Here is a 144,179-nt window from a genome sequence, read left to right as displayed (position 1 = left end):
GATGAGTACTCCTGTTTTTGTAAATATTGGTATATGTTCTCTTTGTTCCACTAGATTGTTTGTTTTTCTCGGTTCTTTAGGGAACCTTCTTTTGGAGTGGGAGGTGTGACGAATCCAGGATTCCAGTTTGGATGAGGCAGATCCAGATTGGGTGCCATGGTTGCTCACCAATTGGTTCAAAGCATGTAAATGTGAGTGTGTGCTAGCTTCTGGAGGACGGTGTGGCTATTTGGCCGTCCTCGTGTCAAGACCATCTCCATATTTTGGCAACCTTATGGTTTTGTTTGGCATTATTTATGTGTGTAGTTAAAGTTAGTAATTTTCTTTATTATTCCCTGGACATTTGTTTGTTCCTTGATTTTGTTGTTCTATTAGTTTTATATAATAAATAAGTTGCATATATATATTCTTTTGTTGTCTGAGCTCTTTTATGTTGCGACTCGAACAAGGGGGTCGTAACACTTACACATTGCTTAATACACACAGGATGTACAGCAATACACAGATTTTTTTCAATGAATAATTTTTTTCTATTTGTTTTCATAAAAACAAGATTAGATTTGTCCACCAGTCAGGGTTTGAAGATGTTTGCATAAGAACAAGACGTGTGTTTGGATATAACTCAGTTATCTGACCACACTTCATTATTATTGTTCATTTATTCATTTGTTGGAAATTAAAACTGAATTTAGAAATAGTTTTAAAACAAATCTTTGCGCTTAACAAACGAAATTAAATATGTAGGCTAATGGATGTCTTCAGTGGAGGGAGTTTCCACCCATTTCTTACTCCACGAACATAAAGGAGTAAAGAGTAAAAGTAAAGTAAAGAGAAAGTAAAGGGGCTGAATGGAGGAGACTCTTTCTTTATCCTCGTGCTGCAGATGCTCTGTTTAACTGTTTTCTTGCTAGTGAAGCTTCAGATTTTAGACTTACAAAGTCTGCCCTGTTAATAGCAAATGCACCATGGAGTGACGCAACTAACTCTTAAAGGAAATGTGAGATCATACTCTGATCGATTTAATGCACGTTATGCTCAAAACACACCTAAAACTCACTAAGAGAATAAGCACAACCCTGTTAGACCATGCGTCGGGAAGCAAACTGTATTTTTCCATCCTTAAAATAACATAAGTGGATTCTAACATGCCCTTAATGCGTTTGCCCCATGCACTTTAGACTTTGCACCTAGTACGTTAAAATAGAGTCCTAAAGCTGATGGTGAAAAAGCATTAAGAGTGTCCTTATACTTTCGCTATTTTAAGAATGAAAAAATATGGTCTGCTTCCTGGCGCATGGTCTAACAGGGTTGTGCTTATTCTCTCTATTAGTTTGTGGGTTTAATTTATATTGTAGCTGGAGTTAGCTAATATATTTATGAATATTAATAGTTGATAATAACAAGTTACTATTTAATTATGAATATTTAGATTGACCCTATCGTTATTTTTAGCAGAATTAAAATGACAATAAACTGATCTGCTCTTCTGTTGAGCTTACAATTTAACTGTATATTATTCAAAGATCAAGCCATTTTTCTGGCCTAGAAAAATAATCAATCTTACTAAGGTAACAGATTAGTACAACCTGCAGCTTTATGTGAGTTAAAGTAACTCATTATGTGTGTAAAAACAAACAATCCACGTTGTCACAAACATTTAATAATGCTTGCAAATACAAGAACGGGATTTAACTACAGTGGTTCGAAATAGTGCCGAATGACTAAAAGGGTTATTGGTATGATGGTGAAAAATGTTACATTTGTAGTCAAACCATCCTTTTGCAATCTTATACCAAAAAACGGAAATAAGGGCAGTATTAATAGCTTAAAATGTGGGAGAGCGTTGCTGTTTATGTGATTATATTGTATTGCAATATAGAGCAATTAAGTGTTGATGTTAAATCAAAAGTAATTCACAAATACTTGAAAATAATCTGATTTAATGACAATAATTCTCTATGGTTACAACTGAATTCATTACAAAATAACTGTATAAAATGATAAAACATGAAATGATAAAAACATATTAATTGCACCCATCTTAAATGTAAAATAAAGTCACCTGATAGAGAGAGAGAGAGAGAGAGAGAGAGAGAGAGAGAGAGAGAGAGAGAGAGAGAGAGCAGAGAATATGGCCAAAGAGAGAGCCAGAGAAAAAAGGCTCCAGAGGAGAAAAGAGCAGAGCAGGAAAGAGAGCCAGAGCGAAAGTTACAATATAGTGTTGTCTCTTCCCTGACCATGTGACCAAAGCTCAAATACTGAGACATTCAAACTGACCAATGAAGGGCTTCATCGATGTGTTACCACATTTTAAAAGCCCCTGAAATCCAGTCATCGGTCACCCAGGCACAGATATTTATCAGCACTTCTTCCTGAAAGCTGCATGGATCTTCTTAGTGAAAAAGACATGGTTTGCAATAAAAACAAATGCATATGATAATTTACATTCTTTCACAAAAATGTACATACATATATATTTACAAAATGTATGTAGAGAGAGAGAGAGAGAGAGAGAGAGAGAGAGAGAGAGAGAGAGAGAGAGAGAAAGAGAGAGAGAGAGAAAGAGAAAGAGAGAGAGAAAGTAAGAGTGAGAGAGTTAGAGAGTGAAGCAGCCTGAATGGCTACCCTTTTGAACCAATCTAAGCACAACTGAATTATCATCTAAAGACATCTCTGTTGTTATCTCTGAATAGATATAAAATAGCTTGCATTGACTAGTCTTTGTGTGGCTTATGTAATGCAGGGGGGCTTGGAAATTTTCCGATGAGTCAAAGCATGGCTGCCATGAAGAAGGGGCCTGTTACAGCCTTATGTTTACATTGGGAGAAGGGTTCTGCCACTGAGGGGACCCTAACTCTCCTAACTTTTCTTTCCCTTTTTTTTACTGCAGACTGAAACATCAGACTGAGGGCTTTGAGCAGTCCTGTATCAGGAGATTGGGGTAGAGGAGCAGCAGGTGCTGAAAATAAGTCAGAAGCTTTCGAAAAGAGATTATGTACAGCACGAATGAGAAGGAGTGCCTGGCAATCAGGAAGACAGGGTCACCCTTAGCTATTATTTCCAGGGATTATGCTTTGTTTGGATCAAGGGCCCCTGCAGTGGCTCCACTGCATGGAAGATACCAATTTGCAGAACGCCATTTGGTACCTGGTGTTTAAATTCAAGATGATCCACAGTCTAGGAGTACAGATGATTAAAGCTGACTTCCCCATCCCGAAAAAGGGGGTAGGGGTCATGAGGGGGCACAAAAAACTTAATAAAAACAGTCAGACGGCCAGTAAAACCATATAGAAGTCCATATAGAGAAAATGATATGGTTATAACTTTTTAATCATTAACTATCTATGCCTTTCCATGTTGGTGTGTATGATTTCATACTGAACTACATTTGTTTTGTCATAACCGGGTCAAAGATGTTGACTTCTCACTGGACAGTTAAAGCAGGAATAGAAAAGGAAAAAGATGAGATCTTGAAAGGTAAGATGATCCCACTGGTGTTCAGACATAATTGTATGCCTCTACATAATTTGCCAGGAATATCCCCTGCTGGCCGGTGCGCTCCACTGTTCCATACATCCATCCCTCATCAATCAGCTGCACGCCCACAATCATGTCCCCAACCATAAATGACACCTCATCCTCATCAGCTGCGGTGTAGTCATAAACTGCTTGGTAGCACTTCTGCAACACAAACACAGAGAACTGTAAAGACTCCAGCATAATGAGTGTGTAAAATTATGTGCAAAGTGGTTGTATGAGTTTCTCACACTAGGGCTGGGAGGGGGAGTAGACCCTGCATGACCAATGATGAAATCCCCCAAAGACTGATCTGCTACAAGAGAAACATTTGCTTATTTTATTAATAATATATTATATTCCTGATATACTCATGCTGACAAAAGTAACAGTATTTAATACCAAATCAATATATAAAATTATTTTAAAAGCAGGGATACTGGTCCATATCCATTACTGTAGGTACACTTAAAAATAAAATGTTGGTTGCCTTAAATTTGTACTTTTAGTGAAATAAACCTTGCAAGTCATACTAACTTATGTAACATTATATTACTGACTTGAACAGCTCATATGCCACATGATTAACTTATATTAATGATTTAAATTAACATAAAAAACATACTGTCATGATTTGATATAATCTTTTACAGTGTACAGCTGTGGAATTTAATTTAATTTCACAATGCACTGTGACACAAAATCATAATGCATTAATTGAGAGGACGGTCAGATACACAGATTTGAATCTTTTTAGATCAGGGGGCTGTTCCATAAACCAAGCTTAGAGAATAAGCCAGGCTTATTTTGGTAAGTGAGGTTTATTAATGGTGGATTCTGTTTCATAAATCAAATGTACGATAGTTCAAACTCAGTTACTATGGCAACTTATGCTGGGAAACTAGCCTGGTCTGGGGCAGGTTAACTCTCAGGCTAAGTCAAGTTCAAGCTTAATCAAAGTAATGTTAACATTCGTCTGCTGTACTTTGATGCCATTTTAATTAACTCAACCTCTTAATAATGATTAAAACTTTAGCCATTTCCAAATATATATACACCAAGCATCTTTTAGAGTAGAACAATAATACATTTAAATTAAAATAAGTTATTGCAAACAAAATAAATACAAACTACAACACTTCAACAAATTTTTTTTACGTTTATGTAGATTTTTTTTTCCTGTTTATTAAAATTTTACTTCAACAACCCTTCAACAACTTATTAATTAATTTGGGTGTACTAATTTTTGGACTGATCTTCAGTTTATTTGTTGTTAGATTATTTCCAAATGTTGCTTTTGTACTGAATAATCTAATGTATATGCACAGATATATATTATTATAAAGCATTTTGTAGAAAAAATTAATTAAAAAAATATTGATCTGTGAGGGGTGTACTTTGCTATATATGTAGTATATGAATTACAAAATTTTATAAAGAAAATATATAAAGAAAGCACTGACTGATATGAGTTGTTGGAAAGTATGTATAAGGTGTCATTTATAAGTTCAGTGTTAAAGCTTATAATACTGCAACTCCAAATAAATCATTTCAAACAACAAAATTATTATTATAATTATAAAGTTTTAAATTTGAAATTTCTAAGTTAGATCCACTGTTGGACATTGTTGCCATATGGCAACATATAAAGTACCTTAAAAAAAAATTCCAAACTTTTTTCTACAGCACTTCAACTTAAGCCATTTTAAGAAAGGAAAATCAGTCAAATATATTTTTAATAGATTTATCATAATGCGTTCGGTAGAGGGTTAAAATATTATATGTTTAAAACCAACACAACTCACTTGCTGTGAACAGCTGTGTCTCATTTCAGAGCTCTTTCAGTTCTCGTAGTTGCGATGGTAGGACACAACATAATCGATGTATCTATGCTTAACCTCTAAGGTTTTACGACAGTAACATGCACGGGCAGTTATCTAGATTATTTAAACTGAATTCAGATTAGTTAGATCAAATGATCTTCTTGCTGTTATGGAACCAATTTAAGCGTGGCTGTTTAGTTCGGCTCAGTAGCTATGTTTCCATCCACCTATTTTTATGCGCATTTTGCATATGCGAAAAAAAAAAACGGTTGATGGAAACGCCATGATGCGCATAAGTTTTGAAAATGCACATAAAAAACTAATGTGCATAACTGAGTAGGATAAACTTTTTATTCGATAAGAAAAGATGCGCATAAACTACGATGGAAACACTTTTACCGCACAAATTCCAGTCTGCGCATTAAAAAAGGTCATATGATTTTGTTATAAGAGATCATGTGATGATGAAAATATGTGATGATGGACAAACCAGCAGGCTGAGCACATTGTAATACATCTTAACTGTTGTTTTGGTAATTCTAAAACGCCTTACCATTTAAGTATTAGTGTTATTATATTATTAATCACCTCCAGAATCAAGAGATTCTGATGCCTTCAAACCCCACCGCGTGTTTACTTCGTGGCAGGATTGCCTTCTGAGTCATTTATTAGAAGAAGTTAAGATTGACGCAGCTTCTCCTACTGCAGCAAATTCAGTTTTTACTGTTGATATTTGGCGCCAGTTAATCAGGAAATGACAATTTGTTCGCTTTGACTCGTTGGATGGAAACGCTGCTTTATTCGCACATCTTTTATGCGATAATCCAGTTTTGCGCATAAAGTTCATTCGCATTTTTGGATGGAAACATAGCTAGTGAAGTCAGGTTTTTGACTTTAATCCTTGCTTTTCTTAACCACTTTTATGAAACAGCCCCCAGGAGAGTGAGGTTTACCCACACAGCACTCACTAGCTGGCCTCCATTAAAATGGTTTGTGTTGCTACTTTGTGTTTCAGTTATGTTTTCTACTGTCATGTCACTCCTACCAGTGTCCTGATCTTCAGTCTTCAGAAGAGTTTCCATTTCATGTGCTCCTGCTGTGTTTTGGTTTGATTCACTGGCTGGATGTTCATCATAACCTGCTGCACTCTGCACTCATAAAATATAAACTGTAAAAATTCTGAATTGAAATGATGTTGAAATTAGCAAAGGGTTTCTCACTGCATCACTAAACAATAGATGTCTTTATGCAATGTGACACGCAATACCACATTAAAAAAAAAAAACATGCTCTACTCTTGGTAACCCCAAAAACAGAAAACAGAAACCCTATTAAATGCTATTTGAACATTTATTAACAGACTTTCTCTATAATAGTCTTGAGCAAAAACACCAACACTTCTCAGGATTTCCTAAAAAAATTTTCACAATAGTGTATATGATAGTTGGTGAAAGATCTAAATTAATTGCCACTTTGCATTGAGAAATGTAAGTTTTGATTTGTTTGACATTGTCTAATGACTTTTGCCACAAAGTGATAAGCCATGATCCAGCTGTTGCTAAACCTGAGCTGCTTCTTTCATACCCAGTCACAAAGCCCTCACATTTTACCAGTTCAACTGCTTATTCGGGATTGTATCAGAATAAGGAAAAATGTTTTGTTTATTTGAATGTTCTTCAATCTTTCACTTTAATTTAGCATCTGTCCCAAGTTTCTTGTAGTGTAACACACCCATTAAAATCACAATTGGTCTACATTTACAAAATACATGTTCATCAAAGAAATGCTAGAAATCTTTCTCTTTTTTTATTTATTCATTCATTCATTTTCTTTTCTTTTCTTTGATTTCATTATATTTTACAAACATTTCAACTCTATTAGAATTGGGATTATATAATAGTGACCTGATATTCCTGATTCCATGATTCCCCAGCATCTGGAGTTTGATGAGGCTTCACCACCTTCTGTCTTCACAAGAAGACAGTTATTTAAAAAATAACTAAAGTTTTTATAATTTATTTATGGTTTTGCACAGCTACTTCAATGTGCAATCAGACTTTTGTACATGTGTCAAATCAATTTTAAATAATGTTGTGCTTCATCACGACAGTTTTATACTTTGTTTATACGATTTTGCAGTATGCGATTTTATAATTGTATATTTTATAGCTTGTCTCCAGTGGCAGTCCTAGACCACAGTGACTGCTTTCACACCTAGATCTTTGTTAGCGCAGTTCGGTTGGCAAATGTGAGTCCAGCAAACGCGATTGGATCCGCACCAAAACAATCAGTCCGAGATTGCCTGAGTGAGGTGGTCTCGGCTCGATTGAAACGAATTCTCGAGTGGATTGATTGTAGTGAGAAAGCAATACGATCCAAGCCCGACTATATCACAGTGTATTATGGATATGTACCTACCGGTAAATGTGCGTTTCATGTAAAATACGAAAGTGAAAGCATGCTGAACTATTAACGAGAGCTGTTTATCCGTTAGGAAAACTGACCGAACTTCAGTCTTAGTTTATCTGTTATTTCTCTCTATAATGTAAAGCCTATCCTGCATAAGCCAACTGCTGTATGAGAGAGTCTTACCTCTGTTTTATATTTGGTGACGACATCTGTGGGTGTCACCATTCAAAATGAAAGCACAGTTTTCGCTTTCACTTACAATATCTAATTGCTCATCGTCATCAATTAAAATAAGGATGCATAAAAGCTGAGCAGGACTCTGCAAAATAAACCCTGAAACTCTGCCCAATGTGATGAGAGTTTACTCACACGTGACTTGTTTTAGAAAAAAACAGACCAAGTAACAATTTTATCAGACTGGGGGTCCTGTCTTCGTAAGTGGAATGTTCAATAGCTGGATTTGGTTATTGATTTGACACAATACAGTATAGTTGCCTTCTTGTATTGTGTTTGGCAACTCTAACCTTCCTAATAAGTTACCCTCAAATTATCTTCCCCCACATTTTACCATGTAGTTAAACATTTGAGAGTGAATTTGGACAGTAGTTTAAAATTTGATAAAAAGGTAAATTCAGCGATCAAGGCAAGCTTTTTTTTAGCTTTCTCTTCTTGCCAAAGTCAAGCCATTTCTGAACCAGCGTGCTTTTATCAGCTCTCGTCTGGATTATTGCATTGCACTCTATGTTGGAATTAACCAAACCCTACTTCATCGGTTACAACTGGTGCAAAATGCTGCTGCTCGCATGCTGACAAATAGTCGCAAACAAGAGCACATTACACCTGTTCTTTACTCTCCTCACCGGCTCCCAATTAAGTTCAGAGTTGATTTTAAACTACTTTTGTTTGTTTTTAATTCAGTTAATGGTCTTCATATTTATGTGAGATTTTAAAAGTTAATAAACCGAACAGGGCCCTACAATCAGCAGGTCAGGTGTTGCTGGAGGTCCCCAGATCTAAGTATAAACAATGGGGTTGATCGTTCATTTTCAGTTGCAGGTCCAAAATTGTGAAATATCCTGCCTTTAGAACTTCGCATCATTACAAATGTGGCACTGTTTAAAGTCACACCCAAAACCTATTTATTTAGACTTGCTTTTGATATCACTTAATACAAAATGCTGTTTTATTGACACTTGTGTTTCGTTCCATAATATGTGTTGTAAATTTAAATTTTGTCTTTGATACTGTAAAGCACTTTGGGCAGCCTCTTGGTTGAAATAAGGTGCTATATAAATAAAGCTTGATTGATTGATTAAAAACTAATTTGGGAGTTGTTTTATACTGAAAGTATATACCAAATGCTGATATTTTCTTAAAATAATAAGCTATATATATATATATATATATATATATATATATATATATATATATATATATATATATATATATATATAGTATTAATTTGTGGGAAATAGAAAAAAAGTAAAAATATATTTTAAAATGTATAAAAGTCAGAAGTTTAAATAAATAAATCAATAAAACTGTTATTTGGGTTTCATGGTGGCACAGTGATTAGCAGTGATTAGAGTTTGCGTGTTGTTGGTGTGGGTTTCATGCACTATAGGTGAATTTAGCCATAGTGTATGAGTGTGTGTAAATGTATGGGTGTTTCCCAGTGCTGGGTTGCAGCTGGAAGGGCATCCGCTGTGTAAAACACATGCCGGAATAGTTGGCAGTTCATTTCGTTGCTATTATTAAAAGTTTTCGTTGCTATTATTAAAAGTTTTCGTTTTCGTTGTTATTAAAAGATTTGTAAATGTTCTATAATATGGGGGCAACAAAACATAATAATAGGAATACTGAGTGCACTTTAAATATAAACAGATAAGTCTCCTGATAACACAGAAGATATAATAAAATCTAATGTACACTGCATATGATACTGACCTGACATGACTGCAGACATGTTTTAATCCCTGTGAGTTCAAAAACAGAGAGATTTTCAGGATTATTTATAAGATGATCAGATTCAACAAAAAAAGACTGTATAACTGATTAGTAATTATATATATAACTTCTTTGAAATTAAGTGTTTTTACAAACTCATTTTAATAAATATAACTAATTTTAACTCATTACTGATGAATTTAAATTATACATTTTATTTGTTTATATGTTTACATATTTTATAAAAAGTGTATAAATATTTGTCGGAAATGTTCTTAAATACAGAATGTAAATGGTAGAAAAATGCTTGTGAATGAGAGTTATGATTGCAGTTTATCTGCTGAATTTTCCTTTATATAAACTGTGAGCTGCTCAAGTATGGTTGAGTTTCAGTTCAATCAAACAACACCTTGCAGTCAAAAATCACACATCAGTCATTTTTTCCTGTACATAATGTAGACTGCATGATTGATGATTTGTTAAATAGGTGTTTTTATGGGAACTTCTTTAAGGAAACATGAGGTCCCAACGTACATGAAGTGTGTGTAATTAATCTCATTGTCCATAAAAAAAACTTCAGTTTGTACTCACAGGGTTCAAATACCAGAATAATTATCAGCAATAAAGTGAAGACAAATTCAGAGGAAAAGACGACGATTCTCAGATCTCCAACTGCACCTTCACCATTAACTGAAGAAAAGAAAATATTAAATTTTACAGTTTTCTCAGTCCCTTTGGTGCATTTCTCACAACACTATTTACATTTGCACAACAGTTCATGCATTTCTCTAAACAATTAGTCATTTGTGCACATCATAGTAGAAGTTTCTCATTCCTTCCAACTAATTGCAAATGCTTTTGGACATGCATCAATTTCATATAACTCTCTGCTTTTTATAACGTTATCATTTGTTTATGTCATGTCAGTTAAAATGAACTAAACTTGTGAATGCTGAATAGTCATTCCATATAAAACTAAGAGTCCTCATTTCATTACTTGAGTCATTACATAGAAAAATGTTGAACGAGTTATCATAATCTGTCAAGCAAATTTTAGAAAATGTTTTAAATCTGGAAATGTCTTCAAAATTGAACAATTTCATGAATGATTTATGGACCTATATATTTTGTAGGTTCAGCTCTAATATGTACTGCAGTATTGTTTACAGTTGTGCACAGCTCTACCCAAGGGAAGTTTATGTTTGTTGTAAATATGGGTGTATTTATTCTTTTGCACAATGCTGTGAATTAATTAGAATTACAAAGAGTATCTGCAGTAAAAATGTGAAACCTACATATTCAGTGTCTTGTTCTCAGATACATCACTAAATGCAGTGATGTCTAACTTTACTGTAGTTTTCAAATGGCTGTGCAAATAGTATATAGTGCTGTCTTGAGCATTTTCAGGAAGTGTCACCAAAATCAGATTTTTTGCATTGGAAAAAAATTAACAGAGTAAACTGTCATGATGAAAACATGACAAAGCCATTTGACTATCTTGTTCATAAGCAATGGTGTCAGGACTTTCCATCTTGACGACACTGACACTTTCATTGACATCAATACTTGCTTTTGAGGAATGAGCTCTCCATTTTGAGAAAGTGACACGCTTTTGAAGGTTATCAGGGTTTGCAGTTTGTACTAATTGTTTTGAGAAATGCATTAACTGTTGTGCAAATGTAAATAGTGTTGTGAGAAATGCACCAAAGCCACTGAGAAAAACTGTAATATCACACACAAACAGTTTCTATCTATCTATCTATCTATCTATCTATCTATCTATCTATCTATCTATCTATCTATCTATCTATCTATCTATCTATCTATCTATCTATCTATCTATCTATCTATCTATCTATCTATCTATCTATCTATCTATCTATCTATCTATCTATCTATCTATCTATCTATCAGAATTATAATTTATTTTAATAGATCTGAAAAGCTTTAAAATTTTACCTAACTGTGATATTATTATAATCAGACATGAAATATTTGTTCATACAATATGTATTTACCATAAATCTGGTAATAGTAATAAGTAAATATATAAACATATTTAGGCACTGTATGATGCTGAGGTTTTCTCTCACCTGTTTTCAGTATGAGTTCAGTCATCAGAGTAACAGAGTTCAGTAACACAACAGCAACTGATCCAAACACATACACAGGAACAACACGATGAAGAACTGTGAGATCAGAAAATATGGCGTATTTCACAATGGAAACATGAGAGTGAACTATTAGCTTGATGCAAAAACACACACAAGTGTTGCAATTATTCATGAAAATCCTTGTAAAATAACTGAATAAAAAGTGTAACTGCTGAATAATAAAACAGAACAAGTAATAATGAACAGAAAAAAAATGCACAGCTGACAGTAGATCACAAGAAGAGGATGAGAGCAGATGATTAATACTGTACCCCATATAAATGACCATGTGAAGTTCATCACTGCCCAGAGTAACTGCAGAAACGCAATCATACAGGCCCATCCAACACGATCTGAACATCAACAAACACACCAGATTCAACATCACTGAAATATATTTACAGTCTCTTCAAACACACTGTAAAAACACACTGCAGGAGCTAGAAAGATCTACTATCTTCTAGTTCTACATTAATAGTATTTTATCATACCTTTTTCATTCTCCAGTGCTATGATGTAGAAATACACCATCACAGCATTGATTAATAACATGAGGATCAACCACACTGATCTCCTGACTGAAGGTAAACCTAAAGAAAAAACATGAACAACCTTGAATATCATTATATGATATTCAATAACAACAAAGATACTGACTGAAAAATGCAAAACATGAGCAATGTATGAATTATTTAGAGATCACATAGTAATGTCTTAATTTCTTTATATATTTATATCAGGGATCAGATCATAATTCAGACACTTACAGCCCATCCGTTCTCCACATACTAAATCCCAGTCGTAGTTTGTCACTGTGATAAAAACTGGTAAAACTGCAACAATGAAGAATCCTGAACACAGAGGAGAGATTACATTAACACAGATACTGAGCTTTACTGACACACACATCATCATTTTCACAAATACACGATTAATTATTCAAATACACACAATAAAAATTTCATTGTATAGTGTATTTGTTTTTCGAAAAGCCTGATCAATTGATCTATTTTATTTATCGAAACAACTTCTGATTATAATTTGACATGATTTTTGTAAGAGTTTTGCAATTTATGTGGCATCATTTAAAAAAGACACCTCTGCAAAAACTAAATTTTACTTTGACAAAAATCCATATTTTAATGTTTTATGTTGTTCAAAAAATTATGTGATGCAGAATACAATAGTTTTGGGTAAGGATTATAGGAATTTAAGTTTACCTGGACATCTAGCTAAACAAATCTTACAAATGCGCACATTTTAAAGTATGACATCTAGATTGTGTATAATTCAAACACAAACAAGGTAAAGAGGTGAAGACAGATTTTGAACCCTGTTATGATTTCATACTATTAAATTTCAATTTGATATATATATATATATATATATTTATTGCATTATTTTTTGTTATTTTTATTAGTTTTGTTTTAAAAAAAAGTCTAATACTGCTGTCACAGTTGTTTGTAGGCAATACCATAATGCAACACACACGCACGCGCACGTGCACACACACGCACGCACGCACGCACGCACGCACGCACGCACGCACACACACACACACACATATCTGCTGCTTTAACTTTTATGAACGCTGTCTCGCTAAAAACGTTTTACACTTATGTAGGTACTTTTAGCGTTAGAATATACACCCTTAACTTAGTCAAAAACAATTTTCCGCTGATTAAACATTGATGAAATACTGCACACAGATGAGGGAAAACCTGGATCTTTTCTCTCAATAATATTGTTAAAGAATAAATATTTTTTTCTCGTCCGATTTGTAAATTCATATAAACAGTTCTAAATTAAAAAAAAAAAGTGAATTTACCCACTCTTCCAGATCCAAAGGCAAAGAACAGAAGGATGAACTGAAGTGAAGGCAGAACATTTAAGCTGATACTATCAAGAGTATTAAGAATGGACTTTATTCGCTCGCTTAATTTCCCAATGAATCTAGTCAACACTGCATGAGAAAAAAAACAACAATAAATGACAATCAAAATGTTTGACCTGAAATTGAATTAATGCCATGACAAACAGAACTAATCACATTTAATTATTTATCATTAAATTTAGACAAACAGGTCACAATCATTTATTATTTTCCTTAGAAAACAAACATTTTAAACATCATACAAAAAAAAAAATTAACAAACAACAATAGCAAGATGTAAAAAAAATCAGTCAAAATAATAATTATGCCTTCATTCAGTATAATTTATTCAGCTGTAAATTTTTCTCATTTACTCCAAATAAGTTTCTTGCGCAGTAAAACCATTTAGAAGATGCATTTTTAGTGACTCTAATGGGATGGATGGCCTGGTCTAAGGGTAGTTCATTCATTTATTAATTTTCCTAAGGCTTAGTCTCTGATTTATCAGGGGTTGCCACAGTGGAATAAACCGCCAAATATTTTGGCATTTGTTTTACACAGCAGATGCCCATTCAGCTGCAACCCAGTACTGGGAAACACCCACACCCTCTCAAACCAGAACACCTGGAGGTAACCTACGCCAACACGGGGAGGTCAAGCAAATTCCACAAAGAAATGCCAACTGGGACTTAAACCAGTGAATTTCTTGCTGTGAGCCAACAGTGCTAACCACTGAGCCACCATGCTGCCTGGTCCGAGTGTAGTGCTTGAACAAATTCTTGTTTGGAGACACTGCGCAACCTCACAAAGATTACTTAAAACTACTAGATTATGTCAGAGTTTGTGACAGCCACAAAATGTAAAAGTACATCTAGAATAGCTTCAACTCGAAGAAAAATTAAGTCGTCATTGTCAGACACATTTATAAGCTGATGCACTTCTGCAGTTAAACCGAGTATAACCACCATTTTTTCTGCATATTTCAGACCTCCCACTGATTTGCATAGGGTTTGCATACAGGTTGTTGAAAATAAATTTGAAAACTGAAATAAAAGTGTCAATAAACGAAAAACTTAACTTTACATATTAATTTGAATTGTGTCTCTATTAACAGAAACATTACTAACAAGCTTTGTAAAAATTCTGTTTCTATTTTATTTTTCAATTTCAGGTTTTCATTTTAATGTTGGCAGTCTTGATTGAGAAATGCAGGGAAAATAAAATGTTAAATTGGCAACTTCATTTTATTTATCAATTTAACAGAGACAATGTGTTGTCACAGTGAAAATGAAAATTTAATTAATTTCATTTTCAATTTTGGCAGATATTTTGCGAACAGTGTTTTATAATAAAAGTGTTAATCTGGTTTTTATTTTAATTTCCAATTTTAAATTCCAATTTTATTAGACTTATTTACAATTGTCAGGAATTACCTTCCATTGACAAGCATGCAAACTAAAAACCTATCATAATGTAAAGGTTTATTTTAAGATCACAGATCTGTTCAATACTGTGCATACTCAGTTTACAAAATTTTATTATAGCTGAATTTAAATGATTGTTTGGTTTTTAGAAGCTCATCCAGGAGTTGCTGTTATAGCAGCAGGTCTGTACCTGTAAGTACGCAAATAAAATACAAATTTACAATGTTTATTTCGCTAGCAAAATTGTTAGTATTAAGGTGAACAGTTTACTGTTGTGCAAGTTTAAAAAAAAATTGTTTTGGTAAACTTGGTAATCAAAATCTGACCATCTGCTGTCCCTCTTATGATGTTAGTATGATGGACTGGCTTTTGCTTAGCCACAAACCTTCCAACCATTAGTTTAGTAAATATAACCAGTAGTAAATATAAGACGAGGAGCACAAAAACAAAACTCAATATTCTGATTTAGTTTAAAATTCATCATCATACTTATAAACCATATAAACAGGATTAGAGTCAAACTAAAAGCCTGTACCAACTGCTGCTATTTTCTTACAAGAGTATCATATAGAATTAAGGAAAATAATAATAATTAAAACAATAATCATAAAAAAGTTTAAATAAGTAATGTAAAAATTATATAAATGTTGAATAATCTATTAGAATAGTCATGGCTAATTTTCACATTAAGATATTTATTCAGGAAGACATACTGTACCTATTTCATATTTTTTTCTGAATTGCATACTGTATAAAATTCACAGGTAAAAATAAATGAATTGCTATAAACAATATTTTTATCATATAGGTCATCCAGATATTTTAATCAGGTTAAAAAACTTGAAAAACAAAAAAGAATTAGCCAGATGAGATCAGTTATCATGATTAAAAGATCTGGAATATGTTAAATAAACAAAGATACAATTTTTTTAAGTGAGGTACGAAAAACCTCTGTTCTGACAGGATTTTTTTTATATTGTGTGGCTGAAACAACCACGAATAATGTAATTCATATTTTTTTACACAGTGCATAGTGATTGCTAGTAATTAACTGAAGGAATCAGATAGAAATACTTACTGCATATAATACTGAAGAGGTTAAACAGAAGCACCATCACAAAGAGGACTATTATAATAACACGTTCAAATCCAGTGTAATTCAGACTTTTGTCCCATGCAGATTTAAACAGAACTGAAATAAAGTTAAAAGACAGCGAAAAATACAAAGTATAAGAAAATCTAAAATATACATCAGATAAAACTGCAAAACACTTTCATCTAGCAGATGTTGTTTATGTACTGTATTACAGTCCAATTGTTGGTCTCTCTGAAGGATGGTTCAGCAACATAAACATGCATATGAATCAGCACTAAGAATGTGTAGAATCAGTTACCCAGCGGGAGGGAAACTCCAATGCTATGTGGAAAATTTCCACTATGGGGATTTCACCAGAATGTCAATCATCTGAAGAGTAATAAAGTGGGCCAATAAAATGCCAATGAATTGGCGGCATCAGCGCACGCAGCTGACAACAATCACAAGCAACTGTGTATAAAAATGCCAGCTACGAGTTGCTTAAACAGAAGCTGCCGGCTACTGAGAGGCTGTTTCTGCCAGAGTGTGTGATAACGCAAGCAGTGGCGGTCAAGCTGGGTCCATTCTCCCATTGGTGGAGGGTCTGGAGATGGCTCATCTTCCAGTACCAAGGCCGGACTGACTAGATGGATGCTACATGGAGGCTAAGAAGAAGACCAAGCCTTCTAAGCCTCCCCTTCTTCCCGGAAGTGCACAGTGAGCTCAGGCAGAACTGGAGGGCACCTTTCTCTGCCCAATCTGCGAGCGCTTCTGCCCTCACCACCCTTGACAGTGGAGCAGCCAGGGTGTACAAGGCGATTCTCCAGGTCAAGCGCGCCATTGCTGTCAATCTTTGGCCACTTGGAGCCTCTTCCCAGTGCGGTCAGCCTCGTCTCCCGTCCAAGGCGTGTAGGTTATCTGCATCCCTCAGGGCCAGATCCTACATTACAGTGGGCTAGGCTGCTTCTGCCCTGCATGCAATGGCCACATACCAGCGCTACCAAGCGCAGGCATTGGCCCAGCTGCACGCGGGTGGTTCCGACCCAGGGTTCATGCATGAGGTCCACACCGTAATCAACTATGCTCTGCGTACCACCAAGTCGGGTGCACGTGCCACGGGAAAGACGATGGCCACATTAGTGTTCCAAGAACGCCACCTCTGGCTAAACCTAGCAGATATGCATGATGTTGACAAAGTTTGCTTTCCTAACACACCCATATCCCAGGCTGGCCTGTTCAGCGACACCATCTGTGAATTCACCCAGGAATGCACTTTGGTGACAGAGCAGTCGAGTGCGATGGGTGAGGTCATCTATCGGCAGGCTCGTAAGACTGCTCCCCCCGCCGAACCACCAACCTCAACTGCTCCTCGCTGAGGGCACCTGCCTACAGCTTCAAGACCTGTTCTGCAGCCCCTGCCCGCTCCTCTGGCTAAGCGGCAGCATTAAGCACCCCGCAGGTATCAAGTCCGGTAAATGGACCACAAAGCAACCCTGAGACGGGCCATCCCAAGAAGAGGAGATTTGCTCTTTTCTCGGTGGAGGGCCGGAGACAACATCAAACAGTGTTTTTCAACACTAGGCTGCTGGCCTCACGGACGGCGGCTGCCAAATTCTTAGCAAAAGTGCTTTTTTCCCTTCTCTGGATGTGACAGCCCGAACACTGCCACTCTGGTATACTATACCTTCAGGCTCGCAGGATCAGTGCTCCAGCACGTGCCACATGCGCGGGCTCTGTCAGCCTGGTTAGCGCTGCCCAGCCCGTCGCAATGGCTTATTTGCACGATCAGACTCGGCTACACGATTCAGTTTGTCAAACAGCCTCCCAAGTTCACCGGCATGCATTTCATCCTGCGCGAGGAGATTACTTTCCACCTGGTAAAGGATGCAATTGAGCCGGTCCCTCCAGCCGAGATGAGGAGTGGGTTTTACAGCCCGTATTTCATCGTGCCCAGAAAGAGCGGTGGGTTACGGCCAATTCTAGACCTGCCTTTAACTTAGGTGACCTACTGGCTGCTATGGTTAACACCATCACTCTACGAGGCATGCCTATGCCCTGAAGTGAAGTCTATTCACTGAATGGTGCGCTTCTCTCCAAGAAGACCCCCGGACTTGCCAGATCAGCATTGTGCTTTCTTTCCTTCAGGAAAGGTTGGAGCGGAGGCTGTCACCCTCCACACTGAAGGTTTACGTCGCTGCCATTTCTGCTCATCAGGATATGGGGGATGGTCGCACGGTGGGAAGACATAGCCTCATCATCCGGTTTCTCAGAGGCATGAGGCAATTAAATCAACCTGCCCCACTCTTATGCCCTATTGGGATTTTCTCTGTAGTGCTCACAAGGCTACACGGAGATCCATTTGAACCACTCGACTCAGTATCCCTGAGATTTCTATACCTGAAGACAGCTCTGTTGGTTGCGTTGGCATAGATCAAGAGGGTGGGGGACCTGGAGGCATTTTCAGTCAGTGATTCAGGCTTGGAATTCGGGCCGGCCTGCTCTTACATTATCCTGATACCCCGGCCTGGATATGTGCTCAAGGTTCCAACCACACCCTTTAGAGACCAGGTAGTGAGCCTGCAAGCGCTGCCCACAGAGGAGGCAGACCAAGCCCTTTCTTTGCTGTGTCCCATTCCCACTCTGCGATTTTATGTGGACTGCACTCAGAGCTTTAGATCCTTTGAACAGCTCTTTGTCTGTTACGGCGGTCAGCAGAAGGGAAGTGCCGTATCCAAACAGAGGTGGGATAGTGGATGCCATTTTATAATCTTTGAGTGGAGCCGATTTCCTCATGTGTGCTGGATAACTCCGGTGAATGAGGAAATTCGGTTTGGTTTTGCAACACACTTGCTGCGCCTTTCTCCCTAACACTGTTACGTGTGCTTTTTTCACTCTGTCCAGTTGAGTTCCCCATTTGGCTAACCCTACAGAGTTCCTCCGAAGCACCCAGCACTTGACTCAGTGAAGGAGTTAGGTGCCTGGCCCATTAAGTTGTTGGCATGCCCGTTCGGTCAGCTCACATTCTGGGTTTAGGTGCTTCTATTTCCCATGTATAGTCCCCCCCCCCTCTTCAGGTGGGCCTGTGTCTTTCCCTCCCGCTAACCATCTTTCAGATGTGTACTCCCCCTTACTAGGGTTAGTCCATATGTCTTTCTGCCACCTGGTCTTTTTTACAACTCCCCAAAAATATAAATAAGTCTTTAAGCGCTTCACTGGTAAGTATGGTAAGTTAGGGCCAGGGGACACGTAGGAGGGCTGCATTTGTTGTGATCATGGTGGAGCCTGGCAAATCCCTCTTCTAGAGGAAGTTTTCCACAAAGCATTAGAGTTCCCCTCCCGCTGGGGAACGAAACGGTTCCTACGTAACCCATGTTCCCCGGGGAGGGGAAGGGAAATGCTATGTTCATTCGCCACAGTCAATGCGCCTTAGCTGACAGCTGCAGTTCGGCTTCTTCAGCTAGAAAAGGTGCTTAAGCGACGTGTGGCTGGCATTCTTATACACAGTTGATTATGATTGCTGTCAGCTGTGTGCGCTAAACAAAACAGGCCAATGAAATGCCAATGAATTAGCGGTAATTCATTGGCATTTCATCGGCCCATGTTATTACTCTTCAGATGATTGGCTTTCTGGCAAAATCCACATAGTGGAAGTTTTCCACATAGCATTTCTGTACAATTTAAACAGGTTTACCTGAATAAAATACTGCTGAGAAAACAACATATTCTGCCCAATGACTATTATACATAATCCAGTCTTTGATGTTGCCTGTGGAGATGAAAAAAAGATTTTTTCAACACAATTTAGCAAAAACAAAACAAAACAAACAAAACCACATTTTAATATTAACTTTAATTAACATTTACTGACAAATTACTGTGTATAACAATCAGCATATTATATTTGATATGTGACCCTAGACCAAAAAACCATAAGCTGCATAGGTAAATAAATTGTATGGGTCAAAATTATAGATTTTTTTATTTGCAAATTGGCCAATTCGATACCATTTTTTCTTGTTTTTTTACTAGAAACCATAAAAATGGTTATGTGAACAAAATGTTTTGTGAAATTATGCTACATAAAACATACTGGCACAAACCTACAACGATAATGCAGATTCAGCCATTTAACAATTGTACATTAAAAATGCAGATTCATTCACTTCCAGCAGGGTGTGTGTGTGTAAAATGGCAGAAATAACAGCATTTGGTTGGTTACTGTAAGCATAGTTTCAGCTTCAGATGTCATGTCAAGCACTACCCATAGACCTTTGGTTAAATGTCTAATGCATATGGCTTTTCTGGAAATACTTAAGCAGATCCTCAGTGATCCTCTGACTGGTTTAAATACACATGATTTTCATTGAGTCGAGTGTGCAGTAATCTTTATCAGCTCGTGTGGAAACAAGTCTAAGTCGAGTTTACATTGATGAAAGTGCTTATTAATAAATGTATATCTTTTTGAGACCATCATCATGAATCAGATGTTTATCCAAAGGTTTTTGGGCAGTGCTTGGCATCACATCTGAAGCTAAGGATACCCAGGTGTTACTCGTTACACTGTTTATTTCAAGATTTCACGCTCACAGATATTTGACTAAATAGAATATTTGTATTTGGCGTGCTGTTCAGGGAGAGGGCTCTGATCTCAGAAAGACACCCTACCTCATGTTATTAACCTTATCAGGATAGAGAGAGATAGGGTTGAAGCGCAGTGTCTAGCATGGCTCCAGAACGCTCCCTCAAAGATGCAATTTACGGAAGGACAGCAGCCAGACAGATTTCGCGGACCCCCTCAAAATTTTCCTAGACTTGAAAATTAAGAGGGGTGCTGTACAACATTGGGAAGGAGAAAAAAAAGACACTGCTGGGAGCTGTTAATGCTTGGCAGTAATAAAATGTATATGTGAACTCCAGAAGGAGCAATCACTGCTATCTGCTATTTGCAATGATGCAATGTATATTTAGGATCAAGTGTGGGCTGTTGCTGCTTGGCAGTGATGCAATGTATATGTGGTCTCCTGTAGAAGCCTGCAGTGGTGTGATGGGATTTCTATATCTATAATGATTGGAACTAAATGTAAGCTCCAATCATTGAGGCAGTGATCTAATAGTGCAATGTATATGTGGGTTCCTGTGGGTGCAATTTGCAGTGATGTAATCTGTACTGTATGTGTGCTCCTGGGGGAGCAATTACAGCTGTAAGAGTGATCTATAATGTTTCAAATTGAGCCATCACTGCTGCGGTAGAGATCTGCGGTGATGCAAGGTATAGATGAGTTTCGACAGTAGTGGTGACTGCTTCGACAGTATGAAGGAAGTATTGGTAGTGAAGTGTAGATATGAAAGCATATGCACTGAGCAATGTATTTGTGGGCTCATGCAATAGTAAGATGGTGCCATGCATTTGTGAATTCCTGTGGGAGCAGTCTCTGCTGTGGCAGTAATCTATGACGATTCATATATTTATGTGCTCATGTGGGAGCCATCACTGCTGGTAGTGATCTAAAATAACTCAAATGTATATGTGGGTTCCAAGGGGAGTGGTCACTGCCAGTGCAGTGCAGAGATGCAAAAAGTAGGGCCCACGGGCCGAAGTTGGCCCATGATAACCTTTGATTTGGCCCACCGTCCCATCTGAAAAGAGAGTGAAAATGGTGGAGAGGGTTGGAGTGTATGCCTTTGACAGAGATCGTCATTTAGAATTTAACATAGCCTTTTGCTTCTTTGTTTTATTGCAGAGCTACAAAAAACTGAAATTAATTGATTCAATTAAATGTAAATGAATCAGACTTTCACTGTCACTTGACAGATAGAGGACAATGAACAAGACATCTGCGAGTAAATCAAGGCAGGAGCAGCTTGACTAGTGTATTCAGCATTGAACTCCATTGTGTTATAAATGGGCTTGTTTATGTTTTTACAGCATTACGTTAATTATAAAATGTTAAAAATGATACTGCATTAGTTAGTATGATTTAAAGCAACATTTTCTAGTTTTTGAAAAAAAAATATCGAATAAATTTGCTAATTCCCCTTGGCAAACTGCAGTGGTAGTGGTGCATTATGAGGTGTACGTCTGCAGCGGGAGCTGTCACTGCACTGACAGAGGGGCGTTATGAGGATTGCGTCTCCAGCGGGAGCTGTCACTGCACTGGCAGAGGTGCATTATGAGATGTGCGTCTCTGGCGGGAGCTGTCACTGCGGTGGCAGTGATGCGTTATGAGGATTGCGTCTCCAGCGGGAGCTGTCACTGCACTAGCAGAGGTGCATTATGAGCTGTGCGTCTCTGGTGGCAGCTGTCACTGTGGTGGCATTGGTGCATTATGAGGTGTGCGTCTCCAGCAGGAGCTGTCATTGTGGTGGCATTGGTGCATTATGAGGTGTGTGTCTCCAGCAGGAGCTGTCACTGTGGTGGCAGCGGTGCATTATGAGGTGTGTGTCTCCAGTAGGAGATGTCACTGTGGTGCCAGTGGTGCGAAATGAGGTATTAATCACAAGCAAGAGATGTCACTGGAGTGGTGCAATATGGCATGTGTGTCTACAGCGGGAGCGGTCACTGCAGCTGCAATAGTGCGATATGTGGTGTGTGTCTCTAGTAGGAGCAGTCGCTGCAGCAACGAGGATGTACCCCAAGCGAGAATGTCACAATGTAGTCAGTGGGGATGATTTATCAGTCGTGTAATGTAGAAATTGATGTGTATAAATGCTCAGTCAGTAATAGAGGCCAGTGTAAGCTCCAGCGGGAGTGGTTATGGCTTTAGCAGAAAGTAGGGATGAAGTATCAGTATGAATTGTAGATATGGAAATGTGGACATGGACATGCTAGCGAAAGCGGCCTCATGCCTGTATTGGACAATGATGTTGGTGCGATGTGAGGGAGGGGAGTGGGTGTGTGAATTTGAAGCTTCCAGTGGAGGAAATTAGATGTTGGAACTGGGTAGGGCATTGAGCTAGAGGAGTCGAGCTTGCACTATGTAGGTGGCTTGTAGAGCCACTCGTTAGGGCAATGTTGGTAGGGGTTGTAGGCTGGGATCTGGTGGATAAGTCGTAGGGAAGAAGAGGGGAAACAATGGGTACTAGCACCAATAACAGAGGCAGCCTTGTGGTTGGGTCAGCCCCAGGTGCAGGTAACACGGTGGGAGGGGGAATGGCAGGCACTGGAACTTTCGCAGCTAGCGGGGGTGACCTTAAGATAGAACTAGTTGGAGGGACTGAGGACCAAAGATAAGGAAAAGGGTTAGGAGTTGGAATAATAAAAGAGGACTGATTGTGTATTTCCACTGACGTTTCCAATTAATTCCTATGGAAAACTTAAATGATAGACTTAAAGAAACTGAAAGCGGTGCGAAGAGAGCATTAAGAAGTAGCTAAAGGCTTTGAAGGGAATTCCATCATTTTTATCAAGTAAAATTTGCAAGTTGACAACCAATTGTTGTGAAAAGTAGACAGGATAAGTTTGACTTCATTCTGATTGATTTCAGAACTGGTGGATTTCTGAGCTGAGATTGCTTATCAGCTTTATTTTGTCAGAATCACCAGCAATCTAAACTCCATAGATCGCTGGTAAACATGCACAATAGCTTACAGACTACAAATCCGCCATTTTATGGACTACATCTCCATACATGCACTCCGCTCACACACACGTTCCTCATCCTGACTGATTGCACACACACCACCGGAGGATTGTCAAGGACTGATTACACATACTATTTAAGCAGCACATACACTCACTCCAGTCGTCGAGTCTTGTTTACATCTAGTGACATTACAACGCGTTTACTTTGTCTTGTTTTTCCATGTTTTTACCCTCGCCTTGTTAATCTGTTTATCCTTGCCTGCCATCTGACCTCTTGCCTGTTACTTTGACTACGTTTATGGATTGCCTGTATACATCTGTTTGCCCCTGTATTGACCACTGCTTACCTGACCTTGCTATTAAACCTGCATGTGGATCCGCACTACTGTTGTCAGCGTCACTTCCATGTGCCATGGTTACAATTTTATTATTATTTTATATTTATTTATTATTTTCTTTATCTATTTTTTCAGACAATTTATTAAACTTTTTCCTTTGCAGAACAATGATGATGTCTGTGTATTCGTTACTAATTTAAATAATAATAATTAAATTTTTTCCATGTTAAGCACCTAGACATTAGAGTTCTGCTATAGCCTATACACAGTATTGTGATCGCATTTGATTTCTCTTGCCTGCACTATACAGGCGTTAAGCTGCATTAGTGTTTGCCTCTTATGTTGAAGTACGCTACAAATGATATAGAAATAAAGTAACTGAATTTGTTAAATTGATGCAACCCTAAAACAGTGCACATGTGATTAAGATATATATATATACACACACACATATATATATATATACATACATAAGAAGCCTCTACCTTTAATTTTCAAGCAGGGAAGAACAGGCTTGTTATTACTCAAATTGACGTGCCACAAAAGCAGTGGCATTGTAGTGTTGCGGGCGATACTAAACACAGATTCCCACAGTAGTGGAAATGCACCAAGCGTGGGGGTTGGACAGGGCTGCAGCAGAGACATAGCTTGCGCTGTCATGGTGATTTTGGCATTGGTCAGATGGTCAGTTCTTTGCCATGTAGAGCGGCTGGCTGGCACTCGATTGATCTTGGCTAGCGGCTGCTGAATCTGGGAAGAACTCCTGGTGTAGCGGCGTTGCAGGAAGGCCGGTGGTCCCGAGTTAAGACTGTGGACTCTATTGATGTGCTCTGCCTAGTGCTGATGCACTGGACGTCGGTTTTTAGATGCAGGAGGAGCCGTGCCATCCTCAGGGAATTTTCTATTTGGACACAATTACATCGATTGAATGTGCCAATGCTGAAGTCAAGAGAAAATGGAGGTATGACGTGTTTGACTATTTATGGGGGTTTGGTCTTGAGCTGACGGGATAATGGAATGATAGTAAATGATGAATTCACCTCATCAAAAACTGATCGTGCTTCTCCCAAAATTTGTTTATAAAACATCACTTATTAGCCAGCGTTTCTGTGTAGCTTTGTTGGTTCCTGGTTATTCGCCTTTCTGTTTATGTCTTACGTTCCCTGCACTCACCCATTTCACTGGATAATCTTCTGCACTAACTTTGTCTACAGCATGTGCTGTTATTTTTAATTAATCTCCTTTACTCGCGATTTGACTAACTTTTTTGTGTGACAGTCACAGAACCACCAGATTCCAGATGTTCAAATAATTGTCCCTCTGTCAAATCTTCTCCTATCCTCACAAACCATACATTGATGGAAAGCATATTTAGTCAGCTTTCAGATGATGCATTCTTCATTTGAATAAATGTACACTTATGACTGTGGACCAGGGTCACATATACTGTATTTCTACCAATAACTGATCAATAATCATAAATTAATCCTACCTGTGAAGTCATTAATATATGGAGCCACCCAGAGCAACATGAGAGGCCTCAGAAAATAAAGAGCACAACAAGAGACTGACTCAAACAGAGTGCCTGAAACAAAAACATGTATTAATAACTGTTGTGTTAAACAAATATTGAAATAGTTTATTAAAATGTATATAATAAACACTCACCTTCAGAAACACCCCAGAAAACAAAAGCCAAAAACATCAGTATATTTGGACAAAATACAAGGAGCATATGAAGACGAAAGGCAGTTCCTGGAGAGAACATACCAAATAACCTGAGTTTTGTTAAATGGTTTTATTGAACCAGTTTTTAATGTTTTTAATGAAACAAATTGTCTAATGAATGATGAAATTATGAAATTAGTCCAACTCTACATTAAGGGCCCTATATACACCCAGCGCAATAAGGCACAAGGCTTGTATGGCGTGATTTGTTGCTATTTTCAGACCAGTGCAGCAGTAATTTTCATGTTTTGCGCCATGTTGTTTAAATAGCAAATCCATTTGCACCACTCTGTGGACTCATGGGTGTGCTGATCTAAAAAGGAGGTGTGTTTTGTGGCAGCAGAATGAACAAAAAATAAAAGTACAAATTCATAATTTGTGACTAGTCTAGGGTTTTTAAAGACTGAATCAACTGTATTTCTATACAGATCTAAAGAACATCTTAATAATTTTCGATGAAAAAAAAATTAACTAATGAAATACAACTTGCACACTGCTGCAAAACTGCTACAACTTGTAGTGCTAACTGTGCTTCTATACAGATATGTAAAGAATTAAATCAATCTATTGATTAAGACCACAAGAGCAAGTCTTTTTTTTTGTTTTTGACTTACCTAGTAGTCTCAGTACCAAATGCTTCTGAACTGAAAACATGTAGTTCTGGTCACTGTAAACTGAACATGTATATTCTCCTTCATCTTGAGCTGTCAGATTATCCAGAAGGAGGGAGAAGTTTCCATGTTGAATCTCCTCAGTAAAGAAATGAGCTCTATCATGATAATCCTGCTGCTGGACCTCTGGTCGACTCTCACCATCTTGATACAGATGAATCAGAGTCTCTGTGTCTGCTCTTCTCCATTCCACCTCCAGATACTCCACTGGTAAAGCTTTACCAACGTAACAGGGCAAAACCACTGAAGATCCCAGAGGAGAAAGTGTCTGATGAGTGTATTCAACAAAGAATCCTTAAAAGAAAAATAAATAATGAGTCAAAAATATGTGTTTAGTGTTCTGCATATTTAAACATTCATCAAAGACACAGAAGATGCATTATATTCATATTTATTGAGATTATATTCTCTGCAATAGAAACCTGTTCTTGATGGTGTTAAAGGCAGAAAACCCCCATAAATGCACAAGCAGAAATTAATAACTCTGGTGGTTCTACGCCAAATGCTATATAGCAGTTTTTCAATATTTTAGTTTTTACAAAAACTGTATATACTGTAAATTCAAAACAAAACCACATTTTAGACACTTTAGACACATTTACTCACATCTGCAACACCACAATCTTTCGTGAGTAAAGGTCTTATATAAGATTAAATACTGCACTTTGTACACTTTGAAAGTGAATTCATACATTAACAGTCTAGTGGGGCTGAATAATTTCAGATATTTACATTCATGATAATGTCCTAGTCATGTTACTTTATAATATTTTTCAAACTTTTAAAAATACAAATGTATATAAACTACTAAATTAGATTGACTATGTCTCAAACAGTAAGCCAAGTTGTTTTCACTTACCTGGTACCACTACCTCGGCCTTTGCTGAATGCACACACATCTGGCCATTGTAAACTCTACATCTGTATTCTCCTTCATCTTGAGCTGTTAGATTGTCCAGACGGAGGGAGAAGTTTCCATGTTGAATCTCCTCAGTAATGAAATGAGCTCTATCATGATAATCTTGATTCTGTTTCTTTGGTTGACTCTCACCATCTCGATACAGATGAACCAGAGTCTCTGAGTCTGCTCTTCTCCATTCCACCTCCAGGCTTTTCTTTAACAAGTGTTTGTCAACCTGACAGGGCAAAACCACTGAACTTCCCAGGGGAACTGTTTGAAGATCACAGGAGCCTTTCACTATAAACTCTGTCAATGAAAAGACAACAGTGTTTCTATTGTGAAATATTCACATTAATAATACTACTAATAATTTTGCCCAGTGTAAATTTGGGATGAAAGTACAACGTTGATGATGACAATCACTGACTCTCTGGCAGAAATCTCTTCCTACGCTATCAAGAAGTGTAAAACTTTAACAGACTGCTTAAAGATTAAAAAAATATTGTGACTATTGCTCTATTACACTAACTCAACTCAACTGTCAGATGAAGTTAGGTTAAAGTAGTCTGGCAGCCTTTTATCATTACATAATCTGTTCATCACACGGTTCGTAATGGCACAAAAAAGATTTGTCCTCTACCTCTACTTTGGCCCTCTTGTACAAGAAATCACTCCATATGTTTAAGTGTGTGTGTGTGTGTGTACGTATATATATGTATATATATATATATATATATATATATATATATATATATATATATATATATATAGAGAGAGAGAGAGAGAGAGAGAGAGAGAGAGAGAGAGAGAGAGAGAGAGAGAGAGAGAGAGAGAGAAAGTATTCAGACCCCCTTACACTTTTCACTTTGTTATATTGCAGCCATTTGCTAAAGTCATATAAATTCATTTTGTTCCTCATTACTGCACACACAGCACCTCATATTGACAGAAAAACACAGAATTGTTGACATTTTTGCAGATTTACTAAATAAGAAAAACTTAAATATCACATGGTCATAAGTATTCAGACCCTTTGCTCAGTAATTAGTAGAAGCACCCTTTTTGATCTAATACAGCTATGAGACTTTTTTAGAAAGTGCCTAATTTTCTCCACACATACTGCTTAGAATTAAGGCCAAAAGGTTCTATCTTGGTCTCATCAAACCAGATAATCTTATTTCTCACCATCTTGGAGTCCTTCAGGTTTATTCAGCAAACTCGATGCAGGCTGTCATGTATCTTGCAATGAGGAGAGGCTTCCGTCGGGCCACTCTGCTATAAAGCCCAAACTGGTAGAGGGCTGCAGTGATGGTTGACTTTCCACAACTTTCTCCGATCTCCTTACTGCCTCTCTGGCTCAGCCACAGTGATCTTTGGGTTCTTCTTTACCTCTCCAGCCAAGGCTCTGCTCCCCCGATAGCTCAATTTGGCCAGCTGTAGGAAGGGTTCTGGTCATCCCAAATGTTTCTCATTTAAATATTATGAAGGCCACTGCGCTCTTAGGAACCTAGGAAGTGCAGAAGAATTTTTTTTGTAACCTTGGCCATTGCCTTGCCACAAATCTGTCTGTGAGCTCTTCAGGCAGTTTCTTTGACCTTATGATTTTCATTTGCTCTGACCTGCATTGTGAGCTGTAAGGTCTTATATAGACAGATGTGTGGCAGATGTGAGTCCAATCAGTGTAATCAAACACAGCTGTGTTCAAATGAAGGTGTAGAGCCATCTCAAGGGTGATCAGAAGAAATGGACAGCACCTGAGTTAAATATATGAGTGTCACAGCAGAGTCTGAATACTGAAGACCATGTTATATGTCCGTTTTTTTTTATAAATTTGCAAAAAATTAACAATTCTGTGTTTCTCTTTCAATTAAAGGTGCTGTGTGTAAATCAATGAGGGAAAATAAGCTTAAATGATTTCAGCAAATGGCTGCACTATAACAAAGAGTGAAAAAATGTAAGGGGGTCTGAATACTTTCCATACTCACTATATATATACAGATGTTACTACTTCAATGTGTTCCTTATGGCGCCATTCATACCGCGGCGACAGCGGTACTTGGTGCGCCAGCAGCCTTTGACCGCTGGGTGGCAGTTTAACCACAGATATTCAGCTTTGCCTTTCCACAACACTAAACAGACTTTTCTGTGCGTACCTTATGTGATCAGATGTGTTCAATTAAAATATAGTTTTGCTTTAGTTTTCTTAGTAATAAACATGATCTTATGCTCGCTCAGCGCGCTTCAAGTTTTGCCGTTGTGTGCTGTGTGCTCGAGCGGAAAAGCGTGTTACTTCTGTTTCATTGTTCAGTCAAATGAAAGCACTGCAGGGTTTCTGTTGAGGTGACAGCGGGGTTTGGGTTGTCAATGTGAGTATAGCAAACTTTTAAAGATGGAGGAGAGTACTTGTGGTCGCTGTTTCAAGTTATCCAGAGTTGTATTTATAGATCTTGAATATCACAATATTATTAAAATTACAATTATAACATCGACAGCAACTCGACTCGCGCACACCTGCTGATTCAGTCGTTTTCTAGTGACATACAAAAGAGTGCAGGGCTTCTTTGTTTTTGTCAACCATAAAAGGCAGCGCGGTGCGCCGCGCGTTTTTGGAACGTAAAGGCGTGCGCTTTGTGATCGGCCACTAAATGTACAACAAATATTTGTTAACTCTTTGGATGGTAACACATGCAAACACACGTTTCTACAGACACATTTTGCCAAAGAAGCAAATTGAAAGAAGGATATTTCTGGTCACAGTTTCACACAGAGTTGACATTAACCAGCGCTAATGCAGATTACCTCTGTGCTGTCTGGAGCCGCTTTATAAACTTAAAAAAGCAGGCTGTTGATTATTTAGGGTGGGCTACAACCAACAAACCCCTTTTTTATTTTATTTATTTTTTTGAAAATTACAGTTATTAATAGTTCTTATATAATATCAGCTTTTAAAATAGCCAACAATCTACGAATCAAACAAATCCAAATATTTTCTTGATTTTGGTATAATGATAACTCCGCACCAAACTGAGGCTTTCATTTTATAGCTTATAAAACATGTATGCAATGTCATATGTAAGGGCTGTGACGGTCACCGTGATGACAATCACTCTAGAACACACATTTTCCGTTTTGTTGCCAAGTAGCCTATACATTTATGAATATAACGTTAACTTAGACGTGATACAGCAAGTTCAAGTTCAGCCATGAACCTCGCTGGAAAACTTTTATTACATCACCAATCTGGAATCATTTTGGATTCGTGGCGAACGAGAAAGGCGAATCAATAATTAGGATGAAGCTATTTGTTGGGCTTGTTTAGAAAAATAATTGTTAAATGGACAAACACGTCGAACCTCCAGAGCTGCGGTCATGTCACCCAGCCCATGAAATGCGGAGCCAGCTCCGGTGTCATCTACTGAACGCAAATGCCCAGCTAGTCCAGCCAGGTATGGCAGAGAGGCCTTTTCAAAAATGGCCAAATACAAAAGAGAAACTGATAAATAGTAGACGTTGATGAGAAATGGAGCAGCATATTTGGTAGTTGAGAACGCGCCGCCCCGCAATGTAGAGCTGGTTTCCGAGAAGTGCAGGCGGCGGAGCAAGATACCCTCTTTGCCACGGTTGCGAAAAAGTATCTGCATGCGCTACAGGCACACCGTCTCAGTGCTGCTGGAAACATTGTAATCTCAAATAAGTCTCCGCTTAAACCGAACAAAGTCAACATGTTAGTTTTTCTGGCAAAGAATTTAAATTATGAATAAAAAACAAAAGGCGGAGAGACGCAGTTTTTTTTTCAACATCTGACTTATGTTGTTACAAGCCTAGGCTAATATTTTTGTTCTTCGTTACTATTTATATTATTATTGATTAGTATTTGTGAAGTTTCTAAAATGTAATGTTTACTGTTTCAAGCAGTTAAAGTTATTTCTATTTAACTAGCCTACATTATTATAGGCTGTAATGTGTTGTTTTATCAACGAAAGTTAAACAACAAACATGTTCGTTTGTACGGATATTTAGCATAATACTTTGGTCTTTTTTGATTTCTTATTTTTTACATGAAATGTAAATTAACTTAGGTAGGCTACTTGTGTACAGGGGCGTAATTTGTTGGTAGTATACCGAGGAATGCTTAGACAGTGAATATTGTCATCATTATTTAAAAAAATTATAAATAAATAAATAAATAAATAAAACACCTTACGGAAAGGATGAAATAAAGGAAAAGCATGCTCTTAATCATTCTTCATAATCTGATTCGTAGCTATACATGCAATAAACTTATATTGCGCCGACAAGAACAAGCTCTAAAAGGTAAAGTCTAAAGCGAGAGGAGTTATTGATATTAATGTTAGTTGTTAATATGATCGTAAACACTGCGTTGTATAATTAACGCCGTCATTGTGTCGTGTCTGCGATTTTTTTTTCTCGTTGAAGAACAGAAAATTCATGTTATCGCCGTCTTCCCAGCCAGGTTTTCATGCACAGTTTCAGTTTTTGTTTCTTCTCAAACAATAAAGTTTCGCTATAGCAGGCCCGGCGGCAGGATATCATAAATGAGGGCGCAAGGGCGATGTTTTTATATGACGTGCTAAAATTGAAAAATGAAATTTACATGAAGAGCTTTATTAGTGAAAAGCTGCCGAGCGCAACGAAATGGGCTAAAAGCTATATTTGCTCTTATGTGCTGAAATACTTAACACTTTCCTTAAGACCACAGAATAATATGCAACATCTAAATGTCATATAGCCAGTAAACCAGAGTTGTGCAGATAAAGAACAGTATAGTGCAAAAAGAACTTGTAAACATGATAATTGTGATAAAGTGACAGTATGAGTATGTGTGTGTGTGTGTGTGTGTGTGTGTGCGTGTGTGTGTGTGTGTGTGTGTGTGTGTGTGTGTGCGTGTGTGTGTGAGTGAATGTGTGTGTGTGTGAGTGTGAGTGTTTGTGTATGTATGTGTGTCAGAGTCCAGAGGTGCGAGGGGAGGAGGTGGGTGGGGAGGGAGCGGGGAGCAGAGCTGGGAGAGAGTTCAGCTTCCTGACAGCCTGATGGATGAAGCTGTCTTTCAGTCTGTTGGTCCTGGCCTGGATCCTCCCTGATGGCAGCAGACTGAAGAAGTTGTGCATTGGGTGGGTGGCATCTGCTGTTATGCAGAGGGCTTTACCAAACAGTGATGCAGCTGGTCAGGATGCTCTCAATAGTGCCTCTGTAGAAGGTGTACATGATTGGGGCTGGTGCTCTTGCTCTTTTGAGTGGCAGCCTGTTTGAACATATCCCAGTCTGTGGTATTGAAGCAGTCTTGTAAAGCCTCTGAAGAACCTTCTGGCCACACTTGTATCTCCTTGCAAACCGGTTTGGTGACTTTAACGATCGGTCAGGCAGCATGACAGTTAAGTGGTCCACCAAGGTGGGGGAGGGGGAAGGCTTTGTAAGCTCCTCTCTGTGTGATGTAAACAAAGTCCATTGTGTTATTGCCCCGTAGTGGAAAGTCTATGTGTTGTTGTATTTTTGGAAACACACTCTTTAGGTCTGCATGGTTAAAGTCCCCTGCCAGGATGAGAAAAGCATCGGGGTGGGCTGTCTGCTGCTCACTAATGTACAGTTTCCGTAAACACAAAAGCACAACAGTCCTTTACAGCCCTATGTGATGAACGAAGTAGACGGATGTAGTCCAGTTTGTTGTCTAGCGAGCGTATGTTCGCTAGAATGATGGAGGGGATAGCGGGTTTGTGGGGGTTAGCCGCTAGCCTTGTTCGGATACCCCCGCGCTTACCCCTCTTCTGCTTCCTCTCGCGCCGCTTGAAGCGCCTCCATTGTGGGCGAGGTGGTGAGGTGGGGGTCGGAGGATGGGTAGGCATCCGGAGCAAGCCGAGATCTTGCAGCTCATCAGTGTCCGCGGAGTTTAACTTGTGAAGTTTGTTTCTACCGATGTCGAGCAGAAATGTTCGACTATATGCGCGCTTAAGGACAGATAAACGTGACGTTGACGCACAATAACACGGCGACGTACAAGACGAGGAACACAAAAACACATTAATAACATATTAATAAATAATACCAAGTTTTAACACATCTGCTACATTCCAGTGGAGCCTCCGTTGCGCTCTACCACAGCTGGCAAAACTTTCTGAAGGTGGTTTAAGCACCAAATAAGTGTTTTAAATTATGTTAGTCTCCTTATTTCTTTCCGTTTTATTTTAAATATTATAAATGTTTAAAGTTTTAGGTAAAGACGTCAAAATATGCCCACACATGCAAGCTAAACTAGATCATATCTGAGTCATCATGCTTTATTACCCAACCAAAATCAGCGAGGAAAAAATAAATGTTTTAAATTAAATTATATTTAAATGTTAAATTAAATAAAAATAGTTGCTAAAATTAATGTGTTACTTAGTTACATTTTTAGGCATTAGCCAAACAGAAAGCCTGTCTACGGTAAATCCACACGCACTAAATAGCCTACCTTTTTCTTTTATAACACTGTAAACATAACTTCGCAGGTCTCACTTCTATCACTCTTTAAAAGTTTGGGTTTGGGTCATTGTAAATGCTCAGTCTCGTTATGAGCTGATCTTCATTTCTCTGTGTTGGTGGAATAAAGCAGGCGAGTCAGCCGCACCAATGTATGAGCAGACAGAGCAGGATTCTCGCGATGACCACCAGCGCAATTCAGCTCTTTGTTATGAGCCGTAGTTTCAGTGTAAACTTAGTAAAGGTGAGTTTCTTTGGCGAGATGTGTACAGTGTTAGATTTTATATTTAGCGGACATTTGCGCTGAACACGCGGTGAATGCAACGCATCAAGATTCGGGCACCTTCTCCGAAAACACTCGATTGATCTCAGCTGGCGGATCAACATTTACCTCATGTCATGATCGCTGTCATCTGCGCCATTATTATTATTATAACTTTAGGGGAGGTTTGCAAACCTGTGCACTTTTCACTCTTCAGCCGTTTGTATTTCCTGCAGTAACAAAAGCTCCCTGTTCATTATATTCAGACACACAAATGCTCCCAAATATATTATGAGGGCGCATAGATTAAATTTCGGGCGCTCATGCGACCAAAATGGTTGCAATTTCGAGCCCTGTAGTATAAGGACATGTATTCAGACCACAACTGAACGTTTGAAGAAAATTGAATGCCTTATTATTTAGAATTAGCTATTATTGATGTAAATACAGCCGTTCAAGGCGCATAATTGATTTATTACGGTACTGACGGTATTAGAAAATCCATGTCGTGGCGCAATGTCACACCGGTGATGACTATGACACCGGTGTACCGCCCACCCCTACTACCTGTTATTTAAAATATTTATATTACGCTCTAAGCATTCGCCAAAAAGAAAATATTTCTAAGTAAAAACACAGAACATAGCTGAATAGAGTGTTGCCTGCTTTAGAGGATGGGTTAGTAATTATATTATAACTGGTTATGTTCAGGTCAATGAAATAATACCTTTAATAAATAAAATATGTTCGTAAGAACGTGGTGGGCCAGTGATTCCGTCGCTGTCATCAGTGGTTTAATGAGCTCAGGAGAATTCTGCTTTGCATTTTTCTATGCATTACTAACATCACTAAACCAGACATTTGTTTTATAAGTTAACCAAATATTCGCAGAGATTCAGCAGTTTTTTTTTCTGACGCGTTTGCCAGTCATGCCAGTCAGTGAAAAAAAGTAACCGTGGCCCTGTTTGCAGGTATTAATATTCGTTTTTTCGTCAATCTGATGCAATTTTTATTATTTATACAGGACGTTAAAATGCAATTAAAAGTTTCAAATCAATTAAACTCAATTTATAAAAAGGCTAGCCTATTTTATGCATTAAATATAACTAATTTCCTTTATTTCTGATTAGACCATGCATTTTAGACTATTTTACAATTGTAATATGTGCATATGCTTTTTTTTAAATAACATTCGTTTAACAAATATTTTAGCACATCGAAAGTAATTAAGTGACCTGTTTTTTTTATTAAAACCTTTATGCAAAAGGATCAGAGGATAAATTATCGTAGGATAAACGTATCTTATGGAAAAACACCAATTGACGGGCTCTGCTTTCGGTTTTAAAAGAATCAAGCAGCTTTAAAAAATATAATTTGCTGAAGAGAAATGACAGGAAAAAAAGAAAGAAAAAGATAAAATATATAGGGACTGTTAAAAGAACATTTTTCTTTAATATATTCTTTCGACTCCGAAACATCAGCTAAGAAAGATTATGATGAATGGCGGAGTTTCTCTATTGCCTGCTTCAGCAGTTGTCCCGGTCCCGCTGGTTATGAACGAGGAGGCGGAGAGAATGCGCTGTTTAGTTTCGGCTTGATATATTTAAATAAAAACTAACACCGAACTGCTTTTAACGCTCAAAAAGTTAAACTAAAATGCACAATTCTTGTTGGTTGCACCCGCGGGATGCACAATGAACCAAACGCGGCATTATTTTAATTCTATATTCGTGAAGAATGAGCCATGAGATTGAGATTTTTGAAGGTGCTCTCTAGCGGCGAAGTTCCTGGCAGAGTAGCGAGTGAAAAAATGTGCATAAAGAAATTGGACAAGAGGAATAACATTTTAAATTATATAACAAGCATTGTATTCTTTCTAATCCTCGCCCAGTTTTAATACAAGTTGTGTTTTTTAATATTTGTGGCTGGGAAGTTATTAAGAATATATTTATAATTATATATAATTAAATAAATACATAATTATATATATATATATATATATATATATATATATATATATATAGAGAGAGAGAGAGAGAGAGAGAGAGAGAGAGAGAGAGAGAGAGAGAGAGAGAGAGAGAGAGAGAGAGAGAGAGAGAGAGAGAGCAAAAAATTATTTTTATTATACTTTTAGTGATCTGCTTAAGGTAGGTCAATTTATTTTTTTTGCTTTTGATGAAGCAGCATTCAACTTAAGCTCTTTAGACCATGCCCCTGACCGTTTCTCAGTGTTTCGCCGCAATATCTTTAAATAAATTATTTATTTAGGCATATTTTCATTATTAATTTATTTTCATTATTCGTTTATTATTATGTACAATAATTCAGACATAAAATAAGATAGTAAAATATAATCAACAACGAAAATGTAAATAAAAACATAAATAAAAACATAAATGAAAAAGTCTTGTCTTAGTCCTATCAAAACGACAAACACTAAAAGCAGGCTAAAAGACTGCTTTATTTATTTATTTAAGACTACTTATTGTACTGAATGTGTGTGTCATGTTAGTTGTCTTTTATTTCTTCAATTCCAAAACGAGTCCTCTTTGCACTTAAAAAGTTTACAATAAAGTGTGTTAACAAATTTTAAATGATTAATGAAGGACTTATAATGCTTTGACCTATTGTTTAATATCATTTACAAGCACAGTAGCATATTTAAAGCTGCTGTAAAGGCTATTTCTTTCCGTTCGCATCCCGTCCCTTTGCGCCCCTGGCGGCTTTTTCACAAACTGCGGTCTTACACTAAAAACAGAGCAGCATTTATTTCAAACGGCGGCGGTATAAGCCACGGCGGTAATAGCCACTTTGAACTCTCACCTACTGTATATATATATATATATATATATATATATATATATATATATATATATATATATATATATATATATATATATATAGGTAAATATATATAAGTAAATAAGTAAATAAATAAGTATTAAAAACTTCAGGTTTTCCTGGGAATAATATTTCTCAAGAAGCTGGTGACATGGAATTGAACCAGATCTTGTTAAAAACCGCTATGGTTACTAAAGTAACCCTTCGGAAATGCTATGTGGAAACTTCCACTATGGGGATTTCGTCAGAAACCAATCATCTGAAAGAGTATAAAAACGGGCCAATGAAATGCCAATGAGTTGGCGGCGTCAGCGTGCACAGCTGGCATCAATGACAATCAGTCATGCTGTAAAGACGCAGCCAGTGCCATGGTCGACATCCTTTTCTAGCTGAAGAGACTTTCACGCTCAACAGCTAAGGGACAATCGTTGTGGCAAAGGAACATAGCATTTCCTTTCCCCCCCTCTGGGAACGAAGGGTTGCTTTAGTAACTGTAGCGTTCCCCTTCGGATGGGGAACTCCAATGCTATGTGGAAACTTCCACTATGGGGAAATCTATGGAAAACGCCACAACGAAAGAACCTTACTGCGTCCCTGGCGAAGGGTGTGCCATGCAGTAGAGCGAGCGCACCTACAGCGCCCCGAGACACAGTCTTCCAACGTATCCCCTGGCCCTTACTTACCTTACTTTCCTGTTCAGGAACAGTTATATTTTTCGGGGAGTCGCAATAACCCAGTAAAATAGGTTTTAATACGACAGTACGTTGGGAAAGCGTTCAGTCCCGATAGGGAGGATGCTGCGGAGCTCACATGCTACCCAGAGGGGAGACCTGGTGACAACCTATGGACCAGCCCAGAGATGGGGAGTCCGTGCATAAGGATGGTTAGCGGGGAGGGAAGACACGAGCCCGCCTAGAAGGGGGGACTAAACCGTGGCTGAGTGAGCGTATGGGATCGCCAGCGGGGATCAGGCATAGCAGGCACCTATACCCAGAACGCGGGCTGACAAGCGGGCATGCCAACAACATAACGGGCCAACACCTGACTCCTCCGCTGAGTCAAATGCTGGGGGCCTCGGAGGAACTCTGCAGGGTTCGCCTAATGGGGAACAGAACTGACAAGCTGAAAAAGCGCACGTATCTCCGGGTTAGGGAGAATGGCGCAGCAAGCGTGTTTCGACACTTCAACCGAATCGTTTCCTCAATCACTAAGGGTAACCTAATACCCTTGAGAAAACCGGCTCCACCCGCAGATTGTAAAACCTTGCAAATGTATTGGGTGTCACCCAACCTGCAGCTCTACAAATGTCTGTCAGAGAGGCGCCGCGTGCTAACGCCCAGGAGGATGCGATGCTCCGAGTGGAGTGCGCTCTCACCCCTGGGGGACACGGCTTACCCTGGCTCTGATAAGCGAGGGAGATGGCATCCACTATCCAGTGGGCCAACCTCTGTTCAGATACGGCACTTCCCTTCTGCCGACCACCATAACAGACAAAGAGCTGGTCAGAGTATCTAAAGCTCTGAGTGCGGTCCACATATATTCGCAAAGCGCGAACGGGACACAACAATGAAAGGGCTGGGTCTGCCTCCTCCGCGGGCAGCGCTTGCAGGCTTACTACCTGATCCTTAAACGGCGTGGTAAGAACCTTGGGCACATAGCCGGGTCGGGGTCTCAGGACAACGTGAGAGTAGGCCGGCCCGAATTCTAGGCACGAGTCACTGACCGAAAATGCCTCCAGGTCCCCAACCCTCTTAATCGATGCCAACGCGACCAGCAGAGCTGTCTTCAAGGACAGAAATCTCAAGGATACTGAGTTGAGTGGCTCGAAGGGATCCCCACGTAGGCTTGTTAGCACTACCGTGAGATCCCTAGAGGGCATGAGAGGGGGGCGGGGTGGAAACATCCGCCTCGCACCTCTGAGGAACCGGAGGATGAGGTTATGCCTCCCCACGGTGCCGCCATCCACCGCATCATGATGAGCGGAGATGGCGGCCACGTAAACCTTCAGTGTGGAGGGCGACAGCCTTCGCTCCAACCTGTCCTGAAGGAAAGAAAGCACAACACTGATCTGGCAAGATCGGGGGTCTTCTCGGCGAGAAGCGCACTATTCAGTGAATAGACTCCACTTCAGGGCGTAGGCATGCCTCGTAGAGGGTGCTCTAGCCTGAGTGATGGTATTAACCACCGCCAATGGTAGGTTACCTAAGTCTTCCTTGACGCGTCTATGGACCACACGTGGAGGTTCCACAGATCTGGACGAGGGTGCCAGATGGTGCCCTGTCCCTGAGAGAGTAGGCCCTCTCTCAAAGGGACCCATCAGGGGGGGGGCGTCGCAAGGAGGGAGAGTTCTGATATCCAGGTCCGGTTGGGCCAGAGAGGCACAACTAGCAAGACCTGCTCCTCGTCCTCCCTGACCTTGCACAGTAACTGCGCGAGTAGGCTCACTGGGGGGAACCCATATTTGCGCATGCCCCGAGGCCAGCTGTGGGCCAGTGCATCCGTGCCGAGGGAGCCCTCGGTCAGGGAAAAAACCACTGGCAATGAGCATTCTCAGCGGAAGCAAACAGGTCGACCTGGGCTTCCCCGAAGCGCGCCCATATCAGCTGGACAGACTCAGGGTGGAGTTGCCATTCTCGGGGTAAGGAGCTGCCTTGAGAGCTCGTCGGCCGCACGGTTGAGCCCGCGCAGAATGTGAACAGCAAGCAGTGATTTCAACCGCGTATGACTCCAGAGGAGTAGACAGCGAGCGAGCTGAGACATGCGGCGGGAGCGTATACCCCCCATACAGTTGATGTATGCTACCGTCGCCGTGCAGTCCTGACCAGCTCGTGTTGCCCCCTCAGCACCGGTAAAAAGCAGCGCAGAGCGAGAAACACTGCCAACAGCTCCAGGCAGTTGATATGCCAATGGAGCTGGGTTCCCTTCCATAGGTCCGAAACAGCATGCCCGCAACACACAGCCCCCAACCCGTACTGGAAGCATCTGTCGAAACGACAACATGCCTGGACGCCTGACCTAAGGGCACTCTGGCCCGTAGGAAGGAGGGGTCCCTCCAGGGGGTGAGGGCGTGGCGACACAGCGCAGTGACAGGCACCCGGTGTGTGCCCGCGTGCCACGCGCATCTGGGGACCCGATCGTGAAGCTAATGCTGTAGTGGTCTCATATGGAGCAATCCGAGCAGCGTGCCCGCGGCTGCGGATGCCATATGCCCCAGGAGCCTCTGAAATGATTTCAGGGGGACCACTTTTTTCCTGTCGAACTCTATCAGACAGTTCAGCATTAACTCAGCGCGCTCTTGTGAGAGGCGCGCCTCCATAGTGATTGAGTCCAGCTCCAACCCGAGAAAGGAGATGCTCTGCATGGGGGCGAGCTTGCTCTTTTCTCGGTTGACCTGAAACCCCAACAGGTGGAGGTGCCAGAGCATAATCAACTGCTCCCGAGTGTGGGCTAAAATCAGCCAGTTGTCGAGATAGTTGAGTATGCGGATGCCCGCGAGCCGAAGGGGCGCGAGGGCACCCTCTGCGAGCTTGGTGAAAACCCGCGGAGACAGAGAGAGCCCGAAGGGGAGGATCTTGTATTGCCATGCTCGACCTTCGATCGCAAAACTCAGAAACTGCCGGTGGTGTGGAAGTACGGAAATATGGAAATGGAAAATGGATATGGAAATCGCGTCCTTCAGGTCTATTGCTGCAAACCAATCCCGAGGATGAACGCATTGGATGATGCACTTCTGCGTGAGCATTCTGAAGCGCAGCTTGTGAAGGCAGCGGTTCAAAACGCGCAGATCTAGGATTGGCTGTAGCCCACCGCTCTTTTTGGGCACGATGAAGTACGGGCTGTAAAACCTGCTCTCCATCTCGGCTGGAGGGACCGGCTCAATTGCATCCTTCACCAGGAGGACAGCAATCTCCTTTCACAAGACAGAGGCGGACGCAGGGCTGACCCTGGTATAATACACACCCGTAAACCTGGCAGGCCGTTCGCGAACTGAATCGCATAGCCGGCAGAGTGAGTGGGCTTGCCCGGGGAGCACTGGGGTCCCACGGGAGAGCAGGAGACGAAAGGCTCGCTCTCGTCTCGCACCCAAACTCCAGAGGTGGGGCTGAGAGTGGGAGAGAAAGGAGACCGTTCTCTCGCGCTCCGTGAGCCATTGGCGAAATGCACCCATCCTGCGAGCTGGAAGGCATAGCGTCCCAGACTGGCAATGTTCGGGCTGTCACATCCGGGGAAGAAGAAAAAAAACTCTTTCATTGGGTTTTGAGTGGCGTTGAAAAACGCCTTTGATGTTATTTGTGGAGCCCGGCCCTCTGCCGGGGAAAGAGTAAGTTCCCTCTTCTCTGGATGGCCCGTCTCAGGGACGCTTTGCGGTCCGTTTACCGGACTTAACGGTGCCCTGGGGTGGGGGCGCTGGATGCTTGCGGGGTGCTCGGTGCGGCCGCTTGGCCGGAGGCGCAGGCGGGAGCGTCGGAGCAGATCTTGAAGCTGCAGGCGGGCGCCCTCGGCGAGGAGCAGCGGAGGTGGATGGCTCGGCGGGGGGAGCGGTCTTACGTTCCCGCTGATAGATGACTTTGCCCATCGCATCCGACTGCTCCTTCACCACGGTGAACTCCTGGGTGAATTTACCCACAGTGTTGCCGAACAGGCCAGCCTGGGATATGGGCGAGTTGAGAAAGCGAGCTGTCAACTTCGCGCATATCTGCCAGGTTAAGCCAGAGGTGGCGTTCCTGGACCACTAGTGTGACCATCGACCTTCCCAGGGCACACGCCGCTGACTTGGTGGTACGCAGAGCATAGTCAGTTGCGGTGCGGAGCTCATGGAGCAGGCCTGGGTCGGAACCACCCTCGTGCAGCTGGGCCAGCGCCTGCGCTTGGTAGCGCTGGTAGGTGGCCATAGCGTGCAAGGTGGAAGCAGCCTGGCCCGCAGCTCTGTAGGCTCTGGCTCCGAGGGAGGCAGATAACCTGCATGCTTTGGACGGGAGCTGAGGCAGACCCTGCCAGGAAGAGGCAACACGCGGACATAAATTAACCGCAATGGCGCGCTCGATCTGGGGGATCGCCTCATACCCCCTGGCTGCTCCACCATCGAGAGTGGTGAGGGCGGAGGCGCACGCAGATCGGGCAGAGAAAGGTGCCCTCCAAGACTGCGTGAGCCTACTGTGCACTTCCGGGAAGAAGTGGACGGGAGGTCTAGAAGGCTTCGCCCTCTTAGTATCCTCCACGTAGCACCCATCTAGTCGGTCCGGCCGCGGAGCTGGGGGATAAACCATCTCCAACCCCACGGCCGAAGCAGCCCATGAAAGCACGGCCAGCATATCTGCTTCTGGATCGAAGCTTGGATGGAGCGCACTGAGGAGTGGGAGGTCCGCGAGCCCGAGGGCGGCGGATTTACTCCTACTGTGACCCTCAGATCTGCCCGAGTGCCAACCGCAGAGCGAGCCGTGATCTTAGCTGCACAACAGACATGACGTCGCAATGACGGCATGGACTGCCCGCGAGCACCGCATTGACGTGCTGGACCCCCAGACATGCCACACAGTGCTCGTGCCCATCATCCGGGGACAGGGAACCACCACATCCAGAAACGCACGGTCGGTGCGACATCTTTAAAAAGACGCGCTGCTCGACCGTGGTGCTCTTTTAGGAAACTTGTTTCCTTATACCAGCCGCTCTTAGAGGACCGGACCCAAAGAACACCAGGCAAGGGCGAAGAACCCAGCTCGACCGTCTGCCGATGCGTATACACGCTCTGGACCGGGAGAACTGCGTCTTGAACTCTCTGTGCAGTACAGCTTGGAGAAACCCTCAGTGACTCTCTCAGAAGCTCGTGAAAGGCTCTGAAAGCGAAAGGATGTCGAGCATGGCACTGGCTGCGTCTTTACAGCATGACTGATTGTCGTTGATGCCAGCTGTGCACGCTGACGCTGCCAACTCATTGGCATTTCATTGGCCCGTTTTTATACTCTTTCAGATGATTGGTTTCTGACGAAATCCCCATAGTGGAAGTTTCCACATAGCATTGGAGTTCCCCATCCCAAGGGGAACTAAACAATACAAACACAAAAATAAAACAAAACCAAAAAATGTGTAATAGCAATGAAATGACACAAGGAGAAAGTACTGAACTACAGAAATGTATTTAAAATAATTTATATAAAAGGCTTTTAGGTGTTGGAGAATGAAGTCACATGAATTGCTCAGGTGTGAATTTTTTCAGAGATTCCAACAGAGTGTAAAAATCTTGATGATTATGTGGGTCTCGTCTATCAAATCTGAGCTTTATTTTACATTTTCTATTGGATTCAAGTCAGGTGATTGGCTGGGCCATTCTGCAGCTTGATTTTCTTTCTTTGAAAGCATTTGCGAGTTTCCTTGGCTGTGTTTTGGATCATTGTCTTGCTGAAATGTCCACCCTGGTTTCATCTTTATCATCCTCATAATGTAGATGTTGGATTGAAGCAGTTTGGCAGAATCTCAATTCTACCCCTTAGCCCTTCCCCTTAACCTCTTATTTTGCGCATGCCCGTGAAGGGGTAGTGGTGTCCCAATTCTCTTTAGCTTGAAGGCGTAGGGCTAAGGGCAAGGGGTATACACCCCTTTAAATGAAGATTTTTCAGGACCACACTTGAAACCAAGGGGTAAGAAAATTTCCCAGAATACACCAGCCACAGCTGCACCCAGAAGTAAGGAGATCCACAAATTAGCATTTTTTTTGTCATTATTACACATTTTTACAACAAACAAGCACATGTTTAATATATTCATAACCGCGTTTGTGTTTTACCGTCATGCTTTAAAAAAAACGTTGAAATAAAAAATAATCAATTTCACTATCTATAATCCCTAATAATAACTCCTGTACAGTAGTCCCACAACATTCTGACACTCGAATACCCTGTCAGTAAAGTCTAGTGGGTGAGAATAAGCTTTTTACAGAGTCTGCTATAATGTTAATGTTGTTTTTGGTGTGTTTACGTAGATGAATATGGCCACTGTGTTAATGCACCGTACAGTTATGATCTTATCTTATATAATCACATTATATTGTTATGATAATATGATAGATGCCTTCAGTGATCTCCTGAAGATAAATACTAAAAAATAAATCATCTGGAATAACGACAGCAGTCACGATGATCTGATCTCACATGAAGCAAGAGATCGCGAGGACAAATGATGACGTGTGCAGGTGCTGTAGTGGTGTCCCAATTCTTAGGGGTAAATTTTGAAGCCCTTCCCCTTAACCCTCGGTTGTAAGTGCCAAGGAGAAGGGGTAGGGGTAAATAGAATTGGGATTGGGCCTTAATATTGTTATGATCACCAGCATTCTATTCCTGGCAGATTGCTGGTGAACTACTCATGTCATTCAAGAACTACAAATCCCTCCATGCCGTTTCACACACACCATTGACCATTCACCACTGATTACTCACACACAGCTGAATCCTGTCATCATGGATTATCTGAGCTATTTATACACTTTGCATACACCAGTCTGTACTAAGTCTTTGTTTTCTGTCACTTGTGTTTGTCTTGATTAAGTTTTCTTGCTTTGCTTCTGATCGTTGTTTTGATACTTTGTGATTTTTGATTGCCGTCTTGTTTTTTTTTTTACCTTTTTGCCTGTTTTGATTATGATTTCGGATGCCCTGTAATGCACCTGAGTTTTCTCTGTATTTGACTACTTGTATGCCTGCACGAATAATCTTCCCATTAAACTGTAAGTGGATACTACCTTTGTTGTCTTTGCCTCGTCTTCACTCGTGACATATTAATTTACAATAAGGAAGGTCAGAGGGTCGCTGAAGAACTACTGAGAGATTTCAGCTGCTGTCTGGGCTTTCACTGCCTTTCTACACCTCCCTTTCTTCATGTTTTCAATACTTATTCCTGGGTCATTCCATTTTATTACACATAACTTAATTTGTACATTAATTAGATTTGTTTTCTTTGCATATATGGATTTCTTTGGTTGTTGCCAACATCTGTTGAAAATTTCAAGTCAACAGCACCTTCAGAAATATGTTTCTGAGAAAAATGGTGAGGTGTTCAGTACTTATTTCCCCCACTGTATAGAGTCAATTCCAAAATTATTCATAACCCTGACAAATTCTGACTTAAAGTTACTTTTATTCAACCAGCAAGTTTTTTTTTGAGTGGAAATGACTCTTCCAAAAAAAAAAAAAAAAAAATAAGGCAATGTACTTAAGGCATCATTGTGGAAAATAATATTTCTCCGCGTTTATTTACTTTTGAACAAAAAGTGGCTTGTCCAAAATTGTAAAGTTTGCAAAGTGACGATTTTGCAAAGTTAAATACATTACAAATAGTTTAAGCTGTTTAAAGCACCCAAATTAATCAACTCAACAGTTGAAAAACAGAAGCGTTCTGCTGTTGGTTTGTGGACAGTCATTGCTAAGACAAAGGAGCTCAGTTTGGACCTGTGGCTGCGCACTGTGGCTGCTCACAAGTCAGGAAAGTAGCCATAATGAAAAGTATTACTAAAAATAAAAAAGACGTTCCGCACTGTAGAGGATGTAGCTGGAAGTAAAAAAAGACACCTAAGCTGGCCAGGAGGATAGTGAGAGAGGCAAAAAAAAAATCCAAGGATCATCACCATGGCCATCCTGATAAATCTGGGCTCTGCTGGTGGCAACATTTCAACAGAGATGGCAGAAGTACACACATCCTTTACTCAATTTGAAGTAGATACTCATGTTTAAGACAACTCTGGTAAAAGTAAAGTAAAAGTAAAACTCAAGTAAATGTAAAGAAGTACAGCCTCAAATAGGTACTTAAGTAAAAAGTATTTTTAATTACTACTACCTGTTTTAGTTTCACGCTGGTAACTACACTGCACAACATATTTACATCTATACAAAATAACTTACCTTTTTAACTTTTATGTAAAAATGTTGTTGCCAATTGTCAACAGCAAGGTAGCTAAGCAACATCACTATACAATATTGTCCAACAACACTGCTCAAACATTTGCCCTGCGTATCATCACCTGGACACAAACTCAGCGTTCAGCATTTAGTTTTCCGGCTGTTAAGAATAGCTGCCATACTTGTTCATATACTCTTAAACATAATTCTGTAGGCCTATATCATTATAAATGCTCCGGGAATTTTGCGTGTGTGTCTCTCTCTTTCGCTCTCTCTCTTTTTCCTTCTCTCGAGCACACGCACACCTGTTCTCTCTGGCTCTCTTCACTGTCTCTCTTTTGGTTTTACAGGTTCAACCCCCTTCGAATTGTTATTGGCTGTAGGATCAGTCAATCATCATTATCTTTAGTGATGTGGACGCTTCTGCGGCCAATCTGAGTGGTTGTCAGATTTTTAAAAAGCCAGAGAGAGGTTTTTGCATTCATGTTTTGTTCTTTGTTTTAATATGCCTCCCGTTATTTCATTTGCTTTTTGGTACTTAATATTGCTCTGACAAAAGTTGTTATTGCCTTCTTGTTTATGTCCATTAATTTTTCTTTTATTATTCACTTGAGACTATTTGCTGATATTCTTATTCGGGGAACCTAGCAAACCTGAGTATAGACACACCAGGTTTAGGAGTGAGCGCTGGCTTTGTATTTTTCTGTTTGGTTAAGTTTAGAATAGGTAAGTTAGGGCATGTAAACGCCAAAGACATGCTTTCAATTATTTTGTTTTCAGTTAGGTAAAAGGATTATACTGAGTAAGTATGATTTTTGGTTTTGTTATTTTCAGCGCCACTTTTGTCCTCTTCCCGTGCTGGGTTTATTGTTTTTGGATTATTTTGTTATTATAAATTGCATATAATTTACCTTTTGTGGTTATTTGTTGCTATCTATATTATTATTCTTCATTATTACTATTTTCTGTTTATCTTTTGCTTGATGAATGGTTCTTCTTTTCCCATATTACACAAAACTGTCACAATATAAACGTTATTTACTTCAGTCCCTAGTCTAACATCATGAAGTCGTAACATTTTTTGACTGTTAGTCATAAACAGTCTTACATTCAACAATTAATTTTGTCCAAAACATATTGAGTTTTTTTTCTTTTGATGAAATACATAATGTATATGACTACAAATATTTTTTTGCATTTTGCTAAAGCTGCTTCATTCTCTTTTTAATTGATGGATAATCTCCTTTGTCTTTTAAAATCTACTTTATCTCCTTTTATTTAATGGATAAAGTCCTTAAAAATAATATATATTTTTTTACATGACAAATCCCTGATCCTTTGCATTATAATTTTATTCATAAATCAACCTGTATAAATAGTTTTGATGTTCTAAAATATATATCTAACAAATTTAAATGAAGAGACTTCAATAAAATGAAGTGTATATAATATACATGTTCCAATTCATTACTTTCCATCTCTGCATCGACAGTCCAACGGACACTGCACACCACTGGTTTCCACAGACGCAGACTGCTTGGCATTTGCAAAAGCTCATTTGCAAAAAATAAAAGCCACCTGGTCTTTTCTTTTATGGTCAGATGAAACAAAAATTTGATTGTTTCGCCATAATGTTGTAGCCTTTATTTGGCGTAAAAAAGGAGAAGCATTTTAACCCTACAAACAACTACCACTGTCAAACATAGTGGTGGGAACCTCTACCTAATGTTTTGGGGGGGCTGTTTTCAGCTGGTGGATCAGGGAACCTAATCACAGTAAATGTCATCATGAAAATGAACAAAACATCAAGATTCTCAACAACAAATTCAGGCAGTCTGCCTGAATGAAAAATGGTGAAGAAATGATTAGCAGATAAAAACATTAACTTTTGCAGTGGCCCAGCCAGAGTCCTGACTCTAGGGGGGCACCTATTGTGAAAAATCTACTTTTCAAGCTGTTTGGACAGACATATGTGCATGTATGATGTATAGACCGTCATATTGGGGTGAAATAAACACACCCAGTGCTTTTTTTTTCTTCAAATTTAGCAACATAAAACGGTGGACCAATTGGAGCGGTTTTCAGATCGACCGCAACTTTACGTAGGAGTGCGGTCCCCCCGCCCACCAATATTGATTGACAGCTGCATGCATTAACATGTCCCGGTAGTCACGTGTATAATCATATCAACAAGACCAGACGTGCGCAAAGCAACCGGGAATAAAAGGTCTGTTCAGTTCGCTAGGATCATCAATCATCATCAAATGTGATCAAGAGTGAGTTTTACAAGTTTAAAATGTTTTAAAACAGAGCATGTGTGTAATGAATTACAGCGATTTAGCTTAGCTTTACTTCATCAGCACAGCCGTGTGTCAGACGGTTTTGGACGTTAAATCAGGTTTATTTTGTACATTAATATAACAGATATCCACACAGCAGTGGAGATTAACCTGTAGCCTGTCACATTTGCGTGCAAAAAGAGTGCAAAGCTAAACAGGGGCTCTGTCTGTCTGTCTGTGTGTGTGCGTGTGTGTGTGTGCGCATGTATCTGTGTGTGCGTGTGCGCGCGTGAACTTTGTGTGAGTCTGCGATGCAACTGCACAACAAATACTAATTGGTAAAGTTCTTACTGTAGTATTTCTCACAAACGCTACGTGAGATCTGCTTCCTTTAAGTCTGTCTGTTGTCTGACGCTGCCGAGGGAGGAGATTAAGGCACGCAGAAAGGCACGTAGAAACGGTGGGCGGGGAGGACTAGCCTTAAAGGAGCAGTACACCAAAACCGCCACCCAGTGAAAAAATGTATAAATAGGACTTTAATAAAAGGTATAATAAAAAATCTGATGAGTGTTTTGAGCTGAAACTTTACAGACACATTCTGGAGACGCAAAACACTTATACTAAATCTGAAAAAAGGGCTAACCTAGGTGCCGTTTAAAATCAACTGAAAATCTGTGGAGGGAGCTAAATGCAATGGGGTGATGTACAGGCTCGGCACTACATTTCCAATAAGTCTGTAGTGTAAAAAAGTATCGTAATATGCATCAGTACATGCTATAAATATACATGCAGTAGCATAGTGTGCTTTTGGTGTTTATTCAGTGAGACTGCAAACAACCGGGTGCTAAGTTCAGGTAATTTGTTTTTAGCTACAACCTTAACTGTGACTATGGCTTGCATGGTTTGGGACTTGTGGAGCTGCACATCGATGGCTTTACTCTTCAGTGTTTGGACTTTCAGCAGTGAAATTTATACCACTCTGAACTGAACTTAAACTCTGAAAACTGAACTGACAGTTTCAATTTACTAGAACTTCCATGTTAATCTGCTTTGACATGTGGTGGAAATTCATTTTATTCATCTTATATTCATTTTATATATTCATATTATATACTCATTTATATACATTATAAAAGTCTGTTCTTTTATTCTTACATGAATGTACTGTTTAAGTTAGACCAAGTGTGACCACTTTAACATCTGTTTATCACTAGACAACATCTGGATAAGTACATGGTGATTTAACAAACTATATGTTCGGATGGGATGTAGGACTGAAATATAGATGGTCAAAAATGAAGTTTGAGCGCTGATCTAACTGTGATTCATCCTGTATGTCACTGATGACCTTGTGGGTATTACAAACTAGATAAGTCTGCGTCTTACTCTCTGCAGAAACTGTTGTTGATGTTTGATCGTGTGACCTTCTTTGAAAAGAATAAAACTTTAAAAGACACTTTGGGTAAGAATTTGTCATCTTTACCACTGAGAGAGCCTCCTTAAAGAAAATTGACATTACAAACACAATCTACATTGTAAAGGCACTATAGAAATAAAGATAAATTGAATTAAATTGAACTATGCTTATTTCTGTTTAATTTGATGCCATCATGTCAAAGTTAGACTACACACATTTAAAACAATGTGTCATTAGGTCACGTCTGTGTTGCTAATAAGGACATTAAGTATCCTTATGCGTGGATATTATTGAGATGTAAGACATGCGTAGAGAAAGGGTATGTGATGCTGGGTGAAAAGTTATTTCATTGTGTTGTGTTTCAGAATTCCATCCGTAATATTGGTGATTGGCCTGGTGACACAGTCATCAGATTTTAAAGGGTCACAAATCCCCTCTGTTTCAGCAGGGTGTTTTCACACCGCTAGTTTGGAAAAAGTCAGGAAAGTGGGTGTGTCTAGCTGTTAAGGTGGGAGTGTCGGGGGAGGGAAAGAGGGAAGATTTTGCATAAAACTGAGAGTTTCCATTTGGGTACACGCTGATTTTTACAGAGGCAAAACAAACACACAGACACGGGAGAAAGACAGTGGGCCCATTTCAGAAAAAAAGGTTAAGTGAGAACTCTGGGTTTTCTGTTTCAAAATGCCTGTTTCTGAAAGAGAGCAGCCTGATCTCATGAGAAAACGTAAGTATTTTACGTTTTGTCAGATTAGTGGCTAGGAGTTCAGTCGTACGAAATTGTACGATTTTAAAAAGGAGGCGTGGCACCTAAACCCACCCCTAAACCCAACCGTCATTGGGGGATGAGCAAATTGTACTAAATTGTACGAATTAGATCGTACGAATTCATACGAATTAGCCACTAAATCAAAAAGTTACTTTAACTCAGAGTCAGTTACCGTGGTTACTCTGTAAACCTAACCTGGTCAGGAGCAGGTTTTATTCTCTAAACTCTTTCTGTCGGTCTCCTCCCCTTTTTTAAAGACGAGGCGGTATTTCTGGCCTTAGCCTTACGTTTCCACCCACCTATTTTAATGCTTATTTTGGAGATACACATAAAAAAGATTGATGGAAACGTCAAGATGCACATAACTTTGAAAATGCGCATAAAAAACACGTGAATAACAGAGTAGGATAAACTTTTATTCGATAAGAAAAGATGCACATGAACTGCGATGGAAACACTTTTACTGAACAAATTACCGTATGTGCATTAAATAAAGATTTGTTATAAGAGATCATGTGATGATTAAAATGTGTGTGAATGGACAAACAGCAGGCTGAGCACACTGTAAACCATCTCAAATGTTGTTTTGGTCATTCAAAATGCCTTAACCGATTCAATATTAATGCCTATTATTAATTACCTCCAGAGTGTCAAGAGCGTCTGTTCTCCGCGTCTCATGGCTTCAAACGCCCCCACGTGTTCATTGTGTCAACATTGTCTTCTGAGGTGCAAGATCATTTATTAAATAAAGAAAACATTGATGCATCATGTTCTACCGCAGTAAATTCTGTCTTTACTGTTGATATTTGTTGCCAGTTAGTGACGATTTTGTTCTCTTTGACTCGCTGGATGGAAACGCTGCTTTATTCGCATATCTTTTATGCGTTGTTTCAATTTTGCACAATAGTAATTAATATATTTGAATGGAAACACAGCTATTGCCTACATTTCAGTCACACAAAGAACAAAGCCACGTATGAGAATGGCTTGTCCTTTTTTAATAAATAATTAGCTTAAATTTACTGATCTTCGACATGTACTGTAACTAGATTAATAGTATTACTCTTTCTAAAAACTATTGTTTAGTTCTGCTTACAGTCTAAATGTCATATCAACCTCAACACTTGGTCAATAATAGAGGCAGACACACAAGTGCACTGTTAAATCTATTAAAACTGATCAACGTGTATAAAAGTGGGAATGTGTGTAAAAATTGTATAAATGTCACACATTACATTACTTCTTTTTATTATTCCTAAATATTTAAATACTTTAGATATAAAATTACGCATTAACTTGAGCAGCTGTTTTCCCAGGCTGTCTCTGTTTCCCTGATGCAGTGGTGTTGCTTTTTTAAATATATGCTCTTATTTGCTATAATTTTGCATGAGCACATTAAGTTCAGCTGGAGAAAGAAATGCTGGTCTCTTTTTTTCAGAAGTTGCCATGGTGACTCGTAATATCTGCACTCCATAATGTCTTTTTATAGTCACGGTGTGCATGCTTAACTCTGAGTTGGTTTACTCAAAGTAATTGACCTAACTCAGATCAGCTGTTCTGAAACTGAAAATTCTGAGTTTTTAATCTCTCGGTAAATCAACTCAGAGTTCAAGTTTAAACCTCCTTACTGAAACAGGCCCAGTGACTGTGTTTACATGGACACCAGTAATCAAATTATTTGCCAAATTATTAATTTGTCAACTTTAACTGCAGTTTGGCACTTTCACTTTTATTCAGGAACATTTCATGCATGCTCCCCGTGACAAATGAGATATTGGATTCGAGGAACTGCTGGAGAGTGTAGTTTTAATAGAATGTTTGATACCACACGGCGAATGGGAAAAAAAACCCTCCACATTTCTCTGTAACTTAGTTGCAGTCGGTAGGTAACATATCATCAGAAAGCCGTGTGTATATAGACTATCTTGTCACAAAATGCAGCAAAAATTGAACCAAGTCTTTCTCATGATTTAATGCTGCACACTCAGAGATGTCACAATGTTCTCGCAGGTACAGACATCCAGTCTACACACTGGAATATACACAAGTATCTCATGACCGGGACGCAGCTTCAAAAATTTGTTTTAAATTGGAAGAACAAATTTGCTCAAAATAACACAAAAACAACCAATTTTCACTTTTTAGTGAAATATATGTGTCCTAATAGAGTTTTTAGCAGCATGGGACACATATATGACTGTCAACAGCTCAAAAAATGTGTTTTGGTGTTTCTTGACCCTTTAAGTGATACTTGTGTGAATTATGCTCAAAGGTAAAAGGAATTAAAAATCTCATAAACATTGACAATGATTATTGTGTTTATTAAAAAAAAAATTTAAATAGGTTTTCTTAAAGAATCTCTGGGTTGGTTTTTCATTCCTTACTGTTTGATCCAGATATGTAAGTTATTTGAATTTTATCAAAGTAATTTTAATGTAGACTTAAAATTTACCAAATGGTTTGTGTGTTACAGGATTAGCACGGCTATTGCTACTATTGTTACTACTTTTACTATTGTTACTACTTTGTTACCTTGTTTGTTGTGTGTAGTGTGCAAATACCATTGTAACTTTTTTTTTTAGTTATTCCCTTTATTTTAAGGTCAGCCGCTGGATCTCCTTCGTGGGTGTGACTGGCACTGGTGAGGTGGTGGGACTTTTCGACAGTGATTTGTATTTGTTTTGAAGTGCTGTGGCTGCTATGATGTGATTGCTGTGCTACTATTGTCACGGTTGATGGGTTTGTGTGTTCTTTCTGTATGTTATGTGTCATGCCTTGTGTGTTGTCGTGTGCGAGGGTGTGTGATTTGTTTACCTTTTGTGTGGACGGCGTGCTTTCTATCAGCTAACTCATCAGTTGACTTAATCATCCTCCAGCTGATCCTTGTTTGCTGACTATATATTTCAGCCTGTGGTTACTGCTGGTTATCAGTCCGTTATTTGTCCTTGTTCCTGTCTGTTGTTCCCCTGATTCCTTCGCTGTCCGTTTGATGTCTTTGTTGTGACCTGTGGCTCTCTTTTGTTTTGTACATTCTTGCCTCCAGAACATCTCCATTCTTCCTTTTTGTTCATTAAATACTAGCTATTTGATCCTCTCTGTCTAAGTGCCGTGACAGAATGGACTGAACAAACATGGATCCAGCGAGTATACCCGGCCTGGCTGAGTTTGTTTCGCAAGCCACCACACGCATGGACAGACAAGATGAACAGATGACCAACCACCAGTCGTGCTATCCAAGCGTTGGCTACACAGGTGTCTGAACTCACCACACAGCTGCAGCATTTTCATACAGCTAACATTATGTTGCAGCTAACATTAGTCCACCTGTTGTGTCCGTGTTTGATCAAGCTGCTTGATCTTCGGAGTTGTGTCGTGCCTTTTTAGCGAAGTGCTCGCTGTACTTTTCCTTGCAGCCTTCCTCGTTTTCCACGGAGGAATCCAAAGTAGCATTTGTCATCACGCTTCTCACTGGGAGAGCAGCGCTATGTGGAACCACTGTGTGGGAGAAAAAACTCCCATGTTGTTCTTCGTTTAAAGCCTTTTCGGAGGAACTCAAGAAGGTTTTCAATCGAGCCGTGTCGGGCAGAGAGGCGGCCCGGATGCTCACGGAGTTGCAACAGGGGCAGCGGAGTGTTGCTGACTACTCAATTGAGTTCCGCACCCTGGCAGCGGAGAGTGAGTGGAACGCTCAGGCGCAGTGGGACGTCTTTCTCCACGGGCTTGCAGACCGTATAATAGACGAGATCTTTGCTTAGGATCTTCCTAAAACCCTGGATGTGCTCATTGATCTAGCCATTCGCGTGGATTCTCGTCTTCAGCTCCGGGAGAGACACATGCGACACGTCTGGAGAATTCCCCTCTTCCGGCTGCCACTGTGTTTCCGGGGTTGGTGGACACGCCCCTCTCGGAACCTGAACCCATACAGATGGGCTGCTCTAGGCTGTCGCTGGAGGAGAAGCGCAGACGCCGCAGTGAGGGCCTGTGTATGTACTGCGCTGATGCGGGTCACATCGCGACTCATTGTCCCGTAAAAGCCAGAGCCCGTCGGGGGGTAAGAGGTTACTGACGGGTGGGGTATCTTTGGACAAATCCTCTCTTGCAGCCACACTTCTGAAGGTTAAGTTGGAGTGGTCATCTGGGAATTTTATGACTAAAGCACTTATTGCCACTGTGACTGCAGCTCTGCACAAGACGTTTGGCCAGCGGAGAAATTAAAATGGTCGTGCCCAACTGAGCCTGGTTTCTCTCAAGGTTTTTTTTCTTCACTTTCGCCATTTAATGAAGTTTTTTTTCCCTCTCCGCTGTCGCCACTGGCTTGCATGGTTCGGGATCTATAGAGCTGCGCATCGTTGGATTTGCTCTTCAGTATTTGGACTCTCAGTAGTGATTAATAAACCACACTGAACTGAGCTAAACTGAACTGAACTTAAACACTACAAACTGAACTACACTGTTCCTATTTACTGTGACGCTTTATGTGAAGCTGCTTTGTGAGAGGTGTCATGCTACGTGTCTGTTGTCTGCCTGTTCTTCTGTGTCTCGTTCTGTTTTTCAGGAAGAACACATGGATCTGTCAAACGTGCCCAGTGAGTACCTCGACCTGAAGAGAGTGTTCAGTAAGTCTCGAGCTGCTTCTCTTCCTCCACATCGTCCCTATGACTGTGCTATAGAGTTATTGACAGGTACGTCTCCGCCTAAAGGCAAACTTTATTCACTCTGCTCCAGAGAGGGAGGGCATGGAGAAATATATTTCTGATTCTCTACCAGCTAAGACCATCTATCCGTCTTCATCACCAGCAGGGGGGGGGGGGGGGGTGTGTGAACAAGAAAGATGGCTCCCTCCGTCCTTGTATAGACTTCCGAGGGCTGAACGCTATCACGGTGAAGAATACTTATCCTTTGCCATTGATGTCTTCTGCCTTCGAACGTCTGCAGGGGGCATGCTTTTCACAAAATTAGATCTCCGCAACGCTTACCATTTAGTCCGTATTCGATGCATGGAAGACTGATTTTAATACCCCCAGGGGGCATTTTGAGTATTGCGTTCTTCCTTTCGGTCTGTCCAACGCCCCTGCAGTCTTCCAAGCACTCGTGAATGATGTGTTGAGAGATATGCTAGATCAGTTCATTTATGTTTACCTGGATGACATACTGATATTTTCCCATTCTCTCCAAGAACATATTCAACACGTCAGGCGAGTGCTTTAGAGGCTGCTAGAGAATGGGCTTTATGTCAAGGCGGAGAAATGCGTATTTCATGCACAGTCTGTTCCTTTTCTGGGACATATCGTGTCGGTCGAGAGGATGTGTATGGATCCAGAGAAACTTCAGGCTGTGGTAAATTGGCCAACCCCAAACTCCCGCAAGGTCCTGCAGAGGTTTTTTGGTTTTGCCAATTTTTACCGGCGTTTCATTCGCAACTTCAGCCAGCTTGCTGCGACTCTGACTGCCTTAACCTCCATCAAGACTCCGTTCAGGTGGTCCAATGCAGCACAAGTTGCGTTCAACTGACTGAAAAGCTGCTTTGTTTCAGCTACCATTCTCATTGCCCCTGATCCATCATGGCAGTTCGTGGTGGAGGTTGATGCATCAGAGGTGGGGGTCGGTGCTATCCTGTCCCAGCGCTATTCCTCGGACGGCAAGATGCATCCCTGCATGTATTTTTCACATTGTCTAAACAATGCAGAACGAAATTATGATATTGGTAATAGAGAGCTGCTGGCTGTCAAGCTTGCGTTGGAAGAGTGGCATCATTGGCTAGAGGGTTAGGGGGTTCCCTTTATCGTTTGGACCGATCATAAAAATCTGGAGTATATCCAATCCGCCAAAAGATTGAACTCTAGGCAGGCAAGGTGGGCGTTATTTTTCGCACGTTTCGATTTTTCCATCTCGTACCGACCAGGTTCTTAGAATGTTAAGCCTGACGCACTGTCTCAAATTTTTGATCACTCCGAGCATGCATCATCTGCTGAATCCATCGTGCCACACAGACTTTTTATCTCTGATGTAACCTGGGAGATCAGGTCGAGGTTCCGCATGGCCTTAGAAGGGGTAACGCCTCCGCCTGGATGCCCACAGAGCCATTTGTTTGTGCCAGAGGAATTACGGTCTGATGTCATCCGTTGGGGTCACTCTTCCAAGTTGGCCTGTCATCCGGGGGTGAGTCGCACCTTGTCTCTAATTAAACAACGATTCTGGTGGCCAGTTATGGCTCGTGACATAAGGGATTTTGTGTTGGCTTGCTCAGTTTGCGCTGTTTCTAAGACTTCCAATCGTCCTCCTGCTGGACTCCTTCAGCCGCTGTCAGTGCCATCGAGAACCTGGTCCCATATTACGCTAGATTTCGTCACGGGTCTCCCCCCTCCAACGGGAATACGGTGATTTTGACCGTAGTGGACCGGTTTTCGAAAGCCACTCACTTCATCCCTCTGCCCAAATTACCATCAGCCAGAGAGACAGCAGCTGCTCTCATTGATCATGTTTTTCGTATCCATGGCCTCCCGACAGATGTGGTTTCTGACAAGGGGCCTCAGTTCATCTCTAAATTTTAGAGAAAGTTTTGTCATTTACTGGGGGCGACTGTTAGTCTTTCTTCTGGTTTCCACCCTCAGAGTAACGGCCAGACAGAGAGAGCCAACCAGGATCTTGAACGTATGTTACGATGTTTAGTGTCTCAGAATCCATCCTCCTGGAGCCAGTAGCTCTCATGGGTGGAGTACGCACATAACTCTTTACCAGTGTCTGCCACAGGCCTCTCTCTAGTTGAGTCTAGTCTAGGGTACCAGCCACCTGCATTTCCCAGTCTGCAATCTGAAGTCGCAGTTCCCTCTGCCCATGCCTTTGGCCAGAGGTGTCAACGCACTTGGAACAGGGCCAGATAGACCTTCCTTCAAGTGGGTTCGCGCACCAAGGCTAAAGCCGATGGCCACCAGTCTAAGCCTCCCGTTTACGTCTTCGGTCAAAAAGTGTGGCTTTCATCTACAAATATCCCTCTCCGCACTGTATGTAATAAACTTGCACCCAAATTCATTGGCCCGTTTTTTGTCATCAAGATCATTAGTCCGCTGGCAGTCCGCCTCAAACTTCCTCCAGCGTACAGGAGAATTCATCCCGTATTTCATGTTTCTAAATTGAAGCCCGTTTTTCATACGGCCATAAATCCGCTTACTCCGGATCCTACCTGTGGTCACTGCTGGTTATCAGTCCGTTTTTTGTCCTAGTTCCTGTCTGTTGTTCCCCAGATTCCTTCGCTGTCCATTTGATGTCTTCGTTGTGACCTGTGGCTTTGTTTTGTTTTGTACATTCTTGTCTCCAGAACATCCTGTGGTATTCTTTGATACAATCTTCCTTTTTGTTCAATACATACTTGCTATTGGATCCTCTCTGTCTAAGTGCCGTGACAACTATGCGTTAAGTGCTACTTATTGGTTGCATCTTCTCACACTTAGTCTTGCCCTGTTGGAGCCCTGTGGTTTGTCATAAATGTTTGGTTTATTTGTGTCTGTTTTCTTTCTTTTCTTTAAATTAAACTGTCAAATATATGGAATATTATAACTGGTAATTGGATTTGTAATTTGTAATAAAACTGCTTGTACAAGCAACAGAATTCTTATTACATTTTGTGGCTTACATTTCCTCATCGTGATTCAATGGGTTACATAAAGATCAAGGAGATGGCAAGGAGACCCTCCGACCTGATGTAACGTTTGTAGAGGGACGATGATGAACACCGTAATAGCGGATCCAAATGCAGCATTTATTTAGCAGGATTGTCATACAGGCAGAGATCATAGCAGGTGCAAAACAGTACAATAAGGGTAATCCAAAATCGTAGTCAAGTGGGCAAAGGGTCAGGCTATGCAGCTAAGGATCAGTACACGGAAGAACAAAGGCGAGGCTCGGAACACGGAAGACTAGACAGGAAAATACTGTAAACATTACAATATAGCAAGGCTAACTGTACGTTCACACCAAAAGTGGCGAGAGCGTCAACGTAGCCGTGAATCATTCATTTTCAATGAGAGCCGGCGGCGATAAGCGGAGAGGAGCAGAGTGGCGCGTCTTCGCTGGTGTGAGCATCAAGGAGAGTTGAAATCAAGTTAACTTTATGGTAATGAGCTATGACGTGGTTCGGCGGCAACCAATCAGAATGAAGAAGTCCACCGCTTGAGAGGAGTTCAGAGAACACATACCTGTGAACTTTGGTTCCGACCACAGTTGTTTCCAAGGGTTTGATTATTACGGTCGCTGAATTTCCAATTATTTGCAATGTTTTCTTACAGGAACATACATTAGATAAGTTACAGGCGAGTTACTGATGTGCATTAATGTTGTATATATTTATCTTTAAAAAAGCGGGAATCTCATGCAACAGTACAAAACAGTATAGCTGCTTCAGGATATTTCAGACATATGGACATATTGTATAATCACAACTGGAGCAAAGCCACACCACATGCAACTTGATCTCCCATTGTTAAATGCATTTGATAAAAATTGTGCAACATTTTCACTTTCATTGACACCTCGAAAGCATGTTTTCACCCAGAAAGCTTGTTTTATGCAGGAATGTAACTGATCTGATATGCTGAAACGGCCCCTGTAAATACGAGATCAATGTAGCGAATTTTGACGCTCTCATCGCCGGAGCTGAAGGCAGACAGCGCTGTCTCCAGGGCGGCCAGATCGACCTGTGACGCTCTCACCGCCTTCGGTGTGAACGCACAGTAAGTCTCAAGGTGTCTGTGCGTGCAGCTTAAATAGTGTGTGTAATTATATTATATTTATTATATTATTTAACATCCCTAATTCTGACCCAATACCTAACCCCAACTACTGCCTTACTAACTCTTAATAAGCAGCTAATCGGTCGTTTATTGAGTTAAAAGTCTTAGTTAATGGTGTGTTAATAGTGTGAATTGTACGATAAAAGAAAGTGTGATCAGCTTTTCTATTAATCATTAAGAAGGGTTTAAATAATTTTGGACATGCCACTTTTTGTTCAAATGAATAAAATGAAAATAAAAGTTAGGAAGCATTTTTTTTCTTGTACCTCTTAATATGTTTTGGAGGAAACCTGTGTCATTTCTAGTAAAATTTTTTTTTATTAAATAGACAATAGGAATAGACAACTGATGGAAATTATAGGCAATTAGCAAAACACCCCAATAAAGGTGTGATTCTGCAGGTGACCATAGACCAACTTCTCAGTTCCTATGATTTTTGGCTAATGTTTTGGTCACTTTTGAATGCTGGCGGTGCTTTCACTCTAGTGGTAGCATGGGAGGGAGTCTACAACCCACACAAGTGGCTCAGATAGTAAAGCTCATCGAGGATGGCACATCAATGAGTCCGTTTACATGGACATCAATAATTCGATTTTAATGCCATTAAAACAATACTCTGATTAAGAGTTAATCATGTAAATAGCGGTTTTTGATTAATTCGATTAAGGTCATAATTGAACTAAAGAGAAGTCAAATTAAGACGTGTGGAGTATGCCGATTTTAGTCACATTATTGAAGTGCAGTACAGACAGTACACCTTAATCGTATTATTACCGTCATGTAGGACTTTTCGCAGCGTTTTGCAACAGGATAGTCCACACACACATGCACGCACGGCTGTTTGACACTCTTTGCACCTACCCAGTCAGTGCAGACCACAGACACCTGCATCGTAAAATGTGAAGGGTTTCTTCTTCCATTCAGCATGCAGTATGAACTTTCATTAAAACATCACTCTTCCAGCAGTTCACAGTTGGAACCATTATCTCGTTTGTCATGGAGGGCGTGAATAAAATGTTTGTGAATGAAAGTGAAAGAGCCAAACTGCAGTTAAAGTCGACAAATTAAAAATGAAACACCCGAAATGACATAAAACTCTGAAGTAAATGCGGATAGCGTTGTGACGCAATGATATTAATCGAATTATGTGATATAACATGTAAAACGGGATCATGAAAGTAACACTCAAAAAAGCAACTCATGTAAACACCTTAGTCTTATTATTCTCTTAATTAGGTTAAAGCAAAAAATTTGATCACTGATGTCCATGTAAACGTAGTCTTTAGATCTAGGATGTGTTATTTTAGTGTTCACTTTAATTTTTTGAGCAGTGTATATATTAGGAGTGTAACGGTATATGCTGAAGTCACGGTTTGGTTTGTACCTAGGTTTTGGGGTTACGGTTCGATAAAGGTACAGTACAGGAAAAAAAACAAACCCCCAGTGCTTGCCTTTTCAGTTTTTTTCGAACAGTGTTTTGTCACAATTAGCTATAGAACTAAAAAGCCTGCAAAAGTACAAAAGTATGATGCAAAAGTACGAAATAAACAGAATAATCTTATAATTAGACAGCATTTTCCAATTTCAATGGCACAGTAATTGTGCTTAAGATTCAGTAAGCTTTAAAACTGAAATCTCTTTTAATGATGCTGGCTCTATGTCCATCATAACAGTGGGTGCAGCAGACAACATCTGTTCAGTCTTGTGTGTGTTTGTGTAGAGAAAGCGAGAGATGAGACAATGTTATATTTCCATTGTTTTTTTATCTAAGTGAAGTTTCATAAACCAAATTTCGAGAGGAGCACGTGATATGATTGAGCACGTCTGGCCACTCATCTGTAATCAGTAATAATCCAATCAGAGCGATCCTAGTTTACTATAAATGGATCATTTTCTCCCTAATGTTTTATCTTCATTTGGAAGAATGCTTCCCGCTACAAACGCTCCAGCATTTAACCTAGGCTTCAGCATTGTTTAAACCTTTCAACGTGGAAGAACAAACAAACAGCAACAACAACTCCAGCCAGAACCCCGCTCTCCCCAAAACTTCAGCCGCTGCTTCGCCAACTATCAAGCCTGAATTACTGCAAGACGCCGGCCCACCAGCTCTTCCAACTTCTACTCCTACTGCCCCACTCAACGCAAGCCACACCTTCCATTAAACTCAAGACGCCAGCGATCCAAGCCATTTCTATGAAGCCTGACTCTCACTGATATCCTAGAGGTCCACTTTCGGTAACGTACATGCTTTAAGCGGAAGCTTCGCTACATAACTACACTCTAACAAAGACTAAACATTTTATAAAAGTTTTGAAAGATGAGACCAGCGTGAATCAAATGATTTCAATAAAGAACTCACCTCTCAACCTCCCGCCTGTCCACAGATCCATAACTTTCTGACTGCAGAAGTAATTCGATTGCAACTGATCAAGCAATCTTTTCCAAAAACATTAGTCCACAACATACTCATACGTTGATAACCGTCCATGGAAGGATGCACTGTTTTCAGTCAAACCAGCTGCTGGAGCGCGTGCAGCAGAATAGTCTTTCAAGCACAAACACTATAGCGATTTTGCTTGTCAAAATGGCCGCCGACCTTTTGCACTCTGACGGATACTCCAAGGAGCCAAAAGGAGAAATGTCACCATCCAATGAGCTTTCCAAACTTAAGATGACCCCGCCTTATCTCTTGACAGTTTCATGAATGGACTGAGTGCTAAGACTTTGTGAATGAATCCGGCCAGATCACGTTAAGATTCCGAACGTGATGATATCTTGGACTTAGTAAAAGCCCATGACAAACAGTACATTCACACAGTTCCTACTAAGTGGTGACATCGTTTTTTTAAAGTTAAAGGTTGATGTTGGCAGTTGATTATTTACACTTTATATTAAAAAAAAAAAAAAAAAAAAAATTATAATAACCCCTCTGCCACATCTAATCTGATAGCCATGGAACCAACAAAAAGAGTATTACCCAGCCAGTGAAAAACATTCAACACAAAGCATTGAAGCTCTTTTGCAACATGCCAATAGCTACTCTTATATCAATACACATGAGTGCCATAGTCACGCTTATAATGACAAGTCAGTGGGATGAGAAACAGCGAAGAAACAACTTCCTGCTTGACTGCTACGAACAAAGAGGACATTTCCGGCAGTAGAATAACGTTTCATCCACTGACTCTGTTAGATACATTTTGCTTTTAAACAAACTACTATATCACTAAGGGGTTAAACTCCACTTCACCATACTATCACCTCACCTGCTCTTCAAGAGGTACTTCCAGGACCACCAGCCAAGACACGGCCCATATCCTCAGCTCTTCATCCATCTGCCACCCTGCAGGGGGACGAATGTCCACTTCTACAACCCTTGCTTATTGTGACATCTAAGCTATTGTAACATGTATTAACAAAGGCGCTTCCATTCACAGTTGACAACGCTCTGACGAAGCGACCTTGCATGAATATCAGCTAAAACATTTAATTATGTCTGCTGTACATGTACCATGTCGTGACCATTTAATCTCTAATTCTTTCTTGTTTTCTCATTTTAGAGGTCATGGCTACCAGCTCCAGAAGCTACCCTTATTCAACCTATCACACTCTATATCCATTTCCAAATGTATTCACACTCTTCACAAAGATGCATTTCCCCTCATACAGCCCACACACTTTAGGCCATATTCACACTAGCCCCTTTTGCCTCATACAGCCCACACACTTTAGGCCATATTCACACTAGCCCCTTTTGCCTCATACAGCCCACACACTTTAGGCCATATTCACACTAGCCCCTTTTGCCTCATACAGCCCACACACTTTAGGCCATATTCACACTAGCCCCTTTTGCCTCATACAGCCCACACACTTTAGGCCATATTCACACTAGCCCCTTTTACCTCATACAGCCCACACACTTTAGGCCATATTCACACTAGCCCCTTTTACCTCATACAGCCCACACACTTTAGGCCATATTCACACTAGCCCCTTTAGCCTCATACAGCCCACACACTTTAGGCCATATTCACACTAGCCCCTTTTGCCTCATACAGCCCACACACTTGAGGCCATATTCACACTAGCCCTTTTTGCCTCATACAGCCCACACACTTGAGGCCATATTCACATTAGCCCCTTTTGCCTCATACAGCTCACATACTTTAGGCCATATTCACACTAGCCCCTTTTGCCTCATACAGCCCTCACACTTGAGGCCATATTCACACTAGCCCCTTTTTGCCTCATACAGCCCACACACTTGAGGCCATATTCACACTAGCCCCTTTTTGCCTCATACAGCCCACACACTTGAGGCCATATTCACACTAGCCCCTTTTTGGTTTTTGAAAAGTCTGAATTAACATAATTTCAATCCCACATTTCATCCCATCATAGCTGATCTAACTAGGCAGGAGGAGGAAGCTCTGCCTTTCTTTATTAATAAGCCCCCCCCCCCCCCCCCCCCCCCCCATTCACCCATTTCAAACACTATTCGCTTTCTTACACCTCAAGAGAACAATACCACATCACGGAAGCACAGCTGATCTTCTTCAACTGACCTCCACCCTCATGCATTTCTAGCCCTTGTCTCCTCTTTTCTTCCTTTAATTTCCCTCCAAATTCAAAACTATCCCATACTTCCATTTACTCTTTCACCACAGCTCTGACCCATTTAGAGGTCACCCAAGTGTCAATTGATGTAGCAGCAATGCTCTAAACAAGTCAGATACACTTACACTTCAAATACCACTATCGTCACACTCCCAACCCCCCATGAATACAGTAATAGATGCTTCTGCAGGAGCACATATTGTCTCCATATTGACCCCACCGCACCTCTGCAGCAGCAGAGACGCTCAGCTGAGCTACACCCCCCCCCCCCCTACAGCGCAACTGCAGTGACATTCTAACCGACCCCTTATTCACTCACCTCTACATATCACTAACAACAGTATTTTTCATTCTTACTGGAACATGCATAACCATCCAATGCTGATTACCACTGCATCTCAGCGACTGCAGAGACACTCCACCCAGTTTCATTCACCAATAACACCATGGCACTGTCACTCTAGCTAAGCTCCTCTTTTACCCATCTCTACATATCACTACTGACAGTATTGTTATTCTTTCAGGAACATGCATAACCATACAATACTGACTACCAACGCACCTTTGCAACAGCAGAGATGATTCAAGTAACTTTCGCCCATAGCACTACTGCACTGGCATTCTAGCTGAGCCCCTCTGTTACTTCATCTCTACATATCGTTACTGACAATATTTAGCACTCATAATGCTCCAATGCTGACTACCACTGCACCTCTGCAACAGCAGAGACGCTCCGCCGAGCCTTATTTTCCCTCTGCCTTCCCCCTGCCTCCTCCCCTCTCCCCCTCCCCATTTATAGTTGACAATTGCCCAGTAACACTATTCCGAATTTAGAGATGATTCATAGCATTCTCCGCCTCTCAGACTCCCACTCACTCTCCAGTCCCCCTTTTCACAGGGCCTCTGCGAGGGGTTAAGGAGATAAGTCAATATAGAAAAGTTTGAGGACAAGTTTAGATAGTCTTAGATTCCTGCAATGTACTAAATTTATCTATTTTATACAAGGTATCATTGTATGGTAAAAAATTTGACTGTATTAAATCTGTGAATATCAGGATGTTGTGTAGTTACGAAATCAGTAAAATCCTAGTAGATTTGACAGCTTGTTGCTTATTTACCACAGTTACCAAGGCAACACCATTATTTCTGCAGCTCTATAGGGACACGTTGAATCGGCTAGATTTTATAGATCTATATTCCATATGTATGTTTTAGTTTGGATTAATTTCTTTCATTTTAATATTTAGTAAATATATTGTAAGATAAATATCGCCAGTATTTCCGGTTGAAAAGTGGTTATAGGTCTTTAAACGTATTGAAAGAGTCTTAAAGGTATTTAAAGGTGTTGAATTACACTTCTGATTCCTGTATATACTCTGTTCCAGAATATGAGCAGCCACCACAGAAGCCCAAAGGGCTTAACAACAACAGATCCAGACCCTGGGAAGGTGGTCATCCAATGCCTTAAAGACATGCATACGTCTTCGCCAAAGGCACCTCAAAGAAGCCCAGATGACTCTTGCCAGCCATCAACCTACAGCTACTCAAGGGCGAGGGCATGACCCAGCCACCTTCCCTCCTCCTTTCCCTTACTTTTAAACTGAGTAACACTCAACCGTCTCCCCCAGTCACATTGTAAATCGAAGGTGCATACAAGTCCCCTCGTCACCCCGCCACCCCCGGCCGTTTCTGCAGGAGTCTTCACAGCCCCCTCCCATTTCCCGACTCCTGCCAGACCCTGCCCCCCCTAAGGCTCTGACTCCTGCAGGAGTGTTACCCCGAGCTTCGACTCCCGCAGGAGTCATCTCACTGTCCCCCCAGGCCTTAGCAAATTTCTTTTATATGTTTGCATATATATGGGTGTATGCGTTTGCGTACGTATGTATGTATTTGTGCGGGCGTAGATGTGGTATATGCATGTATGTATGTACACACGTATAGAAGTATACGCGTGTATGTGGGTTTATATGTATATACGTATGCGTGCGTGTATGTATGGATTTGTGTGTGTATATATATATGTATCTATGTGCGCAAGTACATAGACATATATATATTTTTTACTTATAGCGCTGTCACTCCCCGCTCCATCTCCTCACGGAGTGTTCCTCAAGCACCTAACCCATCCCGTCACCCTCTAACAGGAGTCTTCACCGTCCAAATCCCCTTTTCCCCAGTCTCCTGTCAGAGTCGGCCAGCTTGCCCTGTTCCCCGGGCGCCGACCCCCGCAGGGGTCATGTCACTGCCCCCCCCCCCCCACCCCAAGGCCACTGAAACTCATTATTTATATATATCTATGGATTCTTGTCCATGGTTATATATTTATATAGAGCGCTGTCACTCCCTGCTCTATCTCCAAGTAGGAGTGTTCCTCGAGCATCGACTCCCTCAGGAGTCTCGCCAAACTTGCCACTCACCCTCTAGCAGAAATCTCCACCACCCAAATCCCAATTCACGATTTCTGCCGGAGACGGCAAATAATAAGAATTGCTGCCCCCAACTCCTGCAGCGCCTATTCCGACTCACAGAAGTCACAGAGTGCCCCCTCCAGGCCTTAGATTACCCCATTATATATATATATATATATATTTATATACTCTCATATATACATATATATATTTATATATAGCGCTGCCACTTCCCAGCTCTATCTCTGTCAGGAGTGTTCCTTGAGCATATTTTGTTTTGATTCTTAATGAGTCAACCCTGGCCACCCCTTTCTGGCCCCCTCCACTAGTCACCTTTCCCCCTCCCCCTCCCCTCTCGTTTGCGTGTTTCTGTCAGCAAATGAGCAGCAGCATTCTGCACCATCTGCAGACGAGTAAGGGAGGCATGGATATTACCCACATAAAGGACATTACAATAGTCTAGATGAGTTGAGATAAAAATATGTATAATCCTTTCAAAGTCGTTAAGATGCTGTAAGACCTAAGAGCAAAAGAACAGCGTGATTTCCTGCGTCAGTGGCTAGCAACAAGTCATTAAAAACTTTTACAAGTGCCGTTTCAGTGCTATGACAAGATTTAAAACCAGACTGGAACACATCTTGAAACCCATGTAGGTCTAAAAAAGATTGCAGTTGTACAAATACAACCTCTAAAACTAAGGAAAGGAATGGGAGTTTTGATATGGGTCAAAAATTGGCAGGAACTGAACTGCCCACATTTAACTTTTTGATAAATGGTTCAACACCAGTAGTGAGACTGCTTTTAATAATTATCTAAATTGAAGGTCCAATTGATTCAAAAACACTCTTCATAATGTGGAGGGACAATGTCGATGACCACAAGTAGATGGTTTCATTTTGCCAGTAATATCTCTTAAAGAAGCAAGAGATGTTTTGTGAGAAGAAATAAGGGAGAGTACGCATATGAATATAAGATGGTTAGCGGTGAGGAAAGACAAGGGTTTGCCTGTGAGGAGGGACTGCACTGTGGCTGAATAAGCATATGGTATTACCAGCGGGGATTGCACAAAGCAGGCACCTATACCCAGAACGCAGGCTGACCAGAGGGCAGACCTACAACGTAACAGGCCAGCGTCTGTCTCCTCCGCTGAGTCAGTGCTGGGGGCCTTGGAGGAATCTCTGCAGGGTTTGCCAAGCGAGGAACTTTACTAACAGAGTGAAATAAGTGCACGTATCTCTGTGTTAGGGAGAATGGTGCAGCAAGCGTGTTACAACACCTTCACCGAGTTGTTTCCTCAATCACCAAGAGTTACCTAATACCCTTGAAGAAACCGGCTCCACTCGCAGATTTTAAAACCTTGCAAATGTGTTAGGTGTTACCCAGCCCACAGCTTTACAGATGTCTGTCAGAGAGGCGCTGCGTGCACGTGCCCAAGAATATGCGATGCTCCGAGTAGTGCGTTCGAACTTCTGCGGGACACGGCTCGCCCTGGCTTTGGTAAGTGAGGGAGATGGCATCCACTATCCAGTGGGCCAACCTCTGTTTAGATACAGCCCTTACCTTCTGCCGACCACCATAACAGACGAAGAGCTGCTCAGATGATCTAAAGCTCTGAGTGCGGTCCAGATAGATTTGCAAAGCGCGAACTGGACATAGTAATGAAAGGGCTGGGTCTGCCTCCTCCGGGGGTAGCGATTGCAGGCTCACTACCTGGACCTTAAACGGTGTGGTAGGAACCTTGGGCACAAATCCAGGCTGGGGTCTCAGGACAATGTGAGAGTAGGCTGGCCCGAATTCCAGGCACGAGTCACTGACCAAAAATGCCTCCAGGTCCCCGACCCTTTTAATCGATGCCAACCCGACATAAAGGGAGAGAAATCTTAAAGATACTGAGTCGAGTGGTTCAAATGGATCAGTGCGCATGCTTGTGATAATGAGATCCCAAGAGGGCATGAGAGGGGGGCGGGGTGGATTAATTCGCCTAGCACCTCTGAGGAACCGGATGATGAGGTTATGCCTTCCCACGGTGCTGCCAGCCACCTTGTCATGGTGAGCGGAGATGGCAGCCACGTAAACCTTGAGTGTGGAGGGTGACAGCCTCCGCTTCAACTTCTCCTGAAGGAAAGAAAGCACAATGCTGATCTGGCAAGTTTGGGGGTCTTCTCTGCGAGAGACGAACCATTCAGTGAATAGACTCCACTTCAGGGTGTAGGCGCGCCTCGTCAAGGGGGCCTTAGCCTGAGTGATGGTATTAACCACCACTGTCCGTAGGTTACCTAAGTCTTCCTCGCGTCTAAGGACCACACGTGGAGGTTCCACAGATCTGGGCGAGGGTGCCAGATGGTGCCCTGTCCTTGAGAGAGTAGGTCCTCTCTCAAAGGGATCTGCCAGGGGAGGGCCGTCGCGAGGAGGGAGAGTTGTGATATCCAGGTCCAGTTGGGCCAGAGGTGCGCAACTAGCAAAACCTGCTCCTCGTCCTCCCTGACCTTGCACAGTAACTGTGCGAGCAGGCTCACTGGGGGAAACGCATTTGCGCATGCCTCGAGGCCAGTGCTTCCCTGCCGAGAGAGCCCTTAGTCAGGAAAAAAAAACAACTGGCAATGAAAATTCTTGGGGGAAGCAAACAGATTAATCTGGGCTTCCCCGAATTGTGCCCATATCAGCTGAACAGACTCGGGGTGGAGTCTCTATTCTCCTGGACGTAAAGGCTGCAGTGAGAGCGCATCGGCTGCACGGTTGTGCTCGCCTGAAATGTGAGAGGCGTGGAGCAATTTCAGCTGCGTATGACTCCAGAAGGCAACAACGGTGAGCGAGCTGAGACATGCGGTGACTGCTTCAGCACCAGTAAAAAACGGCGGAGAGTGAGGAATTGATAGGCGATTGATATGCCAATGCAACTGGGTTCCTTTCAACAGGCCCGCAGGTGCATGTCTGCAACACATGGCCCAGCGAGTGCTGGAAGCATCTGTCGAAACGACAATATGTCGGATGCCTGTCCTAGAGGCACTCCGGCCTGTAGCAACGAGGGGTCGTTCCAGGGGCTGAGGACGTGGCGACACAGCGTAGTGACAGTCACCCGGTGTGTGCCCGCGTGCCATGCACGTCTGGGGACTCGATCGTGAAGCCAGTGCTGAAGTCTCATATGGAGTAATCAGAGCGACGTGACAGTGGCTGCGGAATCCATATGCCCCAGGGGACTCTGAAAAGATTTCAGTGGGGCAACGATTTTGCTGTCGAACTCTCTCAAACAGTTCAGCATTAGCTGAGCGTGCTGTCAAGGTGACCGAGTCCAGCTCCAACCCGAGAAAAGAGATCATCTGCACGGGGGCGAGTTTGCTCTTTTCCCGGTTGACCTGAAACCCCAATAGGTCCAAGGAGCACCTTGTCCCTGTGCATAATCAATTGCTCCCGTGAGTGAGCTGAAATCAGCAGGTCGTTGAGATAATTGAGTATGCGGATGCCGAAGCAGAAGGGGCGCTAGGGCACCCTCTGTGAGCTTGGTGAAGACCCGCGGAGACAGAGAGAGCCCGAAGGGGTGGACTTGTACTGCCAGGCTTGACCTTAAAATGCAGACCGCAGAAACTGACGGTGGCGTGGAAGAATGGAAACCTGAAGTACGGATCCTTCAGGTCTATTAATGCAAACCAATCCCAAGGACGAACGCACCGGAGGATGCGCTTCTGCGTAAGCATTTTGAATGGCAGTTTGGAGAACAGCAGTTCAAAATGCGCAGATCTTGGATTGGCCGTAGCCCACCGCTCTTACAATGTAAGATTCATCGGGTACGATGAAGTATAGGCTGTAAAACCTGCTCTCCATCTTGGGTGGAGGGATTGGCTAGATTGCATCCTTCGCCAGGAGGACCACAATCTTCTCTCACAAGACAAGGGCGGGCACAGGGCTAACCCTAGTGAGATACATACCCGTGAACTTGGGAGGCCGTTTCGTGAATTGAATCACATAGCCGAGTCTGATCGTGCGTATGAGCCACCGCAAAGGGCTGGCCCGTGCTAGTCAGGCAGGCAGAGCCCTCGCTAATGCTGCATCACTACAATCACTGACGTACCAGCAGTGGGGCAGCACGGAGTGGGAGTTCTAATGCGGGGAGCACTGGGGTCCTGTGGAAGAGCTGGAGGTGAGAGTGAATCTCTCACCTCCAGCTCTTCCACAGGACCCCAGTCCATGGAGCTCAGTTAGGTGCGGTGCCGGGCTTGTAACAAGCCTGGGTCGGAACCACCCTCGTGCAGCTGGGCCAGTGCGCGCGCATGGACCCCAGCGTGCAGGGTGGAAGCAGCCTGGCTGGCTAAGTGGGCTTTGGCTCCGAGGGAGGCAGAAAACTGACGGGAGACGAGGCTGACTCCAGCAGAAAGAGGCACCCTGCGGGCCCGCAATGGCACTCTTAATCTGGGCAATCGACTCATACTCCCTGGCTGCTCCACCATCAAGGGTGGTGAGGGCGGAGGCGCACGCAGATCGGGCAGAGAAAGGTGCCCTCTAAGACTGTGTGAGCCCACTTTGCACTTCCCGGAAGAAAGGGATAGGAGGCTAGAAAGTCTTACCTTTTTAGTTCTCCACATACACCCATCTAGTCGGTCTGGCTGCGGGGCTGGGGGATAAACCAACTCTCTAGGCCTGTGGTCGAAGCAGCCCAGGAAAGCACGGTCATCATGTCTGTTTCTAGATCCGCCGCCGCGCTCGCTTACGAAGGGAGGGAGCGGAGGGAGGGAATCCTTCATCAGACCATGCCAGCCCATCCTCCGATGCAGCGGTGGACATCTGAGCCTCTGTGTCATCAAGTGAGAGGGCGGCCATACGATGACGGAATGCTTCTCTCACTCGAAGCTTGGATGGAGCGTGTGGAAAAGCAAGAAGTCCGCAAGCCAGAGGGTGGCAGATTTACTCCCACTGTAACCCTCAGATCTGCCCAAGTGCCCACTGCGGAGCGGGGGACAACTGAGGTGGGTGGCCCTTTTGCAAGAGCAAGCCGCGAGTGATGGCATGCACTGCCTGCGACCACTGCATTAACATGCTGGACCCCCAGACATAAAACGCAGTGCTCGTGCCCATTTACATTCTCTTTCAGATGATTGGTTTTCTGAACGAAATCCCCATTGTGGAAGTTTTTCCACACAGCACTGAAGTTCCCCTCCCGAAGGAGAACCAAAGAAATCTGCAACCTGTCTTTTTTCCACCATCTCTCAGCTCGCCTAAACTCCTGTCTTACAGCACAAGTGACCTCGTTAAACCACGGTTCAAAGCATTAAACCATGGCTCAAAGCATAAACCGAACCATCAGCTCCATATCGTGATGGTTCAAGACGAATAAATGTACCATTACACCCCTAATATATATATATATATATATATATATATATATATATATATATATATATATATATATATATACACACACACACACTCACTGGCCACTTTATTAGGTACAACTGCTTGTTTACGCAAATTTCTAATCAGCCAAGCACATGGCAGCAACTCAATGCATTTAGACATGTAGACATGGTCAAGACAATCTGCTGCAGTTCAAACAGAGCATCAGAATCATCTCAGACTGGTTTCTTAAAAATGACAATGAGTTCACTGTAGTCAAATGGCCTCCACAATCACCAGATCTCAATCAAATAAGCACTAGAAGAGAGAGCAGAAAAAAGTCTGATGGAATTTACTCTGAATTTTTTTTTTTTCCGCAATGGATTAATTAATACACATTGGACTCGGTGTGCAAAGTTTGTGTGCAGAGACTTTTATTTCAGTGACTGCACATCTAATCAGTGGCTGACACTAATCAAGACACCACATAAAAGAGAGACTGAGAGATCCAGAAGGTGAGCCATGACTCCATTACACTTATGCTTAACTGATTTACGTTTTTCCCTAGACAATACGCTTGGCCGAAAGAAGCAGCACTGGACACTGCAACCTGGAGAGGAAAAGAAAAGAGGACACCCAATGCACCCGAATGCTTATTACTTCACTTACCTGTTTTATTGCATGTATTGTAAATAAATCCACCCTGTGGGTCTTCACTTACAGTTCTGCCATGTCGTCTGCTTCTTCGCCAACTCACAGTTGGAGAATGCAGGCAAAGATCCTGGTGAAAAGCACTAATAAGCCATTCAGATTCACCGTTCACAATGTTTGTTTGCCCCGTCATCTTTGATTTTTCACTTCCATTATCTGTTTACAAGCATGCTCATCCCAAGTGAAAGATGGAGGAGATACTGAACCAACTCTCGGAAGTCAGCATCTGCCAGCAGCAGTTCTACAAACACTGTTTTTTTCCACCTAAAACAACAGTCTAATTATGAAGAGATAAAAAAAAAATTTTAGCCCGCATGGGCCTCTCGCAGGTTTTGTGCCTGCTCGCAGGGTGAACATCATGATGGGAGCTGAGTCTTGGTCAGAGGTTGATTGCTCTCGACTTGCAGCCTGCCAATCCACGCAGATGCCACATTCATCAGAAACGGTCACGGGGGAAGAACATCAGCTGGCCCTTCTGATGTCTGACAGTGGGAGAGATGGCCCCCCTCCCATGATTCTAACCTATTCTTTGATGTGTTCCAGCAGATAACGGGAGTGGGCTCTTTTTGTAAGGAGCAGAAAGAGCATGACCATCTAAAGTCCACAAGACAGAGAGCTAAAATGTTCATCCTGCTGCCCATACTCTCCCACAATTTATAGTTCAGAACGGCCTGCTTTACTGTGTCGCCCAGAGGAGAGGGGAGGAAAAACAGCTACTAGTGGTTCCAAAGATGGAGACAGAGATGATACTGGAGTTAGCTTACCCCTACCAATCAACGGGGTGCCCTTTGAGCTCATCAGGATGCACATCGTGGGGCCGTAGCCAAAATCAGGCTGGGGGCATGAACACATCCTGATAATCGTGGACTATGCCACATGGTATCTGGAAGCAGTCCCCCTCAGAAGGGCCTCATCCAAAGCCATCACCAATTAGCTTTTCCTGCTCTCTAGCTGGGTAGGCATACACTCTGAGATCCTGATCGACCAGGGTTCTCCATTTATGTCCTAGCTAACGGCTGACCTCTGCTGGCTTCTGAAGACCAAACAAATCTGTACCTTCGTCTATAAACCCCAGACCGATGGCCTCGTCAAGAGATTTAATCAAACTTTAAAACAAATTCTCTGAAGAGTGGCATCCACAAGAGAAAAAGAAAGAATGGGACTTACTCCTCCCGTATGTTCTTTTGGGGATAAAGGAAGCTCCCCAAGCCTCAACTGGATTTACCCCTTTGAGCTCCTGTTTGGGCATCAACTAGGAGGTCTCCTCGACATGATCAAGTAAGCCTGGGAGCAGCAGCTGAAAATGCATGTTGGTGATCGAACATGTGCAGGAGATGAGGAAAAGTATAAACTGGGTCATGCCATTCATCCGGAAGCACCTGGTGAAGGCCCAAATGTTTCAGCAACTGTACTACAATCAGGTGACCCAACCACGGGAGTTCCAGCCTGGAGACAAGGTGATGGACAGCATGTAAGTTCCTAGCAACATGGAAACATCGTGGAGGAGACAGTTGGAACTGTAATCTACCAAGTAAAGCAAGAAGGAAGACAGTTGCTTTACAGTCCAGACTTACCACGTGAACCTCCTAAAAAGGTGGGTATGATGCAATGGAGAAGGAGGCTCTGGCCATCAAGTGGGAAGTCCTGGAGTTGAGGTATTATCTGCTAGGAAGAAAATTCTCGCTCTACACTGATCATGCCCCATCACAATGGATGGCCCAGGATAAAGATATCAATGCCCAAGTCTTGAGGTGGTTTCCTGTGCTCAAGGACTTTCGCTTCATTGTGCGCCACAGTGCAGGTACCAACAACAACAACGCAGACAGCCTCCCTCGGATCTGGGCAGCATATTCAGGTCTGTCAGGGGTCACTCCCCACCTAACCCTAATCTCTCTACTATGCTATGTTTCTTCCACCATGACCAGGACATCATTAGAGAAGAAAGTGGGGTTTGAGGGGTTGTGTTAACGGGTATCTCGCATGGAGATCAGCATCATCTTGGAACCTGGAGAGGAAATGACCTGTTTTATTGCATGTATTGTGTTGTAATCCACCCTCTGGGTCTTCACTCTGCTTCTTCGCCAACTCACACACACACACACACACACACACACACACACACACACACACACACACACACACACACACATATATATATTTATTTATTTATTTGTAATACAATATAATAGTATTACAACATTGTAGCCATACCAGAAAAGAACAGACATGCTTATTGATGTATGTAAAAAAAAATCTCTCACTGTAGGGAAAATCTCATATATTATGCCATTATTATCATCTTTCAACAAATAACATCAGAATGAACAAGAATGAACATCTAGCCTTCAAGTCCTTGTCTTGTTGGTTTCAGCATGGACAGAGTCACGGAATAGTAGTTCTGATGTTCTGCCCTATCAGGATTTGAGCAAGTGAAGCTCATGAAGCTAATGGGGTAGCTCTGCAAGCTATGGGCGCTTTGTGAGGATCCTCACATTTCCTTAGTAGTGCTTTAACTGTTCTAACTGAAAATAAGTCATTGGTGTCCCCAAAATATGTCTGTGAAGCGACACACAGCGAGTTCTCAATTAAGAGTAACGTTTAAAAGATCTACTAGTCTTTTATTTTAATGAAAAAAATGTTTCTACAATGTGTTTATACTTTCAATTCAATTAAATTCACCTTTATTTGTATAGCGCTTTTACAATGTAGATTGTGTCAAAGCAGCTTCACATAAAAGGTCACAGTAAATAGGAACAGTGTAATTCAGTTTGTAGTGTTTAAGTTCAGTTCATTTTAGCTCAGTTCAGTGTGGTTTATTAATCACTACTGAGAGTCCAAATACTGAAGAGCAAATCCAATGATGCGCAGCTCTACAGATCCCGAACCATGCAAGCCAGTGGCGACAGTGGACAGGGAAAAAAAACTTTACTAATGGCGAAAGTGAAGAAAAAAAACCTTGAGAGAAACCAGGCTCAGTTGGGCACGACCATTTATATTTCTCCGCTGGCCAAACGTCTTGTGCAGAGCTGCAGTCTCAGCGGGGGAGGCTGGAAGCTGGCCTCAGCGAAGACTCTTCTGTCTCTGGAGCAACACAGGAATCTAATATGCCAGTGTACATACTATTTCTACATACATTTCTGTCTAAAAAGCTTCCCAAAGTTGATTTTTGCATGATAGGTGCCCCTCTATGGCATTCTGATTAATTACTTATTTGTAAGTTATCAGTGTCATTAAAAAAAAAAAAAATCTCTCTCTCTCTCTCTCTCTCTCTATATATATATATATATATATATATATATATAGATATAGATATCTATCTATCTATCTATCTATCTATCTATCTATCTATCTATCTATCTATATATATATATATATATATATATATATATATATATATATATATATATATATATATATATATATATATATATATATATATATATATATATATATATATATATGTTCTGTATTTTTGACGTAAAAATATATATTAGTTTTGGCGAAAGCTACAAGCCTAATATAGATATTTTAATTAACAGGTATTCAGTCCAGAATTTGCTGTGCATATAAACATACATTTCCATAAACCATAGGCGGAGGGTGAACAAACTCCAGGGTAAGGCATTTAAAAAGATTTGAGACCGACCAAGAAGAGGTTTTAACAAAAGCACCGCCTATCAACAAACGTCTATTATATTCAACACGCACATTAAATTATTTTATTCTACTCTCCCACTGACCTACACTACCGGTCAAAAGTTTGGGGTCAGTTTATTTACTTTTTATTATTTTTACTTTTATTTAAAAATCTAATTAAAATTATTCTGTTCATATAGGCAGCATTTAGGCTATTAAATATTTTTAAAAATTGTTCAATACTTATTTATTAAACATTTATTTATTACTTACCTTGTGCAGTTTCGAATGAAATTATTACTCCTTGTTGCTTTTATTACTATTACCAATAATGTAATTTATTGGAACTTGTAATTCAGCAATAAATAGATGACCTTTAAAATGTAAAACTCCAAACGATTGCCTAAACAAGATTATTACACTATAGGCTAGACCAGGGATCAGGAACCTTTTTTCAGCAAAGAGCCATTTTAGATTTTTTTTATCAAATGTATTTTTTTAAAGAGCCATTGGGGCTGTGTATATAGCAAAACCTTTATTCATTAATAAACAAAACCATTATTTATGTTATACTCTAACATAAATACTCTACTTTCTGCTTCGCTACTGTTCGGACGTCTTTGCCTACTGCTCCGCTCTCTGCTCACTTGCTTTTTTATCTTAAACCCTAATTTTAACTTGAGCCTATCAGCACAGTGCTCAAACGACACAGCTTGAAGATCAGCATCGATTCTACAAACTTTCTGGAATATAGCTTTACTAACAAGAGGGGAATTATCGTCTAAACAATCCTCCCGCTACCAGCTATCAGCTGCTCACATTCCTGAGACGGGAAAACACGGCTGTGAAAATGCCTCTGGATCGGATTAATTCAGATTCTCACTGCTGTACAAACTGCCACAAACTTCTACAAAAGACTGCAGTTCTTGAAACAAAGTTACTTGCGATCCGACCAGAACTGCAGCGTCATTGTGGACGCTCACAGCCGGTGAGTCCCATAAATCTATTCCTACCACTGTTTTGAGCACAGAAAAACAGATTAAAACTGTGGAAAATGAGCATTGGCATAAACAAGGTGCGAAACCAAAGGGTACTCGCAGGGTCAGATCATACGCTGCCGCATTAGCGTCTTCTACCCCAAATACAGCTCAGACTCAAATACAGCTTGAGAACAGTTATGAAGTATTGAGTAATATGGGTGAAGAATCCCCAAATGCAGTCAGACAGAGATCGCATGACTCAGCAGCTAACTCTGCATGGAACAGAGGCTCAAGACCGACTAGACAGCGGCATTCTGCTCCGATTGCACCTGAGATAAGAACACTAGTTGTAGGAGATTCAATAATCAGGAATTTTAGGAGCAAATCTACAATGACATACTGCTTCCCTCATGCAACAGTTTCTGATGTAAACAAAGAACTTAAGGAAATTCTGGAAAAGCACAATACTGCAAAACAGATTATCATCCATGTGGGGAAGAATGATATTCAGAAAGAACAGTCAGAACTGCTCAAGAGAGATTTCTGTGAGCTCTTGGAAACAGTTAAAAGATTGAAAATTCAGCCGTTCATCAGTGGACCACTCCCTGCAAGAGGGACAAATATGTTTTCACGGCTTCTTGGTCTAAATGTATGGCTGCAGAAAACATGTAACAGGAAAAGACTGAATTTTATTGACAACTTCAATCTCTTCTGGAACCAAAGACAACTGTTGACATCAGACGGCCTTCACCCAAACAAACTTGGTGCAAAGGTGCTAAAGGACAATATCTTTTTCTCCCTCCATCATTCATCAGCTGTGTGTGCCACTGACCTCAATCCAAATGGCACATACACACCTAGAAAATGTCCAGATGACCACAGGACATCAAATCAGCTCCCGAGTGGACTTGGGGCTGACGCATCACCCAAGGACAGTGATAACGCCACGCAGCCAAAACACCCACTGTTGATAGAGACACTATCGCTGGCCCTCTGCTCAACACAGACAGACTGTGATGCATCAGAACAGCATCAAGTCTCGTCACTCAAAAATGATCCTCAGGAAAACAGCCAGGAAAACATATTTCAGCAGCCAGAAACTCCAGAGCCACAGCCTCTGTCACCAGACACATTCTCATTGTCACCTTGCTCGCCTCTCTTGGTTTTCTCAAAAAAGATGGAGGAACTGGTGCATGCTGGAACTAAACTTTCACACTCCATCGCCGCAAGCCCCCAGTTACCAACCAAAAAGTGGCCTGCTCCACAACCACCTCTGAGCCCACCTGAAAGAGCCCTACGATTTTTGCCCCACCGCCAGGGCCCAAACAACAATGCCCCATCTTCAGCTGGTGAACACAACAGCTCTCCATGATGTGTCTCGGGTGCCTGCTTAGATAACAGTGTCTTTATCAGATGTTTACAGAACAAGCAGGAACCCAGTGTGCCTGTAGCTTACCCTACACATATATGTGTTGTATTACGTGACAGAAAACCGAAGACTTCTTCAGGCCGTATAGCAGATCACTCAAATCTTGTGTCTATTAAATATAAATCTGAGACTACTGTAGCAAAAACAGCTAAAACTGTTAAGTTAGCACTTTTAAACATCTGATCACTTAACAATAAGTCACTTTTAGTCAATGATTTTATCAGCTCAAATTGCCTTGATTTTATGCTTTTAAATGAAACTTGGCTAGATGACAGCTGTAGTGCAGCAGTTCTGAATGAAACAGCTCCTTTAAACTTTGACTTTTTGAGTGTTTGCACAGCCAATAGGAGAGGTGGAGGCATTGCTGCCCTGTTTAAAGATGTCTATGAGTGTAAACAAGTGTCATTTGGTGACTTTTTGTCTTTTGAATATCTGAGTATAGCACTAAAAGGTGCTCCACGTATCTTACTGATCATTATCTACAGACCTCCAAAATATTCTCCAGCTTTTATTGATGATTTTACAGAGCTGTTATCATTAGTAACCTCTGAATTTGACTATTTTACCATTGCTGGGGATTTTAATACTCACATTGATAATCCAGAAATAAATGTTGTAAAAGAACTGATGACTGTTTTCAACACTTTTGATCTGACTCAGCATGTTCAAGGACCCACACACAATCGTGGACACACTCTTGATCTATTTATAACTAAGGGTTTACACATTTCATCGACTGTCGTTAAGGATGTTGCACTATCTGATCATTTCTGTATTTTCTTTGACATATTGATCACTCCAGCTATTAAAGACAGATCTGTCTCTGTCAGAAAAAGATGCACTCACTACTTACTTCTATTTTTTTTAAATATATTATCTGTTTTTTGTCCTGTCTCTGTAATACTGTTGCACTGTAGAAGCTCTGTCACGAAAACAAATTCCTCGTATGTGTGAACATACCTGGCAATAAAGCTCTTTCTGATTCTGATTCTAATGAGCAGTTTATGAAGGCCATATCGCTAGCACCAAGTATATCTGCAGACTCTGTTGATTCTCTCCTTGATTTGTTTAACTCTAAAGTTAAGAATGTCATAGACGACATTGCTCCTGTTAGAGCCAAGAAGATAACTAGCAGGCAAAGGGGATCTTGGACTAGGTCCCCAAGAGTACAAATGATGAAAAGACAGTGCAGAAAAGCTGAGCGTATGTGGAGAAAGACCAAACTAGTAGTCCATTATAATATCTATAAAGACAGTCTTCGTGCTTTTAATATGGAACTAAAAACTGCTAGGCAGATTTTCTTTTCAAGCCTTATAAACAGCAACGTAAATAATGCTCGTAAACTCTTTGCAACGATAGAGAGACTCACAACCCCCCCAGTAGGATTCCCAGTGAACTACTTTCTGAAAGCAAATGTAATGAGTTTGCTCATTTCTTTACTGACAAGATCCATAATATCAGAAAGACAATCAGCTCATCCAATCAGCCAAATTGTGTCGAAGTCAATCTAGCTCAACCACAACTTAAGAAATCAGACATTATGTCTGATTTCATGGCAATTAATGGTAAAATCTTAGAAGAGATCGTGCAAATTATAAAAACATCAACCTGCAGTCTTGACACGCTCCCCACATCATTCTTTAAAACGGTGTTTACCTGTTTAGAAATGGATCTTCTAAAAGTGGTAAATGCTTCACTTCTCTCAGGGATTTTTCCTAACTCACTTAAAACTGCAGTTGTTAAACCCCTCTTGAAGAAGAGCAACCTTGATAACACCCTATTGAGCAATTACAGGCCCATCTCAAATCTCCCTTTCATTGGCAAAATCATTGAAAAAGTTGTTTTAACCAGGTTAACAAGTTCTTAAACTTCAAGGGGTGTTTAGACAATTATTAATCTAGTTTCAGACCACATCACAGTACAGAGAGCGCCCTTATAAAGATAATCAATGATATCCGCCTAAATACAGATTCAGGCAAACTAACAGTGCTGGTACTGCTTGATCTCAGTGCCGCATTTGACACTGTTGATCACAGCATACTTCTGGATAGGCTAGAAAACTGGGTTGGGCTGTCTGGGACGGTCCTCAAATGGCTCAGATCTTAACTTGAAGGGAGAGGTTACTATGTCAGTATAGGTGATCATAGGTCGAGGTGGACACCCATGACATGTGGAGTCCCACAAGGCTCGATTCTGGCACCTCTCCTGTTCAACCTTTATATGCTTCCTCTGAGCCAAATAATGAGAAAAAAACAAATCTCCTACCACAGCTATGCTGATGACACTCAGATCTACCTAGTCTTACTGCCTAATGACCACAGCCACATTGACACCCTCTGCCAATGCATTGATGAAATTAACAATTGGATGTGCCAAAACTTTCTTCAGTTAAACAAAGAGAAAACTGAAGTGATTGCGTTTGGGAACAGAGATGAGGTTCTCAAGGTGAATGCGTACCTTGGGTCTAAGGGTCAAACAACAAAAAATAAGTTCAAGAATCTTGGTGTGACTCTGGAGTCAGATCTGAGTTTCAATAGTCATGTCAAAGCAGTTAGTAAATCAGCATACTATCATCTCAAAAACATTGCAAGAATTAGATGCATTGTTTTCAGTGAAGACTTAGAGAAACTTGTTCATGCTTTTATCAGCAGCAGGGTGGATTACTGTAACGGCCTCCTCACTGGCCTCCCCAAAAAAACAGTCAGACAGTTGCAGCTCATCCAGAACGCTGCGGCCAGAATTCTGATCAGAACCAGGAAATAAGAGCATATCACACCTGTCCTCAGGTCTTTACACTGGCTCCCAGTTACATTCAGAATAGATTTTAAAGCATTATTACTGGTCTATAAATCACTAAATGGTCTAGGACCTCAATACATTACAGATATGCTCACTGAATACAAACCTAACAGATCACTCAGATCTTTAGGATCAAATAAACTAGAAATTCCAAGAGTTCAGTCAAAGCAGGGTGAATCGGCTTTCAGCTACTACGCCCCTCACTGCTGGAATCAGCTTCCAGAAATGATCAGATGTGCTTCAACATTAGGCACATTCAAATCAAGACTGAAAACACATCTGTTTAGCTGTGCCTTTACTGAATGAGCACTGTGCTACGTCCGACAGATCGCACTATTCTATTTTTCTTTTCTTTTTCATTCTTTTATAACACATTTTATCTGTTTTTATGCTTATTCATTTTATTTTTTTAACCGTTTTATTTTTCTTATACTTGTTTCTTTTATTCCTGTTTGTGTAAAGCACTTTGAATTCCCACTGTGTATGAAATGTGCTATAGAAATAAACTTGCCTTGCCTTCATGCACAATTCAAAAATAAACAAATATAACGCATCACATTGTATGAAGAAAAGACAATTTATAGATTTTTTTCTTTTTGCCATTCATGAATGTTGATTGAATATATGTGCATGAGGTTGCCATTGAAATGAAAGTTGCTTGCCCTTTGTTGGTGTCACGATTCAAGTTAAACCACAGGGCCACATATGTGCACTGGTTAGTCCTTTTATTGTAAAGTGAGTTCTTATTCATTTTGCTGTAAAAAATACAATTTAAAGGAAATTTTAATTGTATTTTCAATAGGAAACTGATTTCAAGTGATAGTTATCATTTTTTTTTAACTTTAAAATATTATTGAAGAGAGACAGCAGGAGAGCCACATATTGTTGGTCAAAGAGCCAGATTTGGCTCCCGAGCCATAGGTTCCCTACCCCTGGGCTAGACTATGTTACAATGAAACTACCAATTTCATTTAATGCTGAAAACAAATTAAACCAGAATAATATTTTATCATACCTCTCTCGTAATACTCATTTGTCGTTTTATTACTTATGTCTTTGACCAGCAAATCAGAATAGTCTGCTGGCCAGCACTTTTGGTTTCGTTTTCAGAGCTGCTGCGAACTCCAGTAATAAACAGTGCTCAACAGTGTAACGTCCACGTTGGACAGTTTAATTTTTGTGCAAAGGGGGACTTTAAATTTGATTGACAAACTTACAATAACTAAAGTGTTGTGTTAATTATCAACATTAAATTACATTCATTTTACGCCTTACACCTGTTACATGTTTTCAATGCATTTTTTTTCTTTGCTGCTATCTCCGTGGTCTCTGGCCAGGGGGAGGCTAAGCCTTCCCCAGCCTTACACACGCTCCGCCTATGAATAAACTAAGCAGGCCTGTGTACAGGGCCGTAGTGGGACTCCTTTTCAGCCCTGGAGTTTTAAGCCTTAGACCGGCCCACCTCTATAGTTCACGACTGACTATATTAAAATAACGACATTTCCAATTCAGTTTCTAATGACACTATTACATCCTTTTCAAGGACATAGCTGCTTTAGAACTTCAAATGTTTTCATAAATATGAGAACATTAAAGGGTAGCTAAATCTCCAACACTATTCTTTAAAACATCACAATGTCCTTTTTTCTGAAATATCTGAATATATATTCTGTGCAAACTTCTTTATAGATATCCAGTCCTTTGTAACGGTGGTCACACAAAAAATAAAAATAAAATATGTACACCTATATAAGTAACCCAAACAGTATTATATGTCTTAACAAAAAAAAATAATAATAATAAATACTCAGGTAAGATTCGAATCCTGGTCAGCAGCAGCACAACGCAACGTGCTGCCCACTGGACCACAATGAGGCTGTAATGTTAGTGAGTGTGGAGTAAGTTTACTTTTCGCTGCACACTTTCACTTCCGTGACTCCAACAACCCTCTCCACTTTCGTCCACATCAACCAATAACGTTATATTTAATCACGGGGCTGCCAGAAAATAAATAAAAAGAGAGGAGCTGCGGTAAAACAATGAATAAAAAGAGTGAGGCTGCGGTAAAATAAATGAAAAAAGTATGACTGCTGAGAGTGCAAGCAGCTAGGGACACCCACCCTCGTGGCCAAATAAAGGACCGGCCCACCGGGAATTCTCCCGGTCCTCCCGAGCCAATCCGGGCCTGCCTGTGTAGGTAAAGGATTTTGTGTATTCATGTTTCTGAAAAATACTGGAGACATACCCCTTCCCCCACCTCAAACCAAATGCTTGTCTGTCTGAGGTGTTAATGGCGTATGTGCTTTAACCAGAAAAAACAACCCGCGTATTGGCATAACCAACACAATCTCACGGCAATTCGTAACTTTTTGATTTAGTGGAAAATTCATATGAATTCGTACAATCTAATTCGTACAATTTAGTACGATTTGCTCATGCCCCAATGACGGTTGGGTTTAGGGGTGAGGTTAGGTGCCACGCCTCCTTTTTAAAATCGTACAATTACGTACGACTGAACGAATTAGCCACTTAACTGACAAAACTTAAAATACTTACGTTTTCTTGTGAGATCAGGCTGGCATAACTTGATATGCAACATCCTTAAATTATTCTCTTAAATAATGGTGAATTGGCTATTAAGTTTCATATAGCGTAGGGAAAAATGTATATGCTTTAGGTCTCTCCGGGGCATTTGAGCTGAATGTTTGACGACGTCTACCAAAATGAGGATGTTATAAAATACATTTCAAACCGAGTTATTACCGGAGAATTTCTGTGGTTTTATATTATGGATGGGTGCACTCCGCGCTGGGTCCCTCCATTAGTGGCGAGACCACTCGATGCACGATGCCAACAATCTGTCGGTGAGTGAACAAATATAATGAATAGAAATACATAGGCCTGTGCATATAGTAATGCTGTACAGTAACCAGTCATTTGTTTGTTTCGGTTGTCTTCATTTTAATGCCCTCGTGATAATACGATGGTGTGCTTTATCAATATGGTTGTTTTACGTTATAACTAACGTGATTCAAATGATGGATCTGCGACAGAGAAACTATGGGTTTTGAGAAACACTCATCACTATATCATTCTTTTCCCAAATGATGCATAGTTCGGCGGCAAGTTACTGTACGTCGTTGTTTGGGAAACGCACCCCAGGTCCGCTAGTGCCGCGTGCTTCTTCTCTGGGCAAAAGTGTGTTGATGTTTAAAATATTAAAGATATAGATTAATTAAATATATATTCAGCAAATGAGACATTTATTTCATATTTTACCATGTATTTCATCTGATAGGCTACTCTTTGAAGCCTTATTAAACACATATTGTCAAAACCCACACCTATTGTATGAAAATGAAAAGGGCATTTATTTTAATTACTCCATTTTGTTATTTGTTGTCTAGGCTATATGTGACAGTTAATGTTCTGTCTATGAAGCTTACAAAGTCAGAATGAAAACGGTTTCCATGGTCAAACATGGAGGCCTTTCTTTTTTTCTGAATGAAGAAGGAATCTGTATCTCAGCCTAATTATTATTTCTAATGTTTACACAAAGAGAAATAGGCTAATCCAATCTAATATTTTATTTAAAGAAAGAAAAACAAACTAAATGAATTTTTGTGAATTGTTTTTATTCCGAGCTAATAACATGTTAGAAAATACAGCAAATCAAGCTTTCGGTATCTCCTCGTGGTTGAAATTGTTCGTTATTCGAAAAAAAAGAATGAATGTCAGCACGCAGTCTTGCTTTTTCGATTTATTTTAGGCCTGTATTCAGCTGACAGCGCACGCACAGCCATGATACCGAGAGAAAACGTAGGCCAAATAATTTATTCTGTAATCTAAACGACTCATAAAAACTTTGAAAGAAAGAAGTTTGACCTGTCTGTGAGCACATTGCTCCTGAATAGCATTTTTTTTTTCATTTCAGTCTTTACTTTAACCTATTAAAAAGAAAAGTCTCATAATAAATACAATTATTATTAATAAAAATGGAATTATGTTTTGTTTATCGTATATAGTTAACTATTTATGCGATGTGGGTAAATGGTGTGGAAGCACTGTAATTGATAGTTTTTCCAATAAGGTGGTGAAATAAATACACTAAAATTTTTTATTAAGTGTTGTTCACATTAAATAATAATACTACATTGATTTAAAAAGTATTTTGTGACACCCACATCCGTCATTAAAACGCAGGTTTATGTTTTAAAAAATAACTCAGAATCAATGCTTTAATTTTAGGCCGATAATAACTATTTAACGTCTATGCAATTAATGCAATACTATATGTAAAAACGAAACTATTATATATTATCTTTTGGGAAACGGCAAATCAATGAACTATGTTTGTAACGACGGAACTTGCGACCTTCTTGGCTAATGATGGTTTTGGGAAACGCAACCCAGGTTGTGAATTATATTTTTCCCACACTATAGGCTAGCCTATGCCGTGCAACAGGTAACAATTTTGCTTTTGACCTAGATATCCAAAGCACCACGCATCCCGGCATTATGGATATATTAGCTAATTATTATTATTATTATTATTATTATTATTATTATACATTAGTGGACACAATGCGCTTTTTTAAACAAGCAGATTTTTTTCTTTTTTTGCATGCGTGTGAGAGAGAAATGAACAGAGAAAATGAACAGACGATAAATAATATGCGGCTTACTTTGCGTGCGGATATGCCCATTTATTTAATTCATAACTGCCACTAGTTCTGAGTGCATGAGAGTGTTTTACATGAAGTGGCAGTTGGTCAAATATTTGTAACATAGCCTGTAATAAATAAATAGCCTACTGATAAAGTAAGTTCAGGTGATCACAAGTTCACAATCAGGTGATGTGCTCCACCAGCATGATAATCTTAATATTACTTTGTAGTGTGTGCTGTTTTTCATATGCGCATGTTTAAGATGTAAGGTAATAACATCGCCATGATGGTCAAAGAAATCGAAAAATTTATTTGGGTTTCCTCCGGGTGCTCCGGTTTCCCCCACAGTCCAAAGACATGCGGTATAGGGGAATTGGGTAGGCTAAAATTGTCCGTAGTGTATGTGTGTGAATGAGAGTGTGTGAGTGTTTCCCAGTGATGGGTTGCAGCTGGAAGGGCATGCTCTGCATAAAACATGTGCTGGATAAGTTGGCGGTTCATTCCGCTGTGGTGACCCCTGATTACTAAAGGGACTAAGCCGAAAAGAAAAAGAAAATGAGATTATAGTTCCTGGCTATATCAGCCAAGAAGATAGCAACTTTTCATTTTCCATCAGTCTTAGTACACATTGTAACTACAGAAGAATCAAGCTTTAAATAGAAAAATTTACAAGACTCTTTGATCATTTTTGATTGGAATGCTAATGGTCTAATCTAATACAATAATCTATGCTGAGGTAAAACTAAAAGTTCTCCTGTCAGTCATGAATTCAAAAATGGTAAAATCCAACTGTTGTTTAACTCTAGAGGAGTTGTAAATTACAACTCCCCCAGAAAAAAAGTGAAGCATTCCTTTAACAAAGATTTTGCATTAAATGATAAGCAACCTCTGTGCTTTTCCAATTTTTAATAGCACCAGCTGTCCCTACAATCTTCATGCGTGCTCAATTTTACTTACCTGGTGCCAGTTTTATCTCTGTTGTCCAAGCCACTGTAAACTGGTCACTGTAAACTGTACATGTGTATTCTCCAGCATCTTCAGCTCTCAGATTGTCCAGACGGAGGGAGAAGTTTCCATGTTGAATCTCCTCTGTAAAGAAATGAGCTCTGTGATGATAATCTTCATTATGATCCTTTGCTTGGCTTTCACCATCCTCATAAAGATGAATCAGAGTCTTTGTTTTTTTCTGTCTCCATTCCACCTTCTGTATTTTCATTAATATGTGTTTGTCAACATGACAGGGCAAAACCACCGAATATCCCACATAAAAAAAAAGTTTATAATTTTGCTGGATAAAAAAACCTGAAAAAAAAAAAAAATTTGATTTTCATTTATTCATATTAGCAAAATATATACATTACCATTTTAGTTAGTTAAAGTAAGAAAGACATCATATATTTAACAATTCTTTGACTATTCAGAATAATGAAAATGACTTTATGCCTATTTTATGTTACATAAAGACATTTTGTTGTGTAGTTACAGTTTACAGATCTGTACTTTGAAATGCAATGAATATTTACAGTTTTGTGCAAGAGTCAATAGTCTTCAATAGTAGTCTAGCAAATTGTATAGTTTCAGCTTGCTTACAACATGGTATAATACAGTCTCTTCTGAAAAAAATCTAGACTTGATGCTTCATTTTTAAACATTTATTGTCCCATTTCTAAGCTGCCTTTTTAATCAAACATTTTAGACAAGGATGTTTATCACCAGCTTATCTCCTTTTTAAACAGAAATTCAGTCTTGGATACATTTCAATCTGGTTTTATATCTAAATACAAAACAGGAACTGTGTAATATAATGTAATAATATAATGTTTGCTGCTAATTCAGAAAAGGGCACCATTTTGATTCTCCTTGACCTTACAGCAGAATTTGACACAATTGATCCCAACATTCTTTTAAATCATTTAAGTCAATGGGTAGGCACTTGGGGAAGTGCTCTAAAGCTGTTTTGCTCTTATTTGAAGGACAGAAGTTCTGTAGTTCAGCTGGTCAATTACTTTTCTGATTCTGCAGTTTCTTTCTGTGGGATGCCCAGAGATCTATTCTGGGGCCTATTTTAATTTCTCTAAACATGCTTCCACTTGGCTCTATTTGTCATAAACACAATGGTTTATACCACTTTTATGCTGATGATGCACAACAACATTCCACTGCAAGCGGGTGATAGTGATGAGTTGGATGCTTTAATGACTTGCTATCATGAGATAAAGCTATGCCACAGAAAATTCTACAGCTAAATGTGGCTAAAACGGAATCTTTGATAGTTGGTTCCATTACAACATCTATTTTAACCAGCTTGAGTTTTATTTGTTCTAATCCTCAAAGCAAGTAAGAAACCTAGGTGTGAACTTGATGCAGAGTTCAAATTTGATAAGCAGGTGACCTCTGTGGTTAAGGAGGGTTTCTTTCTGTTAAGAAACATTGCAAAAATGAAAAGTTTTCTGTCATTTGATGAATTGAAGAACATTATACATGCCTGTATTGTGTCTAGACTGGGCTATTGTAATTGCTTGTATCTGGAGATTTCTCCTGGCTTGTTGAATCATCTCTAAGTGAAGTTTAGTTATAAACTAATTTCAAGAGGATCACGTGCTTATGATTGCTAGCGGCTGGATCCGCATTATCCAATTCTCAATGCACCAATCAGACGACTCCTAAGCTACTACAAATACACTGGATTTAGTACCACCGCTATCTTCGTTTTGAAGACAGCTCTGCTCCGAATCAACTGCTACTGCTACTGCTACAACAACAACAACTACTACTACTACCACCACCACTTCAAAACGACTGCATCTCCAACTATACTCCAACAACAACAACAACATCAAAACCTTCCACTTCAAGTGCCTCACACAATGCATCCGCTGTGTCTTCAAACCAATTCTCCAGCAAGATCACAGTCAAAAACAGATCAAGCCATTGCAATAAATAACTCACTGCTCTCCTAGCGGTGCACCTGCAGTAACGTATATCGCATGCTTTAAGGGGAAGCCTCGCAAAAAAGAACTACTTCCCAACAAAGACTAAACATCTATAAAGCTTTGAAAGACAAGACTCGCGTGACTAGAGAAACTTCAACCAATAACTCACCTTTCAAGCCTCCTGCCCGTCCACAAATCCATAACATTCCAAAGTAATTCGACTGCAAAGATCCAGGCAATCTAGTCACTAAGCTTTGGTCCGCGGCATGTTTGTGCGTAGAGAAACATGACAGAATGCGCTGTTATCATCCAATCTAGTCACGGAGCGCAGCTGCGTCTCCTACACATTAACACGAGTATTTCTGGTCAACAAAATGGCCGCCGATCTTTTGATTGACACCCCATTGAGCCAATAGCTGAAAGAAGACTTGTCACCATCCAATGAGCTCCCAACTCGAGATGGTCCCGCCCTCTCTCTTGACAACTTATGAATGAACTCGGCTACAAAGACCTTGTGAATGATAGGCTGGTGATTTAATAGCATTGAGATTCCAAACGTAATGTTAATGGATTAAAGTAAAGCCTATAACAACATTCCATTCACACAGTGAGTGGTGACTTTATAGTTCAGAGTTTGATGTTGGCAGTTGATTATATTTATTATAAATAAATAATAAAAAATAAATAAAATAAATAAAATAAATAATAATAATAACAATAAATAAAATAAAATAAAATAAAATAAATAAATAAAAAAAAATTTTGTTTTAAGATGTTCTGAACTAACATCAAATGTCAATCCCAAAATCCACCTCACCACATCCGATCTAACTTTACTGGATGAAGAAACTCCATCTTTCTTTTATTAAGCAAAGCAAATAGCTTAATTTCATAAAGGACGTTCTGGATACATCCTCGATATCCCCTCCCCCACACACCCATTCCAAACCCTCCAAGCATTCTTACACAACAGTAGAGCAATACCCCCTCAGGGAAGCCCAGCTGATCCTCTCCAGCCGTATTCCACACACACGCATTTCTAGGCATAAGCACGACTCTGCCTTTTCCCCCTATTCCCTCCTACTAACATAGACGTTCCTTCACTGCCTTTCCCACTTTTTACTTCCTTTAACTTTCCCTCTAAACTTGAGCTATTCCATACTCCTATTCACTCCCATTCACCACAGCTCCCACCCATTTAGGGAGCACCCAGAGTTTCAATTGCTGCAGCAGAGACAGTCTAAACAAGCTCACATACACCTTAATTTCCAATACCACTATTGTCACACTCCCACGTACTCATACAGCAGCAATGCTTCTATGGGTGCGCACATTACCTCCATATTGACCCACTGCACCTCTGCAGCAGCATAGACGCTCCGCCGAGCTACACTTACCCATAGCACCACCGCAACTGCAGTGAAGCTCTAGCTAAGCCCTTATTTACCTTCATCTCTACATATCACTACAGACAGTATTTACATTCCAGTGGGAACACTCATAACTCCAATACCGACCACCTCTGCAACCGCAGAGGCACCCCGCTGAGCTACACTCACCCATAGCAACCCAGCAACTGTGGTGACGCTCTAGCTGAGCCCCTATTTACTCTCATCTGTACACATCACTACTGACAGCATTTAACATTTTTGCAGGAGCACTCATAACGCTCCAATATTGACTACCACTGCACCTCCGCAACAGAAGAGACGCTCTGCCGAGCCTTATTCTCCCTCTGCACCACCGTTGAAGCAGTGACGCTCCGCCTGAGCTCACACACATCTCCATTTAGCCATTCACTACCAACACACTCCCCAGCACTACAACAGCAGTTAAAATGCCTCTGCGGAAGTGCACTTGCCTTCCAATTTTGACTTCCATCGCACATTTGCAACAGAAGAGAAGCTCCGCTGAGCTTCCTTTGCCCTCCTCACCACTGCCGCAGCAGTGACGCTCTGCCTGAGCTCACATACACTTGCATCTAACACACCACTACTGACACACTCCCCAGCACTGCCACAGCAGTTAAATTGCCTCCAAGGAAGAGTACTTGCCTTCCAATACCGACTTCCACTGCACCTCTGCAACAGCAGAGAAGCTCCGCTGAGCTTCTTTTCCCCACTGCACCACTGCCGCAGCAGTGACGCTCTGCCTGAGCTCACACCTCAAGGAAACCCAGCTGGCCCTAACCAGCTAACACAATACTCCAGAATGAGGGCTTGAGCATGACCCTCTGTATATGTGCGTATGTTTGTATATGGATGTATGTGTATGTGCGTGTAGGTGTATATATGTGTATGTATGCGTGTGTGTATATGTATGTATGTACATGTGTGTGTGTGTATACATGTATAAGTTTGCGTATGTATGTGTTTTTATGTATGCGTGTATTCATGCGCGTGCTTGTGTATGCACATATGTGTGTCATGTATGCTCGGTATGCATGCGTGTGCATTTGTGTGTGTCGTGTATGCACGTGTGCATATGATGTGCATGTGCATATGTACGTGTATGTACATACCTACCTTTCTGTTTCCTAGCTTTGCTATGCTTTGCCATCCCATCCAACAGCTCTGACCCCCGCAGGGGTCTGACCCGAGCTTCGACTCCCGCAGGAGTCACTTCAAGCCCATCCCTGGCCACCCCTTCACAGTCACACCTCCAGTAGGAGCATCCCTGCCCCCTCCTTTCTCCCCACTCTTACTGGACCCCCGCAGGGGTCTCTCCGAGCTTTGACTCCCGCAGGAGTCATCACCGCCCCCCAGCCATTAGAAATGGTATGCACACACGTACGAGCAGGTATATGTGTGTGCATTTGCGTGCGTGTGTGCATGTGCACGCATGCAGGTATATCCCTCCTCCTTTTCTTCCTTCCGGCGTCGAGATCCTCCACCCCCCCCTCTTTTATCCATCTCTTTTCAGCGAATTACTCCGCTACTCTTTCTCTTCCCATAGGCCCTCAATCCTCAGCTCTAACTCCCGCAGGAGTGACTAAAACGAGCTTCGACTCCCGCAGGAGTCTCGCCCCGGCCACCTCCTACAGTAGCCTCTACCACCCCCTTCCTTCCCTAGACTACAGTAGGAGAAATGCCCACATCAGCTCCGACCCCCGCAGGGGTCGCCCCGAGCTTCGACTCCCGCAGGAGTCAATCACTGCCCCTATATATATATATATATATATATATATATATATATATATATATATATATATATATATATATATATATATATATATATATATTCACATACGTGTGTACATATTTTACATTTATACTCTCCTTTTCTTCTTTCCGGCGTCGAGATCCTCCGCCTGGCAATTATTTGCCCTTTCTCTACTTCCTTACAGCGTTGAGTGCTTTCGCTACCTTTCTACCGCTTCTTTTATCTCCTCCCTTATCTCCTTATCTGTCAATTCCCCCAATAATTTCCTCCTTCCTACGGCAAATTTTCTCCGCTAACTGTTTTCTTTCAGCATTGATTCCGCTACTTTTTACTTCCGCTTAGGCCCTCAATCCCCAGCTCTAACTCCCGCAGGAGTGACTAAAACGAGCTTCAACTCCCGCAGGAGTTCATGCCCCCCCCCCCGGCCCACCACACACCATCTCATGCAGGAGTCTTCACCGCCCAATACCTTTCCCCACTCCCGCAGGAGCCTGCCCACCCCAGCTCTCACTCCTGCAGGAGTGTATCCAAGCTTGACTCCCTCAGGAGTCAATCAGCCCTTCCCACGCCTACGCTTGGACTCCCGCAGGAGTCTACTTTCCTCTGCTCCCGCAGGAGCCTCTTCCTAAAATATCAATATATCCAGCAGCCGGATATGGCATTGTTACATCTGCATTTTGGGGGGTTCTTAAATATGCGGCTGCTGTCCCGAGCTATATAAGGCATTTTGGGGAGGTCTCAAGATCACCTGAGCTTAAACTCCCCTCTCGCCTTGCAACGGGAAGGAGCACCGGGCTCGAGGATCTTATGAGCTCAGGGCTCTCTCCCGGTACAGCATGCCAAACAAGCTCATAATTAATCATCAGCTAAGTGTGAACTCTTGAAGTGAATTTTAGTTATAAACTAATTTTGAGAGGATCACGTGCTTATGATTGCTAGCGGCTGGATCTGCATTATCCAATACTCAATGCACCAATCAGACGACTCCTAAGCTACTACAAATACCCTGGGTTACGTACCACCGCCATCTTCGTTTTGAAGAATTACCCCATCCACCCCTACTCCTCCTTCTTCCTAGATGGGTGACACGGTGGCCCAGTGCTTAGCACTGTTGCCTCACAGCGAGAATGTCTCTGGTTCTAGGCTTTACCAAACCAGCAGACATTTCTGTGCGGAGTTTGCATTTTCTCCCCGTGCTCACGTGGGTTTCCCCCGGGTTCCCCGGTTTCCTCCCACTGTCCAAAAAACATGCAACATAAGTTAATTGACTAATCCAAACCGGCACTATAGACATGCTCCTAGTAAATGGTTATCTCTCAAGAGCAATCACTGGATGTTCATTGGTTATTACAGCGAGGGAGTTCTCGAGATCTACCTGAGCTCAAACTCCCCTCTCGCCTTGCAACGGGAGGGAGCCCCGGGCTCGAGGATCTTATGAGGGATTTTGATCCATTCTTGCAGAATAGTGGCCAGTTCACTATGTGATTCTGGTGGAGAAATTGTTTCCTGACTTGCTCCTCCAAAACACAGCAAAGTGGCTCAATAATATTTGGATCAGGCGATCAGGTGAGTGCGTAGCCGGGAAAAGTTCAGTTTCACTTTTGTGTTCATCAAATCACTCTGTTATCAGTCTTACTGTATGAATTGGTGCATTATTATCCTGATACACAACATTGCCTCCAAGATATAATTTTTTAATTATTGGGTGCACATGGTTCTCCAGAATGGTTTGGTAATCCTCTGCAGTGACGCACCTATCTAGCACAAGTATTGGGCCTAGGGAATGCAATGATATTGCAGGCCAAACCATCACTGATCCACCCCTATGCTTCACTCTGGGCATGCAACAGTCTGGATGATACGATTCTTTGGGGCTTTACCATTCCATAACTCTCCCGGATGTAGGAAAGACAGTGAAGGTAGACTCATCAGAGAACAATACATGTTTCACATTGTCCACAGCTAAAGGTTTCTGCTGCTGGCACCATTTAAAAAAACATTTGGCTTTAGCACAGGTGACCAAAGGTGTAGTTATAACAGTCTGGTCATGTATATTGACCCTGAGGAGCTCCCGATAAACAGTTTTGGTGAAAACAGGAGAGCTGAGGTGCACATTTATTTCTGCAGTGAGATGGACAGCTGTGGTATTATTTTTTTATTAGCACCCAAACATCTCTTTCAGACAGCTTCCTCTTGTGTTTACGGTTACTCCCGCTGAATGTTGTTTGTCCTTCTTGGTGGTATCCTGGCATTACACCCTGAATACAATGGCTCTTTATACATTACAAAGACTGTCTTGGTCACAGATGTGCCAGTAAGATGCACACCAACAATTTGTCCCCTTTTGAACTCTGTAATACCACCCATAATATTGTGTGCACTGCTATATTTCAAGCAAAACTGTGATTTTACTCTGCTGATTAAACCTTCACACTTATCTTACTGGTGGAATGTACAATCAATGAAGATTGTACCAGGCTGCTCTAATTTAACCATGAACACTAAATTTAACCTGCAACACTAAATTGGCCAGTGCTTTAGTTTCATTTTCCAACCTCTTTGAGTATCATTGCTTATAATTTTCAAATTGTTACTGTGTAACAAAGGGTTTAATAAAACATTTTTACTTTCAACTCATGCCGTTCCTCCTTCTATAAGATAATGTAAAACACTGCCATATTTAGATTAATTATTTAGATGAACTCATATTGATACAAGATGGTGGAGTTATTAACATTCACTTTAAAATTCATTTTCCACATACCTAATGGCCCTACATGTTTTTTACTGTATAATTATAATTCTACAGTACAAACACAAACCTTATTTATTCATTCAGTTAGCTGTTATGGGAATCCAACAGATTGGCTTTGTGTGCTCTCAGAAACTGGCTCAGCTATCTCACTATGCACGTTTGCATGTATACCTTTATAGTCTTTTAAGTTAAAGATTTTACTTAAACAGGTAAATTAGATAAGGCAATTTTTGTGCTCATTTTGTGGCCAAAGTTGGCTCTAATAGCTGTAGATCTGCTGCACCTGCTTTCAGATGGAGAAGTGTTTACAACTCAGAGCCACTGTTCCAACAGTAGCTGGATGCAGCCTTTATGCTGCAAGCTGCGATTATATAATGCATATACTCCTTTATGTAAACATAATCAGTGGTGGTGTAACTAGTGCATACACACTGAGTTGTTTACAATTAATCTGGATACAAGTGTGCACCAGCCGCACTCATGTGAACAGGGCATGCACAGCACTAGCCATTTCCTGTATAAGCTTTGCTGAGGATTTTTCAACCAATATAATACTTTAAATAGTTTTGAGGAAAGCAGTATTTAAATTTCATGTTAGTTAATAATTTTTTTTAGCCTTAGTTAATTTACTGAATTAATGTTAAGCTGTTTTCTGTATATTAAATCATATATATATATATATATATATATATATATATATATATATATATATATATATATATATATATATATATATATATATATATATATTCTTTAGCTTTTATTTATTTTAGGACGACACACAAGTTGATGCAAATGAATAAATGAAGATTTGGACCATTTTCTGGATTGAGACTGTGTCTTGACCAGCAACCAGTAGCCTTCAGCAAACCAAATGCACTAGTACTCAAAGAAAGAGAATTTATTATGTTTATATTTTAGAAATTATAATTTGACCCTTCAGCTGCAATCAAGTTATAGCGAACAATAATAATTTCCTATTTGACATAACAAATACCTTTAGTAGGAGATCTGCAGTAGATCATAAAACAGAGCAGAAGAGCAGATCCAGATGCAGAAACACAAAGAATCATCATCATTATGTGTACAGCAGAGAAACCTGAGAAACACAGAAATCAGTCACTGAACAATAATGAATAGTATTTTTTAAATTCTTTGAAGTCAAGAGGTGCACATGTATATCTTAAAGAGCCCATATTATAGATGAAATAGGGTCATATTTAGGTTGTAAGGGTCTCCAACAACAGTCTAATATGCATGCAAGGTCAAAAAACACTTTGATGGTCTTATAATCTGCATTTATTTTTACCTAATTTTCCCAGCGACTCTCATATGAATCGTTCAGCGATTCATTTGTTCCCAAACCCGTCCTCAGCGCGAAGCTAATCTGCGCTGATTGGACCGATGACAGCCTGCTGCGATTGGTCGAAACGGACAAGGCTTCAGCGCGAGAGTGAAATGCCCAGCTGTTAATCTACAATATAAAAGTAGTCACAGTGCATACACGCTTCATAGTGGATTTTGGCTGCCAGTGGGTGAATGTAAACACAGACGATGGACTAGAAAATACTGACGACTAACTATTTTATTGAGCAAAAAGTCCAAGAACTGGCGAGGAGGTCACAGTCTTCTTGCTCTTTTCACACACACACACACACACACACACACACACACACACACGCACACACACGCACACACACACACACACACAGGGCCTGCGCGTCCATAGAGGACCGGCTGAATAGAGAGGGCGCGGCGCTCAGTTATATCCGCGAATACCCGTGCGTTACACACACGAGGAGACACACACACACACACACACACAGAGGGCCGGCGCGTCCATAGAGGACCGGCTGAATAGAGAGGGCGCGGCGCTCAGTTATATCCGCGAATACCCATGCGTTACACACACGAGGAGACACAGACACACACACACACAGGGCCGGCGCGTCCATAGAGGAGCGGCGCTCAGTTATAACCGCGAATACCCGTGCGTTACACACACGAGGAGACACAGACACACACACACACACACAGGGCCGGCGCGTCCATAGAGGAGCGGCGCTCAGTTATATCTGCGAATACCCGTGCGTTACACACACGAGGAGACAATAATATTGAGCTGAAATATTTTGAAACTTGACCGTTGCATGTGTGTAAACAGCTGACGATCCGTAATCAAAGCGGCACGCGTCGCGTTTTCAACGTGGCTTTACACGCGATATGAGAATATAAAGAGTTAACCTGATACAGTACACGCGGTTACAAGTAACAAAACACAACTAAATACATAATTTGCAAGCTAGAGTAAACGAGGCAACAATTTTAATCGCACGTACTTACACTGGTGAAATGGGGGAAGAAACTGATCCATGATGCACTGATCCATGTTCTGACAGTCTATATTGATCCTTCCTTTAACAAACTGAAGAAGTCTTCTTTGAAAGCATATAGTTTTCAGAAGCACTCAGAACTGCTCAAGGCTAGGCTATATTGCTGATGTTTCATCTTTGATTAGACTGTCCATAATATCCATCTGCACAGTGTGACTTCATTCGACCAGTGTCTGTCTGTGTGTGTGTGTGAGACTTTTTTTTCTGTTAGTGGGCGGGGCCGCAGATTTCAAATCTCCCGGATTTGCGCGCCCAACTACTTGTGTTTCGTAGCTGCGTCATCGCGAAACACCTAATGACTCGTTATCAAGACGACTCGTTTGAAGCACTATGAGTCGACTCTTTTATAGATTAATCAATAGTTTAAACACTGTACACTTACAGATTTAAGCCTTAGCTGGATATTTCACTTCACTTAGAGCTGTGTGACACACTACATGGAAGGGCATTTTCAAAAACCCATAATATGGGCTCTTTAAGGGCCATAGTGGTACCTTAAAGGTAGATATTGTTGAATAATTGTAAGTCCTGAAAATACCAGACCTCTTCTTTTTCTCCCTCTAGTTTCTAAATTAAAAAAGTGATAAACTTCACATTCTGTTAATTCATTGTTTTGTATTTTTCTAAAATGTGTTACTACTTAAAGACACGCCTACTGAAATCATGAACGCGTGCACCGCATCACAACAGCAGACAACCCACTAGTTCATGTCATTCGCTAGTTAGTTAGTAGTGATGGAAATTTTCATGGATGGAAAGGTCATTTTACTGACTCGGATCTTTGAGTCTCGTTCCTCGAGATGAACAAATCTTTTTTCGAGTCATTTCGTTCAATTTGTCAAAATATTATTAAAGTGTTACGAATTGCTTCCAAACACATCTACAACGAGCCCAAGGTTGATCACACTACAAATAAGTCATAAATAAAATGCTATAAGTAAGAGAAAATAATCATTGTTTACCTGCTCTTTTGCCTATGAAGATATTTTTGTCTTTTTGCTCAGCTCACCTCTTTATGTCTTAAAGAGCCCATATTATGGGTTTTTGAAAATGCTCTTCCATATAGTGTGTAACACAGCTCTAAGTGAAGTGAAATATCCAGCTAAGGCTTAAATCTGTAGGTGTACAGTGTTTAAAACTATTGATTCATCTATAAAAGAGTCGACTCATAGTGCTTCAAACGAGTCGTCTTGATAACGAGTCATTAGGTGTTTCGTGATGACGCAGCTACGAAACACAAGTAGTTGGGCGCGCAAACCCGGGAGATTTGAAACCTGCGGCCCCGCCCACTAACAGAAAAAAAGCAACACACACACAAACACACACACACAGAGACACACACAGACACCAGTGGAATGAAGTCAGGCTGTGCAGATGGATATTATGGACAGTCTAATCAAAGATGAAACCTCAGCAATATAGCCCAGCCTTGAGCAGATCGAGTGCTTCTGGAAACTACATGATTACAAAGAAGACTTCATCGGCTTGTTAAAGGAAGGATCAATAAAGACTGTCAGAACATGGATCAGTGGATCATGAATCAGTTTCTACCCCCATTTCACCAGTGTAAGTACGTGCGATTAAAACTGTTGCCTCGTTTACTCTAGCTTGCAAATGATGTATTTAGTTGTGTTTTGTTACTTGTAACTGCGTGTACTGTATCAGGTTAACTCTTTATATTCTCATATTGCGTGTAAAGCCACGTTGAAAACGCGACACGTGCCGCTTTGTTTACGGATCGTCAGCTGTTTACACACATGCAACGGTCAAGTTTCAAAACAGTTCAGCTCAGGTCCGAGGTGAGGTGTCTAAATTGCACCCAGCAAGCTGAACTGGCGCTCTAGGCGTGTGTGTTGTGTTCTCTGGGGAGGAGGGTAATGTGTGTGTGTGTGTAGCACCGGAGCAAGCTGAACTGCCGCTCTAGGCAAAGGATGATCACGCCGCCCTCAACGCGATAGTGAAAACGAAAGGGACCCGTTAGTAAAGTGAGGACCGTGTCGCGGTTGAAATTGAAGACTGGGGCGGTGGGGGGTGGGTTCTTATTCGCGGATATAACTGAGGACGCGGGTGGTGAGGGAGGTGTCGCCGACCCCGATATGGACGTGCCGGCCCTGTGTGTGTGTGCGTGTGTGTGTGTGTGTGTGTGTGTGAAAAAAGCAGGTAGCCTGTGATGGGCTAGGAGATCTCCTCGCCAGTTCTTGGACTTTTTGCTCAATAAAATAGTTAGTCGTCTGTATTTTCTAGTCCATCGTCTGTATTTACATTCACCCACTGGCAGCCAAAATCCACTATGAAGCGTGTGTGCACTGTGACTACTTTTATATTGTTGATTAGCTGCTGGGCTTTTCACTCTGTCTCGCGCTGAAGGCTGTCAGTTTCGACCAATTGCAGCAGGCTGTCATCGGTCCAATCAGCGCAGATTAGCTTCGCGCTGAGGAGGGGTTTGGGAACAAATGAATCGCTGAACGATTCATATGGGAGTCGCTGGGATAATTAGGTAAAAATAAATGCAGATTATAAGACCATCAAAGTGTTTTTTGACCTTGCATGCATATTAGACTGTTGTTGGAGACCCTTACAACCTAAATATGACCCTATTTCATCTATAATATGGGCTCTTTAAAATTTCAGTGTTTCGTTCACGTCACACTGACAGTCACATATAATCTTAACCAAAACGCACAGTCTGAACCGAAAGGAGCCATGATTAGTTCACCTTTCGAGTCTTCTGGTTGAGTCGTTCGTTCATCACATGATAGAATGACTCAAACCCGAGGACTCGAAAAATGAACGGATCAAAACTCTTTCCGGTTCTAAACCATAGACTGTAAAATATAACGCATATGATTGGCTTCTGCTTTTCACGTGTTGAATGAACAACTTAACCAAGGACTCGAGAAATTAATGGATCAAATCTTTTTCCGGGGGCGAAGGTTCAAGATGGCGGAGTGAGCGGTTGCATTTAAGCAGGCTCTGTGAATAATAGTTCGAAAATGTCCTAACTTTCATATTGATAAAATAAAAACTCAACTAGTAGTCAAGTGACTTTAAGTTAAATCATCTGGAGGAACAGTTACAGCAGCAATGCAAGTTTTTTCAACCAATTTCCTATAAAGCAGATGGCAGATGAGAACAGGGGATCTATTATGGATCATGATTACAACGTGCCCTAGAAGAGGTCTGTGATGAAGAGGAAATTGAAGATATGATCCAAAAAAATGTCAAGACTAAATACGACCATACACCGTTACCCAGTCCAAATCCAAAAAAAACAAAGGCAAAAGACAGATTGAAAGGTAAACAAGCTGACGAAATAACAATCGAAGCAATTTTCGATGTAATTCAAACTCTAATTAAGAGATTTGACGAGCAAGATCAACGGATGAAAAAAATTGAAAAGACAATGGAAGAAAATGCACATGCAGTAAAAGAGAATACGGAAGAAATCGGCAAACTAAAAAAGGAACAACTCCCTGAGACAGCAATGCTTGGAGCATGCCAGGTACAAGAGAAGGTGGGATCTTGGAATTATCGGTCTTACAGAAAAAGTAAACGAAGACGTTATAGAAATGGTGATCGGAATTCTTACCCGGGTAATTCAGAGATCAGTGGAATCGGTGGATACGGTGCATCAATTAGGAAGAAGAAATGATGCTGCCACAAACAACATACCCAGACCAGTAATCATACAGTTTGCAATGCAGACTGTGAGAGATGAAGTGTGGAGAAAAAAAAAAGAGAGAGATGCCAGAGTGATTAAGGAGATGAACATTCAATTTAAGGAAGACTTCTTGAAGGAAGATTGCGAAGCTCGTGCAAAGTTGTAGCCAAAAATGCAAGAAGCTGGAAGAAATGGGAGGAGAGCCTTTTCTAAAAAAAAAAAAAAAAGGCTATGCACTTATTGATAGACTCGTGATAGACTTCCGCAACTGGAAAAAATAAATAAATAAAAAGGTAACAAGTAAGCACTAATGAAAATATATAAAAAGGCCATATATGATGGAAATAAATGGTTAAAAGTAGAAAGGATAATGTGTTTAACTTAAAGTAATAATATTTGACTTAACTGGTATGGTTTTGTTTTTGATAGAGTTATTAAGGACAACAAATTCACTCCTGCGCCTAAAAGTGGAGTGTGTGTTCTGAGAGTTCGGCTATTTGTTTTTTAAACTATGTCTATCTCTTTTCTTTCGTTAAATGTTAGGGGGTTAAAAAACAGTGTTAAGCGAAAAGCTATTTTCTTATTTTGCAAGGAACAAAAAGTGAACTGTGTTTTCTTACAAGAGACTCATTCTGCCTTGAATGATGAAAGATTTTGGAAAAATTCAATGGAGTAACTTATCTTTATTTGCAAATAGTTCTTCACATTAAGCTGTGTTAAGAGTGATGATTTTATTTAACAAATTTGAAGGCTCTGGAATTGTGCATTAAGGTGATGCAGAAAGCCACTGGTTAATGGCAGCAGTAGAAATTCATGATAAATGTTACATTATACTTTGTATTTATGGATATAACAACAAAGAGGCCAATAGAGAAATGTTTCAGAAACTTAGCAATATGATTAATGAATGGAAAAAGAATAATTAATACTGAAAATGTAAAAATAGGGGGAGACCTTAATTTAGTTGTTGATTCATAGCGAGATAGAAAACCTCAGAGAGGTTCACATTCTGTGTATAATGATGTTAAATTAAATTTATGTAAAGATACAAATGTGGTTGATTGCTGGAGGGTATTTAACCTAGATAGTTTTCAATATACATGGTTTAATTCCTCAAGAAATGGAAAGTGTTCAAGATTACATTATTGGCTAATTTCTGGTGAACTGTAAAAATGTTACAGAATGTAAATTTTCAGCCGCCCATCTTACAGATCATTGTATGGTTACTCTGTCCTTACAGTGCTCAAGAAGCCTCAAAATACATCCAATATTTGGAAGTTTAATAATGACTTGTTAAACAATGATACATTTAATCAAAAGGTGTAGGCTCTCATTGAAGAGATTGAAAAACTAGACATATCAAGTTTAAATAAATGGGAATGGTTTAAATTTAAGGTCAAAGTAATAGCAGTGGGTATAGGTAAATTTTTGTCATTAAGGAGAAAACAAAAACAGAGTGAACTGATTTATGAAATAAACACATTGACAGACAATACACAAGAATCACTAGAAAACAAAATTAATCTTTGAAATCTTAATTAGATGAACTATACAAAAAGTTCTTTTTTTGGTCTTAAAAACGAAGAAAAAAATTTATAAATTAAAGACTAATAAAACTATAACTGAATATCAAAATATAATTCAAAATGAAATTTGGACCTTCTATACAAATTTTTGTAAATGCAAGTATAAAAAATATGACAGTGATTCCTTGTTTACGAATATAAGAGAAAAAATACATAAATTAAATGAGGAGGACAAATACTTATTTGAGAATGAGTTGACTGTAGAAGAAATGGATATAGCCTTAAAACAAATGAATAATAATAAATCACCGGGTATAGATGGATTAACTACAGAATTTTTAAAAAATTTTTGGACAGATATTCGTGAATTGTTATATAATGCATTTTTAGAACGCATTCAAAAAGGAAGTTGTCACCTACTATAAAAACAGGCTTAATAACCTTGTTACCTAAACCCAAAAAACAATTGTTATTATTGGATAACTGGAGGCCAATAATGCTATTATGTACTGATTATAAGTTACTAGCCCTGGTGTATGCGAATCGTCTTAAACTTGTAATTGAGAAACTGGTAGAGGAATATCGGCATTTTATTAAAGGACGATTTATTCAAAATCATATTAGATTAATTTACGATATGATCGATTATCAATCACTGATACAATCAGACAGGCTAATTTTGTTTATAGATTTTTTCAAAGCATTCGATACAGTGGAGCATGAATTTAAATGTTTGGGTTTGGGGAAGGGTTTTGCAAGGTAATTAAAATGTTTTATAACAACATTTATAGTTATATATCACTTAATCCAGGATTAACTCCTAGACTTGAAATTGTATGTGGAATTAGACAAGGATGTCCGATTTCTGCAAAATTGTTTATGTTATGTATGCAAATATTTGCTTATTTAGTGGTCCACCATCCTCAAATTAAAGAAATAACTATTTGTGAATATGAATATAAAATTAGTCAATTTGCGGATGACACAGTAGTATTTTTAAAAGATAAATCGATAAAATGCAGTCTGCAAAAAAATTCTAGAGCTTCAGATCCATGCCTAAATTTGAGAAAATGTGAACTTTTCCCCGTTTTCATGTAATGAAAAAAATATAGAATCTATTCCTGTTAAAGATGAAGTCAAATATTTAGGTTTAGTAATTTCAAAAGAAATGAACACCAGAGAACCATCTAATACAGATGAAAAAATTGGAAGTACAGTGTGAAAAATCTCTTAATCATTGGCTTATGAGAGATCTGTCTATCACAGGTAGAATCCTCTTGACAAAAGCAGATGGTACATCTAAACTAATTTACACATATTCCTCTCTTTTTGTTTCTCCTCAACTGATAAAAAAGATTAATTCTGTTTTGTTCAATTTTATATGGAAAAATAAAACACATTATACTAAAAAATCTCAGATGATAAAAGAATATAATAATAGAGGCCTAAAAGCTGTTGAATTTGAATCAATGGTTGGAATACTTAAAATAAATTGGATTAAATTGTATTTAGCACAGCCAACTCGATTTGGATTCAAATTCCAAAATGTGTTTTCAAGAAAGTGGGAGGGTTAGAATTTCAAACAAGAGTGGTATGATAAAAACGTGTATATGTTTTAGATCTTTTAGATGAAAATGGTCTAATTCTTTAACATAATTCATTCATGGAAAAATATGAGATAAAATTCTTTAAATAAAGCTATTCCTATTGCTTTAAAAATGTATACATAATACTGTAACATATTCAAAGGTATCTACAAAATTACCTTAATTAAAGATTGGATAAGTTAAGTTATTGCAGATAAAAAAAAATTTAACAACAAAGTAATTGGACATATTTTAAAAAGTAAATTATTTTCAGATTTTAATACACCATCAAAACTGAAACAGTTTGAAAATAATGTATTTAAAAATATATATTTTAATTATCTTAAATGGCCAATTTTACCATAAATTAAAGATATGCAGTTTAGGATAATCAATAATACATATCCAGCCGCAGACATTTAAAAAAAAAATTCAAATTTTAGGTAGACCCTTGTGTTATTTGTTCAGAAGAGCCTGAAACCATTGAACATTTATTTTTCTCTTGTCCAGTCACAAAAAAGTTTTGGCAGGACCTTTGCAGTTGGCTAAGCAACAATATAGATACTGACATTCCATCCCTAAATTTGATTAAGGTTTTGGTTTATGCAGATGGTTTTCCCAAAAAAATTTCATTGATGTTAAACGTTATTATTATTATAGGTAAATATTATATACACAAAAGTAAGTGGAATAACAGTAAACCCTCAATTAATTGCTTTAAAAATGAATGTAAAACAAATTTAGAGTCTTTAAAAGTAATATCCAAAAAAAAAAATAAGGCTACAGAGGAACTATACAAAATTATGGCTAAGTCTCTTTTCTTTTAAAAATGTGTCTTTATTTTTAATAAAATTTTTATCTTTTTGAGTAACCCCCCTAAAAGTAATTTTTTTCTTTGTTTTTAATGTTATGCATTAAAATGTGTGCATGCACTGTATAATGTAAATGTGATTGGAAGTGTGTATATACTGTTATATGCCGTTTTTGTTCCCCATTTGAGTTTGTAAATTGATAAATGTTAAATAAACAAAAAAATAAAATAAAATAATTATTTTTTCGTCTCTAAATGCATATGATTGGCTAGGCTTTAGTCTTTTATGTGATGAACGAACGACTTAAAACCGATAGAGGACTCAAAAAATGAACTAATCTTCTCCCACGCTACACAATGTGCGCCTGCGTGAATGAATGAATCACTTAGTTCATTCGAGTCATTCGTTCTTTTGTCACATAATGTGAAAGAAACCATAAGAGATGAGTTATTTAATAAATCAAACTGTCTTTGTGAACCGTTTTGTGACATATGATGCTGCAGAAAAATAAACACTGTTTAATTGTAGTTTATTGTTTTATTTTTACCTGAAAAGCTTTGTAACAAAACGGATTACTTTAAATCACAATAATAAAAACAAACAAAAGAAAAACAAACAGTGCACATCAAGCTAGGCTTTTTAATAAATAAAAATAAGTAAGCTTTAAATTAAATAACACGTTTGTGCCATAAAAGCTTTAAATTAAACAAAGCATCTCTTCCCAATAGATGTTTTTATGAAACAGCAATTTAACAGCACTCACCTCTTTTTCTCAGCTCTCTGAGTCTGAGGTGTCCAAACTTGTGCTATCTAGCCATATAACCACCTGTCCGCTTGATCCCATTCCCTCTCATCTCTTGCAAGCCATTTCTCCTGCAGTCATACCAACATTGACTCACATAATAACTCTTGACTCTGGTCTATTCCCTACTTCATTTAAGCAGGCTAGGGTAACCCCACTGCTAAAGAAACCCAACCTGGCTCAAAAGATAATAATTACAATCCCTGCTTCCATTCATTGCCAAGATTCTGGAGAAAGTACTGTTCAATCAAGTCCTGGACTTTCTTACTCAAAACAACCTCATGGACAACAAGCAATCAGGCTTTAAGAAAGGCCACTCAACTGAGACTGCCCTGCTCTCGGTCGTGGAGGATCTCAGACTGGCTAAAGCAGACTCTAAATCATCTGTCCTCATCTTGCTGGATTTATCAGCTGCTTTTGACACTGTAAACCACCAGATCCTGCTATCTACGCTTGAGTCACTGGGCGTCGCAGGCACTGTTATTCAATGGTTCAGTTCTTACCTCTCGGACAGGTCATTCAGGGTGTCTTGGAGGGGAGAGGTGTCCAACCTACAGCATCTAAACACTGGGGTACCTCAGGGCTCTGTTCTTGGGCCACTTCTCCTCTCCATCTACACGACATCTTTAGGACCAGTCATCCAGAAACATGGATTTTCCTACCACTGCTATGCTGATGATATCCAGCTATACCTCTCTTTTCACCCTGATGATCCCTCGGTTCCAGCTCGCATCTCAGCCTGCCTGTCAGACATTTCACACTGGATAAAAGATCATCATCTCCAGCTTAACCTCGCGAAAACGGAAATGCTTGAAGTTTCTGCCAACCCGACTCTACACCATTACTTTTCAATCCAGATGGATGGGGCAACCATTACTGCATCCAAAATGGTAAAAAGCCTTGGAGTAACGATTGATGACCAACTAAACTTCTCTGACCACCTTTCTAGAACTGCTCGATCTTGCAGATTCGCACTCTATAACATCAGAAAGGTCCGACCCTTCATATCTGAACATGCAGCTCAACTTATTGTTCAAGCTCTTGTTCTCTCCAAACTGGATTATTGCAACTCTCTACTAGCCGGGCTTCCAGCTAATTCTATCAAACCTCTTCAGCTGCTTCAGAACGCAGCAGCACGAGTGGTCTTTGATGAACCCTAAAGAGCACATGTCCCTCAACTATTCACCCGTTTGCACTGGCTGCCAGTTACTGCTCGCATCAAATTCAAAGCTCTGATGTTTGCTTACAAAGCGACCTCTGGCTTTGCTCCTTCTTATCTGCTCTCACTTCTGCAGATTTATGTGCCTTCCAGAAACTTGCGTTCTGTGAATGAACGTTGTGTGAATGAATGAACGTTTGAGTCATTCGTCTTTCTTACTTGACTTGACACTACAGCAGAATTGGGTGTAGAAACTAGTAAATGGTTCCAAATCCTCTTTAAAGACGAGTGCATCATAATCATAATCATTATTATAATATTATTATTAATATTATTGTTGGACATTCGGGCACATACACTACCAAATATTTCCATACCTGGATTTATCTGATGTTCTGTTGGACATTGTAGTCGGAGGAGCCGCGGTGCTACTCAAACGCTTTCAAGCGCGCAGACGAGGAAAGCGTGCAGGCGCGCTTGTGAAACTCAGACAGCGCGGATTTCGGACCACGCTGCCTAGCATCCATCTGGCAAATCTTCGCTCTCTACCCAACAAAACAGACGAACTCATTCTGCTCTCTCAGACAAACAGGGATTTTCTGCATTCAGCTGCTCTGTGTTTCACGGAAACCAGGCTGAACGACACCATACCGGACAACGCGCTTCACCTACCGGGCTATCAGCTGTTCAGAGCGGATCGCGACGAAGAATCAACGCGGAAATCACGCAATGGCGGTACGTGCTTTTACATCAATGAAAGGTGGTGTACAGATGTAACAGTTTTAAAGAAGATATGCTGTCCAGATCTCGAAGCACTGTTTATTAACTGTAAGCCTTTTTACTCCCCGCGTGAGTTCTGCTCGTTCATCCTCGTCAGTGTTTACATTCCTCCGCACGCGCACACATGCCTGGCGATACAGAAACTAGCTGATCAGATCACGGTGATACAGCAACAACACCCAGACTCTGTTTTAATCATGCTCGGGGATTTTAACAAAGCAAAACTGTCCCGTGAACTGCCAAAATATAGACAGCATGTTACATGTCCCACAAGAGACAGCAATATTCTGGATCACTGTTATACTACAATAAAGGATGCATACCGCTCCGTCCAACGAGCAGCTTTGGGACACTCTGACCATTGTTTGATTCATCTCATTCCAACCTACAGGCAGAAACTGAAAACAGCCAAACCTGTATTAAGATCTGTGAAAAGATGGACTAACGAAACAGAGCGGGATCTACAAGCCTGTTTCCACCTCACTGACTGGAGTGTTTTTGAAGCTGCTGCAAACGATCTGGATGAGCTCACAGAGACTGTAACATCTTATATCAGTTTCTGTGAAGACGTGTGCATTCCTACCAGGACTCAACTCACATACAACAATGACAAACCATGGTTCACTGTAAAACTCAGACAGCTACGTCAGGCCAAGGAGGTTGCTTACAGGAATGGGGATAGGGCCTTGTATAAGCAGGCCAAATACACACTGGAAAAGGAGTCAGTTCTCTTCCAGCGACTCAGAATCTGTGTGGAAAAGTCTGAAAAACATCACAAACTACAAGACACCATCCCCCAGCACTGTAGACAATGAACGACTTGCAAACGACCTGAATGAGTTTTACTGCCGGTTTGAGAAAACCCCCCACACCCACTCTGAACACGCCACCATTAACACCTCCACCACCCCCTGTCTCCCCCATACCTGCACTACAGTTTAACGAAGATGAGGTGCGCCAGGTCTTCAGGAAACAGAAGAGGAAAAAAGCACCAGGCCCAGATTTTATAACACCAGCCTGTTTAAAATCCTGTGCTGACCAACTGGCCCCCATCTTCACCCTGATCTTCAACAGATCAATGGAGCTGTGTGAAGTGCTCTCCTGCCTCAAACGCTCCACCATCATCCCCATCCCAAAGAAAGCCAAACTTACAGGACCAAATGCCTACAGACCGGTGGCACTAACATCTGTGGTCATGAAGTCCTTTGAAAAACTGATGCTGGCCCACCTGAAGGACATCACTGAACCCTCACTGGACTCTCTTCAGTTTGCCTACAGAGCAAACAGGTCTGTGGATGATGCAGTAAATATGGGACTGCATTATGCTCTGCAACACCTAGACCGACCAGGGACCTATGTGAGGATCTTGTTTGTTGACTTCAGCTCGGCGTTTAACACTATCATCCCAAAACTTCTCCTGCCCAAATTAACTCAGCTCTCTGTGCCCACCTCTGTCTGTCAGTGGATCAACAGCTTCCTAACGGACAGGCAGCAGCTGGTGAATCTGGGAAAATTCTCATCTAGCACAATCAGCACTGGCGCCCCCAAGGGGTGACTCCTCTGTGAAGCTCTTGAAGTTTGCAGACGACACCACACTTATCGGCCTCATTCAGGACGGTGACGAGTCTGCTTACAGACAGGAGGTCAAGGAGTTGGCTGTCTGGTGCAGTCACAACAACCTGGAGCTCAACACGCTCAAAACAGTGGAGATGATAGTGGACTTCAGTAGAAACCCCCCTGCTCTCCCCCCACTGAGCATCATGGACAGCACTGTGGCAGCAGTGGAGTCATTCAGGTTCCTGGGCACCACCATCTCTCAGGACCTGAAGTGGGACACTCACATTGACTCCATTGTCAAAAAAGCTCAACAGAGGCTGTACTTTCTTCGTCAGCTGAGGAAGTTTAACCTCCCAAAGGAGCTGCTGAAACAGTTCTACACCTCCATCATTGATTCAGTCATCTGCACATCAATAACTGTCTGGTTTAGCTCAGCTACTAAATACGACCTCCAAAGACTACGTCGAATAGTTCGGACTGCTGAGCGAATCACTGGTACAACCCTTCCTACTCCCCAAGAACTGTACTTATCCAGAGCGAGCAGAAGGGCTGCCAAAATCACTCTGGACCCCTCACACCCAGCACACTGCCTCTTTGAACTTTTACCTTCTGGTCGACGCTACAGAGCACTGCACACCAGAACAGCCCGACACAGAAACAGTTTCTTCCCTCAGGCAATCCATCTCATGAACACTTCATAATAATTATTGTGGAATCAACATCACTACTTGCTATACACTTTTATACACATATACACTTATTTAACAACACACTTTACATGCCAATTTGCACATACCAGCTGCACATATAACGCTGTATATAGTAATAAACATGTACATACACTTGTCAATCTGTATATTTGCACTCACTACTTACTTCTATTTTTTAAAATATATTTATTATCTGTTTTTTGTCCTGTCTCTGTAATCCTGTTGCACTGTAGAAGCTCTGTCACTAAAACAAATTCCTCGTATGTGTGAACATACCTGGCAATAAAGCTCTTTCTGATTCTGATTCTAAAAAGCATTTCCTCAGAAATAAAATGGTCTGTCCTATTGGCACTAAGTTGTTGTTACTTTTTTCTGCTGGATATGTGGTTTAATTTTTTTGTTATTTTACAAATAAATGGAACCATGCTTTTAAAAATATATATATATATATTGTTTGTCTTTTCACTGCCTTCCTATTGGAAAACAAACACTAAGCTAGGCTATATGATAAATTAATCAAATTCTACAATTACAAGTGATTTGTAATTTGTTCATTTTTACCCCATTTTTTGTTTAATAATGTTTTTCTATGCAGACTTTATGTATTGGTCTAATATTTGTATGAAGAAAGATTGCATTTACATTTACTCATTTAGCAGAAGCTTTTATCCTGCGACCAACAAGTAATGACAAAAGAAGCACTTCAAACCATCAGAAAGAAGAAAAAGACTCAGCCTATCAAAGGTTCGGGTGCTTGTGTTTTTGAATGCTAACAAACCTTAAGCCAAGTACAACAAGTAAAGCCAGAGAGTGTTGTTTTAAAGCTTATTTAAATCTAATTATTTTAAAAAGCCAGGCTTGTTGTGCACTGTTGTTTTAATATTCTAAATTCAAATTGTTAAGCTCATTAGGCTCTGTGGCTTTTGTATTTTTTTATTTGTATTATCTTTCACTTAAATTGCTGTTTCATAAAAACATCTATTGGGAAGAGATGCTTTGTTTAATTTAAAGCTTTTATGGCACAAACGTGTTATTTAATTTAAAGCTTACTTATTTTTATTTATTAAAAAGCCTAGCTTGATGTGCACTGTTTGTTTTTCTTTTGTTTGTTTTTATTATTGTGATTTAAAGTAATCCGTTTTGTTACAAAGCTTTTCAGGTAAAAATAAAACAATAAACTACAATTAAACAGTGTTTATTTTTCTGCAGCATCATATGTCACAAAACGGTTCACAAAGACAGTTTGATTTATTAAATAACTCATCTCTTATGGTTTCTTTCACATTATGTGACAAAAGAACGAATGACTCGAATGAACTAAGTGATTCATTCATTCACGCAGGCGCACATTGTGTAGCGTGGGAGAAGATTAGTTCATTTTTTGAGTCCTCTATCAGTTTTGAGTCATTCATCACATGAAACAGTAATGCTGCAGTTACACTAGAGTTTGAGCTTGTGAAATTCTGTCATGCTAAGCTGCAAAAAGGGGTGGGATTAAACAACATGATTAGAGATTAAAAAAGTGAGCGATTGCTCCATGCTTTAAAGGGCACATATGGTGAAAAATCTACTTTTCAAGCTGTTTGGACAGACATATGTGCATGTATGATGTATAGACCGTCATATTGTGGTGATATAAACATACTCAGTCTTTTTTTTTCAATTTAGCAACATAAAACGGTGGACCAATTGGAGCGGTTTTCAGATCGACCGCAACTTGACGTAGGAGTGCGGTCCCCCCACCCACCGAATTGATTGACAGCTGAGCGTATTAACACGTCCCGGTAGTCACGTGTATAATCATATCAACAAGACCAGACGTGCGCGAAGCAGCCGGGAATAAAAGGTCTGTTCAGTTCACTAGGATCATCAATCATCATCAAATGTGATCAAGAGTGAGTTTCACATGTTTAAAATGTTTTAAAACAGAGCACGTGTGTAATGAATTACAGCGATTTAGCTTAGCTTTACTTCATCAGCACAGCCGCGTGTCAGAACAATTATAAAGGAAGACGCTTCAATCCCGGTTTGTGGACGTTAAATCAGGTTTATTTTGTACATTAGCATAACAGATATCCGTACAGCAGTGGAGATTCACCTGTATCCTCTCACATATGCGTGTAAAAAGAGTGCAAAGCTAAACGGGCGCTCTGTCTGTCTGTCTGTGTGTGTGTGTGTCTGCTGCGCTGTGTGTGTGTGTGTGTGTATGCACGTGAACTTTGTAATGACATTCGGTGACTCATTGTTGACTCAACACTAGGGCTGGGTATCGAGTTCGATACTTTTTAAGCACCGACCCAATCGTCTCGATACTATCGAGTATCGAAAAAATCATTTTCGTTCGGTACCAAATTTCGATACCCAAGGGTATAATCTTGTCAACGTCAGTGAGCACCACTTGGAGAAAACCTGCATCCTTAACGTGCCTGGATCAAATGCTGGTGATTGGCTGCGGCGAGGCTGTCTTGAAAATCAGTAATTTTACGGCGGTTACGCCCACTCGCGCAGAGCTTGTCAAATTGTCAAACAGACATACAAAATCAGTTAACTTTTAGCACTTCTTGCTTGTGTACCGTTAAAGTTAAGTTTAAGGCCTCGTTTACACTGCAGATAAATGTGAACCAATTCAGAGTTTTTGTTCATATGTGACACAGATCGGATCTGTATGATGACCGTGTAAACAGAAAAAAACGCATGCATTCAGATATTCAGCAATTAATTTCAAGTCTCCTTCATATGTGGAAATAAGTGAAGTTTAGTTATAATCTATTTTCGAGAGGATCACGTGCTTATAATTGCTAGCGGCTGGATCCGCATTATCCAATTCTCAATGCACCAATCAGATGACTCCTAAGCTACTACAAATACCCTGGGTTAAGTACCACCGCTATCTTCGTTTTGAAGAATGCTCTGCTCCGAATCACCTGCTACTGCTACAACAACAACAATTACTACTACTACTACCACTACTACAAAATGACTACATCTCCAACTATATAACAACAAAATCAAAACCTTCCACTTCAAGTGCCTCACATAACCCATCCGCTGTGCCTTCAAACCAATTCTCCAGCAAGATCACAGTCAAAACTCGATCACAGTCCACGAACTCCGCTCAAACTCTCAAGATGCCGGCGATTAAGCCATTGCAATAAATAACTCACTGCTCTCCTAGCGGTGCACCTGCAGTAACGTATATCGCATGCTTTAAGGGGAAGCCTCGCAAAAAATATCTACTTCCCAACAAAGACTAAACATCTATAAAGCTTTGAAAGACAAGACTCGCGTGACTAGAGAAACTTCAACCAATAACTCACCTTTCAAGCCTCCTGCCCGTCCACAGATCCATAACATTCCAAAGTAATTCGACTGCAAAGATCCAGGCAATCTAGTCACTAAGCTTTGGCCCGCGGCATGTTCGTGCGTAGAAACATGACAGAATGCGCTGTTATCATCCAATCTAGTCACTGGAGCGCAGCTGCGTCTCCTACACATTAACACTAGTATTTCTGGTCAACAAAATGGCCGCCAATCTTTTGATTGACACCCCATTGAGCCAATAGCTGAAAGAAGACTTGTCACCATCCAATGAGCTCCCAACTCGAGATGGTCCCGCCCTCTCTCTTGATAACTTATGAATGAACTTGGCTACAAAGACCTTGTGAATAATAGGCTCGTGATTTAATAGCATTGAGATTTCAAACAATGTAATTTAATAATGGAAGTAAAGCCTATAACAACATTCTATTCACACAGTTTCTTCTAAGTGGTGACTTTATAGTTCAGAGTTGGATGTTGGCAGTTGATTATATTTATTATATATATATATATATATATATATATATATATATATATATATATATATATATATATATATATATATATATATATATATATTAAAAAAAAAAAAAAAGTTTTTACCCAACCAGTTAAATTCAACACATCTAGCACAGAAGTTAAATCGTAATGTGACTCATATGTCCATACACAAAGTGACGTGCAAGTTCATAAAAACAATTCAGTTGAATCTGAAATGGCAAAGGAACAACTCCATGCTTGTTAAATAGGAGGAGGACATTTATGACAATAGGTCTTCAAGAGGTATCTGTCTTCAAGAAGTACTTCCAGGACCACCAGACAAGCCACACCCCATATCCTCAGCTATCCATCCATCTGCCATCCTGTGGGGGGACGAATGACCACCCCTACCATCCTTGCACTTCATGTCAACAAGGCTATCATACCATGCATTAACAAAGGCGCTTGAATTCAGTTACCCATGCCCTTATTAAGATGCCTCGCATGGATATCAGCTAAAACAAATTATTATGTCTGGCGTACATGTACCATGTTGTAAAGATTTCATTTCTGATTCTCTTTGGTTTCTCGTTTCAGAGATCATGACTGCCGGCCCCAGAAGCTGACCCTCATCCAACCTATTACAATCCACATCCATTCCAAATACATTCACATTCCATGCAAATGATACATTTCCACTAACCCAGCCCACACCACAATGCCATATTCACACTAGCCCCTTTTAGTTTTAAGATGTTCTGAACTAACATCAAATGTCAATCCTAAAATCCACCTCACCACATCCGATCTAACTTTACTGGATGAAGAAACTCCATCTTTCTTTAATAAGCAAAGCAAGTAGCTCAAGTTCGTAAAGGACGTTCTGGATACATCCTCGATATCCCCTCCCCCACACACCCATTCCAAACCCTCCAAGCATTCTTACACAACAGTAGAGCAATACCCCCTCAGGGAAGCCCAGCTGATCCTCTCCAGCCGAATTCCACCCACACGCATTTCTAGGCATAAGCACGCCTCTGCCTTTTCCCCCTATTCCCTCCTACTAACATAGGCGCTCCTTCACTGCCCTTCCCACTTTTTACTTCCTTTAACTTTCCCTGCAAACTTGAGCTATACCATACTCCTATTCACTCCCATTCACCACAGCTCCCACCCATTTAGGGAGCACCCAGAGTTTCAATTGTTGCAGCAGAGACGGTCTAAACAAGCTCATATACACCTTAATTTCCAATACCACTATCGTCACACTCCCACGTACTCATACAGCAGCAATGCTTCTACGGGTGCGCACATTACCTCCATATTGACCCATTGCACCTCTGCAGCAGCATAGACGCTCCGCCGAGCTACACTTACCCATAGCACCACCGCAACTGCAGTGAAGCTCTAGCTAAGCCCTTATTTACCTTCATATCTACATATCACTTCGGATAGTATTTACATTCCAGTGGGAACACTCTTAACTCCAATACCGACCACCACTGCACTTCTGCAACCGCAGAGGCACCCCGCTGAGCTACACTCACCCATAGCAAACCAGCAACTGCGGTGACGCTTTAGCTGAGCCCCTATTTACTCTCATCTGTACACATCACTACTGACAGCATTTAACATTCCTGCAGGAGCACTCATAATGCTCCAATATTGACTACCACTGCACCTCCGCAACAGAAGAGACGCTCTGCTGAGCCTTATTCTCCCTCTGCACCACTGTTGCAGCAGTGACGCTCCACCTGAGCTCACACACATCTCCATTTAGCCATTTACTACCAACACACTCCCCCAGCACTACAACATCAGTTAAAACGCCTCTGCAGAAGTGCACTTGCCTTCCAATTTTGACTTCCACCGCACATTTGCAACAGCAGAGAAGCTCAGCTGAGCTTCTTTTCCCCTCCTCACCACTGCCGCAGCAGTGACGCTCTGCCTGAGCTCACATACACTTTCATCTAACGTACCACTACTGACACACTCCCCAGCACTGCCACAGCAGTTAAATTGCCTCCACGGAAGAGTACTTGCCTTCCAATACCGACTTCCACTGCACCTCTGCAACAGCAGAGAAGCTCCGCTGAGCTTCTTTTCCCCTCTGCACCACTGCCGCAGCAGTGAAGCTCTGCCTGAGCTCACACCTCAAGGAAACCTAGCTGGCCCTAACCAGCTAACACAATACTCCAGAACAAGGGCTCGAGCATGACCCTCTGTATGTGTGCGTATGTTTGTATATGGATGTATGTGTATTTGCGTGTGGGTGTATATATGTGTATGTATGCGTGTGTATATATGTATATGTATGCATGTACGCATATATATATATATGTACATGTGTGTGTGTGTGTGTGTGTGTGTGTGTGTGTATGTATACATGTATAAGTTTGCGTATGCGTATGTATGTGTTTTTATGTATGCGTGTATTCATGCGCATGCTTGTGTATGCGCATGTGTGTGTCATGTATGTACGGTATGCACGCGTGTGCATCAAGCGGCAACCTCCCGCTCTCCCTCGGGAAGCCAATACGGAAGTAACTGAAACTGCAATTCATCAAAATTCCGCTAGTCCCGGCTCCATAATAGAGCACATTTCAATTGAGCCCACTGTTAGAATGGCCAACTTTACAACAGAAAAAAAGGTGTTTACAGCCTGGTACAAATAACTGTGAGGGGGGTGAATTTTTTTATAACTCATCCATTTCCTTTATATTAGGTTATATTAAGTTTGCATAATTAAGGGCGTGGCCACTTGAGTGGCAGCTAGGTCTCGCTGGTCGCCGTCACTTTACCTCAGCTGAATCCGGCAGATTAGCCACTGATCTCGGCATATTCATCGTATTTTTGTTTTGTTTTATGTGGCTTTACACAGTCAGCTGCCTTTTGGACTTATTTCTTACAATTATCAGATGATATGGGATGCTGTGCACTTAATTGTGCTCACAAACCATTCATGTGGCCTCCGTTTCCCATGTGAGTAAAGTTATATACTTATATACCATCTCTATAAATGTATTTGTTTTATTTAAGATCATTTATCATTAATATTTTTCTTTAGACCCGTAAAGCACTCCAGAATCTGACAGATTGATTAGCTGTAGGCTCTAGAACAGTCATCTGAAGCGTTGTCATACAGTGTTATGCTGGAGTTCATTTACTAACATTTCTTGCATTTACTAACACACACTATATCTGAAGTGTTTGGACGTATTTCGCGTTTTCCTCCTGTTGAAAAACATCATAAGAACAATGCTTAGTGGCTCACTGTATTACTACAGTGTTTTTAAAAGTCTAAACACTTTATTGATATAGTGCACAGTCAAGCACATGTGGTGAGAACACAAACGAGTCGCAGGTAATAAAGTATCAAGCGTTTCTCCCAAAGTAAAGGCTGTCTGCCAGTTCTAAGCAAAGTGCCAGCAGGTGTCTGAAGCTCCGCTCCCTCTCCGCCTCTTTGCCCTTGTTTGGTATCCCGCCGTGGGTGCGATGACGCACGAACAAAATGGCGACGGTTGGCCGCGCCTACTTGTAGCTTCTTTTGCAGTGAAACCAATGGGTGACATCACGGATACTCCGTCCATATATTTTACAGTCTATGGTGTGCATGTGCATTTGTGTGTGTCGTGTATGCACGCGTGCATATGATGTGCATGTGCATATGTACGTGTATGTACATACCTACCTTTCTGTTTCCAAGCTTTGCTATGCCATCCCACCCCACCCAACAGCTCTGACCCCTGTAGGGGTCTAATCCGAGCTTCGACACCCCCAGGAGTCACTTCAAGCCCATCCCTGGCCACCCCTTCACAGTCACACCTCCAGTAGGAGCATCCCTGCCCCCTCCTTTCTCCCTACTCTTAGTGGATCCATCCCCCCCTCCGGCTCTAACCCCCGCAGGGGTCACTCCGAGCTTCGACTCCCGCAGGAGTCATCACCGCCCCCCAGCCATTAGGAATGGTATGCACACACGTACGAGCAGGTATTTGTGTGTGCATTTGCGTGCGTGTGTGTGTGTGCGAATGTGTGTGTGTGTGTGCATGTGCACGCATGCAGGTATATGCCTTCTCCTTTTCTTCCTTTTGGCGTTGATATCCTCCGCCCCCCTCTTTTTATCCATCTCTTTTCAGCGGATTACTCCGCTACTCTTTCTCTTTCCATAGGCCCTCAATCCTCAGCTCTAACTCCCGCAGGAGTCTCTAAAACGAGCTTCGACTCCCGCAGGAGTCTCGCCCAGGCCACCTCCTACTGTAGCCTCCACCGCCCCCTCCCTATCCTAGACTACAGCAGGAGAAATGCCCACATCAGCTCTGACCCTCGCAGGGGTCGCCCCGAGCTTCGACTCCCGCAGGAGTCAATCACTGCCCCCTATATATATATATATATATATTCACATACGTGTATATAAATTTTACATTTATACTCTCCTTTTCTTCTTTCCGGCGTTAAGATCCTCCGCCTGGCAATTATTTGCCCTTTCTCTACTTCCTTACAGCATTGAGTGCTTCCGCTTCTTTTCTACCCCTTCTTTTATCTCCTCCCTAATCTCCTTATCTGTCAATTCCCCCAATAATTTCCTCCTTCCTGCAGCAAATTTTCTCCACAGTTTTCTTTCAGCATTGATTCCGCTACTTTTTTACTTCCGCTTAGGCCCTCAATCCCCAGCTCTAACTCTCGCAGGAATGACTAAAACGAGCTTCAACTCCCGCAGGAGTTCATGCCCCCCCCCTGGCCCACCACACACCATCTCATGCAGGAGTCTTCACCGCCCAATACCTTTCCCCACTCCCGCAGGAGCCTGCCCACCCCAGCTCTCACTCCCGCAAGAGTGTATCCAAGCTTTGACTCCCTCAGGAGTCAATCCAGCCCCTCCCACTCATCCGCTTGGACTCCCGCAGGAGTCTACTTTCCTCTGCTCCCGCAGGAGCCTCTTCCTAAAATATCAATATATCCAGCAGCCGGATATGGCATTGTAACATCTGCATTTTGGGCCGTTCTTAAATATGCGGCTGCTGTCCCGAGCTATATAAGGCATTTTGGAGAGTTCTCGAGATCTACCTGAGCTCAAACTCCCCTCTCGCCTTGCAACGGGAAGGAGCCCCGGGCTCGAGGATCTTATGAGCTCAGGGCTCTCTCCCGGGACAGCATGCCAAACAAGCTCATAATTAATCATCAGCTAAGTGTGAACTCTTGAAGTGAAGTTTAGTTATAAACTAATTTCGAGAGGATCACATGCTTATGATTGCTAGCGGCTGGATCTGCATTATCCAATACTCAATGCACCAATCAGACGACTCCTAAGCTACTACAAATACCCTGGGTTACATACCACCGCTATCTTCGTTTTGAAGAATTCCCCCATCCACCCCTACTCCTCCTTCTTCCTAGATGGGTGACACGGTGTCCCAGTGCTTAGCACTGTTGCCTCACAGCAAGAATGTCTCTGGTTCTAGGCTTTACCAAACCAGCAGACATTTATGTGCGGAGTTTGCATTTTCTCCCCGTGCTCACGTGGGTTTCCCCCGGGTTCCCCGGTTTCCTCCCACCGTCCAAAAAACATGCAACATAAGTTAATTGACTAATCCAAACCGGCACTATAGACATGCTCCTAGTAAATGGTTATCTTTCAAGAGCAATAACTGGCTGTTCATTGGTTATTACAGCGGGGGAGTTCTCTAGATCTACCTGAGCTCAAACTTCCCTCTCGCCTTGCAACGGGAGGGAGCCTCGGGCTCGAGGCTCTTATGAGCTCAGGGCTCTCTCCCGGGACAGCATGCCAAATAAGCTTATAATTAATCATCAGCTAAGTGTGAACTTTTGAAATCAGATAAAAATTGGATATGTAACAATGTGACTGTCATGTAAACAGGCAGATCGGATTTATTGAGGCGTTCTTTTTTGATCATCATTACACTTGTGACAATGTGGTGCTTCTCCGCGGTTTAATGATGTAGAAGGAAGAGCGTGTGTGGAGATTCTGACGTGGTAAACAACAACAACAGAGGAAACATGGAGGAAAGTGGTCAGTCGCCACAATTTGCTCCCACCAGACCTGAGATCTCTCTCGAACCCACACATTCCTCTGAATGGTGGAGGACAGCATATAAACCATAAGCGCCAGCTGCGATGACGGCCCTTTCCCAACTCCTCTGCCTCAAAATCACTTTAAAGTTGGGCGAACTTTGTGTTGTAACTTTTGCTTTTTGTCGCTATTAATACACTAACTGCGGGCTACACATAGAACAACTTTATTCTCTTCAACAACACCAGTGCGCACACAGGCTACATCTACTACACACACACACATCAGGGCTATACCATTACGTAAACTGCGTGGGGGTAAATCTGGACTGAACCATTCACTGCTTATACTACATTCCGCATATTTCGCAGAGCTATAAACAAGACAGTTTCTTCTATCGTGGCTAGTGTGGCACAGATGCTAAAACCCGCGTTTATGCATGCATCGTAAATTGTACGGCAAGTGTAAAGACATGAATTGGATATGGGTCACAATTAAAAGAACATGTAAACGGACAGACAAAAAAAATCTGATATAGGCAGTATCATATGTATACGAAATTGGGCATCAAGACCTGACAGTGTAAACGGGGCTTAAGTTTGTGCGAGGTAAATTTATTATTCCTTTTTTGACCTAACGTACGCTGTGTAACGTTATGTACTGTTTTGATGGCTTTAAATACCACTCAAAAAATTATTCTTGCCTATCATTACAATTAAGCAAATAATTTAAATAAAGTTTATTTAAAAAAGATTAAAATAACTATTATTGTTACGAATTATGCTGTCTTAACATGAATTGAATGGATTTGAAATAAACCTGATCAAATTACATAAACTTTACGTAATTTGTTGCAGTAATGCAACAAATGCGGATGCTGCGCATGTGCATAGATTAAAAACACTGAAGGCGCGCTAGTCGGTTAGCTAAAGCGCGAGGATGATAACGGCAGCAAGGAAGAAACACTGAAGAACTGATCAGGAGATTATTAAGGTAAGGTATTTACTTCATTTGTGATTTGATGTAAGCAATTTTATGATGTGTTTCATTGATATGATCGGTATTGACTCGCATTTCATGAAAGTAACGTTAGATATTTTTTGCCGTCCCTTGGGATTTTAAAATGATATCGGTTGAATATGTGCATACTTTTTGCACATAACGTTACATTAAGCAGATTGCGTGCATGATTTTTATTAAAGCAGTGCCATCTCGACGTAACTTACTTTAATTCACTTTGCAAGCATGTTAGATCACATTAAGCATTATATCATTATGGTTTGTTATCACTGATCTGCAATTTGGCTCATTTTAAATTGTATATGATCTACTAAGTTATATTCATCATTTTAGGAAGACTGCACAACACGTGTATAACTTAATAATAGCATTTCTATGCTTAACAAATATGATGAAGCATTGCACAAACTCGAGATTATTTGAAATGTATATGTAAAGGTTTGTAGAATCATGTCATGTTAAAATCGTGTCCAGGAAGTAGAATCTGTAAATTCGTTATAAAAAGTTATTCTAATTTTATGTAATTTTCATGTTTTCAATATTACAGAAACATCATTGTGACATAATTGCATAATTTACCAGATTAAGATCAGTCACTCAATTTATGGTATGTATAACATCATACTGTATATATAAATTGTTGATTTCTTGGTTAAAAAGTCATTTCCCTCTTTGATATTTTCTCTATTTTATAATAGGGAAATAATTAAATAATTATGGATAATAAATAATTTAGATAGACAATATATGCAAGCTACTTGTAAATAGTAATTTAAAACAAATTGTGTACATAAATTAGTTGATCATGCATTTTTTTTCATGCAGATTTGTAATTTCATCATAAAACTAAAATTATATGTCATCTACTATTTCAGAGATCTCATCGTTGTGACATTCCACATTGTTTGGGGCAGCCACTCAATTACAGTAAGTTTTGTTATTATATATATATATATATATACACACTAGTTTTGCTTTGTCAAAGTGTTAACTTTTTCACACGTTTTACTTTTAGATATGCGAGTCTTGGGAATGTGGCACAGAAGTATCAAGTAGGTGAGTTATTAAAACATTCAAGCTCAAACTTGGTCATTTTGGGGCAAGGTTCTGGCCTTATATATTTGTAGATACCGTAATTGTCCTTGCAAATTTAAATCATGAATAACCTTATAAACTGTGATGACTAAAAAACCTTTTAAGTAATAATATACAAAATGCAAAAATACAATATATATAAAAACATGTTTACAGAAATAACCCAGCATTTTGTAGTAGGCTATAAACTAAACTATACAAGCATTTTTTTTATTATATTGCATTTTTAACATTGTATGATTTTGTCAAATTTTCAGCGTGGTGACACACATCAAATGGGTCTGTGTGTGTGTACATCAATGAGGACATGTCAACAGTCATCAAAGAATTCCAGGTTTGTACACAAGTGGCTAAAGTACCTAACATACATTGACAGCCTGAGTGTTGCCAATATTTAACTGAAATTGAAAAGCAATAATGTTTTCTTTATTTACTCATTTTAGGAAAGCAACCCAGAAGCAAGAATTTCCACTCTGGGGCTTTTTTGTGATTGGCATGGAAGGTGATGGTGCTGACGAGGTGCTGGTTGATGTCGGAGTTCTGATAGAGGGAGTAACGCTGCTACAAAACCTAAAGAGTATTTCCTTTGGATTAATGATCTTCTTTGGACTGATCTACGCTCTCAACTAACCTATCCTCAAAGTCTCAAGTTCACATTTCAAATTCTTTCAGTACTCATGAATTTAGATGGCAACAAGCTGTTGTTTCAACGAACATGGCATTCGCTGTTTGCTACATAGTTAAAAAAATCAGGATGGCATTAAACACTTTGAGACCAGAAAGATATATTTCCTCCCACCGATGACACAACTCCAGTATGCCATGGACTGCACTTTCTTTCTTGCGGTAAACTTTTAATACATACGTTACCAGTTTTGCTTTTGCATCCATGAAGTCAACGGATTACTTGTTTTCCAGATGTGTTGAGACTTGGTGACCTGCCTCGTTATAGTAGTTTTTTATTGGTCATGTTTGTTTGATATTTTGATTTGGAAAACTAAAATAGTTTAACACTCCCTTTGTTGGCATGGGTTTCCTCCGGGTGTTCCGGTTTCCCCCACAAGCCAAAAAACATGTGGTACAGGTGAATTGGGTAGGCTAAATTGGCCGTAGTGTATGAGTGTGTATTAATGTTTCCCAGTGATGGGTTGTGGCTGTAAGGGCATCCGCTGTGTAAAACAAATGCTGCATAAGTTGGTGAATCATTCCACTGTGGTGACCCCAGATTAATAAAGGGACTAAGCTGAAAAGAAAATTAATGAATGAAAATTGTTTAACAAAAGTTTAATGCCTCTTATTCCACCACACAAACAAAGGTCCTAAAGGGACAGTTCACCCAAAAAAGAAAATATTTTGGGCTCCAAGCCTTTTTGAGTTTCTATCTTGCATTGAACACAAAAGAAGATACTTCCATAGTAGGGAAAACAAATACTATGGAAGTCAATGGTTACAGATTTCTTCAAAATATATTCTTATTTAAATAACGGAAGAAGAAACAATTAAGGTTTGAAACAAGTGAGGTTTGAAGGGTGAGTAAATGATAACAGCATTTTCAGTTTTAAGTGAACTATCCCTTTAAAGCTATGACTGATCTTTAGAGATGCAGCGTGCCCCTCTGCTGTGAGTAGGATATGCTTTGCTCTTCTAAATGCTGAAGTGTTTTCACTTGTTATGTAATTAAAAGGTTATACAAATTCAGTTATATGAAGTAAAATGATTTATTTTTATTGAATCTATTTAATTGCATTTTTATCTAAGGTTTATTGTTAATTAACTTTTTTAACAAACAGGAAGAGAGGGGATCATTTACTTGTGTTATAGATCAGGAGAAAGCACATTGTTTAACATACTGCAATAACAGTGTTACTTTGAAAATGTGAAGTTAATCATTGATGTTGTATTACGTTTTCTTGTTTATGTTACTTGTAGGCACAAAAGAAAACTATTGTCTTTCTTTGTTAAGAACAGCATTACAGTATGTGCTGTTAAGCTTTTTTGTCTATTCGGTCAGTTTAGATGTTACTTTGGACTCATGGAGAAATAACGCAATAAATATTTGAAAATGTAACCTGTTTTGAGTAATTATTTAATATATATCTAAGAACATAAAAGGTAATTATATAAGGCAAATAACAATAACTTATTAGAAATTAGTAAAGTTTATGTATTATACAAGCATAAAACAGAGTACAGCAGTTGTCATAAACTTTATTTAATTCATTCATGTAAACTGAACATGAAGAGGTTAAGCTTAAACTAATTTTAACTTTTACGTTGGATTTATGTGATTGAATTGGATGGAAAATTGACATCCAATTGAATTACATAAAGTTTAACTTTTGGGGTTAAATATTTTTTTGAGTGTAAGTTGATACTAAAATACTTTAAGGTTAACAGTAAATGATGAAGTTTACCTCACATTAAACTCATCTTATATAAATGACCTTATCCTTGGTTGCATTAACAGTTTAGCTTTCATGTTTTCTTCACAATAATGTTATAGTCTCTGCTCCTGCTGACCCTGGAATTAGGAGACCATCAAGTGATAATCCATTTACACTGGCAGAAAAAGTAAAAATGAACAAAGAAAGGAAAGATGAATGCCACAGGGCCGTTACACATTTTATTGTTAAAGGTTTGCTGCCTTTTTCTACTGTGGAGAAAGATTAGATTTACTGGATATGCATTTTTCAATGCCTAGAAAGGAACCAAAAACATAGTCAAAGTAAGTCCATGCGATATAAGTGGTTCAATCATAATTATATAAAGCTGCAAGAATACTTCTGTGCGCGAAGTAAACAAAAATAACTTTATTCAATGATTTATCCATGGGAGGATCAGAAAGCCCTTGGATTAAATCCAAAATATCTTCACTTGTAGAAAATTAATGACAGAATTTCAATTTGTGGGTGAACTAAACCTTTAAGCAGCAGTAAGCCTCACAAATACTTAAAATTGATTGACTTAAAACTGCTTGAACTTTATTAAAACTGTTTGCACTAATATATTGTGTTACTACAATTTGTTCATTTTGTTCCTTTGTTTATTGGTCTTAGAGATAAGCCTGCTGTGAAAAGTGTCACGAACATCCTGAAAATAAAAGTATCGAAAAAAGTATCGTTCGGAACCGGTATCAAATTCAGGGTATCTGTATCGAAAATTTTGGAACGATACCCAGCCCTACTCAACACAACAAATGCATAAAATACTCATTGTTAAAGTTCTTACTGTAGTATTTCTCACAAACGCTACGTGAGATCTGCTTCCTTTAAGTCTGTCTGTTGTCTGACGCAGCCGAGGGAGGCGACTGAGGCATGCTCAAAGGCACATAGAAACGGTAGGCGGGGAGGACTAGCCTTAAAGGAACAGTACACCAAAACAGACTCCTGGTGCAAAAATGTATAAAATAGAAACTTATAAAAGGTTTAATAAAAAATCTGATGGGTGTTTTGAGCTGAAACTTTACAGACACATTCTGGAGATGCAAAACACTTTTATTAAATCTGAAAAAGGGCTAACCTAGGTGCCCTTTAAAATAACATGTTTTATTTCACAACATAAAATGATGATCAGTAAATCAACAAACATAAGCGTTATTGTACATTGTATCTGAGAAAACAAGCAGCTCCTCTGTTCAGTTGTGTCTGCTGATAGCAAACACATGACCGGACAAACACAGCAGCCGCGTAAACGAATCGGAGTTACAGACAAAAGCGGATCATAACACGTCTAGCTTTATATTAAAATATCTATGATGCAAGGGTAAAAACCAGCTTTCTGCACATTGGTACCAATGTTTTGTAATGAATTTCTTGTGGTGTCTAGTGGTAATCTCCATTCACTGTGGTATAGACTCTAAAAAATAGAGTGTGATTCAACCAAAACAAGAAGTAATCTGTTTCACTGCCACCTAGTGGTCGGGAGCATTTCCGTTGTGTTGTGTGTCTTAATGCAACTGCATTGTGAAGTTAATGCTGCAGCGTTTTCATCTTAATGCAGCAGCGTTGTGAAGTTAATGTTTCTGCGTTTAAAGTTAATGTTTCTGCGTTGTGAAATTAATGTTTGCTTTTTTTAATGTTTCTGCTTTGTGAAATTAATATTTGCTTTTTAAATGTTTCTACGTTGTGAAATTAATGTTTGCTTTTCGAACAGTTTCTGCATTGTGAAGTTAAAGGACACGTAGGTTACCCCTTTTTTCATATTTCATATAAGTCTTTTGTATCCCCAGAATGTGTCTGTAAAGTTTTAGCTCAAAACACCCATCAGATTATTTATTAGAGCTGCTTGAAGTGTCTATATTATAGCTGGAAAAAAGGTTTTGCTGTTTTTTTGTACTGGCCCTTTAAGGCTAGTCCTCCCCGCCCACCGTTCCCACGTGCCTGTCAGCAATCGCCGCCCTTGGCTGCCTCAAGAAGCAGATCTCACGTAACGTGTGTGAGAAATACTACAGTAAGAACTTTAACTATCAGTATTTGATGCATTTTTTGTGGCGTTGCAACAATGAGTCACACACAATGTCATTACAAAGTTCACGCACAAACACAGCAAGGACACACACACATAGCTCAGACACGCAGACACACACACACACACACACAGAGAGAGAGAGAGAGAGAGAGAGAGACAGCGCGTTAAGCTTTGCACTCGTTTTGCACGCGTATGTGACAGGATACAGGTGAATCTCCACTGCTGTATGGATATCTGTTATGTTAATGTACAAAATAAACCTGATTTAACGTCCACAAACCGGGACTGAAGCGTCTTCCTTTATAATTGTTCTGAGACGCGGCTGTGCTGATGAATTAAAGCTAAGCTAAATCGCTGTAATTCATTACACACGTGCTCTGTTTTAAAACATTTTAAACATGTGAAACTCACTCTTGATCACATTTGATGATGATTGATGATCCTAGTGAACTGAAAACACCTTTTATTCCCGGTTGCTTTGCGCTCGTCCTCTCTTGATGATATTATTATACATGTGACTACCGGGACATGTTAATACCCGCAGCTGTCAATCAATATTGGTGGGCGGGGGGACCGCACTCCTACGTAAAGTTGCGGTCAATCTGAAAAAAGCTCCAATTGGTCCACCGTTTTTATGTAGTTAAATTGAAAAAAAAGGACTGGGTGTGTTTATATCACCCCAAAAGGACAGTTTATACACTATACTTACACACATTTCTGTCCAAACAGCTTGAAAAGTGGATTTTTCACCATAGGGGCCCTTTAATGTTTCTGCGCTGTGAAATTAATGTTTTCTTGTTGAAATGTTTCTGCGTTGTGATCTTAATGTTTCTGCGATGTGATTTTAATGCCTTGTGTTTTGCACTACTGGGAAACCATAGGAAAGAGTGTTGATCCGTTCATTTTTCAAGTCCTCGGGTTTGAGTCATTCTATCACGTGATGAACAAACGACTCAACCAGAAGACTTGAAAGGTGAACTAATCATGGCTTCTTTCAGTTTAGACTGTGTGTTTTAGTTAAGATTATATGTGACTGTCAGTGTGACGTGAACGAACCACTGAAATTTGAAGACATAAAGAGGTGAGCTGAGCAAAGAGACAAAAATATCTTCATAGACAAAAAAGCATGTGAACAATGAATGATTATTTTCTCTTACTTATAGTAGGGCTGTGCAATTAATCGAAAATTTGGTCTCGATTTTGTCTTTTAACTATTATGAAAAAACATTATTCGAGATATAATGATTATTGCATCATATACTGTCCCCTTTCCAGTTGTACACATTTGTTGCTCTGCAAAGCTCAGTTCCACGTGAACATTACTAAAAGCATGTATTGTAATGTAACTTTTGCAGCACGGGATGCGCATCATTCATATTTTTAAAAAGCGCGAAACAGCACAAGCAGAGCACACACACACATCTCACGCCATCTTAATGTGAGTGCTTTAATGGGCAAATACATGCACATTTGTGTCAGAGCGCGGTGTTTAGTGATTATTTATATTAACCCTCTTTGTGTAATAAAAAAGTTGAAAATCAAAAGACACGTGAAAGAGAAACCATATCAGAGCAGCACTATTATTAAAATGACAACGCAATGTTCCTTCCTGTTTTTAGGAGAAAATCTCTCATGGCTCTTGACTGAAGGACTTTTGTTGCTAAAGTTTTTTCGTACAGTAAAGATGCTTAAAGCACAGTTTAAAACATAACAGATTTAATAACTCATTTCTAATAACTGATTTCTTTTATCTTTGCTATGATGACAGTAAATAATATTTGACTAGATGCTTTTTAAGATACTAGTATTCAGCTTAAAGTGACATTCAAAGGCTTAATTAGTGTAATTAGGCAAGTCATTGTATAACAGTAGTTTCTCCTGCAGACAATCCAAAATATATATTGCTTAAAGGGGGCTAAAAATACTGAGCTATTAAAATAGGTTTCAAAATATTTAAACCTGCTTTTATTCTAGCCGAAATAAAACAAATAAGCCTTTCTCCAGAAGAAAAAATATTATAGGAAATACTGTGAAAAATTGCTCTGTTAAACATAATTTGGGAAATATTTATATATATATAAAAATAAAAAAAAAAATCACAGAAGAGCAAATAATTTTGACTTCAACTAATGATCGTTTTAAATAATCGTGATTACAATTAAGACCAAAATAATCGTGATTATGATTTTTCCCATAATCGAGCAGCCCTAACTTATAGCATTCTATTTATGACTTATTTGTAGTGTGATCAACCTTGGGCTCGTTGTAGATGTGTTTGGAAGCAATTCCTAACACTTTAATAATATTTTGACAAATTGAACGAAATGACTCGGAAAAAGATTCGTTCATCTAGAGGAACGAGACTCAAAGATCCGAGTCAGTAAAATGATCCGAACGTCCCATTACTAATTACTAAGTCATACTTATATGCTATTTCAGAGCGAATATTCAGAGTAGCATGGTAAACAGTATAGCAATGCTGTCATTGTTCAGAAATGAACCAATGTGAATAAAAGCAACTTCAGCTCAATAAAGCAGGTTAGATGGAATAGCGCTATTTACTGATGTTGTGTTGTTAAACTACATAAAAATCTACATTATCGATGATGTCAAAGGTCCCTTATAAAACTGAAAATAGTCACATCAGTCTTTCGCCGGGAGATTTCAGTGGCTGAGCAACACATCTTTGCATATAAGCCATTCATAATACAACACAATCTAACATAAGCTTAGCCTGACTAAAATGGTTTTAAGACAGAACATTACCTGTCTAACAGTAATACTTCAGCTAGGGTGTCGTTCTTCCTCCAGCGTGCAAAAGTAACTCCAATATTGATTCAGGATTTTCAAAAGTTTCAATTCTGCATTTGATTTCACCGCGTCTGTGATTGTCTCGTGAACGCACGACACTCATGCAGGCGGGCACGCGCGAATGGCGGATCTGCGTAAACATGCGCAGAAGTCCTAATCTGCATTTGCTGACAGACAGTTTGGGCTACTTATCAGAATTATGGGAGATGTCGGCCCGACAATATTTAATTGGATGAACATTTTTTAGTTTTATGCCTTACTCGAATATAAAAATACATATAAACACATGTGAATAATTTACTTTAATCATTACTATTGGACTGTGAAGAGACTTTCAACCAGCACAACAAAACTTTCTGAAGAAAATCACCTACTGCACCTTTCGTATTAGAATTGAAACTTTAAAAGTTGATGGACTTCAAGCCACTAGAGGGAGCCTTCACAAAGCAATTCAAATGCTTTTAGAGATGAGTTGTAGAACGAATTGGAAATCAAAGCATTCCGATACTTCAATTGTAATCAGTTGAATATTATGCATTTTCTGTATTTTTCAGATTTTATTATTAAACATGTTATACTGGAAAGATGCCTGTATCTTTGGAGACCTGTAACAATTACAGTGTGCATACAGTAGTATTAGTACTTAAAGGGTACATGTTAGTACAGTGCTTAGTGAGTTCTTGTATCTTTTTTTTTTTAAATCTACTTCTTATGATGCTTTATAAATACATGCAGACTGTGTATTTTACCAACAAAAAAAAATCACTGTTGCATTTATTAAAAACATTCTTTTTATTCTTACTCACCCAGTCCCCCCAGGACTACAGTTGCATTGGCTGATAAATCTCCAGCAAACACTTGACACATGTAAACTCCTTTATCCTCAGTTCTGACGCTTTTCAGTCTGAGAGAGAAATTTCCTTTGGGGATTTCAGCAGTAAAGAACTCAACTCTGTCTCGGTATTGCTCATGTGCTGCCTCTGGTACAGTCTCATTGTTTTCATACAGCAGAACCAGAATATCTCCATCGGTCCTTATCCATGAAACTTCAATGTGTTCAGGTGTGATGTGAGAGTCTACAGAGCAGTTCAGAGTCACGTCTTCACCAACATATGCAGAAATGGACTCCTCTGAGCCTGACACCAGCAAACGCTCTGAAATAAATAATTATTACAGAATGAAATTTAGAATGTACATTTTAATATATTTCTAAAGATTATTTTTAGTCCAGACTCACCAACATCTTTTATCTGAGCCACAGTTTCTCCAAAATCCTGCTGACTGTGAACTGTACATGTATATTCTCCTTCATCTTGAGCTGTCAGATTGTCCAGACGGAGGGAGAAGTTTCCAAGTTGAATCTCTTCAGTAAAGAAATGAGCTCTATCATGATAATCCTGCTGCTGGACCTCTGGTCGACCCACACCATCTTGATACAGATGAATCAGAGTCTCTGAGTCTGCTCTTCTCCATTCCACCTCCAGATCCTCCACTGGCAGAGCTTCATCAACATAACAGGGCAAAACCACTGAAGATCCCAGAGAAGCAGACAGAGGAGCAGAGGGACCATGAACAGTGAAGCCTGAAACATTTTCCCACCAAAGAAAGTGACAGTGAGAAAATACATAAAGTTTGATTTATTACTTTCTATAGCATTAGCACACTGGTGCTAATAGAGATCATACAAAGATAAACACGTTTATTCAGGTTCAACCATTGCAGTAGCTATAAAGCAAGTTATTTGATCTGCTCCATATAATTCTAATAAAAAAAAATCTCAAACTATCAGTTTGATTGCAAAAAGAAGCAATTAATATTTTTCTACAGAAACAACTGAAGCCTCTCTGTATAATAACCTTTATTTTCATAAAAAATACAGATGTGGGTTTTAATGCACAAAAAGTGATAAAAACAGGGAGAACATGCAAACTCCACACAGAAATGCCAACTGCCAACCACTGAGAATGTATAATGAAAATGTATAATAAAAATGAAGTGGTTAAATAAAAACAATTTAAAAATTCTAAAACCTCTTTACTGTGGAACTGCTAATGTAGAAAAACCAGTTCAACTTAAAAACGTCACTACAAAGAAATGGAAAGCATTTGTAAAAAGAGTAGGCTAAAACGAACCTTGATTCTTAGATAAAGAACTGAACACAATTTTGTGTCTTTGCATTAAATTTGTGTTGTTTATGGGACTCTTAACTGCAAAAAAACAATAATAATAATAAATTAATAAAATACCTAAAGACTTTTCACAAACATTTCTGTGAATATTGGATGATTTAGCCAACATTATAATTTAGGCATGAGAACAAAGAACATTAGTAGCTACTTTCCGTCGTTTATCAATCAAAGGGGTTAATAGACCCCAGGGGTGGAAAAGTTCAAGAGGGCACTCCAAAACGATGATCAACAAGGAAGAAGATTCAGAACAATGTGGCGTCGATGAGTTTGAATTTGGGGTTGAACAACAGAGCAAACAGAAAGAGAAAGCGTAATCTGCATCATTCTAGCAGCAAAATAATAATAATTTACAAAAAGATGCTCAGTCATCTTGCAGATTTCTCCTTGAAAGAAGGTGCAGAGCGACGACGTGGTGACTGTTCAAAATCATGCGCCGCAGAGCGCCCCTCGCTTAAATTTTTAAATTAATTACATGGTATTTGTCTCAAATTATTCTTAAGATAACAGATGACTTCTAGGGTGAAAACATCGTATAGAATGTTTTACTGTATTGTATAAAAAAAGGTATAAACCGTTTTCTCAAATAGGTATTAAAATAGATTACATACCATCAGCAATCAACAGAAGCACAGACGTCAAAACATAGTTCAGTGAACGCATCTTCAAATTACTTATGCAACATTAATCAAAACCAAGCAATAGTAAACTTCGAAATGTCAAAAATTCGTCTACTTATCTCCTTCAAACAGGTCATTTGTACATCGACTTTACTTTCTTTATAACATTTCTGCTTTCACTTTTAATCTGTCGGCTAAACACCAATGAGAGACAAGACACCTGCCGCCCTAGTGGTAATGCAGACTACGCAAGCATATTAGCAGGACATCCATTTTGAAATGTAATATGCAAAATGGCGAATTATGTCTCTATTTAAATTAACATTTAGCAAGGCATTTTACAAGGTGAACATGCATTTTATAATTTACACATCTCGTTTCCAATGACAATTTTAAGGTCTAAATTACTTTTTTCGTGCTTTAGGTTGCAAAATTAAACTGAACATATAATGGTTAAATTTAATGTAATATGTGCAAGCAGAAATTGTAACAATACGATTGTTTAAACAAAATAATTTTTATTTATCTTAAAAGGATTTAGACTTAGGGTTAGGAAAAGTGATTGCATTTTCATCATGACACCATGGGATGTTTATAGCAAAATTAAATGCTTATAGCAAAATATTTAAAAATGCCTTCTGAGCCAAGGGTAAAGAAAAATGTTACCAAAATGACGTGTTAGGTTTTTAATTAATGCATTAATTAATTAGGTTACAGATTTTATAATGTGCCCAACACTCAAATTTTAAACGATTCATTCACTCACTACAACAGACGTAACTGCTGTGAAGAGAATCGGTGATGATGAGAAGTTTATAAACCATATATAAGGTTTTAAATATTTACATTTTCCTTACAAAAGTGCATGGAGACCTTTATTCACATCCAGAGCCACATGAAAATTATGGATGGATAAGCTTTATGGGACTTCCATTAGGTTGCTCATAAAAACAGCTGCCACATTTTTTTCCATACAGCTGCAAAAAGCCAAGTATAATTTTCAAAAAAACGTTGACTAAATTCAGCTGAAAGAATTAAAGTCATATACACTTATGATGCCCTGAGGGTGAGTAAATCATGGAATCATTTTTGTTTTTTTAACACTTTAACATCACTCCTGCATCCAATCCCTACGTGTCTGTCTTATACACTTATACACATAAATAAGGGAGGAACAATTTATTATCTCCATTTCACCAAACCTGCATGACTTTGGGCTGTGCCAGAAAACCAAAACATGACAAATAATCCAACGCTGACACCGATAACTTGACACTGAAAGTCTCAAACAGAAAGCAATCTTAAAGTTTACAGATAACATACAGTATGTACAACATTATGTGTATTAAAAAAACTCACAAACATCAAAATAAGTAATACCATACCATAGGAGTTTTCATTATAAAACCATACACATTACAAAAAAATTAACAACATTGCAGTCTAATCACAGTTAGAGATAGAGTGAAAATACACTTTTGGATCAAAAGTATTTTTTTCTTATTGTTCATAAATCAGGCTGATTTTCCTCTGTCACATGACTTCTACCATTCTCCTGATCCTGATGCAGCTGAAGATTAATTTCATGGGATTCTGTCGTTTCCTGGTACAGCATGTTCAGGCTTTGAATTGATGCAATTGATGCACTGGCTAGCGTTTCATCAGATCCTGCTGCATCTGGATTCATGAAAAACAATTTTTATGACATCTGAAAGTTGTTCAGTAATTTACATTTTCAGTACTTGACTAAAAAATCTCCCAGCAAGCAATAGCCATCATTTAAACATTTTCACAATGAAGTATAACCAATAATATTTTGAAACAATTTAAGTTCAGACCATATGGTTAAAATAGTCAAATATGTCTTATGGTATAACAGGGATTTTAAAAAATAAACTTTATTTATGGAACAGAAGAAAATAGCATTCGTTGTATACAAATGTGCAATTTCTGCTTTTCTTTTCCTTTTTTGAACATAAATGATCATCTAACATTTTGAGATAACACCAGCTGAATAACAAAGGCTTATCCAAGAACTTTGAATTAACTTGACCGTCGGTGAATAATTTCACATGCATCTACTTGCATTCACATCCATATGTATTTGCTTATCTGTCATGCCATGGTTTTTGACTGTTAGGTGCCATCTTGTAAACTAATAATATATAAGTTAGTGTATACTCCACCACCTGTTTTCATTTCTGTCAGCTTTGCATTTAATGAAAGAATAATAAACTATTACGACTCAGAGGAATGGGTCTTATTCACCAACCATGCGTATGCACAGATTTATGCATGAAACGTGCATACAGATGTTTCCCCAAATAAATTTCATACCAAAATTTATTCTAAATCTATGAAAAAATTCAAGCACAACTTATACCACATACACACAATAATAATGTATACCCGGGGCATTATAAACATGTACTGTACAGTATAAAGACTCCTACATATAATTAGATATGTTATTTACAGGTTGAATGAAATGTAAATAGACATTATATATAACTAGCCATTAATGTCAAATCCACTGGCAACAAAAGGGAGTACACCCCTAAGTGAAGATTTGAAGTGATGAGAAAAACATAAGAATTGTGCATGAGTGCAAATTAACATGAGGACTGGAATTGAGAAACACTGATCAAATAGTAAAAGTTATTAAAGGCTTTTGATGTTCATTAGAACATGTTTGAAAGGCTAGTATGCCTTTTAAATACAAAATTGGTTATAGGCCTAGATTAATAAAATCAACTAAAAGATATTTGATTCTGGGTGGATCTGGAAAAATATTAATAACAGTGAAATGTTAGAAAATATTAATAATGTTACATTTAAAAATAATTTTATTTTATTAATGTCATTTGTACATTATCAGCACAGCTGATAAAAAAAATTACCAGTTTCCATGTAGCCTTACCTACTGAAGCGCCTTCTAATTCTTTTACATAATTTGCTGAAAATAATCCTACTTGATTATTTTTCTTTCCCATCCAAGATCCATTCTCACCCTACAAAACAAATGGAGAATCATACTTAATTGAATAAAATAGAAACAGAACATTGTTTCCAAATAAAATTGTGATTTGAAAACATTTGATTAATTTTCTCTCTCAGTTCCCTCCAGGGAACTCTACGCTGCGTCTCTATTAGGAGACACAATGGGATACCATCCCTCTCTTATAACCTTCCGAAGCACAGGTGAAATCCAATGTAATTGGCAGGACGTAACGTGCGTGTGATGTCAGCCGAAAGGTGTAAAAGCACCACACACAATTTTCTCTCTTCAGTCTGTGAATGAGTTCGTCGGTTAAGCAGCACTCACAGCCAGGGGCGTAGCGGACATTTTAAAAGTGTGTGTGTGTGTGGGGGGGGGCTGTATGAGATCATATGTTCATATAATTATTAATCACCTGTTTCTAAATGGTGTGTCTCTAAAAGGGAGGGGGACGGATCCCCCCCCCCGGTTGCTACGCCCCAGCTCACAGCACTGATAAGGCATTACGATAAGACATTTAAACTGAATACATGCACACACTTTAATTTTCTGTTTAAGAAATAGCAAAATGGAAAAGAAATTTAGATCATGACATCATTAGATGTGTGTGTGTGCAGTGCCTCTGTCAGGAACACGCAGTCACCCCTCGAGGGGGGTGGCTGTGTGCATTGCAATGCACTTCCTGGCAGAGTGCTGCGAAGTTGCCACGCTCTGTTTGATAAAGAGCCTGGTCCCGCCCACGCTGAGGCAGAGCGGCGATTAATGTCGTGCAGCTCGATGTGGCAGAGAGGATGGAGACAAGCTCGAGAGCTTCTTCTCCTCCTTCTACCGTCAGATCGGGGTCCAGTCAGCGCGAGCTGGAAGCCCGTTCGTCGGCTTCTTCCTCTTTAAACCAATAAAAGTAACATCAATGTTAGTCGGCAAGGCATATGCGGCAGCAGGCCAGTCTGTTGGGTGTCTGCACACGATGTCATTATTGCAGGCATAACAGGCTGACCTGCTGAAGAAAGCCCTTGACAATGGGGGTGGGGGGGGGGCACCACTCGATAGACTCAGAGAAATACTTCGGGCCACGGGCCTGTCTCTCCATGCCACTAAAGAAGTGACTAGATCTTTAGGCCACTCTATGGCAGCCATGGTGTTAACGGAGAGACATTTATGGCTTAATCAAGCGAAAATCAAGAAATAAGACAAACGCATCTTCCTTGATGCTCCCATTTCGCCCGCGGGTTTGTTTGGCGACTCAGTTGATAGAGATGCCAAATTGTTTGAACGGGCGAAAAAGAGAGATCGGGCTCCTACAGAAGCTTCCTTCACCTGAAAGGGCATCCTTCTGGGGCTGTGCAACGGGACCAACCCCAGCTGAGCTGAGCAAAAAGAATGTGGCTTTCCGTTAGCCAGACCCCCCCCCACCCCCCCGAAAAAAAATGGGATGGGAAGTGCTCTCAAGAGGCAAAGGCCGTAACATACGGTGGTCCGAGGACCATCGTTGTGAGACGGCCCTAGCATTAGGACTTCTTCGGGCAGCCCACAACGAGGAGCAAAGGCCACCTCCTCATTGCCCACAGGGGGTCTATCCAGCAACCCTCCCACCGTTGGTGCCTCAGGGCGTGGAGACCCCCGGCATTATCCACAAACGCTTTATCCCAAAAGTGGTGGTGTTAGTGAACTCGCCCCCTCTACGGAGGGTCCAAGAGCAGTTAATTCAGGGGCCTCCTGTGGTGAGTTTACCTCAGTGCCCAGAGTTAGCTACTCAGAGGAACATAGAGGCCAATCTCGAGAGACTGGTACCCCTGCAGAATTTTATGGCAGAGTGGAAACGTCTGCCGAATGTTTCACAGTGGGTCCTGCTCACCATAGAGAGGGGCTACAGAATTCAGTTTGCTTCATGCCCCTCTTGCTTCAACAGGGTGCTCCATACCCCAGTGAAGCCAGAGCAGGCTCTAGTGATGAAACAAGAAGTAGACTCTCTTCTGACAAAGAGAGCCATAGAACAGATCCCTCCTCTAGACATCGAGTCAGGGTTTTACAGGCGTTACTTCATTGTTCCAAAGAAGGATGGAGGGCTGCATCCGATATTAGATCTAAGACAGCTAAACCGCTCAGTACAAATACTGAAGTTCAAAATGTTGACTATCAGCACCATCGTGTCACAAACACAGTCCAAGGACTGGTTTGTCACAATAGATCGGAAGGACGCATACTTCCACATATCCATCCTTTCAAGTCACAGGAAGTTCCTGAGATTCGCCTTCGGGGGCAAGGCTTATCAGTACAGGGTTCTTTCGTTCAGCCTAGAACTCTCACCCTGCACGTTTACCAAAATCGTCGACGTGGCTTCGGCCCCGCTTCGGCTACAAGAGATTCGGATTCTCAATTACCTCGACGACTGGCTCATTCTAGCCTGATAGAGGGAGTTAGCGGTTCAACATCGAGATTTTGTTCTCGCTAACATAGAGAAATTGGGGTTGCGGCTAAACCAAAAGAAAAGTGTGCTTGTGCCAGCTCAGATGACCACTTTTTAGATGTGCTATGGGACTCCACCACGATGTTTGCATGTCTGTTCCCATCCCGAATCGAGTCAATTCGGGCAGCTGCAAAGAGAATCAGGCTGGGCCAAGCCATCCCTGTCAAACAGTTTCAGAAGCTGTTGGGTCTGCTAGCGGCAGCCTCCAACATGATTCCATTGGGTCTGCTACACATGAGACCATTACAGTGGTGGTTCAAAACTAGGAGGTTTTTCCCCCAGGGGAAATCCGTTACACACAATCAAAGCATCTCGGCGTTGCCTACTAGCTTTAACGATATGGAAAAAGCCATGGTTTCTGTCCCAGGGCCCAACATTAATATCTCAGCGCTTGGCTCTGACATCAGTTGCCTTACGCAAGGGCTGGGGAGCAACCCTGAGGGGCCTACCTGCATCGGGACATTGGAGAGACTATCATCTCCACATGCATATCAACTGCTTGGAGATGTTAGCTGTGTTTCAGGCTCTGAGACACTTCTTCCCTCAAGTGAGAGATCACCATGTGTTAGTGAAGACTGACAACCATCAAGGGGATCTGAATTCGTGCCCTCTGTGCAGGTTGGCGAAGCAGATCCTTCTGTGGGCTCAGGGGAGGTTGCTTTCTCTGAAGGCAGCTTACATCCCAGGCCCGATGAATGTGGGAGCGGACCTCCTGTCAAGACAGGGGTTGGAGCCTGGGGGATGGCGACTACACCCAAAACTGGTGGTGGCCATTTGGCAGAGATTCAGCAAAGCAAATGTCTATCTATTCATCTGTCAAAACTCAACACATTGCCATAGCTCTCGGACCTAGTGTCTCTCCTCGATGGTCCCCCATGGTAGATTCCCGTCAAGAGAGACCTCCTGTCCCAGGCGGGGGGCGCGATAGTGCACCCCCGCCCGGACCTCTGGAAACTGTGGGTGTGGCCTCTGAGGGGGCCCACCTTGTAGATTTTGGTTTGTCAACAGAGGTTGTTTAAACCATACTAAGCTCCAGAGCTCCCTCAATGAGAAAATTGTATGCCACCTAGTGTAAACCTTTTACTTCGTGGTGTACAGACCACCACTTGGATTCAGTCCACTGCCCTAGGGTTCCTACTTGGGATTTGTCGATAGTGCTCGAGGGCCTGTCGACAGCCCCTTTTGAACCAATTGAGGAAGTGTCAGAAAAGTTTCTGACCCTTAAAATTTTTTTTTGTTGGCCATTACAACCATCAAAAAAGTAGGAGATTTACAAGCGCTGTCTGTAGCTCCCTCTTGTCTGGAATTCTCACCTGGTATGGTGAAAGTATACCTGTACTCCAGAGCAGGGTACATTCCTAAGGTCCCCACTGAGGTGGTGCGACCTACAGTGCTGCAGGCCTTTAATCCTCCACCATTTATGACTAGGGTTGGGCACCAAAACCGGGTGCCATTATAGCACCGGTACCTTTGTAACCAGTATGTACTGGATCAAATCAGCATATGAATTTCAGTGCCACTGGTGCTGCGACAAGGATGTAAGAAGCATCAAGGGGTGCATCAAAGGCACACATAGGAGTTGTGTCACACCATCTCTAAACATTTAATTCTAAACAACTTTGAGAAATATGGACAGGCGATGTCAGGCAATTGTTATTGTTGCTTAAGGAATGGACGCAAGCAATACAGCGCATTCAGCCTGGTTTTCGGTGAGCGAGAGCGACACTCTTCAGATCAACACGCATGAACGCGTTCATCAAATTTGCTTAAACTAAGCATTCTAAAGCGTATTTTACAATCAAGGATTCTGACACAGCAACATGCTTTACAACAGTTGCGTGTAAGGCTGTCAAACTTAATGACACATTTGAGAGCTCAAAACAGCAAAGGAATGCCTCTCTCTCGTGCTCTAGGTGTCACGTGCAATCGCTCCCTCAGGCACTTGCTCCGTCTGCTTTCTCGGCACTTGCTCTCAGAGGAACTGCGCACATCAGTTCCCCCCATTCGTCAGAAGTTGACGCCCAAATTGACACATGTAATAAAAAGATTAAACTTCAGTCATATTCATGTTGTGAAACACTATCAAAATGTCCACTGTTGATGATTTTAGACTTCTGTTTTCAATAGCAATTTTAACACTTTTAATATAGGAAGTCCTTGGCTATGCAGAGACCATTATTAATCAGAAATCTAGTGTACATAGTTTTACGTTAGGAAATGCAGTATTGAATTTACAAACAGTCGGCAAGTACCAAAGAACAGATGCAACACATTGATCAAATGTAGTTTTCAGTCACGCTCATGTAAGTCATATTCAACTCGTTCAGTTTTTCCTTCATTAATTTTTGATTTCCGTCTTCAACACATGATTTATTTACAACACATTTTTCAACATAATAGTTTAACTAACTCATTTCTAATATCTACTTTTTTATCTTCCCCATGGTGACAGTCAGTGCATAACATTTTACTAGTTATTTTACAAGACAGTTGTATTCAGACAAAGTCCCTTTAAGTATTTTATAGTCTTTTATTCAGATTAAAGTGTAATTTAAAGACTTAATCAGTTAACTACTAAAGTTGAAATAATTTGTCAAATTATTTTGTAACTGATTTGTTGTGTATATCAAAAATATACAGTAAATGTAAAGGAGGCTAATAATACTGACCTTATTTTTATTTAAATTAAAAACTGCTTTTATTCATGAAATAATAAGAAATGCGACTTATTATGACTCCAGAATAATAATTTTTTTAGGAAACACTGTGAAATGAATGGGAGGGAAAAATAAACTGACTTCCACTGTAGGCCTATCTGTTGAAGTTTACAGGTGCAACAAAGTGCCTTGATGTACTTGAATGTTAGAAATGTGTTATCCTACACCAGAAGGATTAAAAAGGTTACTTGTCAAATAAATGAACAAGGAAGATTATCTTGAGTTTAAGTTATTTAATTATCTCGTTTATGAAGACTGCAGAGTGATGCATGAAAAAAATGACTTCGAATATTTTTTTAAGTATTTTGTGACATATATGTTAAAATGTGCTTTCCCCCGGCCCCCCACAGGTTAGTAGTAAGCTAATGTAATTTCATAATACAACTCTTAAATTCATGCTAACCAACAAATGATCAAAGGAAATATTAATGTAATTCAAATATATACTGTAAAATATGAAATAATGTTTACTTTAAACTTAAATTGTATTGTTCTAATAAGATCATTTTTTAAAGATTTTGTGAAATAAAAGATTTTTCTAGAGTCATCCACCATAATTTTGTGTCTAAAAAGTATCGGTTCAGGCACCATTTTGGCACTGTTTTGGAATGAGCGTCGCTGCGTCGCTTTGCCATAATTTTCATGCCTGGCGGCTCTGTTCGAGAGGTATAAGCTGAAGTTCATTGTGTGTGTGGTGCTTTTATACCTTTGGTCTGACGTCACACGCACGTTACGTCCCGCCAATTACATTGGATTGATTTCACCTGTGCTTCAGAAGGTTATAAGAGAGGCATGGTATCCCATTGTGTCTCCTAATAGAGATGCAGCGTCTCGTTCCCTTAAGGGAACCATGGTTATATTCGGAACCTGAGACATTTTCAGTTTTATGGAACCATTAATTGTTTTGTCTACGCAAAATATTATGTAGATATAGGTTATTACAGGTAATGCACATGAAATAGATAGTAAAACATAGAAAAATACCTTTGCGAGAATCTCTATTGTCTCACCAACAACCAAATCCAGCAAAAAGTGTTCTACTGGAGTGAAGTTGTACAAAACCACACATTTCCATGTCTGTTCCTTTGGTTTCATATCTGGAGCAATGAATTGAAAAAGCATACAAACACATCAACAATTCTGGCATGTATTTTAGTAAAATTTCAAACTACCTACTAATGAACTAACTCAAAAATATTATCAAGAAGTCATAATCAGAATTTCTCTTCCCAGCATACATTATGTATACATTTTTTTTTCTCAAATTGCATTGTGATTCACCCTAATTATACTTCATTAACTGAAAGATCAGATGCTGAATTCACTCTTTGTCTAATGTTTGTAGTCTAGAAATCTGATCTGGACTCTTTGTGTCTGGAAAATTGTGTGTCTGTGTCTCTCTGTGTGTGTGGGTTTTTTTTGCAGGCCCAAAAGTGTTTATACAATTAATAACCCAACTAGCAAAATTCATGTGGCTCAAATCCGGCCCACACCAGACACTTAAATCCAGCCCACATACAGCATGAAATGATGGCACTTGGACGGTCCGCTCCTGTTTGCCAGATCTGGGCCACAATTAAGCCATAGCAATATTACATAAAGGCCAGAATTCAACCACATGAACCAGAACAGACCCTATTCTGGGCCACAGTTTGCTTTTATTCTGGTCCAGATATGGCCTATTACTTTTAATAATGGATTAAACATTGGTAACCATCAGTGAAATATATTATTTCATCACAGGTTGTCTCACACTTCATTTTGTTTGCTGTAATGAACAAACCTTTCAAGCAAAGTTCTTGAAAAGAAAATTTATATTAAGGGGTTCAGGGCTATGAGCCCAACTAAAGCAAACACTTTTCTCCATGAAGGTGACTTTAGTCTAAGTGGTCCACATATGTTTTAAGATAATATATCTTCTCTGGTAATATATCTTAAATCTCTGATAATATATCTCATCTTTGCCATATCTTCTCTGGGCCGCTTTAGGCTCACAGCCACATTAGCCAGAGCTAACTGTGCCAAATATTTGCCAAAAGTGGCCCACATTTGTTTTAGGATAATTGGGCCACATTTGTCATATCATATCTGGGCAACTATAGGCTCAAATCCACATTAACCATACCTTACTGTGCCGAATATTTTCCAAAAGTGACCCACATATGTCTTTAGATAACTGGGCCACATTTGCACTTACACGTGTTAGCCACTTTGGGTTTAGACCCAGATTACCCTTAAATGACTATGCCACTATTTTGCCAACTGTGGCCCTGCATTTCGTTGCCTTGTACTTGTACATGTGTGATGACAATAAATTGAATCTAATCTAATATGTCCTCTGTCATTTGGGCCAAATTTACCATTTTCCACATGGGCCACATTAGGCTCACATTCAGATTACATTTGCCATAGATGCCAAATCTTTGCCTTAAATGGCCCATGTATGAATTTGAATATTTGGCCCCCTTTGCCATTGTACAGGTGGACACTCCAGGCTCACATTCATTTTGTCTGGGCGGAAGGAATACCACCAGTGCCGCATAACTGCCTAAAGGGGCCCACATTCGTGCACTATCTGGGAATTGAGATTAAAGTAGCACTACACCTTATCTAAATGACCAATGAAGAATGACACATAAGTCAGTTTATTCACTCACTCTCCTTTGGCTCAGTAAATCACAAATTTCTCTTCCAGCTGCAACCCAGCACTGAGAATACAACCATCAGTGCTAGGAAATACCCATATGCTCTCTCATTCACACACATTCAAAAACTATGCCAAATTTAGTTTATCCCATTCACCTATAATGCATACAAACTTCCCACAGAAAGACCTCCTGGTCCTGCCGGAACTTGGACCAGCGACCTTTTTTTTGTGAGGTGACAGTAACCACTCCGCTACCACGCCGCAACTTTATTCACTATCAGCATTAATAAAATATATTAACATTAATGTTATAATGTATATGCATTTTTACTGTTGATCATTGTTTTTCTACTTAATCAGGTGTGTTTTCTACTGTCATATCACTCCTACCAGACTCCTGATCTTCAATCTTCAGAAGAGTTTCCATTTCATGTGCTTCTGCTGTGTTCTGGTTTGGTTCACTGGCTGGATGTTCATCAGATCCTGCTGCACTCTGGGTTCAGGATACAACATAAACTGTAAACCTTTTCAGTCTGTGGTTAATTAACTGTGAAAACGTTTTTTATTTATCTTAATTTATTGTATTTATTTATATCTTAAATGTCATAATCATGCACTGTTTTTTATTATTTAATTAGCAGTTTTTTGACTCCTTTAATCAATGTAGGAGCCATTTGTTTACTTTATTTAAAGGTTTATGTTGTTAATCATGATTTCTTTCATTTTTAAGATTTGCACACCCTGCAGGCCAGAGGAGGCTTAAAAGCCAGGGTGTGGCAAACTGGAGAAGGGCCTACTGGGAGCACATGGTCTTTATCCTCACCTTCAGTCTGTTTGGTGGCCAAAGTTGTTTAATTTTGTTATTTGATATTGGTTTTGTGTTCAAATTATCTGTAAATTAACTCTACAATAAACAGCAACAAACTAAGATTTGTTGTTCCATGTACTGTAACTAAGGAAGTGTATAAACCTCTAAGCAGACCCAAGATGTGCCTAATGCGGAACTTTGAGTAAGGATAGTCACAACAATTATAAAGAAATATTTATTAGATGAAATATTAAAACAATGTAACTGCACACAAGCAGCACACATTTATGGGTGACTGAAATTAGCAAAGGAGTTGACTGCAGCAACTACACAATTGCAGCATTAAAGGTGATTTATTTAAGTTTGACACCGAGTGGTTGAACTAGGTATTGCATTCCTGGATCAAAACAAATGTAAGCGCAGGTTGTCGGATTGAGGACCAAGAGAAGGGAGTGCATATCACGAGTGCATATTCTGTGCTTCTGAATTGCTGTATTTAAATTTCTGTCATGTTTGGTCTGGTGCAAATAGCCAAATTTGCTTATCACTGCAAATCTCATCGTGTAGCATGTTGTTAAGACACAGGGTTACAATGTAACCTGCTCACCTAATGTTTATTTTCATAATATTTATATTATTTGCTAATAATAACCTCATGTGGAACTCTGAATCTGCATCTCATTTCAGAGTCTACTACTGTCCACCAGAGGTCACATTTCGGTCACGGGCACATGCTTTGGGAGCCTTTCTGACTGACTGAATGAAATGCATAGTTTTCAACAAAGCAACGCTGGGTGCTGAAATATTATTGGCTAAAGAGGCAGTGGGTGGGTTAAAAGAACCAAAACAAAGACAGCATTCTGGCACATAACAGACATTTTCAAATTAGAATATCTGACTTTAGCATAGTTTTTCATTTAAACAAGTATGTTCACTTAGCATGTTTCCTAAAT

At 40.3% G+C, this 144,179-nt stretch overlaps 4 protein-coding genes across 4 annotated transcripts in view; all 4 read right to left on the bottom strand.

Moving 5' to 3' along the window:
- Positions 1 to 1,992: 1,992 nt before the first annotated feature.
- On the bottom strand, positions 1,993 to 15,161 carry LOC130217146 (uncharacterized). The gene is made up of 11 exons (XM_056449189.1): positions 15,155 to 15,161; positions 13,677 to 13,811; positions 12,616 to 12,699; positions 12,340 to 12,438; positions 12,121 to 12,201; positions 11,789 to 11,884; positions 10,287 to 10,385; positions 9,696 to 9,724; positions 6,385 to 6,487; positions 3,768 to 3,832; positions 1,993 to 3,681 (listed from the first exon to the last, which is right to left on the bottom strand). The coding sequence occupies exons 1-11, from the start codon at positions 15,159 to 15,161 to the stop codon at positions 3,499 to 3,501; spliced, it is 981 nt and encodes a 326-aa protein (XP_056305164.1). The 3' UTR covers positions 1,993 to 3,498.
- Positions 15,162 to 24,874: 9,713 nt separating this feature from the next.
- Positions 24,875 to 95,657, bottom strand: LOC130217136 (butyrophilin-like protein 2). Its single transcript, XM_056449176.1, has 5 exons — positions 95,576 to 95,657; positions 86,686 to 87,030; positions 27,399 to 27,746; positions 26,483 to 26,833; positions 24,875 to 25,041 (listed from the first exon to the last, which is right to left on the bottom strand). The coding sequence occupies exons 1-5, from the start codon at positions 95,655 to 95,657 to the stop codon at positions 24,875 to 24,877; spliced, it is 1,293 nt and encodes a 430-aa protein (XP_056305151.1).
- Positions 95,658 to 129,581: 33,924 nt separating this feature from the next.
- Positions 129,582 to 131,800, bottom strand: LOC130217127 (butyrophilin-like protein 2). The gene is made up of 3 exons (XM_056449164.1): positions 131,581 to 131,800; positions 130,021 to 130,365; positions 129,582 to 129,937 (listed from the first exon to the last, which is right to left on the bottom strand). Exons 1-3 carry the CDS (start codon positions 131,630 to 131,632, stop codon positions 129,582 to 129,584), a joined length of 753 nt encoding a protein of 250 aa, XP_056305139.1. The 5' UTR covers positions 131,633 to 131,800.
- A 331-nt stretch (positions 131,801 to 132,131) lies between these two features.
- The window catches only part of LOC130220846 (uncharacterized), a 56,222-nt gene continuing 44,174 nt past the window's right edge, over positions 132,132 to 144,179 (bottom strand). The window contains exons 19-22 of the mRNA XM_056453093.1: positions 142,809 to 142,911; positions 140,756 to 140,868; positions 134,510 to 134,600; positions 132,132 to 133,266 (exon numbers count right to left, since the gene is read on the bottom strand). Of these exons, the coding sequence (XP_056309068.1) occupies positions 133,097 to 133,266; positions 134,510 to 134,600; positions 140,756 to 140,868; positions 142,809 to 142,911 (477 nt within the window). The 3' untranslated portion in view covers positions 132,132 to 133,096. The remainder of the gene's footprint in view (positions 133,267 to 134,509; positions 134,601 to 140,755; positions 140,869 to 142,808; positions 142,912 to 144,179) is intronic.

Source organism: Danio aesculapii, chromosome 3 (assembly GCF_903798145.1).
Source record: "Danio aesculapii chromosome 3, fDanAes4.1, whole genome shotgun sequence".
In the NCBI taxonomy this organism is placed as follows: Eukaryota; Metazoa; Chordata; class Actinopteri; order Cypriniformes; family Danionidae; genus Danio; species Danio aesculapii.
The sequence above is the reverse complement of the archived record's forward strand: the minus strand, read 5'-3'. Positions and strand labels throughout refer to the sequence as shown.

What these genes read in the sequence shown, in the direction of transcription:
- LOC130217146 (XM_056449189.1), bottom strand. An exon ending in CACATGGTCATTTATATGGG is followed by an intron (nt 11,885 to 12,120) that starts GTACAGTATTAA and finishes CTGATCTCACAG; the next exon opens with TTCTTCATCGTGTTGTTCCT. An exon ending in CTCCCCCTCCCAGCCCTAGT is followed by an intron (nt 3,682 to 3,767) that starts GTGAGAAACTCA and finishes TTTGTGTTGCAG; the next exon opens with AAGTGCTACCAAGCAGTTTA.
- LOC130217136 (XM_056449176.1), bottom strand. Translation starts at nt 95,657, where the DNA reads ATGATGATGATTCTTTGTGTTTCTGCATCTGGATCTGCTCTTCTGCTC. An exon ending in CTGCAGATCTCCTACTAAAG is followed by an intron (nt 87,031 to 95,575) that starts GTATTTGTTATG and finishes TTTTTTTTTCAG; the next exon opens with GTTTTTTTATCCAGCAAAAT. An exon ending in TTTGGTACTGAGACTACTAG is followed by an intron (nt 25,042 to 26,482) that starts GTAAGTCAAAAA and finishes GTGTCCAAATAG; the next exon opens with AAAATTCCCTGAGGATGGCA.
- LOC130217127 (XM_056449164.1), bottom strand. Translation starts at nt 131,632, where the DNA reads ATGCGTTCACTGAACTATGTTTTGACGTCTGTGCTTCTGTTGATTGCT. An exon ending in GCTTCTGTTGATTGCTGATG is followed by an intron (nt 130,366 to 131,580) that starts GTATGTAATCTA and finishes AAAATGTTTCAG; the next exon opens with GCTTCACTGTTCATGGTCCC. An exon ending in GGCTCAGATAAAAGATGTTG is followed by an intron (nt 129,938 to 130,020) that starts GTGAGTCTGGAC and finishes TATTTATTTCAG; the next exon opens with AGCGTTTGCTGGTGTCAGGC.